We start from the raw sequence: 118,199 nt of genomic DNA on the forward strand, positions 1-118,199 counted from the left end.
GGAATGCCTTAGATAAATAAGAATTTGCCCAACATTAGAGAATCACTTGACTAACTTCTGATCTATTATTATGGAAAAGATGAAATGAGATGGATTAGATGATTGTGTAATTAGTGGGGATTTTGTTGGATGACTGGCTCCAAAGAGTAGACATTTACAGTTTGAAATTAACTTGAAAGGAATCAGAATTTTAGTTAGACAGAACCTGAGTGACCATTTATTCTAATCCATACTGGAACATACTTGAAAAATGGTCATTCAGCTTCTGCCACTTGTTTGGTTTCATAATGAAACAAAGTGAAAGATTTGATGGGTCATTCAACAATTAACAAAAGGAATTTTGCTACTTATAACAAAAGAAAGATAAAAATATATTCAACAAATAGATATCAGTTATAAATATACCTTAAAATGAAACTGAAATACCTTTAAGTTGTTTGTATTCATGATGAAGAAAAAAGATTAATAGAATATCTGAATCTTTAGTTTCCTGAGCTAATCAAGGGAAGTTTCAATATCTTTAAAGGAAATCCTACCCTAATGTGTATGAAGGGAAAGGATTAGGATAATATCCTCATCCTATAACGACAGGTATTAAGCCTTTTAAATCTACAATTGCTAGCTTTCCTTTTAGTGAATAAATTGATATGATTTTATAGAAACATATCAAGAGAATGATACAAATCCTTAAAGCAAAAGCTGTATTTTTTCCCCCAAAAGAACCTGCAGTTCTCCTTAGAAGTGGTCAAGTTACTTAGAGGCTAAAAAAGCAACTGTATTAGGAATGTAGTTTTTACTGGTGATTTATTTATTTATTTGTTTATTTTTATGTAAGCAACTACTTCCATACTGATAGAAACCCAAATAAAAACACACCGAGGAGCATCTTGTTTTGTCTCCAGCCCTCCTGAGACCTCTACTGGTCAAAAACAATATTTTATATCCTTCAGTAAACCTCATTGGACAAAAAAAAAGGTGATCTATTTCTTCTCTCCCTGATTATGGTATCCAATTTAGTGTAAACTCATTCATTTAGAGGCAATTACCCCTTAATGTGGTAAGTAACACATATAGGATAGTATGGTGAAATTTCAATTATTTTCTCCAGAGACTACCAAAATAAACTAATTCAATTATAATTGCATTGATTCTTATAACACGTGCTCTGGAGTAGTATTTCAATTCCTAGTTGCACAGCTTGGGTAGGTCTCTAGAGCATGGCTATTGTGTCACCTCAAGCCTCTAAGAACATTCCAATAGGAATTAAGAATTGAATTTTTAATGCTCTGTAATTCCTAAATCCCTAAAAATATTCTTCCTTTATGATTATTGGCTGATATGAATTAGCCAGACTTAATTTGCTTTTAGAAAAACTAATGTACTAAGCTGGTAATGTAGAATAATGATTATAAAGCATCTTTTATATTTTATAAACACATATATTCATATTTTACATAAATAGTTAATATAAACCCACAAACAAGTCTGTGGCAGTCTCCCACTGACACATAGGGAAATAAATAGATCTTCACTGTGATTCTCATTGGATCAAGTTTATTAAAACTGTATTTGATTTTGTTTGCCCTCAAAGGGTCCTTCTTTTTCAGTAAATGTTCTACCAAAAAATTCTTTCTGACAATTGAAGGAAAGAGAAAAGCCCAAAGCCTAAAACCTACACAGTCTTGCCTAATGCAGAACGTAGAATCTAATGAAACAAAACTTGATGAAAAACAATCTTTCCCATTCAAAGGTTTATCTTCTAAGAAAGGTTTTTTCCTCTTGTAGCAATTGTAGATATTTCTTGATTCACCAGCACCAGATGAAAACTGGGATGTCCAGAATAACAGCCAATTTTCTGTCATTCTGTGGTGCACTTTCCATATATATATGTATATATATATATATATATATGAAAACCCCACAATGTTACCCTGTAAATCCCTGGCCTAACTTTAGAGGAAAACAAGATACTGAACTCTCATTATTTGGAGCATTTGAGTTTTACCTTACATGTCAAAATGAAGCCTTTTAAGAAAAATATTTGAAATCTTTTATGTTGGAATAAAGTAATTGACATGGAACCCAATGTTTCATTTCAATTGGAATAAGGAACATCAACTCCATTAGTGATATGAGGAAGGATGATGTGGTGCCCTTCCTATTTTGTTGGAATAACTTCAATTTGTCCTGAACAATCCACTAATATCTCTTGTAGATGTAAAGGGATAAGATTTGTCAGGAAATAAGTAATTTAATGGACAAGCTTGCATTTAATTGAATTGTTTTCTTTCTTTTAATGAAATATATGAAAATAAAATATACTATGTTCCTGTTTTGGGTATTTTTGGTCCAACTAAAAGTTTTTCTTTTTCTCAAGTATCAGGAAAGTCTTCCTTGTACGGAATATTTACTGAAAGAAAAGAAAGCCCTTTTGGGACAAAATATAATGGAATTTTAAGGAACTTGATGCATTGATGATAATAATGGGGATTTTGGAAATCAAATAAATACCCTGAGCTATGGCAGATTTTCTATCTTTCTGTGAAATGGCTTGAATTTATAAAGAAATATTCCTTCCATGGAAATTCCTGTTTTAGCTTTAGAGGAAAGCAAACTATTGAATTCCTATTTAAACTGAGTCCAATGCAACACTGAAACATTTGAGTCTTATCAAAGCTATCAAAATGCAGTTTTTAAGAACATTGTTGAAAGCTTTCATGTCACATATTGTAAAAGCCTGCTATAATATAATTCATTAAAAACATAAATCTTAATCTCAGACCAACAAACCAATTCTATTATACTCTTTCAGTATTTTTAAAGAACAGAAGCAACTTTTTATTCAATTAATCTAAAAAAACTTGATAATATTCTATTCTTATTGGTGTGTTCATACAAAATTCAAGCAAATAGATATACTAATCTATAATGTAGACTGATTCTAGGGCTTATACTCAAAAGTACAGAGCACTGGAAACTCTCAAAAAACATCAATTTAGTATAAATATTTATTGTGGAAAATGATACTGTTTATGAACAGAAGTTGATGAATTTTTATTTACTGACTCCTTGTGGGTTATTTTAGATGTATCTTTCTACAGATTCCCTTACAAAAAGGATCTGGCCTAACTAGAAATAATTTAGCACTATTTTCCAAAGGAATTTCAAATTGTATTTTAAAAGAATAGATTAAAAGAATAAATTTTAAATAGGAATGAATCATAGCTTGCAGTAATATTCAATAAATTAGATCATAGGCTCTTAAGACTGGCTTTTCATTTACATCTTTAACATTTGAAAAAATAGATAGGGATTGCTCAAGGTTGTTCTCTTGATTCTTGATCCTTGATCTTCACTGGTGGTGAGAGTTGAATAAATCAGTTGCGACTTTACTCAGAGTCCATCTGACATTCAGAGTCAAAAACTTAACACTAACCTTTAGCACTGGATCAGAAATTTAGTTCCACAGTCTGTCCATGGGATGATAATCTAATTGACAACTAAAGTAGAATCTTTGTTAGAACTGTGCTTGCTAGAGATAGTGGGAGAGATAAGTAAACCCTATAACCATTATACTAACAGTCCTTTAGGACTGGCCTATATACTATAACAGACTAGATTCAAGACCTCAACTTCTTCCTTTCTTCTGTAAACCAGAGTGTCAATTGCAAGAAATATAAATAATTTCCTAGCCAGAACCTAATGATTATCTAATCTGACAATAGAATTTGTTATATAATAGCCAGCAGATGCTATTATTTTGCTCCTAGTCCCTATGATTCAGATAAGACTACCTTTCAGATAGCTGTTTACTCTAAGGGTCTCAAAATTGCTATATCATATGTTCTCTTAAGCAAAGATATCTTAATCATGTATGCTCAGTATACATGTATTTGCTTACAAACTAGATGTTTGTAAATATGTTCAGGCGTGATGTTTAGGCATGGTGTCCCTGTTCAGGCGCCAAAATGTGGTGTTTTTCTTCTTTAAAATATAAAATGATTCTCTCTAGGTGCAGGTTTCTTGGGGAGGTTTTCTGGAGGTAGCCTTCATTTCAGTTAAAAGTAATAATTACTCTAAACGCAGCCAGAAAATAAAAGTTCAGATCTTTTATTTCTTATCTCTTTCCTTGGGCCCGGTTAGCTCAGAGGCCTATCTCTCTGCTTGGTTCTAAGAGCTCTTGCAGCTAGTCCTTTGCCTCTGCCTCTGCTGCTTTGTCCTTTGCTTCTGCCTCTGCTTTCTTCAGCCTCCAGCCAGCAAACTTGATGAAATCAATCTCTCTTGCCTCTGAGAGAGGGCTTGTGGGCTTCCTCCCAGAGTGCTGCTTTCCCATCCCTGAAAATGTTCCAAAGTAACTCACTCGAGTGGCTCACTGAAGCTCTATTTATGCTGGGTGTAAAAGAGAGTAGGATTTTGGGTTTCTCCCAGAGTGCTCTCTGGCCCTGAGAGCTTCAAGGGAGGTGTGAATTCGGAGATCTCATACTAAACTCTGAAATCTCCCAAACGTGTGAACTTCAATGAGTACTTAAATACTTCTTGCATATATGAGCTCTCTAAAGGTGTGAACACAAGCATTGTTTTTGTCAGTTGTACTTAGTACCTTGTTTCAAGTTCTGGCCTATAACATCTCCTTGTAAGGTCAGATCAATCATACTGAACCATGCTAAATTTGAAAATTATTGTCTCTATCAACTCTAATGACTTAACACTTTGTAAAGATTCCAACACTATACTAATGTATTATGCATTAAAATGAAAATAAAATAAAAAATAAAGGATAAGATAACATTAAAAAACAATAATTTGAAATAGTTTATTTTATTTATTAATGTAATAAGGTATTTGTATATTAAATTATTGTTAATATCTTAGTGAGAACAATACAATTCATATGATTTTTAAAAATCATGTATTAACATTCTTTTGGATAAACTGCAAATATCTGATATTAAGTTTAGGTTTTTTTGCTATTTTACTTTAAAGATGTTAAAGATGACACAAAAGGAGATATAAAATATAAATATACAAATCCAAATGGAAGAAAGGCATACTGTTATATTTATTAAATCATTATACTCATTTGTCAATACCATCCAGCAACTGTGCATAAATTTTTGTTGAAATCCAGCTGACAAATTTCCATTTCCGCTGATGTCAATCAGTACTTCTTCAAGCTAATCAGATGGTAGGGTTTCTTTTTTTAAAAACAGGTTACAGAATTAAATTCTAAATGGTGGAAGTGAAGTACTTGATAATAATGATGAGATGAATGATACAGGCTATTCCTGTAACTGAGATAAGAGTAAATATTCAGATAATGGGAGCTGAAGAAGAAAAACAAATGTATGATGGGAAGTCACTATGTATATTAATGTCCCAGAGTGTGAAGGCAGAGGTTGGAATGCAGAAGAAAAGATGAAGGCCTGTTCAGAATTCTTTTTCAATAGGAGGAAAAATCACATGAGGTCCAGTAGAAAAGTAGAAAACCTCACAGTGGTTTGTGTGCACACCAGGGAATTCAATATCAGTTCTGGTTTTATTATTTTACTTTATTCATTTGCTATTTTATACATTTGATTTTTCTGCCTTTTTTTTTAACCAAATTGCCTAAAGGTTTGGTCATATAATTAATCTTTTCAAAGAACAAGCTTTTAATTTTATTTATTTTAAATTTATTTATTATTATAAATTTAAATTTATTAATTTTATTTAATATTTATTTATTTAATTTTATTTATCCCATTTTATAGCAGTTTTTTGTTTCCAGTTTTTAATATCTTTTTTTGCTATTTTATTTTTGTTTATTTGTTGACATACTAGATTAAAAAATTTTCAGTTCATTAATCCTCACTTTTTCTATTTCTAATTCTATTTCTAATGTATGTTTTAGGGATATGATCCCCCCCAACCCCGAACATCATTAGCCACATCCCCCAAATTTTGGAAATTCTTTTATCATCATTTTTGGGTATAAAACCATTATTTCTATGATTTGTTCTTTGAATCACCCACAATTTAGGATTTTATATTAAATCTCCATTTGACTCTGTGTCTTTTGTTTGAGGTTATGAAATTGATCACTATTTCTATCAGTCTATGATCTATAAGGGATATATTTACTATTTCTTCCTTTTTTTCGATATTTCTGTTGCCTAATGGCTATTAACTTTTATCACAAATTAATAAACAGTCTGTAAACCAATGTTCTTTTGATTTATAGAATCAAAATTTTTAGATGGAAAGTACTTCTGTTCCATGATGGATTCAAAATATAGAATATGGCATTTGGACACTGGCAACGTGCATTTGTTTTGTTCAATTATTCATATTTTTACAAGGTTTGGCTTTTCTTTTCTTCCTTTCCCTATTTCTACCAGTTGGGGGAGTTATGATGGAAAAGAGAGAAAAATAAATGCTTATTAGTTGAAAAATTAAATTAACATCTTTACAAAAGTCAGGATTTCAGGGGTAATCAAATCAAATTATGTCATTTTATTGATGAAGGAACCAATACCCAGCAAACATAAAGGAAGTAAGTGGCAGACCTGGGATTTAAGCCCAAGTCTTCTATCTCCAAATCTAGTGCCCTTTCTATTGTATCACATTGATTTTATTTTATTATGCATAATTATATCTTCCTATGTCTTTGATTCCTTCAGATTGTTTTAAATAATTCACTTGTTTTCAGTTACATTCATATTTTCTTTTAACTGCAATATGTTCAGCTATCTCACTCAACCAATATGTATATTCCTCTAGGATTTTTGGTATTACAATAGTCTTCATTCCAATGACTTAATAGAATGAAATGATATGGAAATGATTTTTGTAATGAAAGATAATATGCTTTTTAAACCTTAAAACTAACAAAATATACTATTAACAAGAACAATGATTTATTCTACTAAAACAGTAAAAATGCCTGGAAATCACTTAAGCAGCATACTGAATTCTCAGAAAGAATTCTAAAAATTTCCATTCCTTATCCAAATATATTCTTAGTAATAAAACAATATTTATTTGTGAAATAGAAAATATAAAATTGAGTTGAACAATATCAATCTATATTCAGAAACTCCATTTTATTTTACTATGTTCTCTGCATATTGACTTTTCAACATCACTCCAAAATACAGGATCATTTTAATTTCATATGGAATTATTCTTTCTATAAAAGGAAATCTCAATGCTGGTGAAAGATTACCATATTTTCCCTTCACTGTGATTTTTTAACCAATATAAAGTCCAATATTTTCATATTTATTGTGAAATATCACTTCACCTACACATCTGTTGTGTTACAGGATTGTGGTTTCAGTGTTGTTGCCACATTTTCTTTCATTATAAAATCATATCTGCAAAGATGTGGTCTAAAAGAGGGAGAGAGAAAAGGAGGGAAAGAGGAAAAAGAATTAGTACAATAGCAAGACTTCACATTCTGCCACCCCCCTGGGGATTGGATTAGAAGCAAAACTATTGGTCTAGGGATTAATGCTGCTCCTACATCTCCTGTGTATGTTTGCCTGTCGATGGCAACTGGTCAGAAGTTGTTGCTGGTGTGTTGGGGGAGGTGAGTCATTTTCCCACAAACATATTGTTAATATTTACTTACCCCCCAAATTCTAAATCTCTTGCATGATAAAAAAAATGTATTAGTATTATAACATTTATCTGTGATTGAATTAATCCTAAATTGTAGAGAAAAGGCAGGGTCTCATTTGAGCTCTCCCAAATTACTCTCTAAACAAGAGAGTATTTTTTTTTTCATTTTCATTCATTTTCTTCTTTTTTTTTATTAAAACTTTTTAATTTTCAAAAGATATGCATGAATAATTTTCAACATTAACCCTTGCAAAACCATGTGTTCCAATTTCCTTCCCCCTCTCTCCCCACTCCCCTACATAGCAAGTAATCCAATAAATATTAAACATGGTAAAATATATGTTAAATCCAACATATGCATACATATTTATATAATTATCTTGCTGCACAAGAAAGAACAGATTAAAAAGGGAAAAAATGCGAAAAAATGCAAGCAAACAACATAAAGAGTGAAAATGCTATACTGTAATCCACCCTCAGTTCCCACCGTCCTCTCTCTGGGTCTAGATGACTCTCCTCATCACAAGATCATTGGAATTGGTCTGAATCATCTCACTGTCAAACAACTTTAAATAATGCCTCAAAATGAATTCCAGAGTGGCAGAACCCACAAAAAGATTGGGTGAAACAATTTTTCAGCCCCATAAAACTTATAAGCTCAGCAGGAAATATATGTTGTTATTCATTGAGAGTTGAGCTCAGTCCAGAAAAGGGAACCTTTGGGCAAGTCAGCAGTGGCCATACCATGCACAAGTCAGCAGCAGGCCTTGGGGACAACTGAACTGGCTTTTTTCAGAGATCCAAAGTCACAGATAGAAAGAAGGTATAACAACTTGTTATAAGGAGTTTACAGGAGTCCTTTTGTTGGCAGTTGTATTGCCCACACTTGGATCTGGTTAACAAGGAGGCTCACAGTCTCAGGGTAAGCAAAGTACTCACACACAGAGCTTGAGATCACAGGGAAGCAGGGGCCCTGGTCACATTTATAGGAAGAAAAAGAGTGCTTCTGGTTGTTCACAGACTAGAAGACAGGATAGGAGAGAAGTACACACTTTTCCTTAGATTACACTACCTTGGAAGAACTGAAAGCTCACAAAGTTCTCAAACTAGCTTTGAAACCATCTGCACACCACATAAATCATCAATATTTTTATATACCATTAACAAAATCCAACAGCAAGAGATACAAAGAAAAATTCCATTTAAAATTACTGTTGATAGTATAAAATATTTGGGAATCCATCTGCCAAGGGGAAGTCAAAAACTATATGAGCAAAACTACAAAACACTTTCCACACAAATAAAGTCACATCTAAGCAATTGGAAAAATATTAAGGGCTCTTGGACAGGTTGAGTGAATATAATAAAGATGACAATCCTCCTTAAACTAATCTCTTTATATAGTGCTATACCAATTAAACTCCCAAGAAACTATTTTACTGACCTAGAAAAAAATAACTCATCTGGAAGAACAAATGGTCAAGAATTTAAAAGGAATTAATGAAGAGAAAAGCAAATGGAGGTGGCCTAGCTGTACCAGATCTAAAACTATATTATAAAGCAGCGGTCATCAAAACCATTTGGTACTGGCTAAGAAATAGAGACGTTGATCAGTGGAACAAGTTAGGTTCATAGAACAAAATAGTCAATGACTATAGCAATCTAGTATTTGACAAACCTAAAGGCCCTAGCTTTTGGGATAAGAATTCACTATTTGACATAAACTACTGGGAAAATTAAAAACTAGTATGGCAGAAATAGGCATAGACCACTCTTTCCCTTCTCTCAAGATGGCGGACAAAAAACCCCAAAAGGTACCAAAGGAAAAGAAAATAAAAAAGGAAAAAAAGGAAAAGAAAAGCAAAAAGGAAGATGCAGCTGAAAAGGTTGTGAAAAAGCCTCGAAAGCATTGCAGTAGGAACCCAGTTCTGGCCCGAGGAATCGGTAAATACTCCAGGTCTGCCATGTATTCCCAGCGAGCTATGTACAAGCGAAAATATGCTGCGCCAAAAACCCGAATTGAAAGGAAAAAGAGAGAGAGGGTGCCTGCTACTATTTCAAAACCAGTTGGCGGTGATAAGAATGGAGGAACACGTGTAGTAAAGATTCGCAAAATGCCTAGGTATTACCCTACTGAGGATGTGCCTAGAAAGCTGTTAAATCATGGCAAAAAACCCTTCAGCCAGCATGTGAGGAGACTTCGCTCTAGCATCACCCCAGGCACCGTTCTGATCATGCTCACTGGCCGCCACAGGGGCAAGCGAGTGGTTTTCCTGAAGCAGCTGGCTAGTGGTTTGCTACTCGTGACTGGACCTCTGACCATCAACCGTGTTCCTCTGCGAAGGACCCATCAGAAATTTGTCATTGCCACCTCCACCAGGGTTAATCTTTCTGGTGTAAAAATTCCAAATCATCTTACTGATACCTACTTCAAGAAGAAGAGGCTCCGCAAACCTCGACACCAAGAAGGAGAGATTTTTGACACAGAAAAAGAGAAATACGAGATTACAGAGCAGCGCAAGGCTGATCAGAAAGCAGTAGACTCGCAGATCCTGCCCAAAATCAAGAAAATTCCTCAGCTCCATGGCTATCTGCGGTCTGTATTTTCTCTCTCCAATGGAGTTTATCCTCACAAACTGGTGTTTTAAATGCCTTGCAGAGAACTCTTATTAAAATATTTGGAATAACTAAAAAAAAAAAAAAAAAAAAAGAAATAGGCATAGACCCACACCTAACATTGTATACCAAGATACAGTCAAAATAAGTTCATGAGCTAGACATAAAGAATGAAATTATAAGCAAATTAGAAGAACATAGGATAGTTTACCTCTCAAATTTGTGGAGGAGGCAGGAATTTGTGACCAAAGAAGAACTACAGACTATTATTGATCACAAAATAGATAATTTTGATTATATTAAGTTAAAAAGTTTTTATACAAACAAAACTAATGCAGACAAGATTAGAAAGAAAGCGATAAATTGGGAAAATACTTTTACACCCAAAGGATCTGATAAAGGCCTCATTTCTAAAATATATAGAGAATTGACTCAAATTTATAATAGTTTAAGCCATTCGCCAATTGATAAATAGTCAAAGGATATGAACAGACAATTTTCAGATGAAGAAGTTAAAACTATATGTAGTCACATGAAAAGGTGCTCCAAATCACTATTGATCAGAAAAATGCAAATTAAGACAACTCTGAGATACCACTACATACCTGTCAGGTTGGCTAAGATGACAGGAAAAGATAATGACAAATGTTGGAAGGGATATGGGAAAAGTGGGACACTGATACATTGTTGGTGGAACTGTGAATGGATCCAACCATTCTGGAAAGCAATTTGGAACTGTGTTTGAAAAGTTATCAAACTGTACATACTCTTTGATCATCAGTGTTTCTACTGGGATTATATCCCAAAGAGATCTTAAAAGAGGGAAAGGGACCCACATGTGCAAAAATGTTCATGACAGACCTTTTTATAGTGGCATGAAACTGGAAACTGAGTGGGTGCCCACCAATTGGTAAGCGACTTAATAAATTATTGTATATGAATGCTATGGAATACTATTGTTCTATAAGAAATGACCAGCAGGATGATATCAGAAAGGCTTAGAGAGTCATACATGAACTGATACTAAGTGAAATGAGCAGAACCACGAGATCATTATACATGGCAACAACAAGATTATATGATGATCAATTCTGATGGACAGGCTCTCTTCAAACTAGTTCTACTTGTTCAATGATGAAGAGAGCTATCTACATCTAGAGTGAAAACTATGGGAACAGAGTGTGGAACACAACATAGCATTCTCATTCTCTGTTGTTATTTGATTGTATTTTGTTTTCTTTCTCAGTTTTCCTTTTTCTTCCTTCCTGATCTGATTTTTCTTGTGCAATAAGATAACTGTATAAATATGTAAACATGTATTGGATTTAACATGTATTTCAACATATGTAACATGTATTGGACTACCTGCCAGCTAGAGAAGGGGGTGGGGGAAAGGAGAGGGAAATTTGGAACAAAAGGTAATGCAAAGGGTCAATGTTGGAAAAATTACCATGCATATACTTTGCAAATAAAAAAAAATTTTAAAAAGAAAAAAAAAAAGAAAATAGCTGCACAAAAATATTTAAGATTAGAACAGTGCCCCCTCCATGTCAAGAGCAAAGCCTAACTTTAATATAAAGCTAACAGTTAAAAAATAGGCTGATAAAATGAGCACATCATAAAAAATCTCCTGACCTTAAAAAGTTATTATAGTAACAGAGAAGATTAAAGCACAAACACAGAGAATAAGGCAACCAAGTCAAAAATGTTAGATCCAAAGCCTCAAAAATGTGAATTAGTTTCCTGAAAGACCTCAAAAAGGAGTTTAAAAGTGAAATAAAAATGGTAGAGGAAAAATTTGGAAAAAATGACAATGATACAAGAAAATCATGAAAAAAGTCAATAGCTTAGTAAAGAAAGCACAAGAAAAATGAAGAAAACGATACCTTTAAAAAGAGAATAGATCAAATGATAAAAGAGACACAAAAATCCACTGAAGAAAACTCCTTAGAAAGCAGAATTGATCAAATATGAAAATGATGTACAGAATTTCATTGCAGTAAAGAACTCCTTAAAAAGTAGAATTGGCCAAAAAGAAAAGGACATATAAAACACCCACTAAAGAAAGTAATTCCTTAAAGGTTAGCATTGGCCAAGTGGAAGCTAATGACTCCTAGACACATCAAGAAATAGTAAAACAAAATGAAAAGAATGAAAAAATAGAAGAAAATATCAAATATCTCATTGGGAAGAAAACTGATCTGGAAAATAGATCAAGGAGAGATCTTTTAAGGATTATTGTACTACCTAAAAACATAGGTGACATATTTCAAGAAATAATCAAGGAAAAATGCCTATCTAGAACCTGAGGGTAAAATAGAAATTGAAAGAATCAACCAATAACTTTCCAAAATAGATTCCAAAATGAAAACTCTAAAGAGTATTTATAACGAAATCTCAGTGCTCCTAGGTCAAGAAGAAAATATTGTAAGCAGTCAGAAAAAAGACCCAATTCAAATATTGTGGAGTGGGTCAGATAATTCAAAATTTAGCAATTTTTGTGGGAAAAGATTCGAGAGCTTGGAATATGAAAATTTGAAGTACAAAGAGCTGGGATTACAATGAAGAATCACTCAGCAAAATGAAAATTATCTTTTTCCTTTTATTTTTTATTTACAAAATATTCACATAATTCACATAATTTTCAACATTCACCCTCAAAATCTTGTGTTCCAAATTTTTTCCCTCCCTTCTCCCCACTCCCTCCCCTAGACTGCAAGTAATCTAATGTACAAAAATAATCTTTCAGAAGAAAAATGATATTCAATGAAACAGAGGGTTTTCTAACCTTCCTGATGAAAAAACCAGAGATAAATAGAAAATTCGACTTGCAAATACAAAACTCAAGAAAAGCATAAAAAGGTAAACAGGAAAAAGAATTTATAAAGAATTCAGTAAGGTCAAACTATTCACAATCCAAATACAAAGATGATACTTGTAACGCTTAAGAACTTTATCATTATTAAGGCAGTTAGATGGAGATACATACACAGAGGGCACTGGTGTAAGTTGAATTTTATGGTATAATATCTAAAAAAAATTAAAGTATTAAGAAAGAAAAATAAGAGTAAAGGGAGAGATGCAAGAGGGTAAATTATCTCATGAAATAAATACAAAAGAGCTTTTAGAAGGAGATGGGGTGATCTGGAGAAATATTTGAACCCTTACTCATTGGGATTAGCTAAAAGAGGGGAATCACATACATATATTTGGGTATAAAAATCTGTCTTATTCTATAAAAAAGTAGGAGGGGAAGGGGATAAAGCAAAGGGATAGACCTGATAGAAGAGGGAGTAGATTAGAGGAAATGATAATCAGAAGCAAAACATTTTTGAAGATGGACAAGGTAAAAAGGGAGAGAGAATAGAATAAATTGGAGGAAATAGTATGGAGGAAAATACACAGTAATTATAATTGTGGAAAATTTTATAACATGTTTTGCTGATAAAGATCTTATTTCTCAAATATATAGAGAACTGAGTCAAGTTTATAAAAATAAAAGCCATTATCCAATTGATAAAGGATATGAACAGGTAGTTTTCAGATGAAGTAACAAAAGCTATCTATAGGCATACTAATCTATCTATATCTTATATAAGTTCTACATCTCTACATTGGGCCTTAGTGATTGTTTGATCCAACCACATCACTTTATATCTAGGGAAACATCAAGCCCAAAGTTATGGGAATGGTAAAGAACATTTTAACTACTTAGTTTCAAATCTTCATTCTTTCCATTGTCACACTACCTGTTAAGTTCTTTCTTTACAAAGTATTTAATATCTATCCCTTCCCTTCTCAAATTCACTGCTGTTCCTAACAGGTTCTTGTTACCTGATATCTCTATTATGTCAACAATTTTCTTAATTGGTTTTCCTGACTGATGTTTCTCCCTATTTATTTCATTCTGCACTTACTGTCACAGTGGTGTGTGTTTTTTAACTGCTGTAATAATAACTACATTTACAAAGTAGTTCTTAAAACAACATTTTGAGCTATGTAGTGAAAAATGTTATTGTTTTTTACATTTTCTTTGTTATTCAGTTATTTCAGCTGTCTTATTCTTTGTGACTCCATCTAGGGTTGTCCTTGCAAAGATATTGAAGTAGTTTGCCATTCTTTTCTCCACCTTATTTTACAGATAAGGAAACTGAGTCAAAAAGAGTTAAATGACTTATTAGGGTCATACAGCTAGTAAATGTCTGAGGCCAGATTTGAACTCAGGTCTCTCTAATTCCTAGTCTGATGCTATTTTGACTATACCACCCCCAAAATGCCACATAGTAGAAAATACTTAAAGGAAAAAAAATTGATTTTGTATGAGGATTGCCTGAATACCTAAAAAAAAAAATGAAGGAAGAGATAAATAATTAAATAAAAACTTTACTTCTACATTACTTTCTCTTCAAAAACCCTTTCTTCATACATATGCTTTCTTCATGCACTCTTTCTCTCTAGATAGCCACCAGCATAGTTATGGCTGTCATCATATGTCACTTAAACTATTGCAATGGATTTCTAATTAGTTATTCTGCTTTATCTAGTTCCACTGTAATCCAACCCCCAAGTAATGCTACAATGATTTTTCTAAAATGCAGTTCTGACCATGTCATTCTCATACTTAATAAATCCAGTGTTTCCTTGTTATTTATAGGAAGAAATATAAATTTTATATTTAACATTTAAGATCCTTCACAACTTGGTCACAGCCTACCTTTCCAGAGATCCTATATATTATTATGGTTCACATAATGTAGTCAAAATGTCCTTTTTACTAGGACATTTTTAATACCTGATACTTCATTTCTATAAGATTTTGTCTGCCTCAATAGGCATCTAGTTCAACTCCCTCATTTTATAAATAAATATATAATCGGCCACTGAGGTTAAATGACTAACTGGTTAAATGACTAATGAACTAATGCCCAATTGAGGTTAGATGACTGATGTCAAATGACTAACTTGCTTAAGGCCATAGAGTTTAGAAGTATCAATGTCAAATTATAAATAGTTATTTCTTTTGATTCAAAATTCAGTTCTTTCTATTATACATTAACAAATGAGATGATATATACAAATTTTGTTGCAAATTTTAAAGTACTATGGAATTGTTAGGTAATGGTAGCAATTTAAGTAGTGCTAATGGTGGTGATTTAATTGTACCATGCTATCTAATCATGTCATTCTCTTATTTTTCTTTTTCTTTTTTTTATTCTTTACTTATTATTCATATTTCTTATAGGATACTCTTGAAAATCTACATTCTTCAGTTTGAAATTTCAAATTCTCTACTATCTGGCTTTAGTGTACTTTCTTATGTTTTGTCCAACCATTTTGCTGCTTAATCCCACAGTTGCTTCAAACTGGTATAATCACTGATTTTTAAAATATTTTTAAAATTTTTCCTTATTTTTTATTGATTATGTCACTACCTTTCTATTAAAATGATCTTTGTACATGTAAATTGGAATTCTATACATCATTAAAGTCCTGCTGAAATCCCCTTTTGCCTTACAAATTTTGGTAGGGCGAGATTTATTCAACAGAAAATGAAATGTAGTATCTAGCAAATATTTATATATTCAGGTAAAGTACATTTTTTCTTCTAATGTCTGAATAATTATTTATGTGAAGATTAAAATGTGATATAGGAAATTAGTTAGATTCATCTCTTTTTCTAAACAGAGTTTAAAGCTTAAATTTAAAAAGTGTTCAACACTCAGGTCGGCACTGAACTTGAGAAGACCAAGGTTTACTCCTAAATATACCACTTACTAACTTGGGTAAGCCATTAATCTTTCAGGCAATTGTTTCTTCATCCATAAAATAGTGACAATGAATTTCTCTACGTATTTCAGAGTTTTGTGAGTTTCAAATGAAATTGTTTGTAAAATGTTTATTAACTGTAAAAGCACAATTTAAATGTAAGCTACTACTTAAAATTATAAGACCCCTTTTTGAATTTAAAATTATTTCATTTATGAAACTTTTATTCAGATTAAAGTTTCATGGAACATATTCGCTGTGTAAACTAAAGTATATTTGTCCTGGTTTAATGGGTAAAGGATTACTTTATGTTTTCTTTCCTTAATGATGTAGACAGTATCTAAATATAGTTACAATTTAAAGATTCTCAGTTTCCCCAAAGTCTTCCCCTGTGACACATATGACATTACAATAAAAGTTTTCCATAGTATTACATGTAGAGTATGGGTTGGCTACCAAAGCAGATAATTTGGAATGTAAATGTTTTGGGGAAATATATAGGGAAATATTCATATTTCTTCACTGTTGTCTATCAAAAGCAAAAGGTACAGATGAGGAAAATTCATTTGGGAAATGAATAGTTGGTTATGCAATTTGTGTCTGAGCATAGGATTTGAACTTCTCTGCCATATCTTAAGACATAAAGATAGTAGTTTCATGACCAGACATGAAACACAATTAAAAAAACAAACACTTTAATACCATATCACTGAGCAAATGGATAACTAGCTCACTCAAATTCAAAAACAAATTCCCAAATGAAAACCCACCATACATATTATATACGTTACCTTTCTGGATTTGTAAGTGATCTTAATTTTATACGATGAATCTTGTATTTGCATTTAAAACATTTAAGTTTTGCATTCTTTTGAGAATAGGTCAAAACAATTTTTGAAATGTCTTTGAAGTCATAATAAAATCCAGCAAGAATACTGACTTTTTCATTGATAGGATATGTTGCCAAGTAACTAGATAGAAAACAGAATATATCATCATTTATGGTTTAAGATAAAGTCTTTAATCTTAAATAGAGCAAAACTAGTTATGCCTAATGATGAAAGAAATGAATTATACAATCTTAACAAAAAAAGGGAAGTAATTTTGCATATTGAAAGTATTTAGTATTAAGTTAACAGTCTCTTCTCCCCCTAATTTGATAAATGTTACATTTATTACTAATGACAAAATTTATATATAATACCAATTATAGAAAAATACTAAGTAAATTAATTTATTGTCACTTTTTATGGAAAAAATAAAGTTAGCATTTAAGATTTCAGCTTTCCATGAAAAAAAAATGATGCTCCATTTATCATAGTAGTAATATGAATTTTTTTTACTATGTTCTATTCTTTAAAAGGATTCAACTTTCTTAGCTTTTGAAATTCTTTCCATTTTAAAAATGTGGACATAACTTATTTCAAATTAATATATAATTTTAAGAGTCATAATATCATTAAAAAGAATTTATTAAAGATAAAATTAGATACTTGAGTTAAAAGCAAACTACTGCTCTTCAGAGAACACTATCTTTCTTAAATATGCATATCTATTTATTGAATTTAAGTCAAATTACTATTGTATTTCACTTACATGAATATATCTTTGACTTGTAATTTAAAATAGAAGGTAAAATGTCATGGGAAAAGCAATACAAATTGCATACTTTACAATGCTTGTATTTTTGCCACATTTCAGTGACAGTTATATGTGTTCCAGGAGACAGCAAAATGAAGACTACCTACTTCTGATGATTTGTGTAGGTACAAATGGCATTCCCAGAAGAAATCTGAGAAGTATTTTCAATAATTATGAAACTTGGGCATGAAATTTAAGACTACAGGGGTACATATGTTTTCATCACTGATGCTATTGAAGGGAAAATATATTGAAAAGGAAAATTAATTTGGAAAGGGAATAGCTAGCTATAAAAATTGTGTCTAAGAAGGAGATTTGAACTTCTGGATCACTTCTTTAAAAGGATGAAAATTCTCTGATCAGAGATGTAATAATATAGTCTTGATAATCTAATCAAAACAGTGTTTTAAAAGAATGAAGATTATCTATGTGTGTTATAAAAATTAACTACCATATTAAGCAACTACAAACAAAACAGGATAGCAATTGAGATATGCAGAAGTCCATAAGAGACAAAAATCCAAGAATGGAGCCAATAGTAAAACCATATCCTCAAGCATGTATACAAAATTTCCCAAATATTAAGTAGTGAAAAGAATAAGCTGTCTAAGACAATGAGACAAAGTTAATCACATAAGCATCACCAAAATCTGTTCGGATGAAATCCATGGCAGAACTATGACTCTGGATATTAGCATTCTATATTCAGCATTTTGTATAAGGAAATCCAATAACTGAAGAGATGCTGAAGGTGGTCAAGTTAATTATGGAAAAATAGAGCATGACATGGTACCATTAAAAACTGTCATGGATGCTCAACTGACCTGATGTGGGTCTTCTGTTTCCTTTATTTTATTGTAAAATATATGGTGAGAAAAAGAAACATAAAAAAGGAATTTTTATTTGGGTTGAATTTGATGGTTATAATTGGCAACAAGGTGAAAATAAATCTGCTCAAATATAATTTCATTTCCATTTTTCTCGGCCAAGAAAAATGACTTAAGAGGAAGGGAATATCCAATATAATCTAGGGGATTAATAGTTAAAGAATATATTTTCCCTTTGCAAATTCAAATCACTTAGCTGAGGTGATTGATATCTTCCAATCCTGAGAGAACTGGTAGATGTGTTTGTTGAGACATTGTCAATGATATTTTCAAAATCATGTAAAATGTCAGGAATATTATAAAATTAATGAAGGTTTACCCAATTTTCAAAAAAAGGAAATAGAATATATTCTATAAGGTATAGTCCCATGAACATGATTTAATTCTTGGGATAATTCGATGAGGGATCATTAAAGAGATGGTTGGAGAGCATCTGAAAATGGAAGGCAAACAAAAAGGGGCTTAATCAATTATAAGTTATCATAGAGTAACAAAGTTTTCCTGTGCTTTTTTTACAAGTTTCTAAATTAGGAGATGATGGGAATTTCATGGATACATTTTACTTAGATTTTATCAAAAGCAGATAAAGAGTTATATGTTAAGAATGATACAATTTTATGGATACAGAGCTGTTTAGATAGGTCCTTTCAAAAAAGAATTATTGATGGTTCAATAACAGCTTGATAAGAGTTCGCTGGTGGAGTATTTCAGGAATCTTTGTTTGTCACAGTCCCATTTAACATTTTTATCAATGATTTGGGAAAGGTTAAAGATGATATGTTCACCAAATTTGCAACTGTCACAAAAGTAAAGGGAATAGCAGACAAAGTGGATGTCAGAGTCAAGATGCAAAAAAGCATCTTTTGATCTTTTGAATTTGAGCAATTGTATCAAACTCCATCAGAGATTGATTCCTGCTGGCCTCATATTGACTTAGAAAAAACATAGATTAACATGTATTTTAATTTATTTTATTAAATATTTCTCAATTATATTTTTGTCTGCTTCCAATATAATGATGAATTTAAATCTTATAAGTTAAGTTCATTTTTAAAAATATATAAATATAAAATTAAAAATTAAAAAAATATAAAGAATATAAAAAATAAAATCCAGGCAGAGTTTTTAAAATAGGAAAACACCTCTGGGCTGGAGCATAGGTTAAATATAATTATATGAATTCAGTAGAAAAAAAGTAAGGGCTTTCATATATATATATATGTATACATATATGCAACATATACATGTATGTAGAAAGCCTCTACACCCATATACACATACGTAAATAGAATTAAAATAAACCTTAGGAATATTAGATTACTAAACAATATATTTTTGGAAAAAAATAATGGGAATTTTAGGGACCTGCAAACTCAATATAACAACACTGTGATCCTAGACAAACAAAAAAATCAATAAAAGCCAGTGGGATTTTTGGCTGCATTAAGAGAGGTATAGGAATAGATAATAATTTATTCATTTTTGTTTTCCTCAGGCATCATTTGGATTATTGTGTTTAATTGTGGGTGCTGTTGTCCCTAAGAAAGATATTAATAAAATGACAAGTACCTAGAGGATAACATTAGGATAGTGAAAGGGCCTAGTATCTATGTAATCTCAATTTCAGGTGAAAGAAATAGATATTTTTTTTTTTGCTTGAAGAAGAGAAGATACAACGTGGAAAAGTGTAGCTGTCCTCAAGGGTTTAATTCTGTTGAATAGAAATTAGATTTCTTTTTGACTAAAGAGCAATAATTCAAAGAATTATGGGTGACACTTGCAAGAAGCAATGGTAAATTTGATGTAAGAAAAACTTCCTAACAATTAACAATATCCAAAAATAGAAAGGAGGGTTTGGAGAAGTGATATCTTCCCTCTCTGTTGTATTCTTCAGTTGGTAACCATATTTTAATTCAGACAACCATATATTAAATATGTTACAGTGGAAATTTCTCTTTTTATGTGAGTTAAACTAGACAATCATTGGGGATCCTTCCAAATCTCAGATTCAGTGTTTTTGTAAATTTATATTACTTACCTCTTAATTTTTGATTCTTCTGCTTTCCCATATATATCTATTAATTTAATTTTCATATAACCTTTCCTTGTAATATTCTCCAAAAAAACAACATCAAGAATATAATTATACACTGAAAAACAAAATATATAGTTTCAAATTTATGTCAACACTAGAAATATAATGATGGATTTAAATCTTATAAGTTAAGTTCATTTTTAAAAAAAATATTGTTTTTAAGATTCTTTTTCTTTTTAAATTTTGAGTTCCAAATTCTTTCCTTCTTTCACTTCTTCCACCTCTCACTGAGAAAGCAAATGATATGATATCAACTATGCATGTAAAAGCATGCAAAACATATTTGTCTATTAGCCATATTTCACAAAAAACCAATAAAGAATATAAAGAAGATTATACTTCCACTAGCATTCAGACTTCATCAATTCTCTCTCTGGAAATGAATAGTAGTTTTTCATCATGAGTCTTTTGAAGTTGTCTTTGATCACTGTATTAAGTCTTTTACAATTGATAATCATTTCAACATTGCTTTTAGTGTGCCAATGATCTCAAAGTGCTCATTGTTTTATTTTACATCAATTTATATGTCTTACCATGAATTTTTTCTGAAACTGCCCACTTCATTCTTTCTTATAGCACAATAGTACTCTATTACAATTAAACATCATAACTGTTTTACCATTCTCCAAATTATAAGATCTCCTCAATTTCCAGTTCTTTGCCACCACAAAAGAGTTGCTATAAATATTTTATTCATGTCCTTTTTTATTTTTCTTTTTTCTCTTTGGGATACAGACCTGACAGTGGTCCTATGTATGCACAGTTTTCATAGTCCTTTGGGCACAGGTCTAAACTGATTTTCTGAATGGTTAGACAAGTTCATTACTTTACCAGTGGTTCATTAGTGTACCTATTTTTTCCCCTCCAGTATTTATAATTTTTACTCTGTAGGGTGGTATCTCAGAGTAATTTTAATTTGAATTTCTCTAACTAATATAGCATTTTTATATGACTATGGAGAGGTCTGATTTCTTCTTATGAAAACTGTTTTTTATATCCTTTGATTATTTATCAATTGGGGAATGACTCTTATTTTTTCAAATTTGACTTAGGTCTATACTTGTATATTTGAGAGATGAGACCTTAGAGAGACTTGCTGTAAAATTTATTGATGTTACTTCAATAAGTGTGGCACATTTTAGCAAAATGTATTTTTCCTGCCTCTCTCCTAATTTTCACTTTTGCTTTGTTTGAGATCATGATTGTTATGCCTGCCTTAAATTAAATTCTTATAGTGAAATGATTTGAATAGAATAAGCACAGAGGAAGATACTGGGAGAGTTGACTTGGATTCTTACTTAATAAAGCATTTAATTTCTTATGTTCTGACTTATAGTCTTCTAATCCTAAATAATGAGAAGACATCTTCACCAATTATGTTCCTGTACAGGAACAAGTATTTGAAGAGTCTAACACAGTTGAATACTGTGAAATTTCAAATTAGAGAGGAAGTAAAATATAGGCCTTTAAAATTACTAACTTTAGGAGACAGATTTCTAAAAATTAGAAAACACATTATGATTCAGTTTTATGACTAAATCATGGTTTTAACAGAAAAACATCTCCTTTATGAATTCATGTATTAGGTAATTGTTGCTTAAATGTTTTACCACAATGCAAAGGTTTTTAGGGATAAAAAGGTAGGTAAAGCTCCTTATGGACAAAATTAAAGAAATAATTATTTTACACACTGCAATCTTATACATTCCTCTTTGGTCATGAAAGAAAAGATGAATTTAAGAAAAGATGAAAAAAGGTAAGATTCATAATCCCATGCTTCCTTCAGTGTCATAAAAGTCAAACAATTATAAACTTGGATGACTGATAGGATGATGGCACTTTCTAAAAGAAGAGAGAAGCTTTGAGAGAGGATGGGTTTAAATGAAAATAAGCTGCTTTATTTATGCTGAGTTTGAGATATAAATGGAATAAATAATTGAAAATGTTAAAGCAAGTAACATAGGAATTATTTTCAAGAGAATAGTATAGGCACCTAGCATTAAGAGTTATTTAAATAGAAATAATAATTTAACTCAAAACAATATGAGAATACTGAAATGGATAGAATAGAGTAAGAAAAAAGTCAAGAACCACTTACACTTTAGTAGTGGTGACTTTATAATAATGACTTTATAATAATCCAAAAATGTAAAGTGAAAAGGAATAGTCAAATAGGAGGAAGGAGAACCAAGGGAGAGAAATGTCACAAAAACCAAAAGGAAAATATTATTGAGGGGGAAAGGAGTGCTCAACAATAACAAAAACCAAAAAAGATGAAAACAATAGTAGTCATTACCCTTAGTAATTGAGATTCTCCAAAACCTTATGGAAAATAGTATCATTTAAAAAGTGAAGTCATAAGCAAAATTATAAAAGGTTGAAGAAATGAATGGGAAGTAAAATGGTGAATAAATGGAATAAAGAAAAGTTTGTGTAAGTGGGAGATGGGGAGTGAGAGGGTGGGGGAAGATGATAAGGTAACAGTGATAGAGTAAAAACAGGCTGAGAAATAAAGTAATGAGTAAAAATAAAATGAAGGGAAATTCAGAAACAGAAATTATAACTTTCAATGTGAATGAGATATTTATAGCAGCTTTTTTTGTGATGTCAAAGAACTGAAAACTGCAGGGATCTGTATCAACTCTGAAATGGCTGAACAAGTTGTAGTACATGATTGTGATGGAATACTACTGTGTTATAAAAAATAATAAGCTCAATAATCTTAGAAAAGCATGGAAAAACTTGCCCCAAATGATGAAGAATATAGTAAATAGAATCAAGAAAACATTCTATACAGTAACAGCAATATTGTTTTAAGAATGAATTTGAGTAACCAAGTCATTTTGACTATTATAAATTCATAAATTAAAAATAAAGATTATTATTCATTCAAGATATTTTTATCATCTTAGGCAGTTTCTGTACAGAAGAGTTAAGGAAATATTATAGTTTATATATATACATACATATATATATATATATATATATATATATATATTACAAAATAGGAAATGCATTTGTTGGATTTAAAATGAGCAAAATGTCAATTTTTTGATTTGCCTGAATTTTTAAAATAGTGATAAATTCTTCATTATATTTTGTTCTGGTAGAAACAAAGAACTTTACTGTCTGTACAACTCAACAGCTTTTTTTAGTGTCTGATACACATGGTAATAATTCTAAATTCCCAAAATCTGTGTAAAAAAAATCTAACCATTTTAAGCACTACTACCTTGAAAAGGCTCTGATTGTGAGCATAGTAATGTTTGACACTTGAGGATCATCCTATCTCATTTCTTATAAGCTCGTGACTAGATAGAAGAATGATGCACTTTTTTAGTCAAATCAACTCTTAAAGATCATCCATTAATTTTTATAAGGGTGCCTATGCTGACAAAGTCATATATTCTTTAAATATAAAAAAACAATTTTTCATCTTTCATATAATAATACAATCTTTATAAATCTAATATTAATAACAATTGAGTTCAACTACTTCTGAAAGGATCTTGTGTTTTGAAGAATGATAGAATAAGTGGTCAGAATAAAGTATGAATATAAAAGATGTTTTTACAAAGTTTACAACTTACTACAGAATGGCTCCTTGTTAGTGGTATCAAAATAAACATTCATTCCAGGAGGCTGCTTTTTAATTAAAATGTCTTTCCATTGGTCCACATAATAACCTGCAATTTGAAGTATGTAAACTTTAAATAAAGCTGCAATGGAAATAAGCTATGAGACAGAATATTTGAAGGAGAAGAAAAAATGGTTGAAATAGAAAATCAACTCTTTTGAACTGACAGTAATTCACAGAGAAGTCCTATTTCTTCAAAATATTCTGAGCCCTTCATATTGTATATAGCTGGGTGGTATATATGCCAAGGTTCTTGGTATTATATTGTGACTAGGTCTCTGCTAATTGACATTTTAAATAAATTTAATGGAGCAAATTAGTGATATTTCATTGTATTATTCTTGCAATCAACTTTCAACATAATCTCCAAATTTACCAAATATTAATTTTATTCACGTTTATCTTCTCAAATTCTCACATGTGTATCAAAAAGGATCAGGAGATCTGTACTCTAGTCCTACTTTTCCAATATTTTAATAATAGGCAAATACTTTGAAGCTTACTTTTTTCTCTTTAAAATAGGAATATTAGACTATATAAAGTCCCTTCCAGCTTTAAATCTCTAAAATGTTGATCAAAACAGTTTTGCTCATAATTGTGAAAAATGGAAAATTACTCATTTGTTTTATAATTGGGGAATAGCTGACTAAATAAAACCATGGAACATGAATATAATTAAAATTTTTCTATCACAATGATAAATTCTAAATAGTGAATTCTTGAGTATGTGCTGTTTGGATGTTAATGAATTACTCATACTTATTCTCAATGATAAAAGTTTAGATTTTGATCTAAATTGACTTTCTTTAGGTAAGTCAGCCTAGCTCAAGTCATCTGGTGAAGAAACAGGTAATACCTTATCTCAAGCAAGCCAAACCATTTTACATTTTCACCCACCATCTCCTTTCAGATGTCATTATTGATAGTCCTGAGCTTTGAATCCAAGAGCGTTGAGAATAACAATTCCTCCAAGACCACAAGTTCTCCTTCTAGTTCAGCTCCACATCCATCCTTCAAGAGGGCAATTGCTGTGGAGAAACTGTTAATTTCCCATGCCATGATTAATACTAAATAGCTCACCATCTGTCACTGGAAAGCTCAAGAACTATGGAGGTAACCACTGTTTTGCTACCATCCCAGACTAATACTCATCATCAGGGAAAGAACTCTTGGCAATTGCTTCTGTGGGTGCTGTAGCACCTGCCTCTAGCAGCCACACTTAATGAAGACCAGAAAATAAAGTTCTCATTACAAAAATCCTTGGCATTGTCAAATATTTCCATAGCATTATCAGTAGAAATGATATAGAAAATGCACTATCATGTGCTTCATTGCTGTATGCAAAGGACTTTAGGGCCTTTCTATCTGATTTGGAATTGAAACTTATTAATGTATATTGGATCCTCAAGTTAAAATGTGTGTTCCTTGAGAAGAAGGAATGGTTTCCTTTTCTATGTATACCTTTAGGGCTTAGTAAATATTTGAAAACTGCTTTTTTCATTCATTAACTTATAAGAAACAAATAATAAATATAAGAAATACAAAGAAACATAAAAGGCATAAAGGTATGAGACAAAGTAAATGAATCAAGCCACGAATTTTTGTTAACCTATTATATTCAAGGACTTTGCTAGATATTTGAATGTTATAATTCAGTTGTTTAGTCATAACCAGCTCTTTGTAATCCTATAGACTATAGTATGCCAAGCCCATCCATCCTCCACTATGTCTTGAAGTATGATCAAGGTCATATTTATTTTTTCCATATATGTACCCATCTCATTCTCTTCTGTCCCCTTTTTCTCTTGCTTTCAGTTTTTCACAATATCAGGATCTTTTCCAATGAGTCTTGTCTTTTCTTTATGTGATCAAAGTATTTAAACTTCAGCTACAACATTTGACTTTCTAGTGAATAACCTGAATTAATTTCTTTATAATTGATTTGATCTTCTTGCTGTTTCAAATTGCTCTAGAAAGTATTCTCCAGAACCACAATTTGAAATCATTGATTAAAATATATTGCTACTGGAAAAACCATAGACTCTGATAAGCTTTCTTTTTAATATACTTTCCAGATATTTTATATTCCTTCCAAGGAGCAAGTGTCTTTTAATTTCATGGCAAGACTCACCATCTGCAGTGATCTTTGAGTCCAAAAAACTGCTTCCATTTCCCCCCTTATTTGCTAGAAAGTGATAGTATCAGTTGCCAAGATCTTAGCTTTTTAATGGCGAGTTTCAAGCCAACTTTTACAATTTCCTCTTTGACCATTTTTAAGAGGCTACTTAATTCCTCTTCATTTTCTGCCATCAGAGAGCTGTCATCTATATCTCTGAGATTATTGATATTTCTCCTGGAAACTTAAATTATGGATTTTGATTCATCTAGTCTGATATTTGCATGATGTAGTCTGCATATAAATAAAATAAACAAAGTTTATAGCATAGAGCCTTGTATTAGTGCTTTTTCAAAGTTACACCAGTTAACCCCTATTATCTCTTTGAGGACTTGCCACACTTTGTTGTGATCCATACAGTTAAAAGCTTTAGGGTAGTTGAAGCAGAAGTAGATTTTTTTCCTGGAATTTCCTTGATTTTTCCAATAATGCAATGAATGTTGGAAATTTGATTTCTAATTCTTCTGCCTCATCAATTCTTGGTTCATATATTGCTGAAGTTTAACTATCAGAATCTTGAATATAACCTTGCTGATATGTGAAATTAGAGTAATTGTTCAGAAATTTGAATATTCCTATTACCATTCTTTAGGATTGATATAATCTAGTTTAGTGTTTCTAATCACTGTTTAGTTTTCCAAATTTGTTGGCATATTGAATGCAGTACTTTAATAGCATCATCTTTTAAGATTTTAAATAATTAACCTGGAATTCCCTCATGTTATCAGTCTTATGTCATTAAGCTTCCTAAATTCCATTTGACTTCATCCTCTCCAATGTCAGGCTCTAGATCAGTAACTACACCATTGTGGTGATTAGTGATTTGTTATTAGTAATCTTTTTTAACATAGTTCTTTTGTGTTTTCTTGCCGTCTCTTCTTAATCTCTTCGGTTTCTATTAAGCCCCTACCATTTGTGTCTTTTAGCATGCTCATTTTTTGCATAATACTTTCCCTTGGTATCTGTTTTTCTTGAAGAAATCTTTTCCATTGTATTGTTTTCTTCTATTTCTTTGCATTTTTCATTTAAGAAAATTTTATCTTGCTAATTTGTGAAAATCTGCATTCAGTTGGGTATATCTTCTTTTTTCTTTTTTACCTTTTGTTTTCCTTCTTTTCTTAACTATTTGGAAAGTTTCATCAGATTTATACACAAAGACAAAATACAAACTCCTAATGTCAAAAAAAGCTTATATTTATTCTTTGGAAAAGAAAAGAATCAAGGCAATATAACTAACTACAGCTATGTAAAAATTACAAAATCAAAATTAAAAATATGGAAAAGAATATCAAAAGAGAACATAAAAATGGACCTTTGGTAGCATGCATTGTAAAAGGAATGATAGTTAATTTGGAGTGTTTAGCTTTATGTATATTTTAAAATATTTACTTGAATATTTACTTATGCTAATTGATTAAGGTTTAAGATAGTTTATAATACATTTAAAATTACTTCAAAATAGAAGAAAATATGGAACTTGATGTTTGTGAGGCTGAATGGAAACAAGCATACAATTGTTGCAAAAATAGTCATACTCTTTGATCCAGTGATTTCCTGTTGGGGCTATCCTGGGGTATTAGTGGGTAGATGGGTGAAAAGTACTTAACCGAACAAATATATCTGTAATTAGTTTTCTTATAAAACACAAAATCCAGAAATAGACTGTATAAACAGTTAAAGAAGTACATTTGAATATATTATATTAATATAAAGGCAACCATGATATAGAGGATAGAGAATTGATTTCAAAATCAGAGATCCTTTGGTTCAAATCTTGCCTCTGTTATCACCGGCTATTTGATCAATGACTTAACTATAACTCAATTAGCCTCTATGTGCTTTAGAAAATGAAAAGATTATAAGTTTACAGAGCAGGTACCAAGCTTCATTGGTAAAAAAAGAATTTCCTCACCTAAGAGACATCTAAATAAAATCATAGATCTAGTTCTTATATTTCCTATATGAATATATTGGAATAATTTGGAGCCATAAAAAGGCATTATTAAAAGGAAACAAAAGAGTTTTAAAAAGTATATATTAAACAATTATATTTATGTGCCTGTATAAGTATGTACATACACATATCATATACATATATAATCATACATGTATATATTTGTAAATCCAACAAATCTTTATAGGTAGTTATGAATTTAGGAGTCAAAGAGCAAATAAATCACTTTTTTATTTCGATAAATTGTATGTTACAAATTAGTTATTTTATTTTAATGAAAATATAAGGAATTTAACTTGTAGGTTTTATTTCATTTGTAGTTGGACTTTTGTATCATTATATTTATTAATGCTGTAAAAGTAAATTAAAATAACATCATAATATATCATTATGTGCAAGTGAGGGGTGAAACCACAGATAGCCTTTCTGTCCCTTAGTAAGCATGTGGCATAAAAGAATTAGAAAAGATGCTCAGCACATTGCTTGCTACTGTGACCCATTTAAAACACCACACAAACAAAAGTTGTGCTAAATTGGCAGATGTGATTGAACTCTTCAGCATAGAAAAGTGCACCCAAATCACTAAGATGAAATCTTGTGCTTGGGAATATTAACTTTATAATGAACATGCATGCATACCAACTGGGTACAAAAAGAAAAATTCCTTCTCTACATTTGGAGATACAAATTTCCTGAGGATGTGAATTAGCTATTAATAGTATATATAATTCACTATTTCAGGGATAGACAAATTGCATCTTTGTTGTTCAAATGCAAAACAATTCACAGAGGTGTTACTATGAAGAAAACTTTCAATGCTTTGAGCAAATAATTAGTAAATAATAGGGATTCACTTGTTGGATTTCAAAGCTAACATCACTCTGTAATGTATCAGGAAAATAACTGCTATTCTACCCACATAGCAACAATAGTAGCCAAAAAAAATTAATCTAAGCAGTAAGTGAATGGAAGAAAATAGCATTTGTTAAGTGCCCATGTGTCATATACTATGTTACATTCTGTATAAATATATACTCATTTGATTCTCATGACATCCCAGTGACCATTTTACAATGGAGGACACTGAGGCAGACAGGTTAAGTGACTTGTTTGGTCATAAAATGTAGATTATGGAGTCACATTTGAACTCAGGTCTTCTTGATCTGAGATCTGGCACGCTAACCACTGTTGCAACTTACTGCCTTCACATGTGAATCTATTCACACAAGTATTACAACAATTATACATGTATCCTTTAGTTCTAGAAACCCTATCTCATTCCAAATATATTTCTAACGACATGTTGGTTTTATATGTATATGTGTGAATATTCATAATATGTACACATACATAATTCACATATACTTATATTTGTATATGTATATATTAGCATTATGAAGATATCAAAACATCTGAGCATTCAGCTGAATGGACACCATGATCTCCATAGTTATTGGCTCCTCTCATGATCTCTCACTTAGACTATTATGAAAACTTTCTAATTGTTCTTGATTTTATTCTCTCCCTTCTAACTTTTCAGACTTATTTAATATTATTCTTATTCTTTCACTGTACAGTCAAAACAAATTTGACTACTAAATATTCATTGAAGTAATGTTCAGCCTCTTTTATTTGTGGACTTACACAAATTATTGCCCATAACTAAAATTTCTGACTTCCAATATTTATATCCCTAATTGTTAATGCTCTCTCCCTTTTAAAAATACCCTGCTTTTGTTTTACTTTACTTTTGTTAATCTCCTTGAAATTAGGAATTGTTTTATTTTTGTCTTTGTATCCAAGGGGCCTAGTACAGTGTCTGATACATAATATAATCTTAGTAAATGTTAATTTAAATATTAATTTAACTTTAATATTTATCTTTATTAAATTTTATATTTTACAAATAACCACAGAGCATTTGTCCCAATGCCAGTCTGTTAAGATATTATCTAATGCATCTGGCTTTTTTGTCATTTATAAATTTTATAAACAAAGAGCTGTGACTGTTATTCACATTATTGAATAAATGTAAAAATAAAAGGCCAAAAACAGATCCTTCTGTCAGTTGACTTAGGATTTCTCTCAAAATGATAATAACTTGTCATGATTTTCTTCCAGCCATTTACCCAGTTCTGAATCCATGCAATTTTATTATCATCTATACTATATCTCTATTTGTTCAAAAGAATAATGCTAGAAACTTCTCTTAGATGTCTTGCAAGAACTTATGTAAATTTGTTCCCATTTTTCCTCACAAGAACTCTGTAAAATGCTCATAATAGCCATCATTGGTATAGATTATTAAAACTTGACACTCTATTTTATCCTTATATCTCTTTGGTATAAATAATGTAAGTATTATAAATCCCATTCTATTTATCTGTCCATCTATCTATTTATACAGCCCATTTATTTGCTATTTTCTATTAGGGAAAGTAAGGTCTAAAGAAGTTGTTGTGTATTCAAATGGGTCTATTTTAATGTCCATGTAGGCAACTGAACATGAGATTCCTTTCTTCAAGTCAAATTTATTTTCTTCTATGCCAAATAATGCCTGCATTGCACTATCCAGTATAATAATTCTTTAATTCATCAGTAAGCATTATCAAATACATAATAAAGAATCGGGTACTTTCAAGAAAAAAAATTAAACAGAGTTAGAAGAATTTATTTGTTGCTGTATCTATCACCCTATACTGAGATGGAATATCCTAACATTTTTTAAAACCCCAGCTGAAAATTCATATATAAATGCATTGCATTCTACATATCTTCACTTTTGGTGAAAATGTTGTCACAAATGAATTATTATCACAAAGCACAATATTTGTGTGAAATGATGCTTACCTAGTTTGGGACATGGTTTTGGTTTAAACTCTTCACAAATGGTACATTTTCCTTTCCTATAATCCATGTATGAATAGCAAGGATATGCAGTTATATCACATTTTGTTTCCAAGGATGTCATGAACAAGTAAACAGCTCTTTGGTGATCACATTTAATAAATGAGGCTCCTGAATGAAAAAAACATAGTGAAGTGAGTATTCAGTTAAATTAAAATGATAATTATGAATTGTATGCCTTATAAATAATTGAATGTTGGGTATAACTGAGATTATAATATTTTGAGTAATGAAAGAAATATCATTTAAAAAGAAATCCATCTGCAAAATGCAATATTCACAATTAATACTGGAAAAATTCATATGGCAAATGTGTTACATTTTACAAGGGTTTATAGAGACATTTAAGCTTTTTATAACTAGAAACACAATTTTATTATGGTAGTATAACCATTATGCTAGAGTTCATCTACCTTATAGTGTTTATATAGTCATTTAAACACATACTAGGAACTTATTACCATCTATATAATTGTTTCAGGGAACAAATGTGTCTACGTTATGGGAAAAAAGTGAACTTGTGTCAACAATTCTTTCCCAGCTCCAAAAATCAGACTATATCACAGGCATGTTGGCATTCATTCAGTCCATGATGATGTGGTAACATAATGAGACTAAGATGAGTTATTTCCCCCCTTTGCCATCTACCATATCCATAGTAACCAATTGCTATCTGTTTTGTCAACTGTAGATTTAGAAATGCAGTGAATTTCAGAGGTCATCTAATTTTAAACCTCTCATTTTTTACAAATGATGAAGCTAAAGTGTAGAAAACCTAAATTACTTTCCTAAGTCACATATCTGTGATGAAGAGGAAAGATTTGAACATACAGCTTCTCACTCTAAATCCTTCACTTTTTCCTTGTACCAAACTGGATCTAGAGTGTAGTGCAAATGTAACAGGAAATACATTTTGATAATGAGAATGTTGAATATGCATATGAACAGGGCAAACCAGCTATTGTTATGGCTCATACATTTTCATTCAATTCTAATTTTAGATAGTTAATATATATGTAGTGTTTAATATTTGTAGGTTAATCATGAACTCACAAATAAAATTTTATTAATAAGATGATGATAGTCACATTCTAATAGTAAACCTATGTTTATTCTGATATTAAACTCATTAGTACAATCAATTTTATTAAATATTTGCTAAGTGCATATTAAGTATTTATTAAATGTATGTAGAGTACTATATTATTTGTGTAATAATGTAGTACCAATTCAAGTATCATAGCATTTTGAAGATTTTCAAAAACTACATTAAAAAGCTTGAGTTATTTTATTATTTGTGACGACTGCCCTAGCACCCAGGATACCCCAGAATCAGCTGGAGTCAGGATAAGCAAAAGTCCTTAGTCTTTTTTCTTGGTCTTTAGATGCAGGATTGAACAGGATGGAAGCAGAATCTCCAGGACCGCCTTCTCCCTCATCTAAGGCCAAAGTGACTCTGGCTTGTCTTACTCCACCCCCTAGTTCCTCCTACAATCCACTGTATACACCAATCATCGAGCCAGCACAGGATAGTGGGAAGGACCATTTTCCAAGCATATACCCATAGAGTATTATCCAATCAGTAATTAGGTCTAAATGATTGAACCGACCACAGTGCAACAACTCAAGAGTTTCAGCCCTCTACAATTATCATACATTGAAACCTCTTACTATAGTACAGAATTCCAATTAAAGCAAAGCCTATCTTGGATATTAGGCAAAATATTTAAAAGTGACATTTATTATGGAAGAACTCCATTACAATATCACTTACCCTTGATCTACATTGAGGACTACAAAGAGACCACTGCAGTGAAGAATAACTAATCAGTCAACAAGTATTTGTTAAGTGCTTACTATGTTCCAAGGACTAAGTTAAGTAGTGGGGATATAAAAAGAAGCAAAATACAGTCGCTGTCCTCAAGAAGCTCATAATCTAATGGAGAAGATGACCAGCAAGCAAAAAAATACCAAAAAAGCTACAAACAGGAAAAATAGAAAATAATTAAGAAAGAGTTGGGAAAAACTTCCTGTAGAAAATGAGATTTTACTTAGAATTTAAAGAAAGTCAGAGAAGCCAGTAATTAAATTTGAGGATAGAGCATATTCCAGACATAGGAAACAGCCAGATAAAATCCCCAGAGCCAAGAATTTCTAGGAAACAGATCAGAATTGCTGGGTCAAAGGCTATGTGACAGGAATAAGGTTGATGAATACTGGGAAAGAGTCTGTATTTTCAAATCACATTTCTAATCTAATTTAAACTTAAATATAAAACTACTTTTGATCCATAAAGTGTCAATGATTTACCTGAAAATATTGATTTTGGGCAGCCAGGTTGAGTTTTTCCTCCATTTGGATAAAAATCTATATGTCCCAAAGGTTGTTTGATTCCAAGAGCTAAAGAAAAAGCACTATTATAAAATTTAAAGAAAAAAAAAAAACGAGACATACCACATACAGAATAAATGGATTAATTTAAAATAATAAGTAAACCAAATGTACAATTTAAAAGCCTTGCATAATACCATCATTTGAATAAAACGGATAATTTTATGACATGAATAAAAAATCAACCATCAATCATTTTCAACTTTGTATATTTTTCACAATTTTTCTAATGAAACATGAGCAATATTTACTCTGTCTCTCTTCAACTTGTACTCATTGTTTCTAATTTTTCCATTTAGGATTGTCCACATGACAATCCTTTAAATACAGTAAAGTAATTATCTTATCGCTTCTAAGTCTTCAAAGTAACCTTGCTTCTTTTCTTTTCTTTTTTATTATTAAAGATTTTTATTTTCAAGACATATGCATAATTTTCAACATTCACCTTTGCAAAACCTAGTGTTCCAAATTTTTCCTTCCTTCCCCCCTCCCTTCCCTAGACAGCAAATAATCCAATATCTGTTAAACATGTGCTATTCTCCTATATATATTTCTACAATTATGCTGCATAAGAAAAATCAGATCAAAAAGGAAAAAAAATGAAAAAGAAAACAAAATGAAAGCAAACAAGAACAAAAAAGTGAAAATAACATGTTGTGATCCATATTTAGTTCTCGTAATACTCTCTCTGGGTGTGAATGGTTCTCTTCACAAGATCATTGGAACTAGCCTGAATCACCTCATTGTTGAAAAGAGCCACATGTGTCAGAATTGATCATCAGATAATCTTGCCATTGAAATATACAATGATCTGGTTCTGCTCACTTTCTTAGCATCAGTTCATGTAAATCTCTCCAGCCTCTCTGAAATCATCCTGCTGATTACTTCTTATAGAAGAATAATATTCCATAACACTTATATACCATAATTTATTCAGCCATTCCCCAATTGATGGGCATCCATTCAGTTTCCAGTTCCTCACCTCCACAAAAAGGCTGTTATGAACACTTTGAACATGTAGTTCCTTTTCCCTCTTTTATGATCTCTTTGGGATACAGACTCAGTAGTGACACTGCTGGATCAAAGAGAATGGACAGTTTGATAGCCCTTTGGCCATAGTTCGAAATTGCTCTCCAAATGAGCTCAACCTATTTGTTAATTTTTTTTCATTTGACTAGAAATGATTTTAATTTCTTCATCTGCAAATTGTCTTTTCATATCGTTGACCACTTATTAATTGGAGAATGGGTTGAATTCTTATAAATTTGAGTTATTTTTCTATATAGTTTAGAAATGAAACCTTTATCAGAACTCTAAAATGTAAAATTTCCCCCCAGTTTATTACTTTCCTTCTAATCTTGTCTGCATTGGTTTTGTTTGTACCAAAACCTTTTAACTTAATGCAACTAAAATTATCCATTTTGTATTTAATAATACACTCCAGTTCTTTAGTCACAAATTCCTTCCTTCTCCACATGTCTAAAAGATAAACTCTCCTTTGTTCTTCCAATTTGCTCTCTCTATTTGCTAATATTACTCTCTATGTCTAAATCATGAACCCATTTTGACCTGATCTTGATAAAGGTTATTAGATGTGGGTCAATGCCTAGTTTCTGCCATACTAATTTCCAATTTTCCCAGCAATTTTTCTCAAATAATGAGTTCTTATCCAAAAAGCTGGGGTTTTGGGGTTTGTCAAACACTAGATTACCATAGTGATTGACTATTGTGTCTTGGGAATCTAACTTATACCATTGATCAACTACTCTATTTCTTAGTCAGTACTAAATGGTTTTGATGACTGCTGCTTTATAATAAAATTTTAGGTCTGGTACAGCTAGGCCACCTTCATTTGAATTTTTTCATTAATTCTCTTGAAATTTTGGACCTACTGTTCTTCCAGATGAACTTTGTTGTTATTTTTTCCTAGTCTGTAAAATAACTTTTTTGATTTGGTGTGGCACTGAATAAGTAGATTGATTTAGGTAGCATTGTCATTTTTATTATATTAGCTTAGCCTACCCATGAAAACTTCATTATTTTTCCAGTTGATTAGATCTGACTTTATTTTTGTGGAAAGGATTTTATAATTGTGTTCATAGTTGCTGATTTTGTCTTGGCAGGCAGACTCCCAAATATTTTATATTATTTACAGTTATTTTAAATGGAATTTCTCTTTGTATCTTTTGCTGCTGGACTTTGTGATATATAAACATGCTGATGATTTATGCAAATTTATTTTGTATTTTGAAACTTTGCTAAAATTGTCATTTTTTTTCTTGTATCCTTTTAATTGATTCTCTGGGATTCTCTAAGTATATCATCCGCAAAGAGTGATAATTTGGTTTCTTCATTACTTGAGAGGCCTACAGATAGTGGGGGATCTTCATTCCTTCACTAAGACCAAGACTGGGCCAGAGATCCTTCGGAGAGCTAGTCCAGACACTACATTTTAGCTCCCGAACAGGGATGCTAGAAAGCAGGACATTACAATTACCTACTCTAATTCCTTCAATTTATTTTTCTTCTCTTATTGCCAAAACTAACATTTCTAACACACTATTGAATAGTAATGGTGATAATGGGCAACATTGTTTCAATCCTGATCTTATTGGGAATGGTTCTATTTTATTCCCATTATATATGATGCTTGCTGATTGTTTTAAATAGATGATACTGATCATTTTAAGGAAAATTCTATTTATTCCTATACTCTTTAGTGTTTTAATAGGGGTTTGAATTTTGTCAAATATTTTTTCTGAATCTATTGAAATAGGCATATGATTTTTTTTTAGTTTGCTTATTGATATAGTCAATTATGCTAATAGTTTTCCTAATATTTAACCAGCCCTGCATTCCAGGTATAAATCCTACTTGGTCATAGTGTATTATCCTGGGGATAACTTGCTGTAATCTCTTTGATAATATTTTATTTAAAATTTTTACATCAATATTCATTAAGGAAATTGGTCTATAATTTTCTTTCTTTGTTTTAACCCTACCTGAATACTTTGTTTCTTTAACTGATGTGTGCATGATATGGTGTTTATGTCCTTCATTATCTTTATCATTGTTTTTTGAATACTCTCTAGACTATCAATGCCTTTAGTAAAATCTGATATTTAGAACTGAACAAAATATTCAGTTTGTGGGCTAAACAACACAAGAATGTAAAAATTCTATAAATGCCCTTGCTAATTTTGTTACTCACATTCAGTTCTAATTAAAATCTCTGTTTTAAGTTAAAAATTTCATGTTACAAACAAGCATGTTTAATTTACATAGAATCACACAATTAGGTCCACTCAACTCATCTAAGGTTCCATTTTTTTCTATGTCCGATGAATTTCTACTATTGCTTTCATAACTATAGGAAAGCAAAAATTATATAATTTACTATTACCATTGCTATCAGAATGAATGACATCAACAAATTGTGCATCAGTATAATCTAATCTTTTATGTGGTGGTTTTTGAGAAAAAAATGGACCTGCAGGATCAAGACCTGAAATGCAAAAAAGAAAATTTTCATTATAGCAATTAATTTTGCAGAGCAAATTAAAAAATATACTTAATTATTTTTTATAGTTTAGTTGTGATTTTATTGACGTAGGGAGCCTGACAGATGTGGAGTCTTTAAACACTGGTGAAGGTCTACAACTCATCTATAATTTAAAGAGTTATCAATTTGTATTGTATTTATTATAACTAAATAAATGTTTAACAACAGTAGATCTGGAGAACAGATCAAGAAGAAGAAAAAATAAAAATAATTGGACTACATGAAAGCTGTGATTAAAAAAAAAACCTTGATACAATAATGCAAGAAGTTATCCAAGAAAATTGTCCTAGAGTTATAAAACAGGAGGAGAAAGTAAAAATAGAAAAAAAAAACAACAACTAATGATCAGCACCTTAAAGAGATCCTACAGGGAAAGCACATTGGGAATATTGTTTCTAAATTTCAAAGCCTCCAGATAAAAAAATATTACAAGAAATAACAAAAACAACAAAAACCTAATTCAATTATTCTGGAGGTACAATTAGAATTGTACAGGATTTATCAGCAGCCTCAATAAAAGACCACTAGTCCTGAAAAATATATATATCCACAATGAAAAGAACTAGGCCTGCAGTCAACAATATCATATCTAGCGAAGCTAACTATAATATTAAATGAACAAAAAGAACATTCCATGAACTTGCAGATTTTCAGGATTTTGTCTGAACTTAATAAAAAATTTAATACACAAGAGCCAATATCAAAAATTAATATCAAGGGACTCAACATGGACAAATTGTTTATGTTTTTAACATGGAGATGTATACTAAATATTAAAGACTGACATCAGTAATTGGTAGCTAAAAAGAAATATTGCTGCAGAATTGAGTATAATTTAAGTCTAAAAAGCAAAACTGCCTAAGAAAAGATAAAAATAGTAATTATGCAACATGAATGAAGTATAGGAGAAGAACCTACACAGAGGCATTAGAAAGGATGAGAGGGCTGGTAGTTCTGAAAACCTACTCACATAAAAAGATAAGGAGGGAAGGAATAGAATTAAGTGAAATATAGAAAGGTATGTAGATTTATGGCAGTGGGAGAAGATGTGTAGATTAAGGGGAAAGGGATAGAGGGAAGGAAAGGATAGGGGGAGAAAATAAAGGAAGGATCCATGGGTGGGGGAAGGTTAAGAAACAGCAAGACAAGTCAAGTATCAGAACTAAAGTAGAAGAGTTAGCAAGGGTAGAAAATAAGAGATATATACACAAACACTATGATGAGAATTAGGAGTAGAATTCCTTAAGAAAAAAAGTAAGACTAGTTATCATTGATCTCAGACAAAGTCAAACTTAAAGGTTTAATCAAGGGATGAATCTATATTATTTATTAGTCATATTAATATTGTTTGAGATGTTTCTCTACATATGTATAAATGCTGATAGGCATGTGTATGTAAATGTATGTATGTGAATTATATATATATATATATATATATATATATATATATGCCCATGCTTAATGGTAGTCTGCTTGGGGCTGGTGGGGGTAGGAATGAAAAAGGAAAAAATAAAAATAAAAAGTGCACAGAAAAGAACAAAAAACAACCTACAAGGATATATGCATATGTTTTCATAAACAGAAATTTATTGTTATATATTTTGAATACTTCCTGATGTTCTGGGCACATGACAAAGTTTTGTTTTGTTTTGTTTTTACTTTTCTGTTTTTCTTTTTCTATTTTTTCTTATTATGCATTTAAACAAAAACAAAAACAAAAACAAACCTCTTACCTGTAATTCTTCCTACTTGGCCCTTAAACATTTGTCCAACAAACCCACTTATATGAGCCCCCAGGCTCACTCCTATAAAGTGAAAAGAATCAAGAGAAGCTCCAAATTTCTGAAATTAAAGAACAATAAAAACAAGGAACTCTGTTATGGTTTTTATAAAAAGTGATTCTGAAATAAATACTGTGATTGAACATCTCAAGTTCTAAGAAGCTACACTTTATATATTCAATTCTAGTTATCAAAAGATAAAAGAATGGGGAACCAAGCTGATGGAGTTTCTCAAGACTTTAAAATAATATGCCACATCAAATTCAAGAGCATCACAGATAAAAAAATAGAAATGAGACTTTTTTTTCTCAGCCCAAGAAAACGTAGGGGATTTTGAACTATATGACACTGGGGTAAATGCATGTGTTTCAGCCATACTAGCTAAATATTATAGTATAGCTATAGCATATAGCTATACATAAACTATAAACATATATATATATATATATATATATATATATAAAATAGGGGGTAAGAGAGAGAGAATTCTGAAGAATATAACTTTTAAAATTAGTCAAATATAAGCATCTGCTATAAAACCTCATTCAAAAGATCTTACAAACCAAAATTGGTTAAATGGCCAAAAGTACAAACTTTATTGATAAAAATGAGACCTTAAAAAGTAGATTGAGCAATAGGGAAAGAAGGAAGGCATATGAGCTAGGATTGCCACCAAGAATACCTTACCTATCAAAACTGACTATAATTCTTCAGGGAAAATGGGATATTTAATGAAATAGAACTTGCAAACATTCTTGATGAAAATACAAGAGATGAACAGAAAATCTGACATTCAAACAGGAGACTCAAGAGAAGCATAAAAAAGTAAATATGAAAGGGAAATAATATGGAACTCAAAAAGATTAAACTGTTTACATTCTTATATAGGAAGATGATACAACTTTTAAGAACTTTTTGATTTATTAGGGCAATTAGTAAGGGTGTATATAGACTGGGGGCATATGTGTGAGTTAATAATGTTGGGATTGCCTCCAAAAAAATAAAGAGGTGAGAAAGAGGATTGAATTAGGAAAAGGGGGAAAGGAAAGAAAGAATGGGAAAGGTGGGAAAGGTAAAAGATGTTAAAGGAAGCATTTTTACAGAGGGCAATATGTGTGGAGTAGGAGCTGGCAGTGCTTTAACCTCTCATCTGAACTGATTCAAAGAGATGCGTGTGTGCACGCACATGTGTGTACAATCAGTTGGGTATAAAATTTTATCTGATTGAACAGTGAAGTAATAAGAAAATGGAATAAAAGAAAAGAGGCATAGTGATAAGAGGGAGGGCAGATTAAGGGTGTCAATGATCAGAAGCAAAATGGACATTTGAGGATGGACAGAATAAAGAAAGAGAGAAATAAACAGAAGAAAATGGAAACAAATACACCGTCAATCATTCTGAGAATGTGAATGGAATCAGTTCATCTATAAAATGTAAGCAGATAGCAAAATGAGTTAAAAACCAGAATTCACCAGTATGTTGTTTATCAGAGACACACTTATACAGAAAGACTATACTAAGTTAAAATAAGGGACCAGAACAGAATCTATTATGCTTCCATGTTTTTTAAAGCAAGAGTAGCAATAATGATCTCAGACAAAACAAATCAAAAATATACCTAATTATCAGGAATAAGAAGGGAAATAATATTTTGCTAAAAGGTATCAAAGATAATGAAATAATGCTAATACTACATACAGATGTGGCAAATAGCACAGCATAGAAATTCCTAAAGGAAAAATTAAATGAGTTACTGAGGGAAATAGAAAGCACAACTATACTAATGATGGACCTCAACTTTCCATTCTTAGAGCTAGATAAACTTAATTATAAAATAAATAAGAAAGAAATAAGCAGATGAATATTTTAGAAAATTTTAAGAAATTTTAGAAAATGTAGATAAGAGAGAAAATTGAATGAGAATAATAATTAATATGCTGTTTTTTCTTAGCTGTACATGATCTCTCTGCAAAAATTGAACATGCATTAGGATATGAAAGTTTCACAAATAATTGCAGAAAAGTAGAAATATTAAGTGTACCCTTCTCTGACCATAATATAATAAAATCATATTCGATAAATCTTGAAGGCATAAATGAAAAGTTAATGAGAAATGAAATAATCTAATTCTAAATAATGAGTTGAAAAAATGTAAGAAAATTTAAAAAACATTAAAGACAATGGAAACAATGAGATAACATTAAAATTTGTGGATTCAGTCAAAGAAGTACTTAAGGAATATTTATGTATCTAAATGCTTACATTAATAAAAGGAGAGAGAGAAAGAACAGATCAGTGAATTGGCATGCAACTAGAAAACTAGCAAAAGAACAACTTAAAGATTCTCAATTAATAAACTAAAATAAAAATCCTGAAAAAATAAAGAGGAGATTAATTGAAAGTAAAAAAAAATGAACTAAGAGCTGGATTTTGAAGAAAATAATTAGATAAACAATGGGGTAGTTTGATTTAAGAAAGGAAAAGAGATAACCAAATTACTGGACAGGATAAATGCAACACCAATGAAGATGAAATTATATAAATTATTAGGGGCTATTTTGCCTAATAATATGCCAACAAAACTGACAATCTGAGTGAAATTGATAAATGTTTACAACAATATCAACTGTTTAGATGAATAGAAGAGGAAATAGAATACTTAAAGAAGTTTTTCTTATAAAAAGAAATTGAAAAAAAAATACAAGAGAACTCCATAAGAAAAAAAAAAGGCAGGACCAGATTAATTTTACAAATTAATTCTATCATTCATTTTAAAAATAATTAATCCAATATAAAATGCATTATTTGAAAAAATAATTAAAGGAGGGATCTGACCAAATGTCATCTATAGTACAGATGTGGTTTTGATACCATAACAATCAAATATTCTAAGAATTATTTTTTAGAGTGAGAAAAAGAAACAGACACTCAAAAATATCAAGGAAATCAAGGTGGGGGAAGTGAAAAAAGGAGGCCTGGTCACATCCAATTTCAAACTATATTACAAAGCAATAATCATTAAAAATAATCGGTACTATCTAAGAAATGGAACTGGAATAGATTGGTACCAAATATTCAGTAGTAAATGAACATAATTTAGTGTTTGATTAACACAAAAAATACAAGCTTTAGAGACAAGAACTCACTCCTTGAGAAAAACAATTCTGGGAAATCTGGAAAACAATAAAGTAGACAATAAACAGATATCATGATCTCACACAATGTACTAAGATAAAGATAAAATGGGTATATGCTTTAGACATAAAGGGTGATATAAGCAAATTAGATGAACATGGAAAAAGTTACTCATCAGGCCTAGGATAAGGGAAGAATTTATGTCCAAAGAAGAGATGGTGAAGATCTTGGGAAGTAAAATGGATAATTTCTAATGAAATTATCTGAGTGAAATTGATAAATGTTTACAACAATATCAACTGTTTAGATGAATATCATGAGATATCATGAAATTAAGAAGGTTTGCACAAACAAAATCAATTAAGCCAAAATTTGAAAGACAGCAGACACTGGATTTTATTTTCCTGAAGTTTCTATGATAAAGGTCTCCTTTTTCAAGCACAGAGGGAACTGAATCAATATAAAAAGCATTTCCCAATTGTAGATCAAAGAATATGAATAGGGCTTTTTAAGAAGAAATGAAAGGTCTCAATAGTCATAGGATAAAATGCTTTAAATCACTGATAATTAAAGAAATGCAAATTAAAATAACTGAGGTTACTACCTTAAACCTGACATATTGACTAACATTGATAAAGAAGGAAAATTGCAAATGCTGAAAGGGATGTAGAAAATAGCTACAGTAATATAGTGTTGGTAGAATTGTGAACTAACTCAATCATTCTTCAGACCTATTTGGAACTTTGCTCAAAGGGCTATAAAACTGTGCATACTCTTTGACCCAATAATATCACTATTAGGTATATATTCCAAAGAAATATGAGATATTGGAAAAGGATCTACACGTACAAAAAATAATTCAAAGAATTTTTTTTGTGGTGGCAAAAATCAGAAATTTTGAGTAATGGCTAAATATGTTGTAACATATGATTGTTTGGAATACTATTGAGTTAGAAATGTCAAGGGGAATAGTTTCAGAAACACATGAGAAAACCTATATAAATTGATCTAATATGAAGTGAGCAGAACCATGAAAACATTATACAAAGTAATCACAATAACAATTAGCAGGGAAAGATCTAACTACTCTGATTAATATGATCCAAGAAAATTCCAGAAGACCCATGATGACTAATATCCAGCTGCAGGAAAAGAACTAATGAACTCTGAGTGCAGATTGAAGTATCCTCATTTTTATTTTTATTTTTTGCCACAAGGTTAACATGGGAATATATTTTGTATGACTTCACTTGTATAAATCATATTGCTTGCTTTTTTCAGTCAGTAGAAGTGGAATCTCCAGGAAAAATTTGGAACTCAAAATTTTAAAGGTGAATGCTTAAGATGATTATTAATTTAAATTTATTAAAACATATGACAAGATAAAAAACAAATTAGGCATCATTTAAAAATTACTATCTTTCTTTAAACATTTTAAAATAACATATTCAAATTATATTCTTCTTTCACATATTTATGTTATCATATCCCCTATACTCTATCATCATCAGTTTTTGCTTGTACCTAATGTAAAAAAATAAATATTCTGCATTAGTAGAATTTTCATAATTTTGAAGAAATGAAGAAATGCATTAAGATCTAAGATAAACAAAAATGTGTTTATTTTAGTCTTTTTATAATTAGCTACACAATAAGGAAATATGCAAAACTGAACTAAAAATATGAAAGGATCCTAATTTATTCAAGAATTAAAAATGAAATTTGTTGTTGTTGAGTTGTTTATCACCCTCTATAATCAAACTTAGAATTTTCTTGGCAAAGATACTGAGTAGTTTGCTATTTGTTTCACTAGTTTATTTTATAGATTAGGAACTGAAGTAAACTGGATTAAGTGATTTACCAGGGGTACATAGCTAGTAAGTGTCTGAGGTTTAAATTCATGAAGATGAGGCTTCCTGAAAAAAGTTGCATAAATAAGCCATATAATTCTAGAAGATAGCACTAGTGTTAGCACCAAACTGTTAGAGTTAATTAATCCTTTTGTTAAAAAAAAGCAAAAAACAAAAAAAAAAAAAAAAAAAAACTTTTTCTTTCTTTTTATTTTTCTTTCTCTTTCTTTCTTTCTTTCTTTTTTTTTAGGGCATGTGCTTTATAAAGGGGTAAAGCATAAAAGTTAAATATATGAAGGATATAAAAGAAATAAAATTAATCTGGGAGGTGATATTTTATAAAAAGCATTTTATAATAAGGCTAGGAAGAATGCATCCCAACTTGTTTAGATTCATAGCAATTCCCATATTTCCATTCTCAATTTTAACCACAAGATTTTATATTAACAGTACACTAAGAAATATATGGTAAAATCCTATGTTTGATTGTATTGTTGTAACGGGACTAATGAATCAATAATTACTGTATTATCTCCACAAGATACTTGCTTGATTACCCCCTTTAAAATGGTAAATGTCAGATTTTCCAAAAAACTGAATTTTCCCATTTATAGGAGAGATAGTAGATTATAGGATCCTAAATTTAAAACCAGCAAGAACCTCAATGTCTTCTCGTAAAAAATCCTATTTTATATTTTAGGTATTGTTTGTATTTTTTTCCTCCTCATTACACTGAAAACAATTTTTTATATTTGTTTTTAAATTGTTGAGTTCCAGATTCTCTCCCTTAATCCTACCTTCAGTCCCCATTAAGAAAGCACATGTGAAGTCATATAAAACATTTCCATAAGTCATATTGTGAAGGAAAATATAAATTTCCCTCCTCAAAAAAAGACCCTCAAGAAAAATAAAGTAAAATAGAGGGGAGGAGGGAAAGAAGGAGGAAGAGAGAGAGAGAGAGAGAGAGAGAGAGAGAGAGAGAGAGAGAGAGAATATGTTTTAGTTTATATTCAGACACAATCAGTTCTTTCTTTAGATATAGATAAGATTTTTCATCATAAGTCCTTCAGAGTATTTGTGGATTGCTGTGTTACTGAGAATAGCAAGGTCATTAACAGCTAATTATCCCAAGACATTGCTATTACTTTGTACATATTACTTTGCTTGAAGGAGGACTTTCCAAATTGTTCTGAGAGCATCCTGCTCATCATTTCTAATAGAACAATAATATTCCATCATAATCACATATCACAGTTTATTCAGCTATTCAATTTATGGGCATCCCCTCAGTTTCTAATTGTTTTGTCCTGAGGAGAGAACTGCTATAAATATTTTTGTACATATAAGTCCTTTCTCTTTTTAAAAATTCCTTTTGGGATTCATGTCTAGTAGAGGTATTGTTAGATACATCTGCAAAATCCTATTTTAAAGATGTAGAAACTGAGGCCCAGTGAAGTCAAATGATTTGCCCAAGATCATACTGTAAGTGGTAAGTCTTAGATTCAAATTCAAGTTCAATTATTCCAAATTTAGTGATCTCTCTGCTACCCCACACTTCCAGGATCTATAATTCTTATTGGAATCTAATGGCTTCTGGTACAACATGTCTGGAAAGAAGACAGAAGTCTTATATGCTGTAAGAGACTCAGATTGTCTTGTAACTTGTAACATAGATTCATCATCTCTAAAATGTTTATTTCTTGATTATCACAATTGATAGATGGTTCTAATTGAGAGAACTTCACATCTTATTTTGGTACACAGGGAGCTCTGGCAATAGCGCAGAGAGTGGGGTTCCAATGACCCGAAGGAATTAGTTCCATTGAATGACAAAAGAGGTTGGCTTGGAGAATAAAAATGGGGCCAGAGAGAGTATTCTGGGGTTATAATAATGATCCTAGAAAGATGGGATCGAAGAACTTAATGAAAATTAAATTCATGTGGATTTTAGACATAAGCAATTTGGAACAAATCTCTTGATTTTTAAGGAAGAGTGACTTTTAAACTTATTAACAGCACAACCCAAAAGGGCTGATGAGAATAAAAAAAAGCTATGATAAGTAGATGTTGTCTGCAGTATTATTGGCTATGACCCAAAGACCCTGCTGGAAAAATGTGTTGAATCCTATTCATAAGGGAAAAGAAGGGAAGTAGGAATGAAGAAGTTTGGGGTTTATTACTTGCCAAAGTATAGGTGACTTCTTCCATTGGAAACATCTAAAGACGGATAGATTTTTACCAACATTGTAGTAGAATTTAAACAGAAGCCCAATAAATTAACACAAGAATGGACAATCCTACTGACATAATATAGTGGAGCTAGGCAGAATCTCTGCTAGTTGCAGGGATGCACATGATAAGGGAATTTAAAGAAGACTTATTCTTGCAAAGCCAGTCAAATTATTTAGAAGCTCCAGATGGGGATCCCTTTTTAGGTGGTTAAAATAGTTATTTATATACGTATAATCCTATAAAGTTAAATTCCCATTGCAACCAATTCCCTAATTTATATCTACAAGGGAGATAATAAAACTTCTAAAACAATTGAGTTTTATAGACTGAATCTATAACCAAACCACTTTAGGAATAATTAGATCTCACCTCTGGGCAGAACCCCAGTCAACTGGCATCAAGACAATGGTAAAATCTGAGTTCAAGAACAAGCTAGCTTCAATAACCACTTGAATGCAAATGGATTCTGAAGATGGAGGAAAAGATATTATGGATACCTGATACCTTGGTTTCATCCTGTATCACAATGGTGATGTCAAGAACTCCCTCAATAATTAGTATAAAAACTCATCTATGGAAGAAAGGGGGGGCAGAGGTAAGAAGGCCAGAGTGGTAATTGGATGTTCTATAGCAAAAAGGCCCTATGTGCTCAGGGAAATTTCAGAATGAAGCATCAACAGAGGCATGGTTTTGAAATCTAGAAAATCAGAAAAAGGGTCTGAAAGGGAGAAAAGTTTAATTAGCTTGAATTCCTCAATTAGGTTCTAAATCTTTATGTAAAGACCTTCACGTGCTCTATAAAGGTTTGAATAGATCAAGTTTCATCAAGAGACAGGAAACCAATTTCCCTTTTTTATCCTCTTTCATTTCTGCTTATTCATTGAAAAAGGCACAATAATACATATGTTGAGTACCAAGCAAGTAGTAATTTTGGTAATCTTTTTGAAATAAAGTCTTTGTGCTTAATCTGCAAAACTTTGTCTTTTGCGATGAAAAGACATTTCTGCTTGTATATGTGGATTTAAGGTTATGTGACTTCTTATGTAAGATCTTGCTATACTGATTGTTTTGAGATGCTTTCCTTTAAGGCATGGATTAGCAAGGGAAAGGACAATCTATACCTCTCCAGAAATCCCAGATGACTTCTCTTGATTGGGGATGTGGGCAATGTGATAAAAATGCATCCCTTTCTGCTTGACAGAAACAGCAAAATTTGCAAGGTAGAAGTATAATAGAATTTAATACAAGCTTATATAACCTAGAATAATGTCACCAATATGTAAAATGCTGGAGAACCTGCTTTGGGATGCACTGGAGAATGGGATTATAAGTAGACACTCTGTTTTGCCTTATTACATGTTTGGAAGCAACCTTATTCCTTTGCTTCTGTGGTCAGAAATGTCTACATCTTTAAAAACTGAATGAATGAACACTAGCTTTTCCTGTGTTTGTGTCAGCTCACCAACTCTAAGGGTTATCTCTCCATCTAGCTCCCCACCTTAGACTATGTGGCCCCAAGAAAGAGGCCTAAGGTTTTACTTTTTCCTTTCATCTTTTTCAATTCTAGATAAAAAATGTTGAACCTCTGACCCAGGAATTAAACTATGGAATCCAAGAGTGCTGGAATTCAAGCCAGTATTGCATTTAGCTTAGCAGAGAAATCCCAAACAGCAATGGTTTAGGACACTAGTCCAATAAGACTTTGTACTAAAACTTGGTAAGACTAATTGTATGTAGGAACTGAACTAGACTATCTTTAATTCCTCTCAGTTTCCCAAAGGGTGAGGTATTATTAGGAAGCATTATGTGTTGGAGGAGAGAGTTTGTGAGTTTCTTCTTGTTATATCTTTGAAGTAAATCAATTTTTGATGATTTAAACCAATAGCAGAGAAGAATATTCAAATTTGTAATGTATAAGACAATCCTAAGAGAAATAAAATGTAACTGACTAGGTCATCAGAGAGAATGGCGAGAACAACCATGTTATACCACAAACCTATGTTTCCCTAGATTTCAAATGCCAAGAAGAAGTAACCTAAGAGTGGAAAAGATTGCACTCCTCCCACAGCCATTGATAACATCTAAAGCTCTCTTGGTTTCTCTTCCTTATTGTGCCCAGTTTTTTCTTCCTTCTCAGGGTTCTCCTCTTTCTGTCTCCCCATGAGAAATAAAGAGGGACCTGTTTCTTCTGCTTTTATCTGGAAGAACAAAGCACATTCTTACAAGAGTATGGAGTTTCACAGTGAAACATGACTGACAATGTTGCTTGAACCCAAGACTTTAAGGGTAGACCTCTTTTGTTTCCTTTCTATTGGATAGCATCTTCATGTCAACTGCTGCTTAAGACTTGCATGACTCAATGTTTCATGATATATTTAAGAATTTTCATTTCTTCTTCTCCGAGAATGTTGTAAACAAGACCCCACAATATTCTAGTTTTTCTTTATTCACAGTTCTCCCTGCATGACATAATATTATGCAAATATAATTCAGAGTTGTTTTGAAAACATTAAAAATTATGTCTCCTCTACCTTCAATGTGCATGATGTTAACAGTATAGTAAAAGAAATGAACACAAATACACAAATCAGAAGAAATAAGATTTAATAACAAGAAAAAAATGAACTCCTAGAAAGAAGGCTGCTAAATTTTTAAAACATTTCATCATTACAAATATAGTCCATACCTGGGCCAATTAAAGTTTCATGTACAATTATGTTTTTAATGACATTGAATCTTTCAATGTAAAAGAAGTGCATTCATCTTCAAACTTTTGGGTACACTAAACTTACCTGTAATCATGACGACTTCGTTGCTATCTCACATAATACACACACATACATGTAGTTAGAGACGCCATCATATTTTGTAATAAGTATCATATATTCCAAATGCAAAACTTACCAACATTATATCAATGTGTTTCTTTAAAAATATGGCAACTTTTCTTGTGTTTTGAACAGCTCTTTGATAAATAAAAGTTGTAGCACCCCAGTTCCAGTCTACTACAATTGTATTCACATCTTTTTTCAGCAAACGTTCAAGAAAGATAGGAAGCCAGCTTGGGGATGACCCTGTTGGTCTGTATCCATGAATAATCCAGACAGTTTTTTTAGTTATGTTGAAGTTAGTATTGAGTGTATAATTCCGTCCAAATACAGGTTCACCACAATTAGTGGTTAGTTTTGTATACATTATCATTGTTGTTTTTAATCTTGGCTTAAACAGATCAATAAAGGCATCTCCTAAACTCAGATCACTGAATTTAAGGCATCCTGTTCTTTTATCTGAAATATAGAACATCAAAATCAATCAGAAAGTTAACTGAAATGTCCTTTAATTGTAATTGTTCTTCAGGAGTATCAACTTAAAAATAGACTCTTAGCAAAACATAAATTCATTCATTTTGATTCCTTTTGTAGTGTAAGGCACAGATTTAATAAACTTTAATCTCTGAAGAATCTCAATAATTTGTATTTTTTGGCTCATGCCAAACTCTGCAAAGAAAATATATATTCAGATTATTCCTGTTTCTCATGTTTCCCTTTATTTCCCTGGAAAGTGCTGTGTTAACAGAGAATGGATCAAAGAAAATGTTTAACACAATAATAAAGAATATAGAAAAGACTCATGACTAAGACTTTAAACAAGAAAATGTTTCCCTATGGTGAAGAACATTTAATTTAAGATCTAGTACTGTTGCTCTAGATTTATGCCACCATCTTGAGATTCAGACTTCTATATTCAGGTAAAAGATTTTAAGAAAGATTTTTGTTAAGATGTTTAAGCTAGAGAATTTATACAAATCAAGGTGCCCATCATTCTAAGAGACTAGCTTTAAATATATTAAATGAAGTAAAAGAAAAACAGCAAGTAAATAGAAGGGAAAGGGTAAATACATTGGTTCTACACAAATCTTCTTAGAAAAGTCTGTAAAATGAGTACAAAGAGAATAGTTCCTTATTAATAAATATTATAGGTTGAAAGAATGTCAGAAGAAATTTTTATAAGAGAATATTTCCACAAGAACTAAAATTAGTATTCCATAAAAGACAATAAAATGTACAAAAGAATTCCAGGAGTGATTGAAAACTTTAATAAAATTGTAAAAGAAATTATAGGATGAAATTAGAACTCAATAAAAACTGAAAAGGAGAATTGATATATTACAAAAGATACAAAGTAAATTTGAAATAAAATTAAACATACAACATTAAAAATGCATTGACATGAAAAAAATTAGAGTCCAGTCTGACAATAACGAAATTAGAAGAATGTATGCGACACTGTAAATTAAAAAGTTGACCTAAAAGTTGACAGATTTTAGATAAATGAGAAATAATTGGGTTTCCAGAAAAACATGATGACACAAAATTTTGAATATCATATTTCAGGAAGACATAAAAGAAAATTCTTGGAAGTACCAAACTAGAGGACTAAATACCTATTATTAGAATCCACAAGATGTCAACAGAAAGGAATCTCAGGTTTAACTTTTCCAGAAATAAAGTTTCCAAAGTTCCAAAGCTATCATATAAAAGAAAACAAATTGCAACTGATAGGAAAAATAGATAGCATAGTAAACTCTAGATGGGATTTTCAAGATTATTAATCATCACTGTGAAAGGGATTTTAAAGTTGGAACATAGAAGAGTGGATTCAAGATGGCACAGAAAAGTAACAAACTTATCTAAACCCTCCCAAATTTCTCTCTAAGTAACTTTAAATAATGTTTTAAAATTAATTCTGGAATAATAAAAATCCACAAAAGGATGGAGTGAAATTATTTTCCAGTCCAATAAAACTTAGAAGCTCAGCAGGAACGGTCTATCAAACTGGAGCAAGAGTGGAATACATTCCACCTCACGTTGCACTAGTACAGGTTATGCCACAGGAAACCAGCATCAGATCTTAGGGGCAATTGAATCAGCAGAGACAGCAGGTATTTCCTGAGTTTCAGTCCATAAGTGTTAAGGGGTTGGATAACTGGTCAAAAGGAAATTACAGGGGTCCATGTGCTGGCATTGGTTGAAGGAATTAGTTATTTTACCCATAATCAGATTCGGGTCACAGCCCCACGGTAAGGAAGAGCACTAACTCAGCAGAAGTAGGAAATGGGATGAAAGGAAATACAAAATTAGTAATCTTATTTGTGGAAAAAAAAAATCACAGCAAATATCTCTGATAAAGACCTCATTTTTCAAATATATAGAGAATGGAGTCAAATTTATAAAAATAAGAGCCAATCAATTCCACAATTGATAAATGGTCAAAAGATACTAACAGGCAGTTTTCAGACAAAGTAATCAAAGCTATCTATAGTCATATAAAAATTGCACTACATCACTACAATGCAAATTAGAATAATTCTGAGGTGGCACCTCTCATCTATCATATTGGTTAATTGGAAAACAAATTCAGAGAGGATATGGAGAAATTAGGTCACTAAAGTACTGAAATGAAGAAAGGAATTAACCATCAATGGAGAGAAAAATTTTAATTCTAAGACTTTAGCTAATTATGCCACAGAAAAACTGAAAATATAATTGTAATAGATAAATATTTATGAAATACATACACTATGCAGATTAAGATTGGAAACAAAAAAGCTAAATAACTCACTTTCAGAAGGAAAAAATGAAGTCAGAAACATGAATAAACTCTCAAAGAAAATAATTTTTTTTCATTCATGTGGATTTGCAAGTGAATTTTATCAAACATGGAAGTAGTAACTTCTATGCTATAATCATTCTTTTGACAAAGTTTATTTTATTTTTATTTCCAAATTTTCATCTTCTCACTGTTCTTTCCTTAACTATTGAGAAGCCATAAAAACAAAGCTTGTATTATTTCTGATGGCATGATGAATACTATTATTATAATGCTCATGCAGGACAGCTAGGTAACACAGTGGATAGAGCATTGGCCCTAGAGTTGACCTGAATTAGTTATTCACATCAATTTCCTCATTTGTAAAATGAACAGAAGAAGGAAATAGCCAATCATTCCAGTGTCTTTGCCAAGGAAACTCCAGAAGGCTTCACTCTCAATCATGACTGGGAATGACTGAACAACAACACAATAATATTACATTACATTTAAATATCAAAATTTATTCACTCATTACCCAAATGATGGGTATTTCTTTAATTTCCAGTATGAAAAGAATGGCTATAAATGTATTTGTACAGTTAAATCCTTTGTCTTTTCTTTGGACTCTGAGATATCACAGGATAAAAGGAACATGTTATTTAATAGATTTTTGAGCATAATCTCAAGTTGCTTTCCAGAATAGTTGGACTCTATAGCTCTAACAACAGTGCTCTAATATCTGGATTTCTTATATCCCCCACTAGCATTTGCCATTTTAGCCAATTTGATGGTTATGAGGTCATACCTCAGACTGTTTTTATTTATATTGCCCAAGTTATTGATTATTTAAAACATTTTCATTTGCTATTTATACTTTCTTTGGAAAACTGTCTTTTCACATTTGATGATTTATCAGTTAGGAAATTTCTGGTAAATTTTACTCCATTGTTTATGTATCTTACAAATGAAATGTTTGTCATAAAAACTTGTAAAAAAATTTCTCATTTTCCTTCCCCCCCCTCAATTTTAGCTCTTTTTAGCTCTATTTGTTTTGTTTGTGTAAAACTTTTAAAATTTCAGATAATCAAATTATTCATTTTTACTTATTGTGAGCCTCTTTATCTTTTATTTGGTCCATGAACTCTTTCACTATTCAAAAATTTGATTAATAATTTTTCCATATCTCACTTATTTGCTTTTGATTTCAACCTCTATTGTTAGGATTCTTACAAGGTGCGCCCATTTAGGGTTTAAGTAAGTGGAATTGATGAGATAATGATTCTCTAATTTACATGTACTTAGTACTTACTATAATTCCACAAGATTCACATCTTTAAGAGAGCATATATAAGGAGGAGCTCTCAGGGCCAAAGAACACAAGCCCATTAGAAGCTCTGGGAGCCTCAGCCAGGATTCAGTCCAGGAGATTCACAAGCCAGAGAAGGCAGCTTAAGCTCTCGGAACTAAGGGGAAAGAAAGGCCTCTAAGAAAGTTAACCAGGCTCAATGAAGGAGACAAGACTTGGAAAGAAAAAATAAAGGATTTGGACTTTAACTCCTGGCTGCATTTGGGGTGATTTGCACTGAACTGAAACTAAGGCTGCTCCCAGAAGCTCCGCAAGAAATCTGCTCCCAGAGAAAATTACATTTTAGAGAAGAATATTACAGTCTATAGCTATATTATATACTTATATTGAGATTATTGTACTGTTTCATGTGAGATATTGATCTATATCTAGTTTCTATTGAACTACCTTTAAATTTTTCCAACTTTTTTTGATGAATAGTGAATTCTTGAACCAATAGCTAGCATCTTTGGCTATCTTATTGGATTCATTTGTTTCTATTTATGGTGTACCACATTTGTTGCACTGTTCACTCACTCTATTTCTTACCAAGAATGATTTTTATGATTTATTTTTTATAATTTTTAATGATTATAGTTTTATAGTATAGTTTGAAATTAGGTATTGATAGGTTCTTTTCCTTCCCACTTTTTTCATTGCCTCTCTTGATATTTTTTTAACTTTTGTTCCTCCAGATGAATTTTATTATTTTTTCTAGCTCTATAAAGCAACCTTTTTGTAATTTTTGGTATGTTAATGAGTAAATTAATAATATAATATAATAAATAATATATAAATATATAATATAATATATTAAAAATAATAAATAGATAAATAAAAATAGATTAAAATATAACAATTAATTAATTAATTAGTTTAGAGCACATTTTAATTTTTATTTTATTGGCTTAACCTACCAATGAGCAATTAATATTTCTCTAATTAAATCTTTATCTGTGTCAAACATATTTTATGATTGTGTTCATATAGTTTTTGTGTGTGTGTTGACAAGTGGCTAATTGGTTCTTCTTTACTCTGACTTTTAGGATTTCTATTGTGATATTTTATTAGAAATTTTTAATTTATTGGCTTTCTAATTGTTTTAGTTATATTTGGTGATCTGGTCTTTCTCTATTAATAGAAGCATTTAGAGTTTTAAGTTTTCCCTTAATCTGCATTCTGCAACTTTTGGTATGTTGTTTCATTGTTGTCTTTGTCTTTATGCCCTAATACATGCTTACGTTTTTGAAGATGATATGCAAAGCTAAAAAAGGGTATACTACTTGGTATTTCCATAAAATATTATTGGAGTTTACCATATATAATTTTCCAAAAATTCCATTTTGGCCTCTCACTTTTATCTGGCTTACTTTTTGTTTGTTTGATTAGTCTAAATTTCAGGCTGCTATTATAATTCCTCCTGCAACTTATACTTTTCCTTAGAAGCTTTGAGTAGCCTTTGAGTATATATATGCTTAACACTGGTATTTATTCTTTGTGGTACACTTCAGCAACATATAGTTTTCCTATTTATCTCTTTTCATTAGTTCCATTTTTATTTTTACTTTGAGATCATATTTGCTACTCCTACCTTTAAAAAAAAATTCAGCTGAATCGTGATAGATTCTGCTCCAACTCCTTATTTTAATTCAATGGGTATATTTCTGTTTTAAGTATGTTTTTTAATAAATAAATATTGTTATATTTTGTTGTCTAATCCATTCTTTTATTGTCTTTAGTTTTGTAGGTGAGTTCACTGACAGTGATTGGTAACTGTATATTTCCCTCTATCCTAGTCTCTTATACTTCTATTCCTTCTCTTTTCCCCCACCCTCTATTTAAGAATAACTTTATTTGACCAAAAACAAAAAACCAAACAACAACAATAACAACAAAACAATTGCTGTCAATCCAGTTGCATACCCTTACTTTTGGAGATCCAGGTTGAAGAAATATTATTCAAATAGATACTGATCCAATGCACTTGGCACTTTAATGAAATATATTTATATATATTTATACTGAGAGTTACTGAGTTGTTTCCAGCTAAATGCCTTGGCAAGAACCCAAAGAAGGGAAAAATAATAGTTATAGAGTGAGAAAGGCTGTATTAGAAATAAACTTTTCCCTTGCCACCAGCCAATTCAGATTATCATTGAAGTCATTGGACCTCAATCTGACTTACTAACCCAGAATCTAGTAGACTTAGGCTTCTCAAATTTTTCAGATTTCAGACTGACCCAGTGCAACCAAGTGCCTCAACAACTCCAATAAAGCCTGTGCTTGAACATTTCCTTCTATTTGAACTATGATTTTTACCTTTATATTTCCTTTCTCACACCTATATGGTAGCCTGTAGGTGGCTACCACAGAAAAGTCTAAAGGGGTCAAAACTGCTTACAAATGGTAAACATAGTCACAAAAGGTCACTGGCTCTAAAAGTGCACAAAACACTGTTACCCAACTAAAGGCATCTACCTCAAACATAAATTGTCACAGATTATTTAGGATCAATGAAGATGACAACTAAAGTGAAAACTGCCCTGAGTTGGTCAAAGATAACAGGTTATCAGTATTATTTGGAAATGTATGTCCTTGCTAAACTGGGGTTTTAAAGTTTTGGAGTTGAGAAGATTTTAGGGCTTCAGAAGGAAAGACTTAATGTGAATTATTTAGCAAATCTTTGTTTACTTCATGCTAGGAAACATCAAGGTATTTGTGTGGCTGTACAAAATTACACTTACAAAGAACAAGTTCAACATGTAGGCACTTAATTATATCTATCTATATGATAAACATGCATGTATACATTTATTCATACAAACACACACATATATGTATACTCACATTACACCATTACAATTTTAGTTGCCCTTCAAGTAAGTCAGTTTTATACCAGACTCTCATTCCCCTTGCTTGCCCACTTTTGTGGTAGTAATATAAACTAAGTGTGCATTGTGCGGATGCTAATGTACCAACAGCTTTTCACAATAAGCTTGTTTTAAGTAACTCACTGAAGAGCAAGCTCTCAATAGATAATTAAGTCCATGATTAGTTAGCGTATATAGTATATAATTTGGCCATCAGATGATTCCTCTGGAGACACCATGAAGATAGTTTCTTCAGTGTATCTACCTTTCTTGTCTTTTCTTGAGAGCTTTAGTATCCTCATTATTCAACAATAGGTGCCCACCTGAAGGAACTTAGATTATCACCATCCTCTTTCTCTTCTCTGAACACTCTAGGGTTTGTACAGCATCAGATTCATTATTAAACTAACAGTATGAAAAAGGAGAATAAAAGAACAATGAAAGTGAACTATCATTCTGAAATTTGAGAATTATGGATATTTCACTTTAGTTTTCAGACCCAACCTCTCTTTGATAGAAACAATATCTAATATTTAATAGGAGCACACACAAACAGACATACAGATACACATACACACACACACACACACACACACACACACAACCACTCCTAACAACATGAATTATGTTAGATTTGGGGTTGGGTGGATTCCTCCTCCTAGAAAGTACTAGACGTAACTGGGAGAAGAGAGGGAAGAGAATAAAATCTCAAACTGTACTGCTTACAAGTAGCCTCTTTCTATACTGGTGGCTTCCTTGACACTGAAGTGTATAAAAAACCTTGTCCATGTGGGGTCTAAAGACTTAGAGGATATCTCAATAAATTGTCAATTACTAAACATTTATTAAGAACCTACTATGTTCCAAGTATTGTGCTAAGTGCTAGGGATACAAAAAGAACCAAAGTACACTACTAGAACTAATAATTTAATGGTAGAGTTTATAACCCTTTCCTGCTATATACTTCCATTTGGAAACAAGAGATACTGCAGCTACCAATATTAAGTGTTGTATTACTCTTATTGAACAACCTCTTGATGGTATAACTAAATGAACTTTGTTGTGTTAACTGTTCAGTGACTTTTATAACTTATGAATGCCTCTTTTTATTCCAACATGGAGCTTGACCTAATGGGGACAGGCCTAAGTTAACACCAGATATATAGAACACTTGCTTCAGGGAAATCTGTTCTAGGTCAACTAATCTAATTCATATGAACCAGAACACTGACTTTTAAAGTCACCACATACATCATTAAAACATAGTAAAATAAATGTGTAAATGCAATGGTCACACAACAAAACTATAGCAAAGTTGCTTTTTAAAAATGTTTTGTACATAGTTTCTCCCTATTATAAAATATATTTATTAGAAAAAATTCTATTGATTTTATATTAAAACAAAAACTAAAAGGCAATTTTAAAGTGATTTTTTTTACTATCTTTCCATCCTGTTCCACTTTGGTTAAATAACTGGGCAAGTCATACAGTTGACAAAATGGCAAAACAATTGCTTTCCCTAACCCCAATCACACACACACATACACATATACCCCACACCATACTACACCAGAAATATGTGCCAGAAATAGGATAATTACAGCAGACTTTGTAAGATGAATCAGAACCCAACTTAAGAATTTTTACCCATAAGAAATAACATCAAATGATAATAGTAAGAACGTCCATTCAGTGAACTCAGCCCTAATTCACTCCCTTTTTAAACAGTGAGTTTAAGCTATGTGGCAGTATCAGGATTTATGAACACACCACTGCAGTAACTTGGCATGACATACATCCTGCCTTTATAAAAGTCAATCAGGAACTATATGAAAGGGAAAATGACTTGGAGATAGAATTGAGGAAGACAATCAGAGAACAGAAAAACAATTCTTCTAATAAAAATAAATGACATCAAGAACTTTTCCAAAAAGATATATCTATATCTATATCTATATCTATCTATATCTATATCTATATCTATATCTATATATCTAGAAACAGATATCACTCTAGTCTCTTCTCTCAAATATAAAACAAACCCCTCTGTTCATGAAGCCACAGGGATAATTACTACTCTGGAAAAGAAGATAAGGAAATCCTTTTTGTCCTATATCACACATGATTTAGGCTTGGAGAACAATAAGGAAAAGTTACTTTTAATAAATAACTGTTCAAAGTCAATTTAACTCAACTTAATTCAATTCAACAACCATGTATTATGTGCCTAAAAAATACCCAGCCTTGGGGATACAAAAGCATAAATGAAATGGAACCTTAATCAGTTGAGTTTTTCTAGGGGATACATTATGCAGATTTTGAAAAATACAAATATGTACAAAGTACCTTTGTTGTACTATGGGAAAAAGGTTCAGGGTTCAGGAAAGACCTCTCAAGGAAGTGGTACTTGACTTCCGTTAGACACAAATATGTTTGTATCTGTTTAGATAGATATATGTATATATGTCTATACAATCATTCTATATACACTCTATTTGTTAGTACATAATAGACTTACAGTTTTATGAGCAATCTTTTTTTTCCTATTCTACTGTAGTATGCAAGTGCTAGTTTTATTTCTTAATTTCAGAATGTAATGAATAAATAAAAGAAACTTTAAAAACAGTACAGAAAAGAAAGTGGTACTTGAGCTGAGGCCCTGAAGGGAATCAGAACTTCTAAAAGTTGGAGATAAAGAAGAAGAGAATTCCAGATATAGCCTTTTGTTGTATGTTGTTGTTGTTTATTTGATTCAGTTATGACCAACCCTATAACCATATAGATCATACTTTCTATGGGATTTTCTTGGCAAAGATACCATACAAATGGAGAAAATAAAGGGACTAGATTAATGTGAAAGTTAAAGTGAAATTTCTTGAAGCTTTGTTTAATTCCCTTGGGGCCTACTGTTTGTTGATTTGGTAAATTAATGTGGAGGTACTAATACTTTACTCAAAACAAATCTCAGCCCCTAGAGTCTTTTCTAAAATTTTCTCAAGATGTTTTAAGAGGACAGGTGCTTTACCCCTTTATTTTTGCTTCTCTACACTAATTTTGTGGTGATTTTCTGTTTGTTTATAGAGGAAATCTGGAGAGCCTGTAAATTTCTGACTTATTCCATCATCTTCTCAGAATGTATAAAAATGTATATGTACTTTTGCTGAATGTTTTCTTTTTTGTTGCTGAAAAAGGGAAGAGAATAATTCATATACCTATATGTGTCTCTACCCCAATCATACTATATAATAAATGTATATGTGTATATAAATATATACGCATATGTATTCACACACATACTACAGACATGTATATGTATGTAAATCGGGCTCCCATCCTACAAAAACTCTAGCTATTTCCTCTATGGGAATTGAAATGGTGCTGTTATACCTACAACACTCTTTCATTACTCAAATTTTAAAATAGTTATGTAAATCAAATCTGTTGGTTAAGACAGTTGCTTTTGTAAGACAGTAGAACTGGGAAATAATTATTTAAAATACTCTCTTCCTAAAACTGTAACACAAATATAAAATATTTATTTAAAATAGGCACAATTTACAGGGCAACAAAATAAGTTAGGTATCAAAACAGATGGAATTCTAGACTTTCTGTTCTGAGTTTGCAATGTCTATAGCAATAATTAAAAAGGATAAGCAGGACTGTGTCTATCTCATTTTAGAGCATTTCCAAAGCAGAGTAAACATCCTTAAAAGTACTCATCATCATCACAAAGAAACACACAAGATTTTAAATCATAAATCATTAATTCTATATGAATTCCAATTCATATTTTTTAAGTCCTCAACACCTCTATGCTGAAATGCTTCAATAGTCTCCTATTTAGTCTCACCTAATTCCAGTCTTCCTAATATGCAAATCTAACCACATCGTTCTCACCATGTCATCCCCCCAAAGCCACAAAATATCCCTATTGTCTTTAGTATAAAATAAAAACTCTTTAGTCATTTAAGGTTCTCTACTATTTAATTTGATTCTATCTTTACTCATATGAACTCCCCTTCTTGTATTATTCATTTCAACTAAAATGTCCTACTGGCCCCCCATTTCATAGCTCATTTCTTCAAATCTGCAAACTCCATCTCTGAGAATTATCTATTTCATTTCTGCTTCCACCTCTTCTGGGAAGCCTTGCCTCATATTCTTAGCTATCCAGACTGTCTTTCTTCTCAAAATACTTTGTATTCACCGAGCTTTGTATATGACAGATCTCCTCAGCAGAATGTATATTCTTTGTTTTCTTTTGTTTTGCAAGGAGTGTGATTCACTGTACAATGCCTTGCACATAATAGACGATGAATGTTTGTTTAAATTGATCAGTGATTATGTTTACAGTAGTATTGAGTCTTTCTCCAAAGGAAATATAAAGTCGAGAATTAAGATTATTTCCTAGGGGATTTAGATAAATAGATAAATACATATGATCCTACTTTAGCCACTTGCTATTTGACTGGGTAAGTCATTTAATCTTTGTTAACCTCAATTTCTGTTTCTGCAGTCTAATACTATTTACTTCACTGGTCATAATAAATATAAAATGGGATTACAAATGTAAAGTACTCTGGCAAAACACTATTTAAATATTAGCTATAATTATTATGGTGAATATCAAGGGGAGGGAAGATGAGGAGAGGTGGTAATGTAAAATGGCTTGTTAATTTCTTTTGCTTGTATTATTAGCTGTTGACTTACCTTTTGTTTTTTTAGAATACTAATCTTTCAGTTTCCCCTGCCTTCTCCCTCATTGTTTGTATATCTTTTTGTTGTTTGCATTATCAATCCTCTGAGTACTGATCAGTGTCATTCTCTACCAGTTGCTAATTGTTATTGTTAATATTCTAAAGATCTCTTACTGTGTTTAATTTCTTATTTTTCTAGAATGAAAATGTTGATAACATTACAATCTTTCATAGTTTCATCAACTGCCACCAGTTACATTAGAAACTGTACTAATATTCAGCTGGTCTTATAGCAGAAAGCCAAGATTATCATAGCTAATATTTGAACACATATTGAAATATAAGAAGGGAAAATTAAAAATTTTAACTATGAGATAGCAGAAATGTGCAATGTTCAAAGAATAATACAGAAGAACAAAACTAAAAAAAGTAATGGATAAAGAACATTTAGTTTATAATTTAAAAAACCCATACAAACCCAAAACATAGTATTCAAACATTCCTTGGGAATGAGGGATGCCTAAAACTTTAAACACAAGGATAAAAAAAGTAAATCACATTTTAAGATGGTATAATTGTATCCTCATGAATAAAATAAATATATGTTATCATATATCTAAGTGTTCTACTACCACAAGCATTCACATGAAAATTATTCATGTTCAGAACTTTTAAAATTGTGACTTTTTCCCCCCATAAGATGAGTATTTTTGGTGTCTAGCTAAAACAATCATTCCACTGTAGATTCATGCTGGAAAAGAAAAACAACTTAAAAAAAAAAATCTAAATTCATGGTAAAAAGTGTTCTTATTCCATAGCAAACAAATTTCTAACCAACATTTTAATACTAATAAATATTAAGATTTCCCTCATTTCCCCTGCCTTTATCTAAACATTTTAGATAGATAACTGATCTTTTTGGTATAAATATTGAGTGTATGTGCAAATATAATTGCCAATAGATATCTTACCAGAACTTGTCCAGCACATCAGATTGAGCAAGATGCAAAACCTCAACATTTGGAATTGATGAAAAATAAAATAAGCATTCAGTTTCAAAAAGGAAAACTCTTCCTTCATGGATCTACCTTCCTCCTGGCATGAAAGTCACATTTCCCTCAAAAAAGCACACTGAGTGGCAGGAAATGGTTGTAGTGTTTAAAACTGAAATGCTTTTGACTTTTTGCCCTTTAGTCTCCGCCCCCTTTGCTTAAGAAGTTGAGGCACTTTCTGTTCCCTTAATTTAATTTGTGGTCCACGAACATTTGGCAAAGCTCTATTCTTTGCCAGATATGTAGAATTTAGAAAGATAGAAACTCATTGCATCATTACTTGTGCTCTCAGTCAATGGAATGTCAAAAAATAGTCAAGGATTGTGTATGTTGGAAGTTTACAGCACATCTGGTATTCAGCCCAGTGAGAAAGCACAGTAGGATTCAGAAGAATTTATGCTATTTCTTATTCTGATTGTAAAATTGACCTTCTGTGATGCAAAATTCACCTCCTCTAATTTGTTCCTCTAGAATATTTCTTATGTTTATCACTATTTTCTACCCTCAAATTATGGGAGTCTGTTAAAAGCCAAACTATGAGATCCTTTCTTTTGTTGACATCAAATTTAAAGAAACAAATAATAGGTAGTCTTTATATGACCTAAAGGGTTGCAGAATTTAACTCAGATTTTCCTGAATCCTATTCCAGCATTTTATCCATTGCCCATCTTGCCACTTTATTCTAAATTCCGTATTTATTATCAAGAATCTTAACCAATTTTTCAAATCTCTCCCCTATCCAGACAATATTTACTTTCAGGAGAGACTTTACAGGTTATTTAATCCAATTCTATTTTTATAGATTGAAAAAAAAAACAGACTGAGATAGGTTAAGTGATTTATACAAAATCACAAAAGTAGAAAGTGGCAGATCAGGAATTTGAATATGGTAAGTCCTACTTCAAATACATACTATATCTTTTCCCACTTGTTTATCTATATCTTTATTTCTATATTTCTGTATCAGAAATGTATTACCAATAAATATGTAATATAAAAAAGCCATCTAAATTCTGGTGTAAAATATGTGTTTATATGTATAAAACTTTGGGTGGTCCCCAGTGGTATTTCAAAAAGACTAATGTGGATTCTTTTTTTTACAACCTCTTTGATGAAGAATATAAAATGACAAAGGGAGTTGGGCTATATAGTTGCCAGGAGGTATTTAAGCCTGGACACATGTAGATGGCATTAAAATTGATTATGTGAAATAAAAAAAAGAAAACTGAGGACAAAGTTACTGAGCCATCTATGATTTAATTTGTAAAACTAGCTTTGGCATACCAGATCAGGTCACCTACTTCTTCCTAGGTCAAAGACAAAGAGTTACTTACAGACTAAAATTTAAACAAAAAGAGTTGGAAATTTGTTTTGGAGATAATTCAACTGGACAAGGAATATCACCTGCCTAGTTTTGCTTCTCTCAGATTTTCTTAATCTTTTGTCAAAAGTCCTTTACTACAGATGGTATCTTTTGTAACTAGAAAGTATACTGGGAAAGAGAAATTTATGGTTAATAGTTGGCAGTCATAGCCCATTATACTTAGAATAGTTCAATATTCTTAGACTACTAGAAAGGGAAATTTAGACTGTTGAAAAAGCTTATATTCTTATGATTATTTTGTTCTCCTAAAGTTATCTGCTACTTAATGATAAATTATATGATAAAGTCTTCTAAATCTATCTATTCACTAAATCTATAAGTAACCTAAATTTAAAAGATTACCTTTGTTAAACTGGCTGAGTTTAGGGTTAGCTCTTCCTATAAAAAGGAACTTAATTTTATAATCAAATTAAAAACAAATGATAATTAGAGCTTTAAGAAGAATCATCACATAATTCACTGGACATTTCAGAGAATTTCCCTTATTATACAATGAGTCCTGAGTTGGAAATTTAATCTCTGTCTCTCATAAAAAGATAAGGAAGATGCTCCAAATAGGAAAATTATTTGGCCTTCTTTACAATTAGTAATAATATTTTTATATGAAAAATTATTAATCCACTTTTGAAAATTGTGTCATTTCTTAAATCGTATCTCCTATTAATTTACATTCCCACTAATTTCCCTTTTATGATGCAGTTCCTGATGTAGTACTAGGCAAGAGGCCAAACACCTATAATCTTAAAAGTGCAGTAGCAGGAAAATGGCCAGCCTCCTTGCAGCTCCAGTGCAGTACCAGGAAAGCACCAGGGCTCACTGAGTGCCCTGGCATAACACCAGGAGGCTAGGATTCCTCCAGAGTTCCTCAGTACAGTTAGGACCCTCTATGGGCCCCAGTATAGCACTAGGCCAGTGGCCAGCCCCCCAGTGCAGCAGCAGGTAAGCTGTCAGGTCACCTATGGCACTTGTATAACACCAAGCAAGCAGCCAGGGCCTGTAGTGTCCAGCCCAAGAAACTTGGGACAGGAACTACATCTTTTCATCCCAGGAGCAGAACTCAACTTTAAAAGCAATGATGCTCCCAATATGGGGGAGTGGGGGGGGGAAGGGGAGCAAAAACCAAAAAAGAACCAGATCACAGAAAGTTATGATGACAGGGAAGATTAAAACATAAACTCAGAAAAGGACAACAATGCTAAAATGTCTATATGCTAACATGCAAAGACAAATGTGAATTTGTCTAAGGCCCCTAAAAAACTGCTGGAAGAGCTCAAAAAGGGTTTTAAAAATCAAATAAGAAAGGTAGAAGAAAAATTGGGAAAAGAAATGAAAGTGAGGCAAGAGAATCTTGAAAAAAGAATCTGCATCTTGATAGAAGAATCTACCCACCCCTCACCAATAGAAAAAGATATACAAAAATTTACTAACAAGTAGAATTGGTCAAATGGGAAAGGAGGTTAAAAAAAGTGAATTGAAGAAAATAACTTCTTAAAAATTAGAATTGGAGAAGTAGAAACTAATGAATCCACAATTCATCAAGAATCAATCAAACAAAATCAAAAGAATGAAAAAAATAGAAGAAAACATAAAATATTTCATTGAAAAAACAGCTGGCTGGAAAATAGATCCAGGAGAGATAAATTAAGTATTTTTGTACTAACTGAAAACCATAATCAAAAAAAGGAACCTGGACATCATACTTCAAGAAAGTATCAAAGAACACTTCCTTGATAACCTAGAATCATAGAGTAAAATAGACAAAGAAAGAAGACACTACTGAAAGACATCCTAAAATGAGAATTCCCAGGAACATTATGGCCAGATTCCAGAACTCCCAGGGCAAGAAGAAAATATTGCAAACAGCCAAAAAAGCAATAGTTCATACTGGAATTGGAACCTGGAACCAAAATCAAGATTAGACAGGGATTTAGCAGATTCTACATAAAGGATCAGAGGGCATGGAATATAATATTCTGGAAGCCAAAGGAACCAGAATTCCAACTAATAATCACCTACCTAACAAAACTGAGCATAATCCTTTAGAGAAAACTGATCATTTGATGAAATAGAGGACTTAGAATCTTTTCTGATAAAAAGACAAGAGCTGAATAAAAGAAAAATTCAAATATAAAACTTGAGAAGTATTCAAAAGATAAAAAGGAAATAGAAACATAAGGTATTCAATAAGACTAAATTGTTTGAATTTCTACATGGGAAGATGATACCTGTAACTCATAAGAACTGAATTACTATATAATGCAGTTAGGAGTATGCATAGACAGATGATGTAGACCTAAGGTAACTTTGATGGAAATACAAAAAAAAAAAAAGTTAAGGGGTGAGAAAGAGGACTATACTGGGAGGAGAAGGAAGGCAGAAGTAGAAGGGTATAAATTATCTCACATTAAGAGACACAAAAAATGTATTACAATGAAAATGAAGATGGGAGGGGAGACAGTGGGCCTTCATTGGAACTGATTCTAAGAAGAAACATATATACACAATCTCAAACGTTCTCCCTAAATTCGTAGATTCTGGATAAATGCTACAGAACATTTAAGGAGCAGTAGTTTTGTTGGTTTTCACTCTGTATTCAAATTGATAAACTTTATGTGACTACTATTTCCAATATATGCTCTATACAAAGTAATCAAGGATTACTTTTTTAGGGTCTTTATTGGTGGATTCAATAATACTTACAGGTTTATGTGATCTGCATCAGGAAACAGCATAGTTATTCAATAGCTGAACTGTTGAGGCAAAGTGCTGCAGATTCAACTGCCTGAATTGCTACTTCTCACCTGGAATATTAAGATTGTACTATGTAATTATTAAACTAAAATCATTACCAGGTTAAAACTGACAGACAGATAGCAAGAGTAAAGTTTTATTAATGAATATGTAGCTAAATATTTACAATATGTTCAGATATAATTGACATATTTACATCATTACTGAAGAAACAAAGACAATCCCAGCTGAAGAAACAAAGACAATCACAGTTCTCTAAAGGGAAGTAATGGAAAGAAAAGAAATGCATAAGGAGTCTCCTCTCTACTGCTAACACTCAATTATACAATAACTATTGTGGAGAGAGGAAGAGGAAAAGAAAAAGACCAAGAAAAACTGGAGATGAGGACATTAAATTTTAGATATGAGAATTTAAATATCATTGTCTATCCTTTTTTCATTTTATAAATGGAAAGGGCAAAGTCTATCTAGATATTTTACAGAAATTCTACTAGTAAATAGTAGAGTGAAGTTTAGTTATTAAGATGTTCAGTTATTATCTTTCTCTAATAAGAAAAGTGGTAAAAAAAGATACTACCTTGAGAGGCTTGTGAATCATTAATGAGAAAATAATTTGTAATTAAGAAATTTAATAATGATAGTATTTGTTTAGTGCTTTAAGGTTTGCAAAACATTTTCCAAATATTATTTTATATTATCCTCATAACAATTCCTGGAAGAAATACTATTGTTATACCTGTTTTATAAATAAGGAAACTAAACCTGAGAGTTTGTTACTCAGAATCATTTAGCCAATAAGTGTTTGTGGCTAGATTTAAATTCAGGTCTTCCTCACAACAAGTCTGCTATGGCTGTTAACTAAATATTTCTCTCCATCATAACTTTTATATGTTTTGCTATTTTTTTCACATTCATTAAAGTATGAAAAAGTAGGTAGAGAGCTTTTTATTTATCAGAATTAGTATTCAGTAATTTAAGAAGTCTACACATTAGACAAAGAAGTCCTGGAAATGATAGTACACACTAGATAATCAAGTTCTGTTCTTACAACCAACATTCAGGAAAGGAATTGCTGGGGAGAATTGAATAAGAAAACAAAACCCTACAATCTATTGCTTAGCCTAAACACTTTTTAAATAGAAAGACTAAAAAAAAAGAATAAAAACTAAACCTGAGGTGATAAAAAACCCCCCACAGAAAATAAAATTTTAAAAGCCAATAAAGAAAACAAATTAGTAAAGAGGAGAAAAAGGAATATTTTACTTGATTAAATGAAAGAGGAAAAGAGGGAGGAAATCAAATAACTAGATAAAAAAGCAAGAAACAAGAGTAAAATCACATTTTTTTCATTATATTAGATTTTTTTAAACCATTAACATTTAAAGTTAGGAGTATTATTTTTTCAAATTAGATTTCTCGCCTCCCCCCTTTTTTTTCTGTAAATACAATATTATTTTCCTTTAGTTGCTTTAAAAATTTTAAGGTGGTGCTGCCCCTATTGATTTTCCTCCCATCAATTCTGATTCCCTCTTTTCAGTCATTTTGAAGCATGTTGTGGCCCCTTTAAGAAACTGATTTGTGATTCCTTTCAGATTATTCCCAGCCTCTCCTGACTGATGCATTATCAATTCAGGAAGCTAGGACCTTTGATTTACAAATCCTGGTCAAAAGCATCCCTTTGAATTCCAATAAGAAATCCTGGCTTGTCTCAACCCCCATCAGATCTGAGCCAACTTGGGCTGTCCCAGCCCCCATTCTAATGATCTGCTTGGGCTTCCCAACCCCCACCAAGACAAACAATATAATGAGCTTCTATCAACTAAAGCTTTTGCAGATGGACCTTGGCAGTGCCCTTTACAGCTAGTATCTTTCTGTCCACTAGAATACTGTTTCCAGTGCTATCTTCTAGATTTTAACCTTACTTCCAATCCCCATAATAAACCTCTTTTATCAATCTAGGTTTTTGGGTCTGTAAATTCCTTTACAGGGAATTTCTTGCCCTGCCAGAAGAGTGTTCCCCAAAACTCCCAACCATTGAGCAGAATCCAAAGGAGTTAGAGGGGAGCTCCATTTGACTCCCTGAACCCCAAACCTGCCACTAGACCTCATTTAACTCCCTGACCACCAGTAACCCTAATTTCATTTGGGTACCCCAAATCTAAACTTCATCAATTATTCCTTTTCTTTTAAGATTTTATTTATTAGTTTCTTTTTCTCTACTATTTTTAATCTGAATATATATTTTTTTTCTCCTCTTCCTCTCCCTTACTCAAGTAGATAGCTTCTTCCTCTCTGCTCTTTTAGTTAATTCATCAGTTTTCTTTAAATTACTTATTTAAAACTAAATGCAAAATTTAAAAAAGCAGGTAGAAAAAGGAAGAAAAGCAGAAAAAAGAAAACAAAACAAAACATTGTCATGTGTTCAGCAGAACATCAGGAAGAATTCAATATTTCAAGAAAGCATATGTAACAATAGAAGACATGTTCATGACTATCCATCTTTTCTTTGTTTTCTTGTAGTTTATTCTTTTGTTCTCTTCTGTTCACTTTTTACTTTATTTTCCCCCTTTTATCCTCTCTCATGTCCCCCCAAGCAGGCTACAGTTAAGCATTTTTTATATATACATAGATACATATATTTACACACACACACATATATAAACGCACACAGATACATAAAGTTACATACATGCATATATACATACAGATGCATTTACACATATATGAACAAGCACCTAAAACAACATTAATATGGCTAAGATATAATGTAGATTTCTATCTTTATTGATTGAGATCAATGATTAATAGCTTTACTTGTTCTTTTACTACTGTGTTTGTGTACATTTCATTTCTTACTACCCATTAGTTTTTAAATTTCATTTTTGCACCCTTTTCCAAAAAGGATTTTTCTCACTCTCTTCATTATTCATTTTCACTTTTTGACCATTCTAAGCTCTGTTTCTTTGATTTCTAAAATTATCTGATCTTTCTTTCCTCTATCCTTCATGCAATCAATATTTCTAAGGTTTTCCCTTCTAGGGCATCCCCTCTTTGTGCTTTCTACCACTGGTTTGTAGGGTTCATCCAATGTATTCCCCTTTTCTTTATATATTACTTCCAGAACCATGCCAAATATTGCAGTTGTTAGAGAGGGCACGATCCCAATGTATTTTACACATATCACAGTTGAACTATACCCTCTCTTGTTGAATTATTTTCTTGCATTTACCTGTTAAAATCTTCTCTATGTTCATGTTCTTCCACTGCTCCAGATGCCAGTTGCCTTCATGGGTTCCAACTCCCCTCCTCCCTGATGTAAGACAAGTAGACTTTTCGAGGAAGAAATACTTCAGCTCTTGTCTAGTCTAAGATGCTCATCTCTATTCACTGATTATTTCTCTTCCCACATACAAGAATTTATCAGTGGAACCCTCTCCTACTTCCAAAGTTGTAAAGGGATGAAATTCTGAGTAGGTGCACTTGGACAACCAACCACTTAAGGCTAATTAATTATTGGACAATACTCTATTAGAATATGCTTGGAAAATGGCCCTTCCCACTATTCTGTACTGGCTCAATCTTTTGGTGTATACAGAGAATTGTAGGAGGGACGAGAGGGGTGGAGTAAGCCAGAGTCACTTTTGGCAGGAGAGGAAGAGAAGGAAGGTGGAGGAGATCCTGTGTCCATCAATTCCCTTCTACCCCTAAAGACCAAGAATAAAGACAAAGGACTTTTGCTTATCCCTTGGTCTTCAAACAAAGTAAGGCTTCCTTCTTTTCCCCCTCCATTTCAATCTCCCCCCATCCCACTCTCCTGTAGACTTTTCTCATACTGAGACAACAGAAGTTATATTTCCTCCACTGCTAGCCCTTGATTTGACCTTGGAAACTATATTCTTCTCAATTTCCTTGCTCCTTGCCCCACTTTCCTTTTATGTGCACTCCTATGATGGAATATAGCCATAGAAAAGAAGCACAGATGTTCTTGTAGGTGCTTTGTCACCAGGTTTGGGCCATAACTCCCTTTGTCAGGTTGTTCACTGTAACCTCTACTAGATTTCTGCTTTCATCCCCTTCTCTGTATATTGACATCTTTTGGTCAGCAGTTATAACTAGTGGTGCTGAGAGGAAGCGAGAGAGCTATAGAGAAAGATATCTCTGAGATACAGAGAGAGACAAAAAGACAGAGATAGAGAGAAAGAAAGACAGAGACAGGCAGACAGAGAGAGACAGACAGAAACAGAGAGATATACAGACAGAGACAGGGTAAGATATTGTATGGGAGGAATCTGTCCAATCATTGAGAACAAGGGTATCTGTTAAGAGATTGACTGTATTGAGGCCATCTCCTCATCAGACTGAAGTAAAAGAGAAATGGAGGAGAGAATGGGAAGTGATGTCAAGGAGTTTTGTGGTATAGAGAAAGGTAGAAAAAAGAGCTTATAATGAATAGCATTCATTCAAAAATAATTTAAGTTGCATTTTAATTATAAAAAATTTATTCCACTCTGTCTCTCATATCCCTTCTACTATTGAAAATACATAAATAAAAATTTGTATAAGAAATACAAGATCAAGCAAAATATTTTCCCACATATTAGCCATTTCCTAAAAAATAAATGCTCCAATCTTCATCCTAAATCTATCACCTCTCTTTTAGCATGTGAATAGTATGTTTCATTATAGGTCTTCAGTGTTCTAAACTGATTTTTTTTTCTTTTTTTAAGGGTCAACTTTGCCAATAAATAGGCCATGAGATTAAAAAAAAATAACTCAAGGTTGATTTTATTTTCATTTCTTTGATTATTGGTAGCTTATAGCATTTTCCCTAAGACTAACAATAGCTTGGATGTTTTCCTCTGGAAGCTTCTTGTTTATATATTTTGAATATTTATCAATTGGGGAAAAGGCTTATTTTTATAAAATTTGAAGCAATTCTCTATATATCTTGAAAATGAGGCTTTTGTCAGCCCTCATGTTGATAAATGCCTACATGCATGCACACATGCATACATACATACATACACACACATATATATCTGTCTTCTGAAATTAATAATATAATTAAATATACAATCCTCTGTTTGGCTTTTAAAATTCTTGATAATGCAGTCCCTTCCTGTTTTTCTGGTCTTATATTATTTACTTATATATACTATAAGATAAAGTGACAATGGTCTCCTTGCTATTCCTTGTACAATTTACTTCATCTCCCACCACTGGCAATATTACTGATTGTTCTCTATACCTGGAATGCTCCTTCTCTTGAATCTCTGCCTCTTGGCCTTCCTGGTTCCATTCTTCAGGCTAATTCCAATCTTTCACAAGAAGCTTTTCTTAGGGTTTTTTATTGCTTTCTGAAGTTAATTCCAATTTATCATATGTATATATATTTATATATATTTCATGTTTGCATATAATTATCTATATGTTGTCTCCCTTTTGCATTATGAGTTCCTTCATCTCAAGGCCTCTTTTTGCGTTTGTTTGTATCACAAACACTAAGTGTAATGCTTGATATATGATTTTTAATAAATTCTTGTTGATTTGGCTTGTTACTCATAATTTTAGCTGCATGGATTTTGTTTGTACAAAAAATTTAAATTTTATGTAGCTAATATTACCCATTTTATACTTTTTAATTCTCTCTATTGCTTCTCATTTTTAATTCTTCTCCTATCTATGTATTTAAAAAGCATTTTCTTTGCTCCTCTAATTTGTTTTTAATGCTATCCTTTATGTTTAAATCATGGAACTTATCTTGATATATAGTGTAAAATATTGGTTTATATTAAGTTTCTGTTTTCCATATTTCAATGGGTTCTGCTGGTGCTTTCTCTGAGTACTTAATTATGCTTCTTTGAGGATTTTATGGAAGCTCAAGCTAATAACCTAAAAACTTTTAGTGGAATCAAAGTGGTTTGATCATTTCCCTGGACTTAACTTTGCAAGGTGCTGACATAGATTTGGATTTGAGGAACATAACTGTGTTTTTCCCTGTTAGAACTGTAGCAGACTGCTAGTGGACATTATGTATCAATAAATAGCTAGCTGAAAGGCTTCTAGCTCTGGTTATTCCATGATAGGCCTCATATTAAATTGTGGGCTGAAACAACTTTGTTTTTATTCTTTATTCAAAACATAAGAACAAGTATAAGGCTCAGTTCTAATTTGATTTGTGACCTAGATATGGGTTATGAGTAAGAAGTTCCAATTGACACTTGCTCTTGTTTCTCCATAACATCTTTGTGTTGTATTTCACAATTTTTCTTGTCCAATATGTAGTCAGGAACTCCATTTTAATTTCTGAAATGGCAGATGCTTTGGAGTGCTCTGACGGTGGAACATATTTTTGTGTGCCTATAGATGTGTCACTCTATGCTGACCAGTGCTGAAAAGATAACTCACTGATTTTTCCCCCAGATTTCCTTTTTTTTTTTTTTTTTTTTAAAGAAACTTTGATGTGTCTCTCATGTCTTTATGAATAGTTGTGGAAGTGAACTGATCTGCACTATTTTCTTTGATCTTCCTTCTTAGGTTGTTTTAAATGTGTATTTTCTCAATTTTCCTGAGGAGATTTCTTTTGAGATGTGTGTGTGTGTGTGTGTGTGTGTGTGTGTGTGTTTTGTAAGGGAGAGATTGGGTAGGGATGGTGTGGGAAGTTGCAGGAGAGAAGAGGACTTAAGAATATAAATTTCATTTTGGAATATATCTCTTTCCATCTTCCTTATCTAGTGAACCATCCCTTGTAATAAATATTTAGATGTTATAAACGTATAAAGGAAGGTGAGGTACTTTGACAATATAATTTCTTTCTGTTGTTTTCCTTGCTGCTCTGCTGAATGCTATAGAAAGGCAATTACCAAAAAAATGTAAACGAAATGTCTTACCTGAGTGAGGGCTTAATTTAAATTAACACACATGTGTAAAGATTATTGTTCTGGACCTGGGGAGCTGAGATATCATCCTTTTTCTTTTTATGAAGAGACCTCTTTTAGTTCTGTACTCAAATGCAGGCACATTTGCCTGGACATACTTCTAAGGAGAAAAAGGAGTTAGACTCTTTCTTGAACTTCCTAGTTCTTTCTATACTCTGTCCCTTGCCATATCCAGAACTAAGAGGAAATGTTACTTTAAAGCTCAGCTTTGATTCATATCTAGTATCCTAGTATCTTAAAAAAGGGATGGAGTAAAAAGTAATCCAACACTATATATACATATGTGTATATATACACACATACACACACACACATCTATCTATCTAGATAGATGTGTGTGTGTGTGTGTGTGTGTGTGTGTGTGTGTGTATTACACTCACCTAGAACATAAAGAATAAAGAGGATTGTAATGGTAAAATGATTTAATATGGATTTCAGATTTTTAATAATGAAAGGGGAATGCTTAAGATCAAGGTTGTTATACTCCCATATATGTCTGAAATAAGGTGAACATTTCAGTTTTTATCTGACATGTACTACTTGTGTGATTATAAGTTAGATTTATCTGTTTCCCAGGTAATTCTCTAATTTAGAGAAGTGTTACAGGTACATATTGTTGGATGATCTTTTTATACTTGTGACTTACTTCATTGATTAAATCCTTGTTCCACGTCCTCCCTCCTCATAAAATGAAGTTCCTTCATTTCCTTATGTTTCTTTCAAAAGTGTTATCTTTAAATATTAAACAGCTATACAAAAATTATATGCAGTACTTTGATAACAGATTTCCCCCCCCCCTTTTCTGCTTTTCTGCTTGAGGATTTATAATAATCATTTCCAGAGAATGCCAAGTACAGTAAGATGTTACAGCTACTACAAAATGAAAAAATCCTCTTTCACCATTTGGGAATCAAATAATTTAGATTCACATTTTAGGAACCCTATTAACTAGGGCAAGTTTCACATGGAAACTATATATATATGCTGCTGCTTATAATGACTGCATCATATTTGCATAGTTAGCTGTCAGCTTTAATTAGCTAATTAACCAATTTTCTTAAACGTAGAAGAACCCAGTTCTTCCTTCAAGGACAAGTCTGTGAACAAACTTTGCTGGCCCTTTTTATAGCTCTTTAACGTTACAGAAAGTATTGTTTCATTTTATTTCATATCACAGTTTTCTGAGTTAGTCTGTAACACAACCCATTAATAAAGAACTTGATTTTTTAAATATTTAGGTGCTCATTTGAAGTACCATCTTTATTGTATTTGTACATTAACCTCCATTCTGATATCTGGCTCTTTCCTAGTCTATTCTCTGAAATCTTGCAGCTTCTATCCTGAATGAATATTCGGTATTGTATGCAACGGGTACGTAAAATAATGAAACAGAACCATAAATCCTTCTGTTTCTCCTTTGCAGCTCCACAATCCGAGTTTAGCATCTTTTAATTCTGAGCCTGATGGAGTCCTAAACCCGAGAGGGGAAGCCGATTGGAGGGAGCTCTGGCCAGTCTCTGAGGGGCGTGCCCCCATCTCTATGGTGACCAGTTAGAAGAGGAGGAAGCTTTGTGGGTACCGGGTGCGGTGGCGTAAAGCGCAGGCGGCGAAGGGAAAGGAGCTGCGGGTCATTGAACAATGTCAGACACATGGGAGAGGACTGCAGACCGAACGGTATTCGTGGGAAATTTAGAGACTAGGGTGCGAGAAGAGATACTTTATGAACTATTTCTGCAGGTAATGCCTTCTTTCCCCTAGGCTTTTGCTTAGGAGGTGGGGGCAGGGCCGGGAGAGCCAGGTTGTGCTGGGCTCTCCCAGCCTAGAGGATTAAGTACTGTCTCCTCTGTTTTGCTGACTTCCCATTCTTCCATATTCTGTTTTAAAAGTCCGATTTCTATGCGCTAGCCTCAGGAACTTAGGGCTCAGGAATCTGTGTGGTGAGGCAGAATGCTGCAATGAAAGGAGTTGTGTCTCGAAAATAAAGGAATCAAGTAAGCAAGGGACTTTAAGATTCCCTTCGCCTCCTTAATGTTAATGAAACTGAGAGATGCTGACTGACTCACCATTATTACATCTAAGTATCTGAGACAAGTCAGTTAACAGGCATTTATTAAGCACTTAATATCCGCCAGGAAATATGAAATACAAAAAAAGGGGCTAACGCCAAGAAGAGAAAACAATTTTGTTCCCTCATGGAACATTTTAATAAGGAACATAGGCAAAAAGTGTGCACAATAAAAGGTGGGATGAATTTTAATTTAATTTTATTTAGTCTAACTTTTTCATTTTACAGATGGAAAAAAGAAGGCACCAAGAGGTTGTGACTTACTTTTTTCCAATTGCAATGGTAGTGGGATTTGAACTGAGATCCTCTGACTTCAAACAAGTTTTGTTTATTTTTTCACTACACAATGCCTAGCTTTAGAATAAGTTCATTGCATCGTAACTTTAGAACTAGAAAATATTTTAAAGAGTTAGTGAAAGAACCTCATTTTATAAAGGAGGAAACTGACATCCAGTAGAGTAATAAGATTTTTCTCAAGGTCACATAGGTAGTAAGCGTCAGAAGCAGGATTTGAAAATAGCTCCTACAGTGCTCTTTCAATTGTATCATGCTTGAATTGCAGGATATGAGTTCTTTTGTTACTTCTACCTTTTACTTCCTGTGTGACTTAGGTCAGTTATTTAACATTTTGGGGATTTGATTTCATTATCTATAAGACTAGGATATTGAAGTTAATGACTTTTGAGTTCCCATTCAGTTCAAAATCTATAAATCTATATTATCTTTTTCTCCAAGATAAATTAAGTCGTCAAGCTTTTTTTTTTTTTTTCTTTTGGCCCTAAAAAACACTCATATCATTGAATCGTAGATTCAAAGCTAATTCGATTCCATTTTTTAAAGATGAGGAAACTACCCTTCTCCCCCAGCATATCTCAAAGCTAGAATATCAATCCAGGTCTTTTGGCTTCAAATCAATGACATTATTTTTATTTCCAAAAGAAGGAACTAAAATTTCATCTGCATCATTATCTTTTTTTTAGGTATATGAAAACAGGAGATCTTGATGACATGAGCCAGTCCAGCCAAGCTTTGACTGAAATATAAATTCATCTTCATACTTATATAGTAGTATTTTTAAGACTGATTGTGGGTATGAATAACAGAAAACATTTTTAGTTTAATGTCTCTGAAGCCAAATGAAGACTATCAATATACAGTGAAAATGAAGAGTGCCAATATGAATATACCTAAAGAAATCAGTTGCAAAATAGGTTATGACAATAATGTCACAAAGGTGGTAGTTTATTTTGAATAGTCTGAAATTCAGGGTTTTTTTTAACTATTAAAATAGCAGAACTGGATGAACTCCATGCTGTCTTCCAGCTCTAAGGTCTTTCAGAGGTCTTTCAAAAGCAAGTTGACACTATGAAGTATGAAGTTTTTCAACTAAATAACCTTAGGTAGTAGACCTTTATTTTTTTTTCAGAAAATGCTCTATATTGGCAGTAGATTCATTTTTTCTTTGACTGTTTTTCCTAGAGGTGTAGTTTGTAAAAATTCACAAAGAACACTTTTTTCATGTTATTTTTTGCTGTTATTGGTTTTTAGCAACAATTTTTGTATCCATAATAGTAAATCCTTATTAAATGAAAACTTGTGAAATAAATGGTATGAGAAATGATGAAGAATTAGGTTATATAATAACCATGAAACCTGAAGAAAAATTGTTTTTGAACTAATATTTTCCATTTAAAAATCACTTCCTAACTTTCTTTACTTTGTTTTTCCTCTCTTTCAGTTTGAGATTATGAACTTTTTCATCATATCTAAAGATGTCACTCCCTTCCTTCTTTTGGGAAAAGCCAGTGGATTTGGCAACAAGGAAATCATTAATGACCTTTGAAAGAGCAAGTTCAGGAAAGCAGTAAAAGCAAAAAGAGTTCAATGAGGTTAAGTAAGTTGGAGGAGATTGAAGTGGAGGCAATAAATATATTTGGTTAGTAGAAATTTTCCAGTAATGGAGAAGAAAGAGATTGATAACTTTAAAATTTAAGATATAGTAATATCAAGAGAGAGATTTTGTGGGAAGTTTTGATTTTAGATAACTAAAGCTTATTTGGAGGCTTAGGGAATGGAAAGGAGAAATGAGAAAGCCCATTTAATAAAGGAAGGTCCCAGAAGATCTCAGGGAAATTATTTCAGGGATACTATTGGTAGAAGAGAGATTAAATAATTTGCTGTCATGGACTTAATATTTAACTTGTAGGAGCTATTAAGATAAAAAACTAAACAGTCCTTTCAAGGAGCTTACATTCTAATTGGGACATATAGAAATATAAAGTAACTATAAGGACTTTGGGAGTGGGACATCATGGATTGGAGGAAAAAGAAAGACTTTGTATAGGAAGTAGTGCTGGAGCTGAGCCTTGAAGAAAGCTAGACTTTTTGAGAGATAGGCTAAACAAGAATTTATTCTACACAAACAATATAGTCTAGACAATGCTTGGTTATGGGAGATGGAATGTGAGGAATAGCAGGAATGTCATGTGGGTCAGTTTTCCTGTAATGTTAAGTATGTGAAGGGAAATAATATGCAATATAATGTGTAAAAGGCTGAAAGGCAGCTGGGAGACAAGGCTAGAAGCATCCTGCAGCCCATTTTCAGGATGTTTTGTAGTGGTGAAAGGGAGGAGACTAAAAAGAAAATGCCTGGGAGTGCAGAAGAAGGGCTGAAATAGGAAATATATCAGGAGAAAAAGCCTCAGTGGAAATGCACCACACAAAACAGGATGATCATCAAAGTAAAACATGAAGAAAACCTTCATTACTATTGAAAAAAAAAACGGGAACTTTAGAGATCATGAAGCAAGAAATTCTAAAGTAGTTTGAAAGAAAAATAGAATTCACAAAGAAAGAAATTAGGAATGAATTTAAATCAGTAATTAGAGTAATTAGAGAAGATAGGGTATACAGAGATAAGGACCACAGAACTCGGCAACATTTTTAAAAATATGAATACTGCAATGCGAGAAATCATAAAAGAAAATTGTGGAGAACTTCTGCATATGTTACTCTGGGGAAAATACATACAAATAACATAGAAATTGAATAGCTGGGTGGCACAGTGCTTAGTTCAGCATCAGTAAATTTGTCAATTTGCAAAGGGTTGAGAAGTCAATGGAAGATTAAGAAAGAAAAGCAACCAGTATGTTTTTCTACACAAAAATAGGAATTTATCTGTGAAAGGGAGGAAAAATCTAGGATGAGAGGGTAGTAGGGTCAAGCAAAGATTTTAAAATAAGTGAAATCTAAATATATTTTAATGGATTTAGGATGTCATAGCAAGTAGACCTGTAACACTCCCAATGATAGCCTGAGCCAGTTTAAAATGGTAATTGGAAATATTTACCAAAGCAAATAAAAATATAATAAATCATAGCTAACCTTATATTTTAAAACTAAGTCCTTCTAGCTATGTGACTCTGGGCAAGTCACTTAAGCCCAATTGCCTCAGTCAAAACAACAACAACAACAACAACAAAAAAACCAAAAAAGAAAAAAACCTAAGTCAATATGCAGCCCTTAGAGATCCTTATATAGATGAGTGAGCCCCATTTCTACTTAAGTATGATATCACTGTCATAGAAGATAGAGTCTTAACTTGGAATCAGGAAGATCTGAATTCAAATTCTGCCTTGACACTTACTAGCAATGTGACCCCTAGACAAGTCACTTAACTTACTATGCCTTATTTATAAAACTGTTGTGTATAAATATGTTTATTCAGATATTTGGGCTCAGTAACTTCCAAGGCTTCTTCTAACCAGAAGTCTATGATACTTTATAAATTTGTAGTGGACCTAGCTGATAGGATTGTGTATTTTCCTCTAGTGTCATTCAGCAGTATTCAAGTTAGAATATAGAAGGAATAACAATAGGAACAATTCAGGTTTCAGGTTTAATAAGACATAAGTAGCAATAGGGTAAGGGATGCAAATATAGAGTACACTATAGATTAACTAACAATCTTGATTTCAAAGGGATCAAAGTAAGACCAGAGCAAGAGTAACTAAAAGAGCTAGGAAAGGTGGGTTGATTGAAGTTCAAAAGAGAAGGAAGGATGTTTTGACAAAATGAAGCAAAGGAAAAAATGGAAAGACAAGGGATTATTATGAAAAAATTTGAATTTCTGGGACAAGGAAGTTGAACAGTTTATCAAGGCCATGATCTTGGTCAAGATCAATTGAAGATATATGTCACTGGCATAGCATTCAAATAGAAAGTATCTCTGTGGGCCACAGATTAGCTTAGAACAATGCAAGTTAACGTCATCTACATTGTATTGTATTTTTTATTTGTTTTGTTAAACATTTCCCAGCTACGTTTTAATCTGGTTTAGGCTACACTGAAAATAAGAGTTTTGTGGGTAGAAAATTTGACATGTCTAACCTAAGTTACAGGATTTTAAGAAGTTGTTAAATCAGTTAATGACAATTTTCAAGATATGACAACATGTCTATTGAGGTCACCAAATGGGATCTCAAAGAGTTTGAGTTAGAGAGCAATACCACATAATGATCTAGGTATTGAATTTGAAAAACATGACAGAAAAACCTCAGGGCTTCTTAATTAAGAGTAGACTGGTATAGAAGGATGGGAGTGAACCTCATAGAAGGGGAAAGTTGCAATAAGGAGCAAGGATTATATCTACTCAGGGAAAAACAACTATATAGACAGGTGTGGATTCAGGATGGGCTGTTCTGGTTGTGGACTTTGGTAAGGTGTTACTACTCATCTATTGTTGTATGATGGATGCTCTTACACCTGGGATGATACTATCTTTGACTCTTGAATAGTTCATTTTTAAAATTTAATTTATTAATTTGGTGAAGCAATTTGGGTTAAGTGACTTGCCCAGAGTCACACCGCTAGGAAGCATTAAGTATCCGAGGCTGGATTTGAACTGAGGTCTTCCTGACTCTAAGGCCACTGAACCACCTTGCTGTCCCTCTTGGAGAGTTCTTAGCTGAGAATTCCTGTGCTATTTTCCCAAATTCCAGCTCACCTTTCTCTGGAAATTAAATCAGCTTAAAATAATAAAGATCCAATGCCAGACATCATGAAGGATAGTGATTACAATACATAGTATTTTAATAGTGCTATAAATCAAACTGGGAATCAGAAAATTGAGTGCTTGCTTAGATTATACCACTAGATCTTGGAGAGGTCACTTAACTTCTCTGTATCTCAGTTTCCTCATGGGCAAAGGGAAGAAGCTTCCAGATCATTTCTAGAACTTAGAAACTTTATAAAAGCAGTCATATCAACAGAATATAGCTAGCTTAAAATATTAGTTACTTTGCCTTCAACTTGGATTTTACTTTACTTGAATTTTAGCTTTAAAAAGATTCAAATTTTCTTTTGTAAGACAGTATCAAGGTACAAAAACTTTTATGTTTAACATACACCAATACAAAAATAGTATTAGTATTTTTTGTCAACAAAATGTTCTTTTATCTTTACATGCTCATCTAAATATAATATCAGGAAGTGATTAACCTTTTAGGATACATTTTAGCATTATAGTATTTAATATTTTCTTAAGGTGTAAGAAGCAACAAAAGGAATTTCTATTCTGAATCTAATTCTTAGCAACAATGAGAAATTGATTGCTAGAGTAGAACTAGCAACTTTGCAGAAGAGAAAAATACCATTCCCTCTTAGGTTTTGTGGCAGAAGAAAAGAAAACTTGCATATTTTGATATGTATTGTAGATTTGGTAAAGAAGATTTAAAGGATTCAGGAAAAGGATAAAAACTAAAAGGCTGACTAAAATTCTAGTTGAGGAATCTCAGGAGATATGAGATGTTTCAGGAATGAAATTTCCAAGGCATAAACAGAAGTGTTTTGATGAAGAGGAAAAGGGGAACGATTTAAAGAGACCGTTGTGGCTATATAAGGAACCAATCAGAAAATTCAAATTTTCTAGAAAAAGCCTGTGTAAAAGATGTAAACAAAGGAAATTGTTGGAAATAAATAAGATAATAGGACAGTATCCTTTAGGAACTGTAATAGTAATTAAAGCTCACAATAAACTGGGGTTGATGAGGAAACCTAAGGAATTTGATTGTTTTCACTATTTTGGGTGAAATGGGATGGGAGGGTAGACTGTCTAAATAGAATGGATCATGATAACTAGAAAGTTGAATAGCCTAGTTTTTATTATTTGTTTCCTTAGAAAAAGAAGATTGCCTCCGAATGCAACAAAAATAACTATTTGAGAGCTGATTCCCAAGGTAGATAGGGAGATAGGATGAAAGCATCTAACTGCACTTCAGATTAGTCCCAGATGAACTATGTTTTAATACACTAAGAGAACTAGAATGTGTGATTGTTGAACTATTATCAGTGATTTTAGAAAAATGGAAAGAAGAGAAGAAAGACTAAAGATTTTTTAAAATACCATCCCAATTTTAAAAAGTGGGAGAAGGAGCATGAAAATGTGTAGCCAGGTGAGCTTGACTTATAGGCTAGGATTTTTCCAAGAATTAATTATTTAAAAATTAATTAATGAGTGTCTAGAAAAAGAAAATGATTATAAAAAGCTGACTTGACGTCATAGAAAAAAATAGAAAAGGCTGGACTAACCTCATCTTTTCTTTTTTTTTTTTCTTTCTGCTTCAACTACTGATTTTCCTGGCTTACTAAAATCCCACCATTTATAGGAAATCTTCCCTAACTCCTCTGTCTTCCTATTTCAATGTCTTCCTATTTACACTGTATATAACTTTGTTTATATTTGTTTGCATTTTGCTTCCTTCATTAGATTATAAGCTCCTTTAGGATAAGGCTTGCCTTTTATATCTTTTTGTATGCCTAATGCTTAGCAGGGTGTCGTCAGACACTAAGTGTCACAAAATAGACCAATAGTAATATATGTTTATTTATTGACAAATATGATGTAGATAACAGTTGTATGGAAATCTGAACAACTGGTTTAACAAAACAAGGTTGAAAATCCTCAGGATTGAGATATGTGAAGATCAATTGAAGGGATTGCTTTTGTATAGCCCACAAAAGTGAAAAGACTTGGAAGTGATGCAATGATTTTGTTCAAGAATTTGCAAAACTCTCATGTGGGAAAAGGAATAGACAAATTCTACTTTTCCACAAATGACAGAATAAGGAGAAATCTGTCAGTTATAAATAAATAAATGGATGTAGGGATGATAATAAGCTTGAGGTAAAGAAAAACTTATGAACAATTAGAGCTATGCAGAAGAGAAAATTGAATGCTTTGGAAAGTATTGACATCCTCTTTACAACAGGTTTTCAAGCAGAAACTGGATGAATGTTTCGTGTACATTATAGGAGACTCTTGTTGATGTAAAGATAGTACTACCTGATTTCTTCCAACTGAGAAATTCCATGATTAAATGGTTTCTGAAATGATTTTACATTTCCAAATTCAAAGTTCCTTTTATGTAAATTTGATTCTCTGGAATCTGAAACTTTCTTTTCCCCATTGAATGCTGACAGTATATAAAGGAACAGAAAAAGAATGTTAAAATATCACTTATTCTGTTTACTTATTTTCTAATTTTGGTAAGAGTGCCATATCATCTAAGGCCAAATTTAATATTATGTTGTATTATATTTTTATTTATTTTGCTGAATATTTCCTGATTATATTTTAATCTAGTTCAGGCATTACTCTGCGATGAGTTTGATACCTCTGATCTAAAGGAATTAAGTATTATGTTTATGTATTTATTATATATTTTAGATTTCCATCTGGGCTGTGTAAGAATTTTATTTAAAAAGTTTGTCATTCAAAATATGAGAAATATTTAAACTATTTTGAACTGAACTATTCATTATTGTTAATGTTCTGAAGTACTCATTATATTATATAACAAAGATTGTGGTAATACTTATATAAATTGAATATAAAGACTTTTTAAAGACAGAAATTTTCTAAATGGTTTCAAATATAAGATGCTTTTTTAATTAGTAAATAAGAGTACCTATTATAAGATGCTTGAGTCAAATACTGATGGTATAATATTAAATTTTGCAAATTTTATAATATATATTATAACATAATATACAATAATGTATTGTATAATATAATAGTATGTATATTTTATTATAATATAATATGTAAAATTCTGCAAGTGATTTCTTATACATATATACATATACATATACATATATATATATATATATCTTGGGGATCATGATTTATAATAACTAAACTGGCATAAGACTTAAGAATAACTTTTGAGATTTATGACAAAATAACTTTTAAGTTCATTGCAGGCCGGACCATTAACCAGAGTGACCATATGTAAGGATAAAGAAGGAAAACCCAAACCTTTTGGATTTGTCTGTTTTAAACATCAAGAATCAGTATCCTATGCTATAGCTTTGTTAAATGGAATTCGTTTATATGGTAGACCAATTAATGTGCAATATAGATTTGGTAAGTCCTATATTTCTTGAATTCACATTGTAACAATTTAAAATGTGGTAGTTAAGTTTTATGTTGTTATTATTACATAGGTCAAGCAGCTAATCCTGAATATTCTACCAAATTAACAGAGACAAGACCTAAAGAATAATGGTTTGAGCCATAGTTCTAGCTATGACATAAGCTTATTATATGAATAAATCACTAAACTCCTTTGTGCCCTGGTTTCTTCATTTATTACATGAAATATTTGGATAAGATGATCATTTGGAACCCTCTCAGCTTTACCATTTTGTTTTAGTATCTTTTACTGTCATTTCATTTAACTGAGGCTTCTGAATGAGCCTAAAGGTTCTTTTATGGGACTAAAGGTTTTTTGATATTAGAATTGCAAGTTTTTTGCTCACTTGTCATTGTTGATTATAAAAAAAAATACTGTGAATACTGATACTCTATTGCAAGGTGAGACCATACCTTTTAGGACTCAGAGAACCTCCCAATAATAGTGCTATGTGTTCAGCAGTTTTCTGGAGCTAGCTATATTTCTCAAATAAATGTTTGTAATACCTCCTTAATATGTCAAAGAATCTGAATCAATACTTCATGTTTTCTATTGTCTAATTTTTCCCCTTTGAACTAGAAGCATTGCCTTCTTGGGAGAAGAGCTTTTTGTCTCAATTTATTTCTGGCAAGTGGAAAATTAAATAAATAGGTTTTTTCTTTGGGAATAGTCTATTACATGTTTTTAAAAAAGTTCAGTAGATGTTTTCTTTGGGGCATATAGCTGACTAATACCTAAAGATTTGCCCAACATATATGTTATACCCCATCCCTGTCTTTCATTCTGTAATGTAGTGTTGCATTTTCCATATCACTACAGATTTGATAGTTAAAACCTTTTACATAAAAGTAAAAGTGGTACTGATAGTTTTAAAGATGTAAATGACATCATTTTCTATAACCCTCTTCTTGTGCAATTTTTACGAAATGCAGTAAAATTGAATATATAGTACTTATAATTCAATAAGAATCATGTGTGTGTGTTTGATGGAAAACCTCTATATTATTCCTTCATCTGAGATAATTGAAATCTATTACATGCATCTATTTTAATCATGACCACTCTGCCACTTTAATTGATGTAGTGATAAATCAAAAACAAAACTATCTAGGAAATTATAACTCACATAATCTTCTGATCTTTTGTAGGGAGTTCCCATTCAGCTGAGTTGAATAACCAAGTTGCTGAGAACTATGTTAACATAAATTCACAAATTTACAGGTAATAAAATAGTTTGTAGAAAAAAATGATAGAAGTTCACATATTCCAATGAAAATGAGAGCTAATGATGTTTGTATATACATGTAGATGCCTATACAGATGTATGTGCATATCCATAATCTGTGTGTGTGCACATGTGCAGTATAAAAAGTGTAAACTTTGCTACCAATCCAGAGTATTGAGGAGTACCTTACTTTGTTACCAAAGTAGGTAAACCTGTTTGTTTAATAAAAGAGAAGTGAAAATAGAATGTTTTAAAAGAAGTATAAACTTTATCATTTTCAACTTCAAGTGGTAGTACATCCAGTACATTATATTCTTTTTTTATAACTATGTTGTTGGGTTAAAGATTGGTAGACTGGACTTAGAGGATTCTCTGTTTTTAGTCTTCTGATCTGAAGCAGAGATACATCCACTTAATCTTTAAGACCAGAGAAAAATCACATAGTGTTCTTCTCTTAATATTTTTATTCTGGTGAAATCTAATTATAATAATTACTAAGGGAAAATCTAAAAAGAAAATGTTATCATGCTTTAAATAGGCAGCCATCACTTTTGTTTAGACAGTGCCCAATCCATCTATTCAAATGGCTGATGCAGACCCTGCTTCTTCCTGTCCCCTTTCCTTCTCCACATATTAGAACATCTGCTACAACTGTCATGATAATAATTGAGGTAGAAATTATAGAACTTTTTAGAAAATTCGGAAGTGAAAGAAAGTAGGAGGAAAGCTATCAAATTCAGGAACACATCAGACAAACTGATCTTGCAGCAACAAAGAAAGGAAGGAAATGAGTATTTATTAAGTACCTATTATGTTCCAGGCACCACACTAAGCTTTTTACAAATATTATTTATTTCTCACAACCTGGATAGGTACATATTATTGTTATTTCTTTTGCATTTGAAGGAATTCAAACAGAAGTTAACTGGCTTTCCCAAGGACTCATAGCTAGTAAGAATCTGAACTTCGATTTAAACATGGTTTTTTGCCATGGAGATGTATTTAAAAAATAAAACATGCTCTCCATGCTCTCAAGGAGTTTATATTCTAACACAGAAATAACATAGAAGATTTCAGCTGCAAATTAAATGGGAGTTTCTTTAGGGTACAATAGCAAAACAGATGATAGTATCTCTTTTTTAATATAATTTTTCCTGAAAAAATCCTTTCAGTTTCTCATATTGAACCATTTGACAATGCCTGGACTTTAGTAGTAAGAACTGTATTTCCTGGGTTTTCAATATATATGGTTTTAGCACCTGCAGGAAGTTGCAAAAATGCATTAAAGACATTAGAGACGTTTTGATCACTGTAGTAGAAGCATTACTATTCCAAAAGCTCTTGAACTCAAGGTCCCAGGAAGTCTCTACTGGGGTCCTAAAGTGGTCAAGATTGATTTTCTACTAGTGATTTCTTTTATACTGCTTCCTAGAAAAGATAGGGGTGTGTGTGTATTTCTATTTTTTAAAAGTATAAATTTCTAGGTTTTATATTTCTTTTCATAGAAATGAAGACTATTTGTCAAGAGCATTTCCCATACAAACTTTTACAGCAAATGATGTTAACTTTACTCAGGAATTTGGCTCTCACAATATGGTAAGTTTAATATATGTATGTATAAATACACACACATATATATGTGTGTATATATAGCTATACACATGGACACATATAGCTATTGTTGTTGGTTTAGGGAGAAGTATCAGTTTTTATTTGTGGTTTCTTCAGTATGGGAAAATCCTAGTGTGGAAATTTCTTTCACCTGATGCATATCAGCAATTCCTCCATAAATTTTAGAGAGGTAATAGCTACAGCAGGGTTTCTTAAACTTTTCCCACTCATAACCCCTTTTTTCCTGAGAAATTTTTACATGACTCTGGCTTTATAGGTATACAAATCAAACATTTATTGATTATAAATAATTATGTTGCACCCCATACTTTCAGTTGTGAGACCTCTTATGAAGTTGTGAGCCACAGTTCACAGAAGCTGAAACCTAGGGCACTTGGTTGGTCATAATCATAAAGCTAATTTGTGTTAGAATCAGAACTTGAACCTATGTCTTTTTGGTGTCTTCTCTATTATTTTTCATTTATTTGGCTTAGTTTGTAATATCAAGTTTAAAATGAAGAAAGAAAAACTGTGTAAAGCAAATCTGTGCAGGGTTATTAAAGACAAATTATTTTTTAAAAGCTGGTGTGAAATTTTCATTTTGTTTCTTATAGTGTGTTGATATACTACTGTATTTTCTTTACACTGAATCCCCATATATCTGTTATCTCAAGAAATAGATGGTAAGAAGGACTTCCAATAACCAAAATTTGTCATTAGGAAGAGATAGAAGTCAGTAGGGCATGTGCAGTTTTAAAAATATAAAGACCGTTATTAGCTGAAAGTGTTTTCATATTTGGCCTATTGTAACTTGCTTTCTGTGATTAATCTAATTATGAAAAGTTTTGCAAGCTATTTGTTGTAAGTTTTTAAACATAATTACGGGGCAGAGTATTAAAGATGGGGAAAGATAATGATAAGATTGATACCAGTTTTTAGCTAATCTGTAAACTTTAAGTTAGCTGTTTTTGTTCTAAATGTGTGGTAATTAAATCAGTGAGTAAGCATACTACTGTAAGAATTGTACCATATCCATACTGACATTCTTACTGCAAATGAAGCAAGACATAAGTTATAGTTAGGCTTCGAAGATTTTCTATCTCATTTAAAATCTTATGTTATTTTTATTGATGTCTTTTGATTTTATGACTTTTTTTTTCTAAATACATCCTTCTCCACCTCCCATACACATTGAACCATCCCTGAGTGACAAAGAATTTATTCCTTAAGAATAATTTGTAAATTTAACCTTTTAAATTTATTGATCTTTTTTGTATTTGAGATTTCATCAGTATGAGTATTCCTTCTGTAGATTTAAATCAATTCTTATCAAATGGTTCTTGTTTATTTTCTCATAAATTGTCCTTAACAAATTTGTTCCTCCTGCTAGGAGCTTTCTGCTCAACTATTTAATATCTTGACTATTTATTAATTGGCCTCTCATATTTCATTTTATGGTCATATATATCTTTCCTCTATACTATTTTCAAGTATATTTTAATATAGGGATAACTATGATTTCATTAGCATAAGAAACTCCTGGATGAAGGAACCCTTTTATATCAGTAAAATTGGCCCCTTCTCTTTAACTTACAATGTTAAAGATTTATCTAGAGTATTGATGATTAAGTCAGTTGTACAGGGTCACATATATAGTATGTTTTAGAGACAGAATTCGCACCAAGATATTGGCTTTGAGGCTTGCTCTCTATCCATTACTCCAGAGATGTCAAACATAGCCTCTGGGCTTCCCAAGTGTTGCTGTACCAGATTCAAATGGAAATGTAAAATATTTAATGAAATAAATAAATACAATAAAACATGTATAACACAACATTTTAAAACTGTCAGCATGTAGTTTGAAAGAAATATATACATGGATTAAACCTCCTTTCTATTTGAGTTTGTCACTACTATATCCCAAACCATTCTGCTTCTACTACTTAATGAGTGATATTTGATAACAATTTCCAGCTTATTTAATATAAATATAGGTGTCTGTTTTCATTCGAAATTTTAAATTCAAAATTGTGGCATTTTATGGTTTTCTAAGTCATATTGCATTAAAAGGAAAATATTGGCATTAAATAAATGGATATTTGCAGCAATAAGTAGTTTTCATTTATTCAAATGCTATTCAGCTTGATATTCTTCTTTTATTGCCCTATAGTAAGTAACCAAGATAAATATATTGAGGGAACCTGTTCAGCTGTAAATCATAGGCTGATCAACAGATGTTTTTCTTCCCCTTTGTTTTTTCTCAACTCTGAAGGTTTGATCCTTATAAATTGAGGGGAACCTTAATTCCCTTATCTTTAAAACAATCTTTAATTTATGATTAATTACTAAGGCAGTTTTTCTCTGTCTCATCTATCCGCCTTATAGTGTTATGTCATGTATTTTGATTGTCTTTAATTTCTATTTCAGAAATTTCCCTATTATGCATAACCACCATATCTCCTTTACCAATAAATACTTTGATTTAATAAGCACTTATGTATTTAGAATATACAGAGATTGTTACATTTATTGTCTTGTTCTTATCCATAAATCTTTTTTTAATCATAGCAACATCCTATATACAATTTGATGGCACAACCTTCAAAATGCCAGATGACACCACCACTAACTTCAAGCTTTTCTCTATTATCCATGCTAAATCCTCTTTCAGATTTGGATGCTAGATCAAGTTCTTTTGAGTTTGTTCACCAACCAACTGACTGGGACTTTTATCTAATGAATAAAAGAAAATGGCAGCCAGAAACTAGTGATAGCAGCACAGAAGATGACATAGGAAAAGTAAGAGAATGTAACCAAAAATACAGGAGGTATAAGAAGAGAAAAAGAAATTAACTTGTATTTAAATGAAAGATTTAATCTATATTACACTTGGAAAAAAAATCACATTTGTGCAGTTAGATTAATTATGATTTATGATTTATTTTTAAATGAATTATATAACCAATTTTATATTGACATTCAATTTCATGCTTTGAATTAAGAAAAATTACAAATGATATATCAACATACTTGTCTTCTATTTTTAGGGGTTACAACAGCCTCACCTAAAAATATACTGTATTCAAGGTAATGGTTTCTACTAAGCCAACCAAAAAAATATTTATGGAATATCTTCCATATATAAGGCACCATATATTAGTCAATCCATGCTCACTACCTAATTCTCCTTGTCATCAATAAATCATAGCTATAAGAACAGTGGTTTTTTTCATGTAGCAAACTAATACAAGGGTTTAAAAAATGCATTTTTCCTAATAAATAAATAGGTTTTATTCACCTCCCTTATACTTTTCATAATTACTGTGTTCTTTGATTCAAACTTTGTGTTATGGATTTTTAAGGTATTTGAGATAGGTTCTAATGAAAGAAGTCACAAAACTGCTTAAGACTAATTGTTACAAAATTGCTTACCAGTTGTCTTGGCTTGTGGGAATAAATTTATGTATTATCAATTGTATATGCCTGAATTATATAGAAACAATTGAATTTCCATCTTTGTCTTTTATTACTAAATCACATGCAAATTATCTTCCTATTATAGTGTATCAGTCTTAACTTTGCTAGCATTTAGAGTAAATTTGTTTTAAATTTATTCAGTCTTAATAACCTAAATTCATATTAAGTGAACTTAATATTTTTTCAGTCTATTCAAGTTTGATATTTCTCTAAATTTTTTTTGCAACTCAGATTATTATAGAATTGATATTTCAAGATAAATCAGCAAGTATTTATTTTGGGATAAGATATTATGCCATTAGGAACATGAAATAATTTATTAAGCAATAATTAACAAAATTAATCATAATTTATGATAAATTATAATTATTGTATAATTTTCAAATTGTATTTTTATCAGATTAATTACATAGCTACATCAGAGATCCAGATAAAGAATTATTTTTTATTTGCCAAAATTAATTGAAATAGATTTGTATGAAATTATTGAGATTACTCTCTTCAGATCAAGAGACTAATCATTAATATTTAAGAATTTTTCTTTTATCATGTTGTCCTAAGACAATCATTTCCCTGAAACATGAAATAAGTACATTTAAATTTAAATTTATATAATCAAAAAGTTACAAATAATTTTCTGGTGGCCAGATTAAACAGAGGATAGATCTCAGTACTCACAGTGAGGAACACTTGAATTCAAATCCTGCTTCAGACAGTGGATATGTGATATTTAGGTAAGTCACTTACCTCTACATCCTGAATTGTAAAAGGAGGAAAATAATAGTACCTACTTTTCAGACTATTGTGAGGAGTCAATTAGTTAAGCTCTGTAAAACACTTAGCAAAGATTAAAGTATTATGTAAATGCTAGCTATTAGTGTTGGGTTATTATTACTACAAAAAAGTTTTAATTATATTTGTGAATGGTATGGCATTTTTAAATATCATGAAAATTTAAAATATTGGAAATGTGTAGAAATTAAGTGTGGCTTTTTTTTTTTTGTTATAGAGAACTCTTACATAAGGAAATTCCTTCTACCAATATAGATTGGCACAGTCTTTGCAGTTTATAATCTTGGGCAGTTAAAATTGTCTAAAACACTAAAAATGTATTTTGTTCTAAGTGACTTGCCCAAGATCATGTAGTCAGTACAACCAATTGTATTAGAGAGAGGAATTTAACCTAGAGCTTCCTGGCTGATTTTCAATAATGTATAATATGATTTATTCTTTATTCGTTATGCAAACTGGAAAAGAAAAATAAACTTTTATTTTCAATTCTTGAAGAATTTGTTAATTTGGAATTTATTCAGAATGGAAAATATTTTTTACAGCACCAATAGAAGTTGGAAAACAAAACAACCAAAAAAGTCTAGATTTCTTAAGAGGATTCATAATGTAAACCTTCATAGATTCTAATCCTATTCTGCCTTTCTGGACTATTTTCATACTACTTATTCACTATATATCCTATAGTTTACCCAAATCTCACTACTTGGCATTTTTCAAATGTATCCTGTTCTTGTCTTCTAAATCTTTGCTCCTGCTGTTTATTTTTGCCCTCATAGCAGATCTCTCCCTGATAAAATCCTATCTTAAAAGCCAAGCTCATCTTTCACCTCCCTTCATTCAAGATATCTTTTCTGAATTTCCTTTCCTTGTTTGTTCTATCCATGTACAGTTCTTTCAAAATCCATAACAATTTGTACTTCTTTTAGAACAATTTATTATATTGTAGCTATGTGTCTGTAATTTTGTGTGTCTCTTCCCATCCCCCAAAAATGATTATAAATTCTTCAAAAGCAGGAACAATGTTATTCATCTATACATTTTATATGCAAAATAATTTGTTTCATTCAATTCAGTCTATGAATTAAGATTTGTTTTTACTCACAGTTTATAGCGTGACTCATTAACAAACTTTTTCATCTGTATAAACTTTTTTTCTAAAACGTATGACTAGGATACCTTTATAATAATCCAGGCAAGAGATGATAAGGCACCAAGATGGTAGCCATATAAAATGGGTACAGACATAAGAAATATTGAGGTGGAGTAAAAAAAAATTGGCACTTACTACTTATGCCAACTAATAGCTGTCTGCAGCTGTTCTATTTCACTTGCTGGTTCACTTTGCATCATGAAATGTGGGTATTTAAATAGTTTTTCCCTTGTTTTCCTTTGTTTAAAAGATATAAGATATTTTTATGTTTTGCATAGGACAAAAGCCTTAATTTCTAGTGAGAGTTAGCTGTAGCATGCAAACAAACAAACAAACAAAAAAAAACCCTTAAAATTTGAGAAGGCCAAGAATTCCCAAATCAGCTTCTTCTCTGACTCCCAGGACTAAAGTCACTTTCTCCCATTGTTGAGGTTGGAAAGGTATAATGGCAGAGAAACAGGCAAGATAGAGATTAGAGAGTTTTTAATATTTTTTTTTGATTTCTGAGAGGGAGAGATTTTCTGGGACCAAAGGATCCATTTTGGTCCCAGAGCTGATGTCTGGATGTCAGCAGCAGCAGCATCAAATGTGAGATTCCAATGACATATATGTGTGTGTGTGTGTGTGTGTGTGTAGCTCTAAGATCAGGATAGAAAGGGGTGGAGTCCGAATACTGGTAAATGCCAGAATTTCCTGAAATGGACCATCAATTTGGTTCTGACAGGGTGGATGGGTGAAGGGGAGAGGACCATAAAATCTTGAGAATTTAGGAGGATTTAAGAGCCTGGATGTCTGAACTCCCCCTTGTCTTGAGATGATATAGTTATAATCTTAGAGTAGCCAGCCCTAAATTATATTAATCCTAATAGTCATGAAGCAGGGGGGAAGGGGGAGAGGGATTTGCAACTGGGGGATTGAGGCAGAACAAGGAACTGAGGCAGAACAATTTAGGGAAATTGAGGCAGGACAACTTAGGGAAACTGAGGCATGACAATAAAAGGGAGCTGTGGCACAACAAAGGGGACTCCAAAAGTTTGGGGTCTAGTGTTATGTTGGGACATATCCAGTGGCTTGGGGTGTCCCACTATAGGATTGTGGGAGAGAAAAATATGTGGGCTTACCTTGATGAGGGAATTAAGCCAGGGGAGGTCAGGCTCTCCCTCTACTGGGCCACCAAATGTTGAAGTTAGGAAGGAAGCAAATTTTATTGTAATTGTAACTCTATTATAAGCAGGCTGAATTTCAAAAGAAATTAGAAAGTCCTAAGACAGAGGAGACCTCTTTATCCAGCTTTCTGTCGTTGACATGTTAATTCTATGGACCAGAGGAGTGGTCTCCAGAATTTGGTTATCACTGACCAATGGATTATCTATCCAATACTCGACAATCAACTGAAGAGCAGTCTATTCACTGTTGTCTCAGGAGTTTCATCTGTGCAACTATCCTGAGGCCAGAAACTATCTTAGCAAGAAGTTTGTCTATTTAGAATCATACAGATTGGGGATGGGAGTTTCCTGAGGCAGACTACAAAGCCAGAAGATTTAGGACTACTGACTTATTGTTAGAACAGAAGTCCCCTCCCGCCCAAAATCAGGGGACCTCAAATGCTATATTACATTACCCTCTCTGAACATACTTTCTGGCACTTCTTCCCACAATACAATAGACTGTGTTTTGGTGAACCTTTAGGGAAAGGGGTGCTTGGGACTCTTTGTTTCTACTGTTCCAAATCTTCTGAGCTAGCTTAGACTCCAAATATTGGAGTTGTGTGTTTTCAATGGAGTTGGAATTGTACACACACACACACACACACACACACACGCAAAATTATAAAATTGATTTTGTTTTTAAGGGGAAAAAACACTATTCTCTCTTTTTTTTTTTTATACATGACCAAAACGTTATTTTGCTGTACAAAAAGAATCAGACTCTGAAATATTGTACAATTAGCTTGTGAAGGAAATAAAAAATGCAGGTGGGCATAAATATAGGGATTGGGAATTCAATGTAATGGTTTTTAGTCATCTCCCAGAGTTCTTTCTCTGGGCGTAGCTGGTTCAGTTCATTACTGCTCCATTGGAAATGATTTGGTTGATCTCGTTGCTGAGGATGGCCAGGTCCATCAGAACTGGTCATCATCTAGTATTGTTGTTGAAGTATATAATGATCTCCTGGTCCTGCTCATTTCACTCAGCATCAGTTCGTGTAAGTCTCTCCAGGCCTTTCTGAAATCATCCTGTTGGTCATTTTTTACAGAACAGTAATATTCCATAATTTTTCAGCCATTCTCCAACTGATGGACATCCATTCAGTTTCCAGTTTCTAGCCACTACAAAAAGGGCTGCCACAAACATTCGTGCACATACAGGTCCCTTTCCCTTCTTTATAATCTCTTTGGGATATAAGCCCAGTAGTAACACTGCTGGATCAAAGGGTATGCACAGTTTGATAACTTTTTGAGCATAGTTCCAAACTACTCTCCAAAATGGTTGGATTTGTTCACAACTCCACCAACAATGCATCAATAAAAACACTATTCTCAATATAGACTGGGATCATTTTCTTGTCTAGAGGACAATTTTTTCCTTCCAATTGATTTCAATGATTTGTTTTATTCTAAATTTTAGGCAAAAGAGAAAATTGTATTTTCAGGAAATCATTCCCACACATAAATTGAACTCTATTATCTGGACCTTTTGACATTTTGTTCTTTTTGCTTCAAAAACTAAATTTCAGCATGAATTAATCTTTTACTGCAAATACCAGATCATTACCATATACATAGGTAAAATTCACTATTAAGTCCAATATTACTTCAAAGATGAAAAGTTTTCCACTTTAGGAAGCATTTTTTATACCATACCTCATCTTTATAATTAAATAGCAACAATATTTAAATAAGTTTTTCAAAGCTCCTAAGAAACAGTCTTTGGAAATTATTGTATACATATTTACATCAATTAAATTTTATAACAACAATGTTTCTTTAGTACATTTTAGTTGAAAACATATCTATTATTCCTCAAACATAAAAACATTCATCCTTAATAAAGGAAACTTTATCACTGAGTTTGCTAAACATATTTATATTATCCAGCACTTTTCTGGTTGTCAAAATATGAGTAAGCACAATAAAATTTTCTCAAGATTTGTATGCTTGAGAAACTTAATAAGCATAGGTGCACCTCAGATATATTGTAATTTCCTCCTATCACAGAGACTATCAGTTTTGAATCATTCTATCTTCTAAGTAATTAGTTCTAGGTTTTTAACAAGCACATATATCTCCTGAGTCATTCCATACTATAGGGCACTGGGACAATAAGGCCATTCCTTTAACTCTAGACTATTCTTCTTAATATGTACTGTGTGAAAAGTGAAAAAGAGAAGAATCCAGGCTAACTTTAAGATTGTACACCTGGGTAACTGAATCCATGAAACAGAAATAGAAACATTAGAAGAAGGGAAAGTTTGTTTGAGAGGGAGAAAAGATGAGTTCTGTTTTAGACATGCTGAATTTAGATGCTTCTGAGACAACTAATTAGAAATACTCAATAATGATGTCATAAGGCTTCGATTTTAAAGAATCTTGTGGATATGTTTGTAGATGGACGTAGTATTCATAGGAGTGATAGTTGAACATACATGAGCCAATAAGATCAACTTATTTCAGATAAGACAGTTTAGAGAAAAAAGGGTCCTCAGGCAAACCCACATATAGTAAGCTGGAACATGTGTTGTTAGTCATTGAAAATACATGGAAGTGGTCACACAGGTAGTGGAAGAAACAGAATAATTTATTGTCCTGAAAACTGAAGAAGGAAAGAATACTCCAAAGGAGGAAGTAGTCCACGGTATTAAATATTGAGAATTCAAGAAGAATAAAGACTAAAAGAAATCCATTGGATTTTGGAAATTAATTAGTCATTGATAATATTACAGACAATTTCAATTGCATGATGAAACTGAAAGCTAGATTGAGAAAGAAGGAGGAAAAGAATTAGGTCTTTAAGATTTGAAAAACACTTTACAAACATTTCACAATAATCTTGAGAGGTAGGTGCTATCATTATCCCCATTTTACAAATGAGGGAAAATTGAGCTTAAGTGATTTGCCCAAGTTCACACAGATAATAAGCATTTGAGGACAGATTTGAATTTAGGCTTCCTTAACTCAGGGGCTAGCACTTATTATCCTAGCCTCATAAAAATGCTGACTTTTCACCCTGGCCACTTCTGAGGAAACATACTCACTTCTGACAAACTCTGGACAGTCTCTTGGTATCCCACCCCATGATGGCTTGGAATAGAGATAAAGAGGGGAGACTTATCAAAACTGATGGATTATTTAGTCACAAAGCTAGGAGGAGCTGTGTAGTCAGTAAATCTTTAAAATGAGTGACTAAAGACTATGTTTCTCTCTTCCTTGTCCCATAAAGAGAGGAGAAAGATTTGCCTTTTTCTTTCTAGGTTTCATCTTGATAGCATGGTGGTTATGGGCATAAAATAAAGGCTTCATTAGCTACAGAGTCTCATCACCTCATATTTAAATTACAGCAATAGTGTCTCCTTGACCCAGCTCTTTCACTACTTCAGGTTATCTTCCATTCAGACATTAAAGTAATTTTCTTAAAGTGTTGGTATGATCATATTAACTTCCCCTCCTTCATTCAGTAAACCCCAATGGTTCTCTATTATATTAAGAATCAAAAAATTCTGTTTGGATTTTAAAGCATTTACTGACCTATCTTCCCCTTCCCAATTTCCAAATTTTCCTGCATTATTCTCTGCACATACTCTATGTGTAGACACTGACCTCCTCCATATTCTTTACACATGATACTGTATCTTCCAACTATATCTATTTTCACTGGAAGTCTCCCATACTTGGAATTTTCTCTTTATTACCTCCTTGGTTCCCTGGATTTCTTCAAGTCTCAAGTAAAATCCTACCTCCTTTGATATGTCTTTTTACCCTCCCCTTTAATGCTAGCACCTTGCCTCTGAGAGCACCTCTGGTGTAATATATATTTAGCATGCAAACAAATATGAACAAACAGGATATATATATATATATATATATATAAATGATATATATATATACACATACATATATATGTATGTGTATATATATATATCATTTATATATATATATATATATATATATATATATATATATATATATATATATATATGAAATGAATGTAATGAATGCTGGAGACAAAAAAAGATGAAAACAGTTCCTGGGAGCTAATATTCTAATCAGGCATTTGTTACATTCATTATATTCACTTCAAATTGACATGCATTTGAATGCTTGTTGAATACCTCAATGAATGGTTTTGCAAGATTTTGCATTCTTTAATTTAGTGAATGTTTAAATTTTAAGACTAAGTGGAACAATGAAGAATGTACAGGATCAGGAAAACTTAAATTCACATGCTAGTTGACACTCCCTAGCAAATCATTTAACCTCTCTCTGCTTTACTTTTCTCATTTGCAGAATGGGGATAATAATAGTACATGCCTCCGAGGCTTGCTATGAAGATCAAATAAGGTAAGGAGTAAAATGTTGGATCTGCACTTTACAGGGTCACCCAGACTGAGACCTGGGTCCTGGAGAGAGAGCTAGAACATCAGTTCATTGTCACTGAGAGTGACCTCAGCTTTGGCTCAGACCCAGTGGCATGAATTCTCCAAATACCCAGAAAATGACTAAGCAAATGGTCTACTGTGAACTCAGCTATGATGCCCAGTGCGCCACAAAGCAGATTGAGGACCTAGTCTTAAGCACAGATGAGGGCTAAATCAGCAGTTTAAGACCCGACAGACCTAGGTTAACTACACTAAAACTGTTGAGACTTCCAGTTAGAAGAAAATAGAATCAACTACTGTCTATTGCAGTACCACCCAGTGACAAATCCACATTTGTGCTGCCATGACTGGAAAATGATAGAGCGTATCAATGAGACGATGCCTTTGATTTGATCACATGGGGACTGCTGAAAAGTTGTAGGTCCTTGGCTTAATTGTCTCTGTGAAACGAAAATGCTCATATCTGGAAGAATAAAACATCATGAATCAGATAAAGTTTATCCATGAGTAGCTATTTAAAATTGTTCTTAAGTGCTTGGGAATTTTACAATCCTGTGGAATGGTTGGAGACTCGTCTAGCAGGCATTGTCTAGAGCATCAGATTATTTCTTGCTGCTTTGCCTCAAGGAAAAATGTGAATTGGTTTTGTACCTAAAAAGAAGTCCTGGATGAGCTCAAAAAGAACTTTAAAGATCAAATAAGAGAGGTTGAGGAAAAATGGGAGGGGGAGGAAATTACAGTGATGCAAGAAAATTATGAAAAAAGTCAACAGTTTGGTAAAGGAGACACAAATCCATATCAAATTGCTTGCCATCTCAGAGAGGAAGTAGCAGATAAGGGAGAGAATTTGGATCTTCAAATTTAAAAGAAAATGAATATGAAAAATAGTTTTAGTTGCATTTGAGGAAAATAAAATATTAAACACATTTTTAAAATACATATATAAATAAAAAGAAGTCAATTCCCTAATGAGAGGAAATAGCAGAAAATCAGACAATTCTCAGACTTTGAAGACAAAGATTACATTATGCAGATAAGTTGGACTTAATGTCAAACTTAGGTAAAGTTTATGGGAACCTCAAATATGAGGAATAAAGCCCTGTGTTGCTCTGGCTTTGAAAAAATCCTTAATTTGTATCTAACCCACTAGAAAAATGAAATGTGCAAATTCTTAGACAAATTGAATTTGGTAAAAGATTTTTAAAATAATATTTTCCCCTAAATTTTAAAGTGCATTCAATAGAGAGGGCTGAGTCAAAATGGTAGAAAAGTAGGAAGAAGTAATGGTGAGTTTCTCCAACACCACTTCTTCAGAAAAGTTCTTAAAAAATGCATTGTTGATGGGTCCTGACTTCGAAATTTATATTATAAAAACACAGTAAATCATATTTCCAAGTCAGAATAGGGAGACAAGTTTTGTGATCATTGGGAAAAGAATATGACTAGCGACTGTGCCTTATGGATCAGTCTAGAGCACGAGAAATGAAAGAAGATTAAGGCTATACACAGGGGACAAAAAGAGGTAGAGAAAGATTTGAGTTTGGGTTAGGATGTGAGAACTGGTTCTGATAACTGTCATTCACTATTCAATTCAGGGTCACACATCCAGAGTAACTATTCTACTGTGAGGAAAGTAAGAGGCTATAGACAACATACCGAACAAGAAAAATATTCAGAAGCAAATACCCTTTCTGCACATCCTCCAAGAGATTCAGAGATCCAAACTCCAAAAAGTCAACCCCATTGCAATAGTGTGACAGCTGTATAAACTGCTAGTGTTAGGCAGGAGAACTGAACAGAGGCAATGCAGCAAGACATAGTGTACTTGGACATTCCCTTAAACCTAAGGGCTTTCCAAAGAGCATAGTGCAAAAGTCAATTTTGTCCATTAGAAAGTCACTTGGTGCAAAGACCTAGCCAGTTTAACCATGAATTGTTCAAGAAAGGAGAAAGTTCAGATGCTTTCAGATTCCAGATCTCAAGGAAATCGCCATCTGTTGGAAATGAGTTAGAGACTCAGTAATAGGAACAAATAAATAGAAAACAGACAAAAATTACCAAAAATTTCAGGAGCAAGGAAATTCAAAGACTTTGTGAGCAGACAAATCATCTGGAAGATTATTAACAGCTGAGAAGAATATGGCCTCCAGATTTAGTAAATGAATTCAGGAATCTATGAATACATACTGCTAAATAAAGGAAAATTATCTAAAAGTTTGTTAGAAGGCCTTATAAAACTTGAGAACAGAACGCTATTGCTGAGTGGTACAAAAATAAATGTGAATGATAAGAATAGAATTTATGTTCTGCACAGCAAAAATAAGGGAAAGAATAGAAAAAGAGGGATCTGCAATAGTAAATCTCAGTAGAGAAAGAAAAGAAAGAATAATAGATTGAAAATGAAAATAGAAGTAAGAGATAATGAAGAAAGAAAGATTTAAAAATATATAGCATTACAAGAAAATATGTTTAAGGGTTGAATAGGGACAATCTAAGAAAAAAGATCTTCCCAAATAACAGAAAAGGACAAAAAACCATTAGCATCACAATACAAAAAATAATAGTATTGCTCTGGAGCAGCCAGATGGAACAGTGAATAGAAAACCAGAAAATCAGATAGTCAGGAGAACTTGTGTTGAAATTTGACCTCAGACACTTGATATTTACTGTCTGTGTGACCCTGGGCCAGTCACTTAACCCCAATTGCCTTTTAAAAGAGGGGGATTCCAGAGAAATTTAAATACAGAAAATGATCAATTAAAAATTTTTATAGATTGCTTATGGAGGAAAAAAAGAAGCCAAGGCCACATACTGAAAGACATAAGTGTTTTAATTTAATAATTCAATTCAGAAAAAAATCAGTAGAAAGACTTTCATCTAAAAAGAAAAAGAAAATTAAATAGCAAAGAGAATTCTTTACTCATCAGAATATATAGGAGGAAATAGAAATAGTGAGTCCTAAAGAGCAATAGTATTTCGAATGCAGTTCAGAGCGACCTACCCAGTAAATTTAATCTTAACTATAAATGAAAGAGATTGACATTCAATAATATTTGAATTTTGAAACATTTGAAACATTTTTAAAGAAAAAAAACAGATTTGAAGAGATTATTGATTATTCAAAAATATCAAACAAAATAAATGTAGGAAGAATGAATAAAAGCAGTGACCAAAGACAGCAACAATTATGGCAAAGAGACTAATAAGATGATACTTTCTAAATATACATAAGGAGATAGAGGTGAAGATGAAAGTCTAATAAACGTAATGCTTAAGAGGCAGGCCAAAAGCATCATGGACTGAACAGGGCAAAACCTTGCCCACACACAAATCCTTGCAAAGGAGTGGGAATAAAAATTAAAACGGATGGAGAAAAGAAGGGAGCTTTTCTTTGGAGGTGGAAGGGAAGTAGATTGATGACTTCTCTTAGGGGTAAAGAGAGATGGTTAGTGAAGAGAGATGAACATCTTATGTAGGTTAAAACCTATTTGAAAAGTCTACTTATCTTACATTGGGGGATGGAGGAATTGATGAAATCCTTGCATGCAACTAGTACCTGGAGATTATGAATATAGGGAGATTTCCAGGAAAATGTAACAATAAAAATAGCTCAACAAGAGAGGGTATAGATGAGTAGAAGAGGTGGTAAAATAAAATAGGTAACTGATAAGAAACTGGAAAACTTCTGCAGAGAAAATTTTATGACCTAGTAGAAAAAGAGAAGCTATGGAATGGGAAAAATATGTTTATATCAAATTTATCTGGCATGGATTTGATAATCTATCTCTATATATGCATATATATGTGCATACATATCTATATGTATAGATTCAGATCTATCTTTTATCTAATCTATATATCTATACATATAAAAAACCAAAAGACTGCCTAATAGACAAATGGCTAAAATATGTAAACAACTAGTCCTCAAAAGAAGAATTGAAAATGGTTAAAAACTTAATAATGTTCAAAATCAATAACAATAAAAGTAATGTAAATGGAAAGCAGTCTTGAAGTGTCATTTCACATCCTAAAAACTGAGAAGGAAACAAAAGACGTGAATGTAAATATTGAAGGGGTTGTGGGAAGATAGACATATTAGTACATCATATGTGGGGCAATTAATAACACAGTTTTGGGAAACAATGTGTAATTGTGAAAATGAAGTTATTAAAATGTCCATCTTCTGACCCAGAGATTCCAAGTCTTACCAGAGATGCATTGTAGCCAGCTCAGAATTAACTAATAAGAATAAATTGTTAAGTTATGTGTATTGTATAGATTTTTTTTTGCTGTGATCATTTACACTTCTATAATTGGAAAATTCTACAAATCATGGTTTGATTTATGATTTCATTAATTGTCTAGATCATTAATATCAAGCTTAAATAGAAATTAATTCCCATGAGGTACATATTGATTTAGGAAATCACTTGTCCTGTGAATTTGGGCATAATACTTCAAGGAAAACATGGTTATTAAGTGAAATAGAAGGATTTCAAGTTTTCACAAGAGCACCAGAGCTGAATTAAAAAAAGAAAAAACTTGATCCCCAAAATTAAGACATAAAAAGGTAAAAAGGAAAAAAGAAAATATAAAGGATTCAATGGAACTAAACTGATTAAATCTCTATATGGGAAGATGATATTTTTAATTCTTGAGGATTGTACCATTAAATGTGTAGTTAGAAGACATACACACACACACACACACTCTATCTGTGTCTCTCTCTCTCTCTCTCTCTCTCTCTCTCTCTCTCTCTCTCTGTATGTATGTATATATATATATATATATATTCAATTCAGATTAAGAATATTCAATTCAATTAAGAATATATATATATACATACAGAGAGAGAGACACACAGATGGAGTGGATATTAGATGAATTTGAGGGAGTCAAGTAAAACACTACAAGATGAGAAAGAATGGGTGCAGAAAGAAGGAAAAGATAGAATGAGAAATTATTTCATATGAGGAAATATGAAAGATTTATTACATTAGAGAGAAAGATGAGAGGGTAGGGAATGGGCATTGCTTGAACCTTACTTACCCTTTTCAGAATTGGCTCAAAGAAGGAATCATGTATACCATCATATATATATATATATATATATATTATATAATAATAATAATATTTATTATATATGAATATAGAAATCCATCTTAACCCATTGAGGAGTGGGAGGAGAGGAAATTAAGTAAATTGATAGAACTGACAGAAGGGAGGAGAGATTGGGAAAGATGGTAGAAAAGGGGAAAAAAACCACTGGTAAGGAGAGAAAGGATGAAAAAAGAGAGGACAAACAGGAGGAAAAATAGGATAGAGGGAAATATACAGTAATCATAATTGCGAATGTGAATGGATGAATTCTCCCTATATAGTAGAATTGGATAGCAAAGTGTATCAAAACAAGAATCCTACAATATGCCATTTATAAGAAATAAACGAAGCAGAGAGATGCATAAAGATGAAAGGTATAGGGCTGGAATAGAATCTATTATGTTTCAACTGAAATTTTAAAAAAGAGGCAGGAGTAACAATCTTGCTCTCAGACAAAGCAAAAAATATTTCTATTATATAGAGTAAATTAATTGATGCCACATATCTCTTCTATCTTATATATTAAAATTTTTTGACTCATTTATAGGGAGATTAAAGAGATGAATCAAGCCTCCACTTTTAGTGATTCTTCCTAAATTTTTAAAATGGGAGGATATAAAAAATGCATGAAAAAAGAACTTGACTTCTCTCTTAGGTACTATGTTCTCTCAGCATTTGACTCAGTTTATGAGCATGAGTTTAGGTATAGAAGTTTCATTAGAGTGAAAAGGTGAATGCTAGATCTTCTGGACCTAGCGGCAACATTCTGTTGTTATATTTACAATGCCTGTTTTCCTTTAGGCTTTTGGTCAGTCACTGACAATTTTTACTTCCTTTTTTAGCATTCTGAACTTTGTTTGATTACTTTGTATTTACGTATCTTACTTGTATGTATAAGTAAATACATACAATATTATATCTGCCTGTCTGCCTTCCAGAAGTATGTATAGCTTATATAAATTTTGACAATTCTTAGCCTGAAAGCTATTTTAACAAAATAAGTCTTTGGTCCCAGGAAAAGGCTAAATTTCCCACTCAAGGTACCTTTAAGGTACTGGAGATAATTCTCATATTCTCAGTCTTGTCAATTAAGAATAATTTTGTTCAGTCAAACTTAAGAAGATTTTGGAAACAGTTATTTACTAAGGTATATGTACAAAGGAGCAACTCTATACTTGGTTCCATCCTTTAAGAACAAATGGTACAAAATATTGACATTGTTCTTTTTATGAATACAGAGGACATTTTCTATCCAGTCTTCGGGATTGCTTTGGATCACTGAGCCACTGAGAAGAACCAAACCATTCATAGTTGATCATTACCCAATCTTGCTGTTATTGTATATAATGATTCTTAGTTCTGCTTATTTTGCTCAGCATCAGTTCATATAAACCTTTCCAGGCCTTTCAAAAAATCAGCTTGTTCATCATTTTTTATAGAACAACAATAATATCATTACCTTCATAAAGCACAAATTATTCAGTCATTCCCCAACTGATGGGCATCTACTCATTTTCTAATTCTTTGCTAATCACAAAAAGAGCTGCTATGAACATTTTTATACATGTGAGTCCTTTTTCCTCCTTTATGACTTCCTTAGGGTACAGGCCCAATAGTAGTACTGCTGAGTCAAAGAGTATGTACAGTTTTCTAGCCCTTTGGGCATAGTTCAAAATTGTTCTCCAGAATGGTTGGATCATTTCACAAGTCCACTAACAGTGCATTAGTGTCTTAGTTTTCCCACATCCCATCCAACATTTATCATTATCTTTTCCTGTCATCTTAGCCAATCTGAGAGGTGTGGGGTGCTACCTCAGAATTATTTTAATTTGTATTTTTCTAATCAATAGTTATTTAGAGCATTTTTTTTAATATAACTATAGATGACTTTGATTTCATCATCTGAAAATTCTTCATATCCTTTGACCTTTTATCAATTGGGGAATGACTCGTATTCTTATAAATTTGAAACAGTTTTTTAATATATTTTAGAAATGAAACCTATATCAGAAACTCTGGCTGTAAAATATTTTTCCCAGCTTTGCACTTCCCTTTTAATTTTGTTTCTGTGGGTTTTGCTTGTCCAAACCCTTTTTTAATTTGATGTAATCAAACTTGTCCATTTTGCCTTGTATAATGTTCTCTAGTTCTTTGGTCATAAATTCCTCCCTTCTTCAAAGATCTGATAGGTAAATTATTCCTTGCTCTCCTAAATTTCTGTATGGTATCACACTTTATGCTGAAATTATGTACCCATTTTGACCTTATTTTGTTATGGGGTGTGAGATGTAGGTCTATGTGGAGTTTCTGACATACTATTTTCAGTTTTAGCAAAAATTTTTGTCAAATAATGAATCCTTATCCCAGAAGTTGGAGTCTGGAGCTTTATCAAATAATAGATTACTATTGTCATTGCTTATTGTGTCATGTGCATCTAACCTATTCCACTGATCTATCACTCTGTTTCTCAGCCAATATCAAATGGTTTTGATGATTGCTGCATTACAGTATAGGTTTAGGTTGATACTGCTAAGCTACCATCTTTTGTATTTTTTTCATTAATCACCTTAATATTCTTGACCCTTTGTTCTTCCAGATGAATTTTATTATTTTTTCTAGTTCTATAAAATAATGTTTTGCAATTTGATTGATATGGCACTGAACAAGTAGACAAATTTAGGTAGAATTGTCAATTTTATTTTATTAGCCCAACTTATCTATGAGCAATTGATATTTTTACAATTGTTTAGATTGACTTTATTTGTCTAAGAAGTGTTTTGTAATTGTGTTCATATAGTTCCTATGTTTGTCTTTGCAAGTAGTCACCCAAATATTTTATTTTGCTTACACTTATTTTAAATGGAATTTCTCTTTCTATTTCTAGCTGCTGGGGTTTGTCAGCAATATATAGAAATGCTGATGATGATTTATAGATTTAATTTATGTCCTGCAACTTTGCTAAAGCTGTTGTTTTGAGTTGGTTTTTGGCTGAGTTTTTTTAAGGATTCTCTAAATATCTGCAGATAGTTCTATTTCCTCATTGCCTATTCTAATTCCTTTAATTTCTTTTTCTTGGGACAGCTAGATGGCACAGTAGATAGAGTATCAGCCATGGAGTCCAGAGGTCCTGAGTTCAAATCTCAAACCTTTAACACTTCCTGGCTGTGTGACCCTGGGCAAGTTACTTAATCCTAATTACCTTGCAAAAAAATTAAAAAGAAAGAAAGGACCTCTAAGATACCATCTCATACCTCTTAGATTGGCTAAGATGACAGGACAGAATAATAATAAATGTTGGAGAGATGTGGGAAAACCGGGATACTAATGCATTGTTGGTGGAGTTATGAAATAAACCAACTATTATGGAGAACAATCTGAGACTATGTTCAAAGGGCTATAAAACTGTGTATACCCTTTGAGTTAGCAGTGCCACTACTGGGTCTATATCCCAAGGAAGTCATAAAGGAAGGAAAAGGACCCACATATACAAAAACGTTTGTAGCAGCTCTTTTTGTGGTAGCAAAGAATTGGAAAATGAGTAGATGCCCATGAATTGGGGAAATGACTGAGAAAGTTGTGGTATATGAAGGTAATAAATATTATTCTATAAAAATGGTGAAGACGCTGATTTTAGAAGGGCCTGGAAAGATTTTCATGATCTGATGCTGAGCAAAATAATCAGAACCAGAAAGACATTGTACACAATAACAGAAAGAATGTATGATGGTTAACTAAGAAAAACTTGGTACTTTTCAGTAGTTCAGTGGTCCAAAGCAATCCCAATAGATTTTTGACAGAAAATGCTATCTACTGAGAGAGAACCATGGAGACAGAATGCAGATAATTCTATTGATATTTAATTGGGGGGAAGGTTAATTTGTTATTTTTCTAGCTTTTTTAGTTGCATGGCACATTCATTGATTTTCTCTTTCTCTATTTTATTCATGTATATATTTAAAGATATAAAATTTCCTCTAAGAAGTGATTTGACTACATCTTATAGGTTTTGGTATGTTGTCTCATTATTGTTGTTCTCTTGGATGAAAATACATATTGTTTCTGTGATTGTTGTTTGACCCACTCATTATTTATAATTTGATTATTTAATTTTCAATTGGTTTTCAGTGCATCTTTCCCTGGTCCTTTGTTAAATATATATTTATTGCATCATAATCTGAAAAGGAAACATTTATTATTTCTGACTTTCTGTATTTGATTGTGAGGTTTTTATGCCTTAATACATGGCCAATTTTTGTGAGGTGCCGTGTACTGCCTAGAAAAAGATGTATTCCATTTTGTTCCTCTTCAATTTTTTACAGAGGTCTAATATATATATATATATCTATATATATATATATCTATATATATATATCTGACTCAGTGCCAGCTCAAAAGGCAAATTCTGAGAAACTAGGTTGTTTCCTGAAAAGATCACTTAAAGTTATCCCCTACAAACACAAGAGGTCCCTGTGCCAAAGCCAAGGCTCAGAGATGCACAGGAAGCTTGGGACAGTGCCTCCTTTATCACAGGTAACTTGACCATAAAAGTAAAAAAAAAGAAGAAATATCAAAAGTAAAGGAAAGAAAATGAGCAAGAAACAGAAAAGAACTTTGACCATAGGTAGCTATTATGGTGAGAGGGAAGACACGGGCACCAATGCAGACAAGGACAAAATACCCACAGAATAAATCTCAAAGAGATATGAATTGATCTCAAGCCTAAAGATGCCTCTTGGCGTGCTCATAAAAGATTTAAAAAGGCAAAAAAGAGAAGTAGAAGAAAACATAAGAAAATAAATGAGAGGTATGCAAAAGAGAGTCAACAGTTTGCAAAAGGAAGGCAATTATTTAAAAAATGCAATTGGCCAAATGCAAAAAAAAAATTTTTTTTGCACTGAAGAAAACACTTTCAAAAGTAGAATTAATCAAATGGGAAAAGAGATACAAAAGATAACTGAAGAAATTCACATATTAAAAACTAGGATGGGGCAAATGAAAGCTAATGACTTTATGAGCCCTCAATAATCAGTCAAACAAACTAAAATGAATGAAAAAATGGAAAAAATATATATAAAACATCTCATCAGAAAACCAGCCAAACTGGAAAATAGATCCAGAAGAGACAATTAAAAAATTATTGTTCTACCTGAAGGCCTGGATAGCATTCTTCAAAAGATCATAAAGGAAAACTGCCCCAATATTCTAGAAACAGAGGGAGAAATAGTTGTTGAAAGAATCTACTGATCACTTTTGGAAAGAGATCTCACAATGAAAACCCCAAGGAACATTCAAAACTTCAGAACTACAATCTTAAGGAAAAAATAATGCAAGCTACTAGACAAAAGCAATTCAAATATCAAGGAGCAACAGTCAGGATTACTCAGAATTTATCAACTTCTATAATAAAGGATCAGAGGACCTGGAATACTGTATTCCAGAAGGCAAAAGATCTGGGATTATAACCAAGAATTAACTATCCAGTGAGACCAAGCATCTTCTTTTAGGGAAGTAAATGAATCTTCAATGAAGTAAAACACTTTTAATAATTTCTATTGAAAAAACAAGAACTAAACAGAAAATTTAATCTTCAAACACAGGACTCAAGTATAGAAAGGTAAATAGGTCAAAATATAAATGTTATTAAAAGTTAAACTGTTTGCATCCCTAGATGGGAAAATGATATATGTAACTGTATCTAATACTGGGGAAGATGGGGGGGGGGAGGGACGTCACATGGATGGAAGGTATAGTTGTTAATGGATTCTAATGTGATGATATCAAAAAAAAAGACAATAAGGGGTAGGAAATGCATTGTACTGGGAGAAGAGGAAGAGGGAGGTTTAATGGGACAAATTATATCACATGAAAAAGCATAAAAGATGTATTACAGTTTGGGGATGAACATTGCCTAAAATTTGATCTCATCAGTTTGGGCTCAAAGAGGAAATAATTTAATCATTTAGTTGAATATGGAAATTCATCTAATTCTACAAAGAAGTAGAAGGAGAAAGATGAAAGAAGGAGGGGCTGGATAGAAGGGAAAGCAGAAACACTAGGAAAAAAGATGAGAAGGGGGAAGGGTCATAGAAGATAAGATAGTGAGTAGGGTGGGTTAACAAAACAAAATACTAAGAATAGGGTGGAAAGAGAGCATGAAAATATATAGAAGGGAAAAAATAGGATGTGGAGGAAAATACAGAGCTGATAATCATAATTGTGAATGTGAATGGAATGAATTCTCCCATAAAACAAAAGCAAATAGAATTAAAAAATAGAATCCTATAATATGTTATTTACAAGAAACATATTTGACACAGAGAGATACATGCAGAATAAAGCTAAAAGGCTGGAGCAGAATTTCTTATGCTTAAGCTGAAGTAAAAAAAAAAAAGCAAGGGTAGCAATTCTGATCTGATAAAAACAAAAGAAAAAAATAGATGTAATGGAAAGAGATAAGAAAGGAAAAAATATGTTGATGCCATAAACGATGAAGTCGTAATGATATTAAATGTATATGTACTAAGTAAGATAAGATACAAATTCCTAAAGATATTTAATCAGTTATAGGAGAAATAGACACTAGAACTATATTCTAGGGGGAGACCTCTGAGGTCTGGGGGACCTCAATCTTACCCTCTTAAAACAGACAAATCTAACCACAAAATAAACAAGAAAGAAACTAGGGAGGTTAATAGGATCCTAGATCCTAATAGATAAATGCATCTATCTATCCATCTATCTATCTACAAATATATATATGTATGTATGTATGTATATCAGTTGCTGATCTGCTGTGATTTAAGACCCTCTCACTGGCTAAATATCCTTTTTACTCCAGTGAGACTAACCTTTCTTAAGTGTTTCCAATCTACCTTGAGCAGGAGAGTAGTTTCATTTCATCAGACTGTTCAAAGGCTTGGTTTCATGTGGTTTTTGAGGGAAACTGGGAGAGTTCAAGCAGCTTCCTGGCTTCATTCCACCATCTTGGCTCCCCACCTTCTGACTTTCAAAAACTTCTGATAATTAATCTCAAGCTTACGATTTAAATTAATTGAGCATCTTATCACTTACTTTAAGTATAGACAGATGCCTTGTTTGAGTAAATAATACTCAATCCAACCCTTATAAAATGTTAGCTTTTTGAGGACTGATACTATTTATATCTTTTTCTTTGCCCAACATCTAGCATAGTGGTTTGTTCCTTTCGGTGATGGGGGAGAACTTTGACTTAATTAGTGAAGAAACATGTAATAAATGATAGGCACTTTGCCAAATACTTTACAAATACTAACTCATTTTGTCTTCGCAACAATCTTGAGAAGCGATGCTATCCTTATTTTACAGATGGTGAAGCTGAAACAAAAAGAGGTTAAATGATTTTTTTGGACTACAAAACTAGCTAAGTGTCTAAGGCTGAATTTGAACTGATTTTTTTCTGACTCTGTACCACCTCACAGTGATACAAATTGATGATGTGTTTGTAATTTGTAGCCCTATGGAATTGTTTGCCCATGGTTACATGAGTCCAAAACAAAACATGAACATATACTCCATGAGTTCTTATTATATTTGTGAATTTAAATCTGATCCTTTCTCCATTATACCATGCTCTGGTTTGCACATAATAGAAATTTAATATATATTGAAATGAATTAAATAATTTCTTTCCTCAGTGAAATAGCAAAATAAAACAATTCATTTCATGCATTATATCAATCCTCTCAAACCATTTAACATATGGATATTGAAAAATTTAAATACATCAGTAGCAATTTATTCTTTTTTTTCCCCTAAGGCAATTGGGGTTAAATGACTTGTCCAGGGTCACACAACTAGGAAGTATTAAGTGTCCACGGCCAGATTTGAACTCAGGTCCTCCTGACAGACCTTCTGCTCTATCCATTGCACTACTTAACTGCCCCTATCAGTAGTTATTTAAATACACAGCAAGGATAGCTTATATATTCTGGTTATCTGAGAATTATATATTTTTGATGGAAAATATAATTTCATTTTGTCAGTCATTGACAATACATCACAACTTTAAAAAAAAGAATTTTGCCAATCTCTCTCTGTCTCTGTCTCTGTCTGTCTCTGTCTCTCTGTCTCTCTGTCTCTCTCTCTCTCTTTTTCCCTCCCTCCCCCCCATTTGTGTCTCAGTCTCTTTCTCTCTCTCCCCCTGTTTCTCTTACAATTCCTTGATGACCTCAAATACTCTTTTATTCTTTGTTATAAGTATAGTTTGGTAATTTTATGATCTGGTCTTACAACATTCCTAAAAAAAAATTAGATCTTAAATGCTCCCACACACCATGTACCCTGGTAGCACTTAGATCTCTAGGTAGAAACATTTCTTGTTGCATTTTGTTCTCTTCGAAGGGAAATACCCAGTTAGAAATCTCTTAGGCTCTTTTCACTCCCACTCACTAGCATCCATAGTAAGTTATGAATCTGTCCTGATCTCAAAAGCTATGGGGACATCTAGCCCATTAACTGTTATTTATGTCAATAAATTCCATTCCCTTCTTTTTCATCTAACCTTACTTGTTCTTTGCTCTTCTCACATCCACTTTGGCTTCCCAGGAAGTGATTTCACTTAAGTACAGTCTGTTATCACATTGTTCATTTTAAGCTAGTTAACTATAAATGGCTTATATCAGAATAGGCCACCTTTAGGCTGTTAGTCATTTTATATTTTTACTAGAATTCCCAAACTGGCTGTATAGGCTCAGACAATACCTAAGAAGTTGTAGTATACAATTGGGCTCAGATAGTGCATATCATATCATATATATATATATATTTAATTTCTTTCTTTTTCATCAGCTATACACTTTGGATTCAACTTAACTATGTTAAGTTGATCTCTCACTTCTAGGGAGGAATACAATCTATGGCATTAAATGATAAAATCAGTATATAAAAATACTTTTCAGTTTATGCTGTTGTCCAGACTTTGTATAATAAATGATACCCCACTCTTGCCTGGACCCTAGTCTCATTTCCTGAATGAGACTAAAACTTAGCTCTTTGATACTTGAGTGCTGCAAATGAAGAGGTAAATGTGAGTCTTGATTGGTTAAAGGATCCTGAATTAAGATTTATCATGGAGAAATTTTGGAAGAGGTATTCAAAAGAGAGCAGAAAAGAACAATATGCAAACTTTTGAATGCTAGACTGGAGATTTCCTGGAGATACTAAATGTGGTGAAGCTATTGTCCCCTATCTATTCAGCAGTCATGTGCCTTTATTCTTACCAGCTATATCCCCAAGAGGAGACTGATAGACGCAGATTAATAATTCATTTGTAACTTATATTTCTACAGATTTCCTGAAACATTAAGAGATTGTGACTTAACCCATAGCTAGTGTGAATCAGAGAATTTGAATTCAGAGAATTTGATATCAGATCTTATCCTGCTTTTTGAGAATTTATTGGGAACCTAGGAAAAACTCCAAAACTGACTTAGCAAAAAGGTAATTATATGTCTATTTTATGGGAAGATATACCTTGCTAGGAAACACTATTCTCAGAGAGAAACATAACTATTTCTACTTAATACAACAATTAACTATCTTTGCCCTATGAAACATATACTTAATAATGGACAAGAAATCCTTAGAGAATATCTGGAATACCCATTCACATGGAGGGTTATAATCATGAACAACAATAATTTTAATAAAGTGAAGATAAATATGAATCAATAATGTCAATATTCTATAATTATTATTTATGCTCAATGTCCTAATAATTATTTTATATATGGATAAAATAATTTTTTTATTTGAATAAAATAGTAAGATGTTAAGTTCATCTTCTGTGGGTTCATTGAAAGCATTCTTTGTAATATATATATATATATATATATATATATATATGTATGATTTTTTGAGGAACATTTTTTATTTAGTATTTTATTTTCCCAAGTTACTTGTAAAAACAATTTTTACACTTGTTTTTAAAAACAGTGAGTTCCAGGTACACTCCCTACCTCCCTTCTCATCGCCACCATTAAGAATGCAATCAATTCAATATAGTTTATACATATGTAGTCATGCAAAACATTTCCATATTAGCTATGCTGTGAAAAAACTGTTATGGGCCAGAACTCTGTACTTGAAACAAAGATTCTTACAAGGTGCTAAGTGGAACTAATTGGAATTGATAAGACAATGGTTATCTAGTTTAGCATGGTGCTTAATAGTTCTCTAGTTCAGTATGATTGATTTAATCTTACAACAAATAATGGTTCCCTGATGATAAAATGATTGGTTTATACTCAGTATACTGTAAATGATCTAATTATAATTGTCCCAGTTTATATGCTCTAACTCAGCCAGGGTGGGACTCAGAGACAGATTCATTCCATCGTCCACCTTTGTGATGGCTGGAGGCTGAAGCACAAACCCTTGGACTCAGAGAGATTCATTTCATTTCACACCACCATGTTGGCTGGCCTGTCCTCCTGCATTTCCTCCATTGAGACCAAACTAGCTGGGGCTCCAGGCAAAGAGACAATAAAGAATTTGGACTTTAACACCTGGCTATTATCATGGTGATTACTTTGCTGAAAAGAAGGCTGGCCCAGAGACCTCCAGAAAATTAACCAAAACAATACTGAAAATGTTCAAGAAAACATAAAGTAAAAAAAAGGATACTTCAATTTGCATTCAAACAACATCACTTTTTCTCAGGATATGGATAACATTTTTCGTTTTAAGTTCTTCAGAGTTTTCTTGGATCATTGTATTGCTGAGAAAAGTTATGCCATTCACCACTGATCATCTTACAATAGTTCTGTTACTTTGTACATAATACATTTGCTTTTGCATCAGCTCGGAAAAGTCCAGGTTTCATCCAGCTCATCATTTCTTATAGCATAATAGTACTCCATCATAATCATATATCCCAATTATCCGGCTATTATTCAATTGATGGGTATCCCCTAAATTTCCAATTCTTTGCCCCCAGAAAAAAGCTGGTATAAATTGGTTTTGTCCATATAGATATTTTCCTTTTTTTTTTTAAATCTCAGTCAAAGGGTTTTATAGTCCTTTGGCTCTACAGAATTGCTTGTATCAATTCAGAACTCCTCCTCCACATTCTATCCAACATTTGTCATTTTCATTTTCTGTCCTATTGATAAGGTTTAGATTTAGGGAGCCAAAATGAGATTAGAGTTTCTGGAGGTTAGGGAATTAAATGATAAGGTCTTGTGGCAGGTTCAGGGTTCAGGGAAACAAATGGAGAGGTTTGGCTTCCCTGCAACCCCTTAGGATTTGGTGCAAAGGTAGGAAGTTTTGGGGATTCCCTTCTGGTGGTGCAGAGATTCTCTGTAAAAGAATTTACAGACCCGAAAACCTAGATTGATAAAAGAGGTTTATTATGGGGATTGGAAGTAAAGTTAGAAATCTTGACAGAGAAGCATAAAGTCTGGTTAGGAAAATAAGCGAGGGTAAAGAGAGGATGGCACTGGAAAAGAATATTCTAGTAGACAGAGGCTCCTTGGCATCCCAAGCATGGCATAACTAGCATATTTGGAACATCTTCAAAGAGAAGATTTTAGTTTGGCTCTTTTATATTGAATGTCTTAGTAGGGGCTGGGACAGCTCAAGTTGGCTATGAGCTGGGGGTTGCTCTTAATGGGGCCAAGTACAGCTTGAGTTGAATTGAATGGAAGGTCTACATTTGAATAGGGTTGGAATTCTCTAGCTCAAGACTCAACCAACTCTGCCTAGGTAAACCACTTTATCTGATTCCCTGGGACAGTCTCTCACTGAGCCAGGGTTGAAGATTTTCTCCTTCAAGGATTTTTAGAGTTTCCAGGTCCCCTCTTCACCATTAGCCAATCTAATAGGTATGAGGTAGTATCTCAGAATTGTTTTAATTTGCATTTCTCCAATCAGTAGCAAGTTAGAGAATTTAAAAATTATAGCTATTGATAGCTATGATTATTTTATCTGAAAAACTTTTCATCATTTATTAATTGGGGAATGGCTCTTATTTTTATGCATCAGTGTCCCAGTTTTCCCGCATCCCCTCCAACATTCATCATTATTTTTTCCTGTCATCTTAGCCAATCTGACAGGTGTATAGTGGTATCTCAGAGTTGTCTTAATTTGCATTTCTCTGATCAATAGTGATTTGGAACACTCTTTCATATGAGTGGTAATAGTTTCAATTTCATCATCTGAAAATTGTTTGTTCATATCCTTTGACCATTTATCAATTGGAGAATGGCTTGATTTCTTATAAATTAGAGTCAATTCTCTATATATTTTGGAAATGAGGCCTTTATCAGAACCTTTAACTGTGAAGATGTTTTCCCAGTTTGTTGCTTCCCTTCTAATCTTGTTTGCATTAGTTTTGTTTATACAAAGGCTTTTTAATTTGATGTAATCAAAATTTTCTATTTTGTGATCAGTAATGGTCTCTAGTTCATCTTTGGTCACAAATTTCTTTCTCCTCCACAAGTCTGAGAGATAAACTATCCTATGTTCCTCTAATTTATTTATAATCTCGTTCTTTATGCCTAAATCATGGACCCATTTTGATCTTATCTAGGTATAAGGTGTTAAGTGTGGGTCCATGCCTAATTTATGCCATATTAATTTCAAGTTATTCCAACAGCTTTTGTCAAATAATGATTTTTTATCCCAAAAGTTAGGATCTTTGGGTTTGTCAAACACTAGATTGGTACAGTTGACTATTCTGTCTTATGAACCTAACCTGTTCCACTAATCAACTAATCTATTTCTTAGACAATACCAAATGGTTTTGGTGACTGCTGCTTTATAATATAGTTTTAAATCAGGTACAGCTAGGCCACCTTCATTTGATTTTTTTTTCATTAATTCTTTTGAGATTCTCAAACTTTTATTATTCAATATGAATTTTGTTGTTATTTTTTCTAGATCATTAAGATTTTCAAAATCTTTTTTGAGCTTTTCCATGCTCTGAGACCAATTCATATTCTTTTGGGAGGTGTCTTGCAAGTTGGTATGATCTAGGGAAAGGTGTGTTTACTATTGTCCTGGCCTGTGCTCTTGTTGATGTTGGGAAAGGGATCCCAAAAGTTGGAGGTCATGGACTAGTGTCAAGACGTATCTCCTCATCTTACCTATAACCTAGATAACCCTAACTCTGAATACGTATTCAACAAAGATCAAGAGAAAATAAATACACACATACCCCACGCCACTCCATGCCCCATGAAGCCCACATACTCACATGTAGAAGAGTTATGTATTTAGAGTTACGTGGATACAGATTGCTACTTCCCCTTTCCAATCCAGCAATTCACAGCAGTCTCCTTCATTCAAAAGCTGGCAGGTAAGACCAAGTAAGATTGTCTGTTGAAACTTTTCATATGAGGTAAATGGATGTTCAAAAAGGATGAATACTTTTGGTGTGAGGGAGTGCTAAACTCCTTTTAGGGTTGTTCATCAATTTTGTTGTTCACCTGCCATTTAACTCTCACCCATGGCTTCAAGAAGCTGTAGCATGTACAGCAGCCACATCCCAGAAAATCATTTTGGAAGATGGGCTAAACCAGATTGAGAGGGATCAATCAGCATCACAGTCATTAGTGAGGGAAGGGGATGTCTATTCTAAAAATTACTTTCCCAGCGAAATGGGTGTTTGAGAATCATTTGTTTCAATGGCCTTGAAGACAATTGAAATGGGAATTGTGGAGCACTTAGGGCATTATTATACATCGAACATATGTTTGTACACACGTCATCACCCTACAATGTCATTGGTCATATTCAAAAATGAAAAGCAAACAATCACATGTATATTCAATTTCAGCCCATCCTTTTCAGGATTTTCATGACGGAAAGAATACTCATTAAGCTTAGATGTTTTGGAACCAGGCTGGGAATATTGCATGTGATTTGAAATGGGGAGGAAATACTCTTTGAAAACTTAATGGATGTGATGATTATGCACCAAAACTTGTATCTTCTTCAGGAAAAGTGGGTTCCTTGATCAGAAATAATTTTCAAGGGGCCTAAAATGAAGAAAGATATGTTTTGTGAAAGTTTTGATGGTTGTTGACATAGTAGCACACTTGATTGATATTGAAATACTGTAAGCTCTCTAGCTATCAACTATAGTAAGAATAAACTTCTGTCCTAAGACTGAGGAAGGGGACAAATATAATTGATTAATCTGTCAGTCAGAATGTGTTGATAACTACATGGGATTATACTATGCTAATCTTTTGGGGTTATTACTGCAGTTGACATGAGATCAATTGGGCAAAAGTAGCTACTTCATCCTTTGTTATGGGGGTTATATGGTCTCAAAGCCCATTTTCATTCTTCATTTTGTAGAGAATCAATGACATCAATATGATATCTTGACTTGCTCCTTGATTGGATTTAAGTGATACAGATTTGTACAGAGTTGTCAGCTTCACACTCTGTTCTAGAGTTACTAAAATCCAGTGGCTAGATGAAAGTTAGGATTACTGATGATGGCCCAGGATTCAGTGGATGCCCTTGGTATTTTTGATGTCTGACCAAGCTCTAAGTGCTCCACAACACCTACTTCAGTTGCCTTCCCATCCATTAAAACAAATTATCATCTACCCATTCTGCTGGTGAAGTTTTCACATGCTTGGGGTACATATTCTCCTAAATTACCAATGGTTTTGAGACCAGTTACTTTGGTTTAACCCATCTGCTAAGATGATTTACTGGGGTGTAACTTCTGAACATGCTACAGTTTCTAAGAGCCATAGATGAAAGTTAGGGGAAAGGTAGACACCTAAGGTATATGAACAGTTTGAAAAAGGCTTGGCAAACACTCACATCAGAGATATTTGTTCTCTCGGAACATCCCATGTATTCCACATCCATAAAGCCCACTAAAATAGAGCATCATGTACTCTATTGGCAGATACTCATCCCTTGATTTCTGCTGTTTTTTTTAATAAGGATATTATCATAATCATTCAGTTTAGCTGGTGGCATTTAAATAACTTTATTTTATTTTATTTATTTATTTGCTGAGGCAATTGAGGTTAAGTGACTTGCCCAGAATCATATAGCTAGGAAGTATTAAGCATCTGAGATCAGATTTGAACTCAGGTCTTCCTGACTTCAGGGCTGGTGCTTTATTCACTGCACCACCTAGCTTCTCATATAAATAACTCCAACAGTTTATGGAGAAGAACAAGAAAAAATTCATTTGTCCTTGCTCCATTCCTGCATTGGTACATCTCAAAGGGGAGAACTTTCAATTTCTAGTTCTTATTTCCGCTGCCATTTCCACACAAATACTGCCTAGCAATCAGTGTAGAATATGTATGTACATGGAAAAAAAAAATATATATACATCTATACATATACATATATTTCTGTGTATATATACACATATATATGTGTGCACATATGTAATAAATTTTTGTGTATATGTATGTATATGTCTTATCTGGCTCATCCCTGTCACATGCCAGGTATATATCATGATAACTCAGTTTACTGAGATGAATTGCCATCAAGTTATTTATTGTTCATTATCTGTTCAATGGTAGATGAACTTCAGGCTCATTTTCTGCCTTGCCAATCAGTGGGACCATCATTAAATCAGATAAGATAACATTTTCCAGAGATAAGTTCTCATAAGTGATGTCCCATTGGGAAGTTTATTTATCAGAATATTAAAAAAAGTTTTTACAGTCAAAGGTTCTGATAAAGGCCTCATTTCCAAAACATATAGAGAATTAACTCTAATTTATAAAAAATCAAGCCATTCTCCAATTGAAAATGGTCAAAGGATATAAAAGACAATTCTCAGATGAAGAAATTGAAATACTAGTCTATGGTCTCCA

The 118,199-nt window shown here is 32.2% G+C and overlaps 3 protein-coding genes across 4 annotated transcripts; 2 read left to right on the top strand and 1 right to left on the bottom strand.

Annotated features, from left to right (window-relative positions):
- Positions 1-7,101: 7,101 nt before the first annotated feature.
- Positions 7,102-61,849, bottom strand: LOC100925869 (lipase member I-like). Its single transcript, XM_031959156.1, has 10 exons — positions 61,709-61,849; positions 49,138-49,520; positions 38,968-39,076; positions 37,076-37,177; positions 33,592-33,681; positions 31,225-31,392; positions 24,198-24,293; positions 20,551-20,662; positions 16,776-16,955; positions 7,102-7,370 (listed from the first exon to the last, which is right to left on the bottom strand). Exons 1-10 carry the CDS (start codon positions 61,815-61,817, stop codon positions 7,283-7,285), a joined length of 1,437 nt encoding a protein of 478 aa, XP_031815016.1. The 5' UTR covers positions 61,818-61,849; the 3' UTR covers positions 7,102-7,282.
- On the top strand, positions 9,380-10,297 carry LOC100930325 (60S ribosomal protein L6). The gene has a single exon (XM_031959155.1). The coding sequence runs from the start codon at positions 9,393-9,395 to the stop codon at positions 10,248-10,250; it is 858 nt and encodes a 285-aa protein (XP_031815015.1). The 5' UTR covers positions 9,380-9,392; the 3' UTR covers positions 10,251-10,297.
- Positions 61,850-74,430: 12,581 nt separating the features above from the next.
- RBM11 (RNA binding motif protein 11) lies at positions 74,431-90,964 on the top strand. Of its 2 annotated transcripts, none has more exons than XM_023500426.2 (5): positions 74,431-74,599; positions 83,190-83,352; positions 84,550-84,622; positions 86,132-86,222; positions 88,806-90,964. In XM_023500426.2, the coding sequence occupies exons 1-5, from the start codon at positions 74,501-74,503 to the stop codon at positions 89,088-89,090; spliced, it is 711 nt and encodes a 236-aa protein (XP_023356194.1). In that variant the 5' UTR covers positions 74,431-74,500; the 3' UTR covers positions 89,091-90,964. The 2 variants fall into 2 exon arrangements, with proteins under 2 accessions (XP_023356194.1, XP_031815017.1); XM_031959157.1 differs by having other exon boundaries at positions 74,538-74,599; positions 83,180-83,352.
- Positions 90,965-118,199: the final 27,235 nt, after the last annotated feature.

The sequence above is a fragment of the Sarcophilus harrisii genome, chromosome 3 (genome assembly GCF_902635505.1).
Source record: "Sarcophilus harrisii chromosome 3, mSarHar1.11, whole genome shotgun sequence".
NCBI classification, from domain to species: Eukaryota; Metazoa; Chordata; class Mammalia; order Dasyuromorphia; family Dasyuridae; genus Sarcophilus; species Sarcophilus harrisii.

Excerpts from the sequence above, each read along its gene's own strand:
- RBM11 (XM_023500426.2), top strand. The coding sequence starts at position 74,501 with ATGTCAGACACATGGGAGAGGACTGCAGACCGAACGGTATTCGTGGGA. Across the intron at positions 83,353-84,549 it reads TAATGTGCAATATAGATTTG|GGAGTTCCCATTCAGCTGAG; the intron begins GTAAGTCCTATA and ends GATCTTTTGTAG. Across the intron at positions 84,623-86,131 it reads ATAAATTCACAAATTTACAG|AAATGAAGACTATTTGTCAA; the intron begins GTAATAAAATAG and ends TTCTTTTCATAG.
- LOC100930325 (XM_031959155.1), top strand. The coding sequence starts at position 9,393 with ATGGCGGACAAAAAACCCCAAAAGGTACCAAAGGAAAAGAAAATAAAA.
- LOC100925869 (XM_031959156.1), bottom strand. The coding sequence starts at position 61,817 with ATGAAGGAAGAGTTTTCCTTTTTGAAACTGAATGCTTATTTTATTTTT. Across the intron at positions 39,077-49,137 it reads AACACATTGATATAATGTTG|AAATTTGGAGCTTCTCTTGA; the intron begins GTAAGTTTTGCA and ends CTTTAATTTCAG. Across the intron at positions 7,371-16,775 it reads TCACTTACAAATCCAGAAAG|ACCACATCTTTGCAGATATG; the intron begins GTAACGTATATA and ends TCCCTCTTTTAG.